The following is a 142377-nucleotide window of genomic DNA, read 5'->3' on the forward strand; positions in this document are numbered from 1 at the left end:
CAACTCCCATGATCCCTATCTAACAGGGCCAGTGGTCAGGGCTCATGGGAGCTGTAGTTCCAAAACATCTGGAGAGCCAAGGTTGCCTATGCTTGATCTACACCGAGCTGTAAAAACCCTTAAAAATAGTTATATAGCTCTCAATGCAATTTTCCATTGATTGTTCTACACCACCCTCTGGTGTCATGTATTTATAACAATTTAACAATGTTCTAGTTACAGGTAAAATAAAAAAACATTCCTTCAGTAGCACCTTAAAGACCAACTAAGTTTTTATTTTGGTATGAGCTTTCGTGTGCATGCACGAAAACGACTGCAAATGGTTTTGCGTGAAAAAGCAAGGGTTGAGATGGCTGAAGATCGCTTATCATGTATAATGAGATAAGAATCCGATATCTCTGTTCAAACCAGGTCCCTCCATGGTTTTGAGCTTGGTGATAAGTTGTAATTCAGCAACTTCTCTTTCCAGTCTATTTCTGAAATTCTTTTGTAGTAAGACAGCTACTTTGAGATCTTGTATAGAATGTCCTGGGAGATTGAAGTGTTCTCCTACTGGTTTTTCTGTCTTCTGGTTCCTGATGTCAGATTTCTGTCTAGTCATCAGAACACCACTAGTAATCACATACAGCTCCCAAGTTAAAACAGTACAACGCATCATCAGAGATCTACAGCCTCTCCTGGACAGCCTCTCAACCCTTGCTTTTTCATGCAAAACCATTTGCAGTCATTTCCGGTCATCAACAGCTATCAGTCAGTCAATCACCCATTTCCACCACCCTTCTGAGTGATCCCCCCTCCCTCTCCCCACCCCTCCCCACCCCTTCTCTACATAAGTGCCTGGGGACTCCCATTTCACTGTATCTGAAGAAGTGTGCATGCACACGAAAGCTCATACCAAAATAAAAACTTAGTTGGTCTTTAAGGTGCTACTGAAGGAATTTTTTTTTATTTTGTTTCGACTCAGACCAACACGGCTACCTACCTGTAACTAAACAAAATAGAGTCGAAACAAAATAAAAAAAATTCCTTCAGTAGCACCTTAAAGACCAACTAAGTTTTTATTTTGGTATGAGCTTTCGTGTGCATGCACACTTCATCAGATACACTGAAACAGAAGTAACCAGACTCTTATGTATATTCAGAGGGTGGGGGTGATGGGAATGGGTGATGGGCTGATAGGAGTGGTAAACCTTTTGATGACTGTTAACGACTGTTAATGACTGTAATTGGTCTTGCGGGGGGGGGGGAAGCAAGGGCTGAGGTGCTAAGGAAAGCTTGACCATGTATAATGAGATAAGAATCCTATGTCTCTGTTCATTCCAGGTGGCTCCATGGTTTTAAGCTTTCTAATGAGTTGCAATTCAGCAACTTCTCTTTCCAGTCTGTTTCTGAAAATTTTCTGTAATAAAACAGCTGCTTTGAGATCTATACAAGATCTCAAAGACCCCAGATTCCCCATCCATGCATTGTTGTGTTATGAGTTCTACAGCTTCCTCCCATAGTCATTAGAGGTCCCGAGACTCCAAGCAACACAGAGGACATCTTGTCTATGTTTCCACTTCGTTGATTTGGCTAGGTATCTATATGTGTGAAATGCCTAGTAAGCATATTTTAAAATTATTTGATATTCAAAAAACAAAGCTCTTATTTTCTGTTAAGTTACTTGTGCAACCACATACAGAAAATTAAAACAAACAAACAAACAAACATGTGTTCTTTTGCTCTTAGCTGTTTTTCATGCTTTCCAGATAGGAATTGTGTCCATGGTGTGCTTTGAGTTCCCTACAGTGGAAATCATCACACACTGTAAAGGGAAAGGGAAAGGGAAAGGGACCCCTGACCATTAGGTCCAGTCGCAGATGATTTTGGGGTTGTGGCGCTCAGCTCACTTTACTGGCATTTGTCCACAGACAGCTTCCAGGACTCATGTGGCCAGCATGACTAAGCCGCTTCTGGCGAACCAGAGCAGTGCACGGAAACGCCGTTTACCATCCCACCGAAGCGGTACCTATTTATCTACTTGCACTTTGAGGTCCTTTCAAACTGCTAGGTTGGCAGGAGCAGGGACCGAGCAATGGGAGCTAACCCTGTCACAGGGATTCAAACCACCGACCTTCTAGTTGGCAAGCCCTATGCTCTGTGGTTTAGACCACAGCGCCACTTCACACTTTCTGAAACAATAGGTGAATTAAACCAGCTAGCCTTTGAATTTTGCAATGCAGTTCTCTTCTAGTAATTGATTGTATGGAAGCTGCTCTGGTGCCCGAAGAGCAGGGTACAAAAGCTCTAAATATACACATACATACACATACATGCATAATATGTTCAGAAATGCAATACATTAGTTAAAATAACATTACAAATGCATCATAGCACAGAAAACTGTGTTGCAAAGATATGAAGATTAGGCAAAATTGCATTTTAGGAGAAATGCTGATGAAATTTCACCCAAACAACCAAACCTGCCAATTGATGTTGAAATGTAGAGAACTGGACTTTAGATCGGGCAAATGAGAAACTTAAAATGATAGATTTGCCCGTCCCTATCTGCTGCTGAGTTGTTATTTTCCCCTGGTCTTCCATTCTCCACACAACTGCATATGAAACAGTGAACTGGATCTTCTTATAGGCATCCTCATGCAAATGATACTTCCTCTAGTATCCCTTTTCCCTGCTCAAATACCTTCTGGCACATTGTTCCTTCCAATACATAGCTTTCATCAATTGCTTATGCCCATAAACACATTATCATGCAGACTTTATTAACATCCTCTATACTCACGAGCTTGTTCTTTGGTGAGTATTTCTATATGCCAATTAGAATATAGGGATTCCAGAAACAGCATGGGACATTTCTTTTTGGGAAATGAGGTGTGGAACTTGGTTGCCTTGGTGTTATACAGAGTGGACTTCTTACGCTTGTCTGTTCCTTTCTATCCAAACACCAGAAACTTTCTTTCCTCTCTCCACCGTTCTGTTGCTTTATTTGTGGATATGTAAAATGCAGTTAAATTCCAGCCATCAAGATATCAGCAGGCCATCAGATAAAGTGTTGGGAAGCTCAAACCAGACTTTGAGCACAATGGCCTTCTACGGTTTGACAATGTTTCAGACATAATTGCTGGGCAAAAGACTTGATTAAAGATGTAAATGCTTTGTGCACATATTTGATGCCGGTTTGATGGTCAAAAATTGTTTCCACCATTCTGATTCCAGCTACTCAGTCCCAGATTTCCCTGATCCAGCCTGTCTCAGAAATCAAACGCCCAGAAGAGACCTTGTCCCTGACTTGCAAAAGTTCCTCCTCTTTGGATCAGTACTGGATGCAATGGAGTCGGAAAACTGGTGACCAGGGAATTCAGTGGATTGGAGAGATCAGCCCAGATGGCAGAACAACTGGTATGCACCAGCCTCTGAAGGGAAGATTTACCATCTCCCGCAATAACGCACTGAACACTGTTTACTTAGAGATAAGGAAGCTTGAGGTTGAAGACAGTCGTCTCTATTACTGCAGCGCCCACAGTGAAACGGAATCATACAGAAACCAGAAATTGCTGCTATGCCTTCACTCCGTCTGCTGGTCAGGTTCTAGGGCTAGAATCTCACACCACTGATCCTGTGGGTGCACATGCATTCAAAAAGGATCCTGGACCCGTGTAAAAACGTAGATTCATGCAATCAAAAAGTCACAATGCTGCCCTTATCTCTGTGTGGGTAATCACTCGATCCACCCAGCAGACACTTTTCTGCTTCTGTTTTGTGTTTTGGTCTGCACCTGCCGGACTGCTGGCCTTTAGCAAACTCTTGAACCTCTGCGTCTTGAATTCATTGCACGGATGGGCAAATCTGATATCACATCTCCCTTTCCTTGGTGCATTCTCCTGGCTTGGGGACATGGGTGGCACTGTGGTCTAAACCTCTGAGCCTCTTGGGCTTGCTGATCGGAAGGTTGGTGATTTGAATCCATGCGACAGGTGAGCTCCTGTTGCTCAGTCCCAGCTTCTGCCAGAAGAGGGCAACCAAAATGGTCAAAGGCCTGGAAACGATGCCTTATGAGGAACGGCTTAGGGAGCTGGGTATGTTTAGCCTGGAGAAGAGAAGGTTAAGGGGTGATATGATAGCCATGTTCAAATATATAAAAGGTTGTCATATAGAGGAGGGAGGGAGGTTGTTTTCTGCTGCTCCAGAGAAGTGGACACGGAGCAATGGATTCAAACTACAAGAAAGAAGATTCCACCTAAACATTAGGAAGAACTTCCTGACAGTAAGAGCTGTTTGACAGTGGAATTTGCTGCCAAGGAGTGTGGTGGAGTCTCCTTCTTTGGAGGTCTTTAAGCAGAGGCTTGACAGGCATATGTCAAGAATGCTTTGATGGTGTTTCCTGCTTGGCAGGGGGTTGGACTGGATGGCCCTTGTGGTCTCTTCCAACTCTATGATTCTATGATTCTGCCAACTAGCAGTTCGAAAGCACACCAGTGCAAGTAAATAAATAGGTACCACTGCAGCAGGAAGGTAAATGGTGTTTCCGTGCACTCTGGTTTCTGTCACAGTGTCGCATTGCTCCAGAAGCGGTTTAGTCAATCTGGCCACATGACCCAGAAAGCTGTCTGTGGACAACACTGGCTCCTTCGGCCTGAAAAGTGAGCTGAGTGCCGCAACTCCATAGTTGCCTTTGACTGGACTTAACCGTCCAGGGGTCCTTTACCTTTTACCTGGCTGGGTTGCCTCTTCTGTAAGGAGTTAACTATTCTCAGGGTTTGGGGGACATTCTGAAAGATTAATTAGCATTATTAGTTGGTGTGGGCAATCTCAGATAAAATTTGTAGTACTTAAAAAAAACTTTTCTACAACCTTAAGTAGTCTCTTAATTAGCATTTTTGTAACCAGGGATGCTTTCTTGGCCTGAATAAACTTGCTATTTTATTAAATACATATACAAACAGCTCGTGGCAAAGCTGAAACTGCTGTTTGTTAATCTTTCCTCTTTTTTCATGAGGACAGAAGAGGAACTAGCTCTTCTGTCACTTTTGATTATTTCACTGCAATCCAACAACAAAAAAAGATGAGTGGGTTTATGTTTGACAATGCTTTTTAATAGTGGGGTGAATAATTTCTAATGCTAGTATTTCTAAATTATTTGTGTAAACCTGACAGCAAAATAAAATAAAATAAAATAAAATAAAATTTCTAACAAATAAAATAGAAGTTGCTTGCTGAAGCTCTACTGCAAGAACATTCCACAGGACTGGGCCAATGACACTAAGGACTTGGTCTCATGGTGATGTCAACTGAGGCTCACCATCTCAGGGGACAGCCAGCAATCCTTGTACATATAATCTCTGCTTCATTTTCAACTTATGCCTAAAACATAACAAAGCATTCTTGCTGCTTGATGAGTTGCCCTTGTTTCCTTTTTAAAACTTTCTGACTCTTTAATTAGTGTTTTTAATTAGCATGGGGAAAACTATTAAAATCTTGGATGACTTTTTTCTTGCAATCCCATGTGCCATTGATGAAAAGTTCACAAGTAGAAATGGGAACAGGAGAATTCATAAAAATGATGTTTTCCATTAGGACTATTACAGTGGCCCACTCATTTGTCATTCTGCTTCTGCTTCTTTTAACATTCACTTCAATGTGTGTGTGTGTGTGTGTGTGTGTGTGTGTGTGTGTGTGTGTGTGTGTTCTCATCTACCTTTGGGCAAATGCTTTCAGAAGAAAAGAATATGTATGTGGAATAGGGTGCTTTCCCCCTTGTTCTCGAATTTACCTTTACCAGTTAATGGGAAAACAGTGCTCACTGGATTCCATAGGACATAAGACAGGAGGACCAACACTAGGTGGAGTCACATCCAACTAATTCTAGTTTTTCCCTCATCCTGGTCTGTGCTGAGTTTTATAAGAGCTCCGCTGAGACAAATGAGGAGGAATTTGACAGGCAGTGCCACCCTCTGGAATGGATGTAAGTAAGACAGCATGAGGGGGGATTGCAGAGGGCAGACTGAGGTTGGTTGGGTACTGCCCCCCATTTTTCCTAATGAACCACCCTCCTCCCAATGCAGCAGATGACACAGTCTAAACTGAGTTTCATTTAAACTGCTCCTAGTCATTCTGAGCTGTTACCTAATTGCTTTCACTGCATAAAAGGAACAGTATCCATATAGTGTAACTGAACGTAGCACCTATTTATATATTCAGCCATGGGTTATCCCAAAGCATATTGTTATAGATATGTTTGCTGGTGTGGTGATGAGCAAATTTTATTAAATTTATTGTTCTTTTAAAGGAAGGAAGGAAGGAAATGGAAGAAGGAAATGTTACATCAATCACTGAATTCATTCTTCTGGGATTTCCTGAACTCCATGGCATGAGAATGCCCTTTGTTGGGATTGTCCTTCTGATGTACCTTCTCTCCATTTCAGGCAACTGCCTCATCATTACCGTGGTCTTCATAGAACCCAAGCTCCATACACCCATGTATTTCTTCCTCAGCAATTTTTCCTTGGCTGAGCTCTGCAGTAGCACAACTGTGATACCGAAGATGCTAACCAACATGGTCTTGGACCAAAACACCATTTGCTACACGTGTTGCATGACTCAGACTTTTATGGTCTTCTCGATGGGAGCCATTCAGTTCATTAACCTCACTGTCATGTCCTTTGACCGCTACACAGCCATCTGCCAACCTTTTAAGTACAATATCAAGATGACTAACACACTCTCCTTCCACCTATCATTGATGGCTTGGGCTGTAGGGTTTACAGTTATATTTTTTCAGCTCATAGTTGTGTGGACTACTTACCCATTCTGCGGCAATATCATCGATCACTTCTTTTGTGATATTGGACCTGTTTTGAAATTGGCTTGTACTGATACAACTGTGTGGGAGCTTGCGAGCTTGTTTTATAGTGTCATCATTACGTGTGGTTCATTTCTCTTCTCCGTGGGCTCTTATGCATGCATTCTAAAGACCATTGTTCAGATTCCATCTGTCACCGGGAGATCCAAAGCATTTTCTACTTGTTCCTCTCATCTCACTGTTGTGGGCATCTTCTATGGGGCAACGTTTTTCATGTACCTGAGGCCTTCGACCCAAGGTGACACCCGAATCAACAAAGTCATATTCATGGTGATCTGTGCTGTTTTGCCAACCCTAAGCCCTTTCATCTTCACAATACGAAACAATGACTTCAAAACTGCTGCGAGAAAAGCAATGGGCAGAATTTTCCAGCTGCCTTCCTCTGTGGTCATGAGACTGATCAAGCAGTGTTCCTTGCAAAGCACATTCAGCAAATTCTTCAATAAGCATAATCAGAAGACTTTGGAGTGTCACTGAGATCGGGGGTATATTGTCAGCTATTTCTTATAACTTTTTTTTTTAACAGAAGGGAAAATGTGATAATACTCAGGGTGCTCATTTGGTAGATATAATTCAGGTTCTCCCTGATAGTGCAATAACATTTGCTCAGTGTAGGCACATTTAAATGAATGGACCTAGCAGTCATGTCCGTTTGAGTAGTACTCAGTTGAATACCACCCATACTCTCCTTTTGTCTAAAGTTGCAAAAATAGTTGTTTATCATTTGTTTCCAGGAGCTTTGGGGTGGAATTCAAAGAGCTCTGCTACATGATCCCATCAGGCTCTTCCAGTCTTAAAAAAATATACACATATATCTCAACTCAAAGCAGATCCTGCTGCTTGTTGGTCCTTCTCTCTATTTTTCATGAAGAAAGAAGAGGAACTGAATCTTATGTCGCTTGCTTGCTATTATTTCACAGTGGTTCTATGTACAAGTGATTATTTGGTTTATTTCTGACAATTTCAGGACATAATATTGGTGTTCAAGATCAGTTCAAAGTTTTGATTGTTATTGTTTGAAGAATGGAGATCATAGCTTAATGAGAAAGATGTCTCATTTAAATTCTGTAAGGTCTTCTGAATACTTTCGTTAGGTGGGATAAGTATCAAATGTTCTTACTATAGAAGACTCTCAATCACTGAGATGGATCCAGTTTTATTTCTCTGCTGCTATTGATGCTGTTTATGCTATTGGTTCTGGAATTAAACTCTGACAATGGTGTGGACTTTCCACAATAATAGCAAGTGTACAAAATGAGCTGCTAACAGAAATCCTAATTAAAAGAAAGACTAGAGAAATAAATTAATTTTACTGCAGGAAGCAGCTGCCTTAGAACATCTCTCTCCAGAAATAAGCTGATGTTAATCAAGGAAGAATCTCATACTTAAAACCTAATGTTTATAATGCTGGTTCTAGTGTGCTTTGTCTTTCTCCTGAACCACTTCTATAGCATCTAGCTCTTATTATTTTTCTTTTTAGGATTTTTTTGATTTTTGCCTTAATACATTTTGTCATAGGCTTTAAATATATTTTGACACCTGGGGCCTTTCATATGAATCTATATTATCATTCATTGACCCACATAGACAACTATTGTTGACTCTGACAAGTTAAAGGTCTTTGGCAATCCTCCTTCCAAAAATCATTATTTAAGGTATAGGAAAAGACTGGTTGGACCACAGCACATGCCCATTAAGTTCAGCATCTTCTAGCCCACAGTGTCCAGCCAGGTGCTTTTGGGAAGCCCACCATCTAATACAGACTGGCTACCTTCAATTGCCTATGCTCTGGTAGCCTCTACCTTAAATTACTGTCGTTGGGCTGTCTTTCGATACAGTTCAGAAACCACAGCTATTGCAGAATTCAGTGGGCAGATTGCTCACTAGGGAAAGAAGATCTGAGCATGTAACTCCAGTTCTGATGAAACTGTTTAACAATTACTGTAGTTTTAGGAATCAATTCAAAGTGCTTCAGTGGTTGTTTAATTATTTTTTATTGAGTTTCATAATAAAGTACAAATGCAGAGTACAAAAATATCACACATACATTCCAAATGCAGACTATAACCTTGCAGGATGACCCTCCCCTCTTCTCTCCCCCCCACCAACTCAATCCTTTTGTATAACTATTTCTTTGGTTCTAGTTACAGGTAGGTAGCCATGTTGGTCTGAGTCGAAGCAAAATAAAAAAAATCCTTCAGTAGCACCTTAAAGACCAACTAAGTTTTTATTTTGGTATGAGCTTTCGTGTGCATGCACACTTCTTCAGATACACTGAAACAGAAGTGTATAAATATCATCATCATCATCATCATCATCATCATCCATGCCTCAGGATCCCTGTACCTTTCCTCACACGAACCAACTCAAATCCTCCAGCTGTCATTTGAGGCCCTATTCCATATTCCACCCCCTGCCCAGAGGTGGCAATATGACATTGGCCTTTTCAGCAATGATTCCCCACTAGTGGAATGTTCTCTCCAGTGAGCATTTGTGGCCTCTTTCAGTAGGCCAGGACCTGTTACACCTGTGTTCTGGGTATTTATTTCTTTATTGTGCCTATTGAAAAATGGTTCTAGTATTTTTAATATGTTTGTAAGTCAATTTGGTTTATTTCCATGAGTAAATAAACTAAACAACAGCAGCAACAAAAATAACTTATGGTGAGTTCCATGAGGTCATTATAAGTAAATGCCACTGATAGTCATTTCATCCATGAATATGTCTAATCCACTTTTGAAGCCGTCTTTGCTATTAGTTGGGACACAGGTGGTGCTGTGGTCTAAACCACAGAGCCTAGTGCTTGCCGATCGGAAGGCCGGCAGTTCGAATCCCTGCAACAGGGTGAGCTCCCATTGCTCGGTCCCAGCTCCTGCTAACCTAGCAGTTCAAAAGCACGTCAAAGTGCAAGTAGATAAATAGGTACCACTCCGGCGGGAAAGTAAACAGTGTTTCTGTGCGCTGCTCTGCTTTGCCAGAAGCGGCTTAGTCATGCTGGCCACATGACCTGGAAGCTGTCTATGGACGAGCACTGGCTCCCTTGGCCTATAGAGCGAGGTGAGCACGCAATCCCAGAGTCGTTCCCAACTGGATCGAATGGGTCAGGGGTACCTTTACCTTTTACCTTTATGCTATTAGTTATCACTCCATGCTATGGTAGCAAATTCCAAACCATTATTTAAGTGTTGTGTGATGAAGTGGACAGAAGTCTGTCCTAAATTCCTTTTGAATTAGTTCCTTCAGATGACCTCAGGTTCTGGAATTACTGGAGGGAAAGGGGGGGGGAGCTTTCAATGTGATTATGTGTGGCTTCATTGAGGGAATGGTTGGAGCCTAAAAGGGAGCTCAGATCCTTCATCTTCACTAGATTGTGTTTGGAAAGTGGTTGCATTATTAACTGATTCATTAAAAAACTTGCAACGACAGAATATATTTCTCCCATTTGCTGTTACATTTAATAATAATAAAATTACTAAACAAGAAGGGGATAGGAAAAAAGAATCCCTCATTACTATTGATTCTTTTAGTATTGGTTTGTTTTATTATTGGTTTGTTTATATACCACTTAGTGCCAAAATAGTTTTGCTTGCTTCTTTATTTGTTTCCTTCACGAATCACTTCCCAAGCAGCATCTCGAAGCATAGAGAGATCTATGCATATAAAAACAATTCTATAAATTAGAAATGTTGGAGGAGTTTTGGGCAAGGGATGGGGATGCAGGAGAAATTAGGAAGCTCCCTCATACTGAGTCAACCATTCCTGCTACTTCCTAAGTTAACTTTGCTTTTAAAAAAACAACAACAACCCAACAACTTCTAAAACCTTAATTAGGGATTTTAATTGACATGGGATAAACTATAGAAGTCTTCAAAGGCTTTCTCTTTCAGCCCCAGGAGGCACTAATGAACTGTTCACAAGCAGAGAAGGGAGAGGAAATAATTTCATAAAACTGATGTTTAGCAATAGGATTACAATAATTTTTAAAGAAAATCTCAGCTTTTCTACTTTCTCTGTCTCTTTCGACCGATATTATATATATATATATGGAGAGAGAGAGAGAGAGAGAGAGAGAGAGAGAGAGAGAGAGAGAGAGAGAGAGAGATGGTGTATTTATTCCCAGCTACCTTTCGTCAAATGTATACAGAACAAAACAATATGCGGAACATCAGAGAGTTTCCCCCTGGTTCTTGACATTACTGGGTATGTACTTTTATGAATTAACCTGAGAACATTGGTGTCTGGGGTCCGTTGGTGTTGTACCTGATCAGAATGTTAGCGCATGTCAGGGGCTGGCTGGACACTGAGGAGTGGTGGTTGGATACTGATGAGTGGACACCAGGAGAACTGGGGTTGGAGACTGATTTGGAAGAAGGGTCAGTTTTCCGACAGAACCTGTAATGGCCAGGAGATGAGATTCAGAGGCAGTAGAAGCTGCAGGATTGGAGGATGAAGAGCACGTGCAGGAGGAGCCAGAGATCGGTGTAGAATCAAAGGCTTCCCTACCTCCTCCTCCTGCTTCTACCTCTCCTGTTCTACTTCCTCCCAGGACCAGAAGAGGCTTGAAGATGCAGGAGCAGAAACAGACTACATGCAGGCTCAGTTTTTGCCTACTTGCATGCAGCTCAGGTGGGGAAGATACATAAGCTGAGGTTAGTGGTGAGGCCTCTCTATTGCTGCATCTGCTTCATCGGGCGCACACTTAGGAGTAGCTGAGAAATGCAGGCCTAATGCACATGCCTTTTCCTAACTTGTAAGTGTAGCATCCTCTTCACTGTTGTACTACTTGGGTGGGAGATGCAGTGGGACAAGGTAGCAGCAATGAAATACAGTGGCACCTCGACTTACGAATGACTCGACAACCAAATTTTTCGACTTATGAATGGGGGTAATGGCCGCACGCTTACGAATGTCTTGACATCCGAAAGCAAACCGCAGAGGTTTTAGATAGGGATTTTTCGACTTACGAATTTTTAGATAGGTTGCTTCGACTTACAAATTTTTTCCATTTCCAATGCATTCCTATGGGAAATCGTGTTTCCAATGACGTTTTTCAACTTACAAATTTTTCGACCTATGAAGGTGCCTTCGGAACAGATTAAATTCGTAAGTCAAGGCACCACTGTACAAGAAGGTTCACGGTAGCAGTGGCCTTGGAGATGTGCAGGCAGGGATGGGGAGGTAATTTGATTCAGCTTGCATTACAAGGCCGAAGTACCCAATCCTCACCTTCTGAAACAATTTGAGAACCAAAAACACAGCCATATTTCAAGGTTCACATTTCTCTGAATTATGTAATGCACTTTCCCAACCAAGTGGTGCATATGCTAGGCTAAGACACAAATCACTGAAACTAATACACACAGTTTAATTATAACAAGGGGAATTTCTTGCAGAAATACTTATTACTGGATGAGGATGAAATACACAAAAAAAAATGCTGGTGAATTTTCATGAGGGCTTTTTTCTATAAAAAAAGCAATGCACAAATTGAGCTGAAAATGCGTGGAAGTGAATGTAAAATCGAGAAAATGAGAAACTTTAAAGAAATCAAAATTGATAGATGAAGTTAAATATGTGTGTTTGTATTTGTGGTGCTGCCACCAACCACTACCCAGAGCTCCCCCAGCCTTGCCTTAGAAGCCTCATCCCATCTCCATCCTGATGAGCGATGCGCCACTGATGCTCCTAAGGTACCGCTGCCTTCTACGTCCCTCATGAACCACCTCTAAAAACTATATCCACTTCTACTACACCATGTACCTCCCTGATACATGCATGCAGATGAACGGGGAAAGTGTCATGGGATAGGAATTCATTTCATGAAAGTGAAGAAATATTCATATTACTGTATGTAACTAAACATAACACCTAGTGATAAATTCATGCACTGTCTACTACAATGCATACCAGTAGACATATGTATCCTTGTGTACTTATGATAAGTTGTGCTGCAACTTAATTTAATTTATTTATTTTTTAAAGGAGGAAAACAAGGAAATGGAGGCAGCCAATGTAACATCGATCACGGAGTTCATTCTATTGGGATTCCCTGAATTTCATGGAATGAGGGTGCCATTTGTTGGGACTGTCCTTCTGATGTACCTGCTGTCCATTTCAGGCAACTGTCTCATCATCTCAGTGGTCTTCATGGAACCCAAACTCCACACACCCATGTATTTCTTCCTCAGCAACTTCTCCTTGACTGAGCTCTGTAGCACCACAGCAGTGATACCCAAGATGCTGACTAATATCCTCTTGAACCAAAACACCATCTGCTTCACGTGTTGCCTGGTACAAGTTTTATTTAGCTTCTCACTGGGAGCTATACAGTTCATCAACCTTGCCACCATGTCTTTTGATCGCTACACAGCCATATGCAAGCCCTTTCGTTACAATGTGATGATGACTAATAGACTGTGTTTCCACCTGTCATTAATGGCTTGGGTTGTAGGGTTTATAGCTACATTGTCTCAATCCATAGTTTTGTGGACATATCCATTCTGTGGACAGAATGTCATTGATCATTGCTTCTGTGATATTGGGCCTGTTTTGAAATTGGCTTGTGCTGACACAACTGTGATGGAGCTTGTAGGTCTCTTTTACGGCACCATTCTTATGTGGGGTTCGTTTTTCTTTTCACTTATCTCTTATGCCAGCATTATAAACACCATCTTGCGGATTCCATCTGTTAATAGACGTTCCAAGGCATTTTCCACATGTTCCTCTCATCTCACTATTGTTTGCCTATTCTATGGAGCAATGTTTTTCATGTACCTGAGGCCTTCGACCCAAAGTGACACCCAAATCAACAAAGTCGTGTTCCTTGTGACCATTGTTGCTTTGCCTCCCCTAAGCCCTTTCATCTTCACAATCCGAAACAGTGACTTCAAAACTGCTGCAAAAAGAGCAATGCACAGAAATTGCATCCTCCCTTCCTTTGCTGTCATGAAATTAACCAAGATGGGGTCCTTGAAAAAATGTCCTCAACAAATTATTTAATGACTTTAGACTACTACTGAGATGAATGGCATATTGTTAGGTGTTTCCATGGATAGCTCCAAAAAGCAGGTTATCTGCATATGGGAAGCCTAAAAGTTGAGGACAGAGGTATCAATTACTGCACAGAAGAGGCAAACAGAAAGTGAATTGAAACATTTACAAAATCCTGCAGTGAAACCAACAGGGGAGAAGTGTCTCTTGGTTTCGGTCAGAAAGAGAAGCTTGCAGACTCTTGGCACTGAGCACAAACAAAACAAGTTTCTCTGTCTATGGCATGTAAACGCCTGTGGAATAACCAACTGTGTTCTTTGATAAAGCCTGGGCCATTTGCACTGAAAACAGGTAGCAGTGGTCTCGCTGAACAATGGCACACATTCTGTGGCAATAAACTCAAATTATGCACCCATATCCACACTAGAGAGGGTGCTGCCAGGCTTGATTTTCATGGTACTCTATTGCACAAACACACTACTCAAACTAATAAATGAAGCAAAACAGTCATACTTCAAAATTTGCATGTCTCTGAATTTTGCGATGTGGTTCTCCAATCAATGTGAACTGAAATGCATATGTGAGGGTGAAGTGTGCATAACAAATTCATAAATTAGTGGGCGGGAGGAGCCTTAAAATGGCATTCTGTTAAGGGACACTTTCTGGAAAAAATCAATATATTAGTCAAAACTGCATAGAAAAATGAATCTATTAGGGAAAAGTCACAGGAAAATACTGTTGAATTTACACTAAAATGCTGGTGAAGTTACATTAGACTTTCTAAACTAAGGTTACCAGACATCCCCGTTTCCCGGGGACAGTCCCCAGATTTACAAATCAGTCCCCATACAAAATCCATTGAAACTGAAAAGTGTCCCCGGATTCATTTGGAAAAAATCTGGTAACCTTATTCTAAACAAAACAAAAACCAGAAATTGCTACAGAAATGTGAAGAACTGAATTTAAGATTGAAAAGAAGAAGAAGAAGAAGAAGAAGAAGAAGAAGAAGAAGAAGAAGAAGAAGAAGAAGAAGAAGAAGTTTCTTGTTGTGAAACTTTTGTGGGTGAGCTAAGAGTTTGTATGGATCATGGCTGAGAACCCAGAGGCTGAGAGGGAGCACGTGTCAGAAGGAAAATGGACTGATGTTGATTCATATATGTTAGTAACTTTGCATTGATGTGACATTTTTTATATGTAATTCTGTACTTTTTGTATATTTTGTTTAACTTGTCTGTTGTTGCTTAGAGGGATTTTAAATATATTAAATCATATAGAAATTAAATAATCAAATCGCAATCAATCAAGGAAGCAGAGAGATTCTTAGCTGCAGCTAATGGTGGCTGTCTGCTCCATATACCTTTGGGATTCACATCTCTCGAAACAAAGGCAATTGCACAAACATATTACATTCTCAGCTGGGTATTACTGTGCTGTAAACTCATCTGAGCAGCCCTTACAATGGAAGCACAGAGTAAAAAATTGCTCTTGGTGGTGCTCACACTCCATGATGTTGGGCAATAGAGGAAATAGAGAGAGAAATATAATTTTGCCACGGGAAGAAGCTGAGAGCACAGTTTCATTTGCTGATATGTTATGCCAGTATTTAATTTCGGAATGTGGTTTTGTAAATGGAATCAAATGTAACGAGTATCATTCTGCAAGTCATTCCATATTGCATCTATATCCCTGCAATCTGCAAGGTGCTGTTTCCCCTTTCCCAATCTCCTCTGTCTTTAAATGGGCCTTTGTAATTGCAGGGAGATGTGGGAGCTGTTCTTTGCATGATAACCACACCTACTGCACATGTGCCTCTGCTTGCCACTTATAACAACAGCACTTGATGGCCCCATGCAAATTACGTCCTGCAAGGCCTTCATTTAAAAAGAAGTCATCTGTAGAGGATGCAGAATTCAAGGTCCTTCATATAATTCAGTTCTTCTTCAGGTCCTGGGAGATGATGCCATTGGTCATGGAACTGCAACCCTTAATGATTTTCCTGATGTTCTTCCCAGCATGTAAGAGAAAAACCCTCTCCCCACTCTTGTAGACAATCCATTGCTTTGCTGTGTTATTCCATGTCATTTCATGTTTCATTTTCCTTCTCCATATACAGACATTTCCTCACAGATTACCCTTACTGAGTCTGGAGGTGGCGTGAAAAGACCAGGAGAGAGACTGCAACTGACCTGTACGGTGTCTGGGTTTTCTTTAACAAGTTATGGAGTACAGTGGTCCCGTCAGTCAGCAGGAAAGGGACTGGAGTGGGCTGGAGGTATCTGGAGTAGTGGAAGCACCTACTATAGCAGTGCCCTCCAAAACAGGATCACCATCACAAGAGACACCTCAAAAAACCAGGTGTCCCTGCAACTGACTACCCTGAAGCCTGAAGACACTGCCATGTATTACTGTTCACGATACACAGTGAGCAAACCATTCTCAGAGGCAGTACAAAAACTCTGTTTCCTGAAAGCAAGAAAGAAGTCAATCATGGGTTTGTGGACAGCATCTGGAAGCAAGGCTGTATTTCATCCTGTGTTTCCCCTCAACCACAAAAGCACAATATGATGCCACAGAAATAGTTCTTTAACAGAATTAATTCTCTACAAATGTTGGGAACTTCAAACATATTGGTCAGCAGAATTTTTCCAAGTGTTTTCAAATTATGTCAAGAGTGAAAAAGAATCACAGCTAGAGCTAATTTTCGCCGTCTGCTCCATATACATTTGGGATTCACTTCTTCCCAAGTGTGACAGTTGCACAGACACATTACATTCCCAGCTGGGTATTGCTGTGCTATAAACTCATGTGAACAACCCCCTACGTTGTAAGCACAGAGGAAAAAATGCTGTTGGTGGTGCTCATACTCCATGATGTTGGGCATTGGAGAAAATAGAGAGAGAAATCACAGGAAGAAACTGTCTAGGATATCCCTTTTAGATGAAGATGCTATTTTTAATGGATGAAGAAGAGAACCCTTAAAATAACCGTATTTATTTCTATATTTTCCTGAATGCTTCCATTTCATTCCCACATTTATATGGTTTTGTTTATAAAACAGTTTAAAATAAATCATGTGTGTGTTTGTGTGTATTCAACCTTTGTCTCAAAATAGTGGTGCATTTTGAGTGGTGCATGTTCTGGTTATCTACCGCTTGGACTACTGCAATGCACTCTACATGGGGCTACCTTTGAAGGTGACCCGGAAATTACAACTAATCCAGAATGCGGCAGCTAGACTGGTGAATGGGAGCGGCTGCTGAGACCACATACCACCGGTCTTGAAATATCTACATTGGCTCCCAGTACGTTTCCGAGCACAGTTCAAAGTGTTGGTGCTGACCTAAATGGCCTCGGTCCAGTATACCTGAAGGAGCGTCTCCAGCCCCATCATTCTGCCCGGACACTGAGGTCCAGTACTGAGGGCCTTCTGGTGGTTCCCTCGCTACGAGAAACCAAGTTACAGGGAACCAGGCGGAGGGCCTTCTCGGTGGTGGCGCCTGCCCTGTGGAATGCCCTCCCATCAGATGTCAAAGATAAAAACAGCTACCAGATTTTTAGAAGACATCTGAAGGCAGCCCTGTTTAGGGAGGCTTTTAATGTTTAATTATTTTATTTCATTTTTCTGTTGTAAGCCGCCCAGGGTGGCTGGGGAAACCCAGTCAGATGGGTGGGGTATAAATAAATTATTATTATTATTATTATTATTATTATTATTATTATTATTTTATTAAAAACATTTTTTTACACATTTAAACCACTGAAGCAGATGGAATTTAGTGCATAGCAAATTTGTGAAATGCACATGAACCAAAAGTTGCTCATTAAAGATTGATTTCCTCAGGCCCTGTTACTTTATTTCTCCTGGTTTTCTAGATCTGCAAATGGTGAGGGCTAGTAATTCTTTTTAAAGGCCCCATCATAGCTGATTTCAGTTTTCTTTGCTTTTTTATTATTCAACCAATGCAGCTGCTCAAAGTGTTGCATACAGTAAAGATACTCATAGGACAAATGTGCAACCCAATAAATGTTTACAGGCAGACACATATCACGTATGAAAAGAGAGTTTCCTTTGCTGATATGTTATATTAGTCTTTAGTTTTGGAATGTGCTTTCTTAAATGGAATATAATGAAATTAGTATCATTATGAAATTTCTCAATTTTCTCTGTTCTTAAATGGGACTTTGAAATTGCAGGGGAATGTGGGGCTGCTGTTCTTTGCATGGTAACCCCACCTACTGCATGGGTGCCTCTGCTTGCCACTTATTATAACAGAACTGATGGCACCATGCAAATTACATCCTGGGGGCCTTCATGAAAAAGAAGTCCAGTGTAGAGGATGCAGAATCGAAGGTCCTTCATATGATTCAGTTCTTCTTCATGTTCTGGGAGATGATGCCATTGATCATGAAACCTTTGATGATTCTCCTGATGTTCTTCCCAGCATGTAAGAGAAAAATCCCATCCCCACTCCCGTAGACAATCCATTGCTATGCTGTATCATTCCATGCCATTCCATGTTTCATTTTTTTCTCCATATACAGACATTTCCTCACAGATTACCCTTACTGAGTCTGGAGGTGGCGTGAAAAGACCAGGAGAGAGACTGCAACTGACCTGTACAGTGTCTGGGTTTTCTTTAACAAGCAGTGGAGTACACTGGATCCGTCAGCCACTAGGAAAGGGACTGGAGTGGGCTGGAGGTATCTGGAGTGGTGGAAGCACCTACTATAGTGGTGCCCTCCAAAACCGGATCACCATCACAAGAGACACCTCCAAAAACCAGGTGTTCCTACAACTGGCTAGCCTGAAGCCTGAAGACTCTGCAATGTATTACTGTGCAAGGGACACAGTGAGCAAAACCTTCTCAGAGGCAGTACAAAAACTCTGCTTCCTGAAAGATGTAAGTCAGTCATGGGTTTGTTGGCAGCAGCTGGAAGCAAGGCCATGTTTCACCCTGTGTTTTCCCTTGAACACAAAAGCACAATATGATGCCACATAAATAGTTCTTTAACAGAATTAATTCTCTACAAATGTTGGGAAATTGAAACATATTGGTCAGCATAACTCTTCCAAGTGTTTTCAAATTATGTCAAGAGTGAAAAGGAATCACAGCTAGAGCTAATTTTGGCCGTCTGCTCCATATACCTTTCGGATTCACTTCTTTCCAAGCGTGACAGTTGCACAGAAACATTACATTCCCAGCTGGGTATTACTGTGCTATAAACTCATGGGAACAGCCCCCTATGTCGTAAGCACAGAGAAAAAAAATGCTGTTGGTGGTGCTCACACTCCATGATGTTGGGCATTGGAGAAAATAGAGAGAGAAATCAAATTTTGCCACAGAAAGAAACTGTCTATGAGATCCCTTTTAGATGAAGATGATATTTTTAATGGATGAAGAAGACAACCCTTAAAATGTTGCTTGTTGTTGTTGTTGTTTAGTCGTTTAGTCGTGTCCGACCCTTCGTGACCCCTTGGACCATAGCACGCCAGGCACTCCTGTCTTGCACTGCCTCCCGCAGTTTGGTCAAACTCATGTTCGTAGCTTCGAGAACACTTTCCAACCAACTCGCCCTCTGTCGTCCCCTCCGATAACCCTTAAAATAAACGTATTTATTTCTATATTTTCCTGAATGCTTCCATTTCATTCCCATATATATATATGATTTTGTTTATAAAACAGTTTAAAATAAATCATGTGTGTGTTTGTGCGTATTCAACCTTTGTCTCAAAATATGTATTTAAATGTATGTTTTTACACATTTAAACCGCTGAAGCGGATGGAATTTATTGCATAGCAGATTTGTGAAATGCACATGAACTAAAAGTTGGTGATTAAAGATTGATTTCCTCAGGCACTGGTACTTTATTTCTCCTGGTTCTCTAGATATGCAAATGGTGAGGGCTAGTAATTCTTTTTAAAGGCCCCATCATAGCTGATTTCAGTTTCCTTTGCTTTTTTATTATTATTCATCTAATGCAGCTGATCAAAGTGTTGCATACATTAAAGATACTGATAAGACAAATGTACAACCCAATAAATGTTTACAGTCACATATCACCTATGAAAAGAGAGTTTCCTTTGCTGTTATGTTATATTAGTCTTTAGATTTGGAATGTGCTTTTGTAAATGGAATATAATGAAATGAGTATCATTATGAAATTTCTCAATTTTCTCTGTTCTTAAATGGGCCTTTGAAATTGCAGGGAGATGTGGAGCTGCTGTTCTTGGCATGATAACCACACCTACTGCATGTGTGCCTTTGCTTGCCGATTATAATGACAGCACTGATGGCACCATGCAAATTACATCCTGGAGGGCCTTCATTAAAAAGAAGTCCTCTGCAGAGGATGCAATTCAAGGTCCTTCATATAATGCAGGTCTTCTTCAGGTCCTGGGAGATAATGCCAATGATCATGAAACCCTTGATGATTTTCCTTATGTTCGTCCCAGAATGTAAGAGAAAAATTCTCTCCCCACTCCCGTAGACAATCCGTTGCTTTGCTGTGTCATTCCATTTCATTTCATGTTTCATTTTTCTTCTCCATATACAGATATTTCCTCACAGATTACCCTTACTGAGTCTGGAGGTGGCGTGAAAAGACCAGGAGAGAGACTGCAACTGACCTGTACGGTGTCTGGGTTTTCTTTAACAAGTTATGCAGTGGAGTGGTCCCGTCAGTCAGCAGGAAAGGGAATGGAGTGGGCTGGAAGTATCTGGAGTGATGGAAGCACCTACTATAGCAGTGCCCTCCAAAACCGGATCACCATCACAAGAGACACCTCAAAAAACCAGGTGTTCCTGCAACTGACTAGCCTGAAGCCTGAAGACTCTGCCATGTATTACTGTTCAAGGGACACAGTAAGCAAACCATTCTCAGAGGCAGTACAAAAACTCTGTTTCCTGAAAGCAAGATATAAGTCAATCGTGGGTTTGTGGACAGCATCTGGAAGCAAGGCTGTATTTCATCTGGTGTTTTCACTCAACCACAAAAGCACAATATGATGCCCCAAACCAATTGTTCCATAACAGAATTAATTCATGTGACAGTTGCACAGAAACATTTCATTCTCTGTTGGGTATTACTGTGCTATAAAGTCATCTGAACAGCCTCCTACGATGTAAACACAGAGGAAAAAAATTCTGCTGGTGGTGCTCACGTTCCATGATGATGGGCAATGGAGTCCAAAGGCCTAATACCACCTTCAAGAGAAGGCAGAGAGAGAAATCTAATTTTGCCACAGAAATAAACTGTCTAGGATATCCCTTTTATATGGAGGTGACATTTTTAATGGATGAAGGGGACAACCCTTAACCTTATCTCTTTATATATTTTCCTGAATGCTTCCATTTCATTCCCATATTTATATGCTGTGAGTGTGAGCTGAGAGGGTTAATAGCTCAGCAGTCGTCCTGGATCATGGGGTCTGTGATGTGTCATGTAAACAGGAAACAGGAAGTAGTACCTGTTGCTGTTGTGTTCTGTAACATATGACACCGTATGTTTTAATTCTGTCTGTCTGTGTCACAGTTCCAGCCGAGATGGACCTGTCTTCTCCTGGCTGGAGTTGCCTTAAGCAATAAATCTCTGTTTTAATGAACACAGGAGTGAAAGTGATTTATTTCTCAGGCACGCAAGAGCATAGAAAGCTGAATAAGACTTCCGCTGCCACAGAAGACTGCAGACTGTTATGCAAACTTCAGAAGGAAAAATTCCTGGACATTTAGAAACGAGGTTTGACTTTCGTGAAGGAAGTGTGCTGGGCAAGAAGTTTTTTACAATGCTTCTACAACACAGCTAATAGTTGTGTTCATAGTTATTTGCCAATTCGGAGTATTGGACAACAACAAAACATTCTAATAGTGAGCAAGGCCATATGCCATCCTGTGTTTTCCCTCAACCACAAAAGCATAATATGATGCCCCACACCAATTGTTCCATAACAGAATTAATTCTCTACAACTAGACAGGTTAGGTCAGCCGCAGATTGCTCTGGGTCACATTGCAACATCTCTATTGCACTCGATCTGGTCCCTATTCAGATAATGCGGGCATCATCACACTAGTACTTGGGCATTTTGCTGAATAACTTTATTTCCCAGAGAGCTAAAGGTTAATACACAGCAAGATCAGGCTCTGGGGCATATGCTGGCTGTTGGCTCAGGATGTACCTGGCTCTCAGCACCCAGGCCTGCATGCTTCTCCCTCCTAATTACATCTATGGATGGATTTTGGAGAATGTTAAGTGGAACATTCAACCACCCTGCTGCTGTGACACAGACTTCATGGAAATCATTCCCAGTGGAATTCTTAGGAACTAAAATGGGATGCCTATTTGAATACTACTGCCTTCTAAAAGGTTGTGGTCTTGTGTACGCCCCCTAACTTGCAACATGCTTTCCCTCTGCCTTTAAAGGGGTCTATAAACTTGCAGGGAGTAATTTCAGCACAGGCCTAGAATATTTTCGCCTCCAAATTATTCCTCTGCTGACCAAACTGTTGGTTTTAGAAGACAATGGAGTGGATGATCAGCTGCAATTTTGAAAGTGATACATTTTCATTTGCTGCTGTCTTTTATTCGCAGCAGCATCTGCTTTGCTTATTGGTTATTAGGCAGAAATTGGGTGGGGAAATGGCATTACTGTTCTTTTGGTGGAAACACCACTCTTCCTCCATGTGGTCTCAGCTGCATGTCTCTACTTATATTGGTAGCAGGGATGACATCATGCAAATCACTTACCGTAGTTGCGGGTCCTTCATTAAATAGAAGCCACGGGTAGAGGACTCAGAATTCAAGGTCCTTGATATAATTCAGCTCCACTTCAGGTCTTCATAGTGCTTGCCATCCATCATGGAACTGAAATTCTTGATGGTTTTCTTACTGCTCTTTCCAGCATGTAAGATAAGTCCCCAATTTCATTTCTGTAGACGAGCCAATGGTTTTGCTCTGCTTTTCTCATGACTCTTTCCCTTCTTTTATGTTCTTTCCCCCATGAATGTAGATATTTCTTCACAGATCACTCTCTCTGAGTCTGGCGGTGGTGTGAAGAGACCAGCAGAAACATTGCAACTGACCTGTGCAGTGTCTGGATTTTCTGTAGCAAGCTATGGAGTACACTGGATCCGTCAGCCGCTAGGAAAGGGACTGGAGTGGGCTGGAGTTCTCTGGGGTGGTGGAAGCACTAACTATAACAGTGCCCTCCAAAACCGGATCACCATCACAAGAGACGACTCAAAAAACCAAGTGTTCCTGCAACTGACCAGCCTGAAGCCTGAAGATTCTGCAATGTATTTCTGTTCAAGCCACACATTGAGCTAAATGTTCTAACGGGTAGTACAAAAACTCTGCTTCCTGAAAACGAAAATATAAGTCATTCATATGTTTTCTTGCAGCAGCTGGGTTCAATGCCGTCTATAATCTGCTCTATCAAAAGCATATGCATGATGTCATGCCAGGTAGCATTCTGCACTCAACAGACTTCTTTGTTTACAAATGTTGAACTGCGAAAATAGAATTGCCAGCACACCTCTTCCATGTGTTTTCAAAATCCATTTGTTAAAGAGTTACAATCATAGTGGCCAAGTCCTGGAAGGAAAAATACGGGATCAGCAGCGCCAGCACATGCGTAGAAGTGACTTCCTGTGCCGCTCTGCCCATTTCCAAAATGTCCGCAGCGCCAGAAACATGTGCAGAAGGAGCCTCCCCTGGCTGGTAAGAAATCTGGGGGATTTACGGGGTTTTAAAAAATTCTGGGCTGCCAGCGGAAAACGGCTTTAAAAATGGGGGTTTCCTGTGAGAAACGGGAGACTTGGCAGCTATGGGTACAACTTGTACTGCTTAGTAAAGAAAAATGTCAGTAATGTCTAATCCTCCCCTGTCTGGGATTGGCAGGACACTGATGAGTGTGCACCAGGCGTCGGGGGGTCTGATTCAGGAAAGGGGGGCAGCGGTTTGTGGGAACCTGTACCAGCCAGAAAGCAAAAATCAGAAGCAGGGGAAGCTGCAGAGTTTGAGGCTATAGCACAGGATTGGTTGGAAGAACAAGGGGGAGGGGGATGTCAGGAAAGTGAAGGGCCAGGTGCCAGTAGCATAAGGTGGGGGGGGCAGGGACCCATTGACCGGGCTGCACAATTGAGGCAGCGTTCCCTGTTCTGCCCTGCCTGGCTCCAGCAGTCAAGGTGAATGCAGAAGGTGAAAAGAACCCTCTGTGTCCCACCCACCCATGCTTGGCATGTGAGCACCCAGTCTTCAAGGGTGACGGCTGGGCGAGCGGAGGGTGAATAGCACCCTCTGCACCCTACGCCCGCCCAGTACTCAAGTGCCCGCCCAGCAGTGGCAAGGGCTTTGCAAGCACATTTCCCCTCCCACATGCCACATATGCTTTTGCACCCATGCCAGGCACTGGCAAAAGGTGCTACGTCCCTGCCAAGCGCTTTCCTTCCCTCTCCTCCCTCTTCTGCACCACTGTTTCCCAGAACCAAGAGGGAATTGGAAAATGATGAGCAGAGGACATTTCCAGGCATGCTTTGGCTGTGTGCATGCAGTTTGTTGGTGGAAGGTACATAAACTGGTGGAGGGGCTGTGGTCCCTTGTTGCTACAACTGCTCCATAGTGTGTGGGCCTGGGTATTGCTGCCTAGAAGCTAGACTGGTATGTGGAGATATCTAGAATTGTAGAAATGACTGGAAGTGTTATCTTTAACAATAAATACTTAACTGTCTGCCCTATGCAATCCTTTGACTGGACAGTGCCCTTTACATCCCCAAGTTTAGGACCAAACTAGATGCTAAGTTTGCCCTACCCCAGACTGAACTGTCCTAAACTAATTTCATTTTCTTAGACTTTTGTCATTTGTGTCCTTCATCAACTATTGAGGGAAAGTTTGGAACTCACTTTAAAGGCCATATTTCAAATGTCTGACAGCTTATATTTCCATACCTTACGTTGCTTCATGATTTCTGACTCTAAATCTGTGTTGCCCCAAACTTGTATCCTGGCGTTCAGTAGTTCTCCTTTTTATATACAGTGGAACCTCGGTTTATGAACACCTCGGTTTATGAATTTTCGGTTTATGAACGCCACGGACCCATCTGGAACGGATTAATTCATTTTCCATTACTTTCAATGGGAAAGTTCGCTTCAGTTTATGAACAGACTTCCGGAACCAATTACACCCGTGCTTCAGTTCATGAACGCTTCAGTTTAAGTACTCCGCAGAACCGTCTGGAACGGATTAATCCACTTTCCATTACTTTCAATGGGAAAGTTCGCTTCAGTTTATGAACGCTTCAGTTTAAGTACTCCGCGGACTGTCTGGAACAGATTAATCCACTTTCCATTACTTTCAATGGGAAAGTTCGCTTCAGTTTATGAATGCTTCAGTTTATGAACAGACTTCCGGAACCAATTGTGTTCATAAACCGAGGTACCACTGTACCTACCTTTCCTTGCATCAGCACTTTATAGCATGTAAGAAAAAGGTAGATTTCCATTTATGTAAGTGACTCAATGGTTCTTCTTTGTTATTTAAAAGGTACAATTCCCCCCATGTTCTTATCCTAGGATGAAGACCTGAGGTTTTAAAGACTGTCTCAAGGCAAATCTTTAAAAAATGTAGTATAAACACTGACAACTGGAGAACAGCCTTTACCAAAGGTGTCATGGGCTTTGAAGAAACTCGATCTCAGGACGCAAGGGAGAAACGTGCTAGGAGGAAGGCATGCATGGCAAATCCACACCGTGATCAACTTCCTCCTGGAAACCCATGTCCCCACTGTGGAAGGACGTGTGGACCCAGAATTGGCCTCCACGGTCACTTACGGACCCATTGTTAAAACCGTGTTTATGGAAGACAATCTTACTCGGCTATGAATGATCGCCAAAGAAGAACTGCTTAAGTCCTCATTTGTCCCTTTGCTCATATTTGCAGCCCAGGTGACATTATGCAAATGATTTCTTGGTTTCTTCCTCATTAAAAGGAAGCCACATGTAGAGGGTGCAGTATTTGATGTCTGTGGCATAATTGAAATCCACTTCAAGTTTATGAGAGTGTTTGCCATCTGTTAAAGTGATGCACTCAAACCTTCTGATAAGCTTCCTATTGATCTACCCTGCATGTGAGAGACCTTCTTTTTCCCCTTCAAGTGGGCCACCTGACATTTTCCTCTGTGACATATTTCCTATTTTTCTTCCACTCATATTTCTTTCTATTACAGATATTTCACCCCAGAATGCAATCACAGAGACTGGTGATGGCTTTAAGAGGCCAGGGGACACTCTGCAATTGCTGTGTACAGTGTCTGGATTCTCTCTAACAAGCTACAACATGCATTGGATCCGTCAGCCCCTGGGAAAGAGCCTGGAGTGGACTGGAGGTATCTGGGCCAGTGGGACCACTAACTATAACAGTGCACTCCAAAACCGCATCACCATCACAAGAGACACCTCAAAAAGCCAGGTGTCCCTGCAACTGAATAGCCTGAAGCCTGAAGATTCTGCCCGGTATTGCTGTGTAGGATGCACAGTGAGAGAAATTTTCTGAGACACAATACAAAAACATGACCTTGTTCTTCATGGGTTTGTGAACAACATCTGGAAAGAAGCTCGTTTATCATCCCATCTGTTTCCTGAATAACAAATCCATTGCTCACAGAGAATCACAGGCATTATATTCCATAATGCATCTCTCATCACATGATATAAGGACAAGTGTGGCCCTCCAGAGTTCTCTATTCATCCCTTGGGATTGTACCCAGACCACTCCCCTCCCCCCCTTTCTCTGGACAATGTACCTCATCCCGCCCTCTTTGTGCCTGGTTTGAGAGAGATCTCAATTCCAAACTCAGTGGGGAAGTGAAGGAAACCCAGCCAGGTGGACAAGGTATAAATAAATCTATTATTATTATTATTATTATTATTATTATTATTATTATTATTATTAGCATAGGGAGCTTCCCAGAGTGGCAAGGGCAACCCAGTCAGATGGGATGGGTACAAATACTAAATAATAATAATAATAATAATAATAATAATAATAATAATAATAATAATACTGAATTTGAGTGTTTTGGTCTACCTGGTTCAGTTTTCTATACAGCAGCCTTTACCAATCTTGTTTTCCCACATGTTGTTAGACTAGAACACCATTGTTTCTGACCACTGGCCATGCCGACCAGGAATTATGGGAGTTGTAGTCCAATAATATCTGGGGTGCAAGGTTGGGAAAGGCTGTACTATTCTTACTGGCAATGCCTCTCCAGGTTTTTAGAGTGGGGTCTCTCCCAGCCCTTGCTGAAACTGCTAAGGGTAGAACATGGGGCCTTCTGCATTCAAAGCACTCTGTTACCAGATTCAAGGAATTCCAGCCCTTTTTATTTCAGATGACCCCAGGACTGCCCAGCTCATATGCAAAGGCTCAAAGCTCTCAATTCTTTAAATAGGTTGACTTCAACATAGTCAGAAAAATTCCCTAGATCCGGTTTGATTATATTTGAGTGTCTTCAAGTCATCAGCTTCACCATTCAAAATGCTACGGTTCTTAATTATTTTCATGTTCACTAGTACATTGTCATGTAGGTCAATTCCTTTTAGAGCTGCATCTATTATCTGGAAGCAAATTATTATGATTGGTCTCCAACAAGTCAGTCATACTCAGAGCAGATCCATTATAATCAAAGGACTCATTATGGTAAACTTAGTCCATCTTGGGCAAAACCATTTGAGCCAGTAAGGCTGTGCTTGTAATTCATATGATTTTTTTACACTTGGTGTTTCTTTTCTCTTCAGGGGCCAGTTCGGAGATTGTTCTCTCTCAGTCAGGCTCAGAACTGGAAAGGCCTGGAAAATCTACCAGGCTCACCTGTTCTCTGAGTGGATTTGCTCCCAGCAGTTATATGATGCACTGGATCTGACAGTCTCCTGGAAAAGGGCTGGGATACCTCCTTTACCATTACTCAAGCGGTGCTGGCTACTCTCCAGCAATCCGAAATTGTTTCACTGCCACCAAGGACAGCTCCAGCTTTTACCTGAAAATGAACAGCTTCAAGCAAGAAGACACAGCTGTCTATTTCTGTGCCAGAGATGCACAGTGGTAGAAACTGAGGCTGATTTCAGACAAAAATAATGGTAGAAGAATATATGATACAGATAAAAGGAGAATACTGCATGTGGTACTAGAAAACTTTCAGTGGGAAGGAATCTATTGAAACAAACACAAGCAGATTGGGCTTGTGTTTCACAATATTGGGCAATGGAGCAAAATGACCTCCTGGTAGAAAGCACAAGAAGGAGGAGATCTTATTCTCCTACACAGGAAGCAGTTGTCTAGGATTTCCATGTTAAGTACTTTAGCTAACCTAAATGCATGAGCAATCTAATTCTGAGACTGACTTATAGAATCATAGAGGCTATCTATTCCAACCATCTGATGTACTAAATCAGTCAAGAAATCATCAACTAATGAAATGTAACTGTTAAAAACACACACAAAAAGAAAGACTTTAACTGCTGCTTAACTGTGAAGTTATGCAACTGCTATATGATTCTTATTCCACTGACTATTTTTTAATGTAAGTGGAATTGAAAATCTAACCCCCCCCCCATGTTAGTTTAAGATTTTACCATTTACAGGATCTGGCCTGGGCATTGAAAATTCAGCATATTTGTTCCACTGGCAGCTAAGCAGAGAGAGAGGGGAACTTATTTTCTCCTAAAGAAAGGCAACTGAAGGTAGGTATCAGAAGCAAGCCAGAGTGAGCCAGCAATAAATCACACAGAGTAAATGAAGCTAACTCTTTATTAGAAGAAACAGGATCTGCTCAGGAGTGTCAGGCCTAATGAGCTCAGCAACTATTATTTGATATATCTTGCCCCTGTGAGGCAGTTGTGGAGACTGAAGGCCTTATCACAGCTGCTTAGGTCTCATCCTCTCCCGCATCTTTCCCAAGCAATCTGAGACTACGCTGGTGTGCTTGCCTTTGCTCCCCCTGCTTCATACTTCTCCTGGTCCTGTGAGACCGGGGGCAAGGGAGCCTTTTGCAGCTCCATAGACAGAGGCATAGCTAGGGAGCGGGGCAGCAGGGCACACTGGGTGCCACACCGCCGGGGTGGCACTTACCACAGGGCCTGGCCTGCAGCATGCCCAAGCCACATATCTCTCCTGGGAACAGGTAGGTAGCCGTGTTGGTCTAACATAGTAGAAACAAAAATAAATATAAATAAATAAATAAAATAATAATAATATAAAAATAATAAAACAAAATTAAAAAAAGTGTCTGGTGACTTCCGTTTCAGTGTATCTGAAGAAGTGTGCATGCACACGAAAGGTCATACCAATGACAAACTTAGTTGGTCTCTAAGGTGCTGCTGGAAAGAATTTTTTTTGTTTCACCTCTCCTGGGAGTGATGCTGTGGCTCAGGCGCCTGCAGGCTCCATGCTGCCCGAAGCATCAGTGTGGGGCTTGTGTCTGCCAGCCGCCTCCCCCGGAGACGCCTTACAGCTGAGGAGGAGGAGGCAGGCGGACTCCATGGTGGCTCCGCGCAGCATGCCTTCCTCTCAGAGTTCCCTATCACATGCCCTGCCTGGCTCCGGCAGTGAGGGCTGGGTGAGTTCAAAGGGTGAAGAACACCCTCTGTATCCCACCCCTGCTCTTCACCCCCTATGCCCTGCCTGTGAGCGTCCACCCAGCGGTGTCAGCAGCAAAGTCTGGACAAGTGCACTTTGCCCACTGGCAGAGGAAGAGGGGGGGCAGGGGAGCACACTGCTGCCGGCAGCGCAATCCTCGTGGGGTGCCATTGTAGCTCCCCCCCTCACTGGGTGTCATGCCCCCAGAGCACATGCCACACCCCTGTGGGTGGCACGCCCTGCCCCCCAGGATGCGTGTTATGCCCCCGGGACATGTGACAGCCATGCCGTCGCCTGCTCTCCGTTCCCCCCCCCCCGGTGCCGGAGCATGAAGCTCCACCCCTGCCCAAGGTGCTGGTGAATGGCACTACGCCCCTGAGTAGCCCAGTGGGCATCATGCAAATGGTGTGGCATTCATTGTGCCTTTTAAATGGGGGGCCGTATGCAAAGAGTCTCATGGAGTACTTGATAAAGCCTCTTTCTGCTGTCGGTTCATATTGTTTTTTACACTTGGCCTTTCCAGTCATTCTTTTCCCAGAGAAGTCATTTAGAAAGACAGGACTGGAGGAAGAGACAGAGAAAAAGATGACTTTACTACACTTACTTTTCATTCTATCAGCTTTGGGAGGTATGCTTCTCATTGTACATTTTTACAGGCAAAAAATATTCTGGAGATTGGCAAATAGTTCCGGAATGTATTTGGGGATGGGGAATTGAACAGCTGCTCCTTGTCGTAATTGAAGCATTTCTTTATTTATTTTTATCTGTCACCCTCCTGCTTTAATGCCCCCTTTTCAGGAGCCTATTCTCAGATGACTCTCACTCAATCTGGTCTAGAAATCAAAAGGCCTGGAGACTCGGTAATGATCAAGTGCACTGTGAATGGTTTGGATGCTGATATGGAAACTTTTTACATGGATTGGATCAGGCAGGCACCCGGAAAGACGTTCGAAGGGTTGTCTCGGTTCAGGAAACCAGGATACGAAGCTCAGCCTTCTGCATTCCGAGGTCGGTTTACAGCCTCCAAAGACAAATCCAGCTTCTACCTGCAGATTAACAACCTGAGAGAAGAGGACACTGCCATGTATTATTGTACTAAAGATGGCACACAGTGAGAGAAAACCCTTCTGGACTCATGCCAAAAACCTTCTGTAGTGTAACCACAGAAAAATATTGGCTGGTGGCGGCGCTCGTGTTCCATTCTCAAGGGTTAAGCAGTAGAAATCATAACCGGAAAGGGTAGTAGAGAAAGAAATCTCCTTTTTCACAGAAAACAGATGTCTGGGTTCTCCGTTTCCAATGGAGGAACTATTTTAAGGCATGAAGAAGAGAATCCTTTAAAATAGAAAATTATTCAAATGCATATTTATACTTTTTAAAATATTTATATACATTCTTATTTCCCATGCCCTCAAAATATTTATTTCATTAATAAATTAATAAAACTACAACTAATCCAGAATGCGGCAGCTAGACTGGTGACTGGGAGCGGCCGCCGAGACCACATAACTCCGGTCTTGAAAGATCTACATTGGCTCCCAGTACGTTTCCGAGCACAATTCAAAGTGTTGGTGCTGATCTTTAAAGCCCTAAATGACCTTGGTCCAGTATACCTGAAGGAGCGTCTCCACCCCCATCGTTCTGCCCGGACACTGAGGTCCAGTACCGAGGGCCTTCTGGCTGTTCCCTCGTTGCGAGAAGCCAAGTTGCAGGGAACCAGGCAGAGGGCCTTCTCGGTAGTGGCACCCACCCTGTGGAACACCCTCCCATCAGATGTCAAAGAGAAAAACAGCTACCAGATTTTTAGAAGACATCTGAAGGCAGCCTTGTTTAGGGAGGCTTTTAATGTTTAATCAATTATTTTATTTTATTTTTCTGTTGGTTGCCGCCTAGAGTGGCTGGGGAAACCCAGCCAGATGGGCGGGGTATAAATAATAATAATAATAATAATAATAATAATAATAATAATAATAATAATAATATTTAAAGCTCTTTGACACACATTAGTGTGAAAGCTATTGGACAGTTCAGTTCTAATCTGCAAATTAAGCCTAGACATGCAGATCATTGTTATGAGAATTATAAGGTCTAAGATATAAAATAAATATTCATAAATGTACCAGGCAAACACACATACAAATACATAAACTACATGTCTGAAACGGTACAGGAAAACAGTCCTAAAGACATTTTGACTATTTCAGTGACCTCAAATATTCCTCTGCAGTTTGGATGGAAATGGAAAAAACCTCCCCATTGTCTCTGTGCTCACAAATCTTGCCTTAAGGGCACATTTGTGTATGAATAGGGTGAGCCTGTGACCTGGACTCAGGAATTAAGTATTTATCATCACAAAAGAATGGCCAGGCTCTCCAGGTAAACCCATCAACAGGTTTCCTGCCAGACAGGATTCTGCTGTAGACCACCCCTTCTGTGATGTATGTATGATGTATTTGGGGGTGGTCTTGAGCTACAGGGTGGCAATTTCAAAAGTCTATATAAGGGCTTGCACACCATGGGCGTACCCAGGATCAAAACTAGGGGGGGGCAAGGGGAGGGGCCAAGGCACGGAAGGGGAGGGGCCACAAAGTGGGCGGGAACGGCGAACTCGCGCTCCGCCGGGCTGTGCCCCTCCCTAGAAGCAGGGCTGGTGAGCGGAGGCGGAGCCCAGCCCAGCGGAGCGCGAGTTCAGCGTTCCCGCCCGCCGCACCGCGCTCTCTGGTTCCCCGCCGCGCTTGGCCTTGCCAGAGGGCGCGACGGGGAGCTGGAGGGAGGGCGCAGCGCGGCGGGCGGGAACGGCGAACTCGCGCTCCGCCGGGCTGTGCCCCTCCCTAGAAGCAGGGCTGGTGGGCGGAGGCGGAGCCCAGCCCAGCGGAGCGCGAGTTCAGCGTTCCCGCCCGCCGCGCCGCGCTCTCTGGTTCCCCGCCGCGCTTGGCCTTGCCAGAGGGCGTGACGGGGAGCTGGAGGGAGGGCGCAGCGCGGCGGGCGGGAACGGCGAACTCGCGCTCCGCCGGGCTGTGCTCCGCCTCTGCCCACCAGCCCTGCTTCTAGAGTAGGGCAGCTGCCCTAACTTGCCCCGTGGTGGGTACGCCCTTGATCTGGGATGAAATACCTGTATCGGAAAGAAAATATGGGAAGGAAAAATATCTGAAAAATGTTACACAGGAAAATGCCAGGTGGCTCATATGAAGGGGGAAATGAAGATTTTTCTTACATGCTGGATAGACCATCAAGAAACTTATCAGAAACTTCTGTTCCATGTCTTCACTTGATGGCAAACCCTCCCACAGACTTGAAGTGGAAATGAATTAGATCATAGACATGAACTATGGCATTCTCTACATGTGGCTTCTTTTTAATGAATAACACCCCAGGAAATCATTTGCATAATGTCATCAGTGTTACCAATATTAAGCAATGTACAGAGGCACAAATAAGAACTTATGCAATAGGTGTACTTTCCATGGGGAAAAAACACAGCAATCCAACATCTCCTGTGAAGTAAATTCTTTTGAATGCTGATGTTTGATATGTTGCTATCACAAGCAGATGTTTCTGTGGCTCCTGTGAGCAACAGCCACTGAAATGTAGTAGCAAATGTAGAACTTTTTATTATTATTGGAGGTTTTTAAGCAGAGGTTGGATGGCCACATGGCATGGATGCTTTAGTTGAAATTCCTGCATTGCAAAGGGTTGGACTAGATGACCCTTGGGGTAACTTCCAACTCTACAATTCTATGAATCTATGGAAATAACTATTCTTTGCTTTGGGCTGACCAAACAGAACGGAAATGGATGGGACCCAGGGAAACTTCACCACATATGTAAGAAAACACACACACACACACACACACACACACACACACACACACACACACACAAAATGTGCACCCTCAGGCACGTAATATGCATGTTTATTTATTTATCTTCCCTTATCTGGTTATTTGCAGATCAGGAAAATCCTAATTTTTTTGGGGGGGAGGGGTACTGGATTCCACACATGGATGCTACACATACAGTAGAGACACAATCAGCTTCAAATTCCCATTCACTGGACCAAACCCATGACAAATATCATGATGTTATAAGAAAAAACTGCTCCTTTCCCCCTTATGGGGTACGCAAGAACCCGTATAGAGCCCTTATGTAGGTTTTCTATTGGTAGGAGAAAATAACAGAGGCCAACCAGAGAATATTGAGAAGCAAAGCAGCTAGTAAGCATGATTAAACTGTTGCAACAGGGTGCTCACCCCACCAAACTCAGGAGGGAGGAGGAACCCAGAAAAATGGTGTGCAACAAGGGCGTACCCACCATGCGGCAAGTTAGGGCAGCTGCCCTACTCTAGAAGCAGGGCTGGTGGGCAAAGGCGGAGCACAGCCCGGCGGAGCGCGAGTTCGCCATTCCCGCCGCACCGCGCCGCACCCTCCCTCCAGCTCCCCGGCGCGCCCTCAGGCAAGGCCAAGCGCGGCGGGGAACCAGGGAGCGCGGCGCGGTGGGCGGGAACGCCGAACTCGCGCTCCGCTGGGCTGGGCTCCGCCTCCGCCCACCAGCCCTGCTGCTAGGGAGGGGCACAGCCCGGCGGAGCGCGAGTTCGCCGTTCCCGCCCGCCGCGCTGCGCCCTCCCTCCAGCTCCCCGTCGCGCCCTCTGGCAAGGCCAAGCGCGGCGGGGAACCAGAGAGCGCGGCGCGGCGGGCAGGAACGCTGAACTCGCGCTCCGCTGGGCTGGGCTCCGCCTCCGCCCACCAGCCCTGCTGCTAGGGAGGGGCACAGCCCGGCGGAGCACGAGTTCGCCGTTCCCGCCCACTTTGTGGCCCCTCCCCTTCCGTGCCTTGGCCCCTCCCCTTGCCCCCCCTAGTTTTGATCCTGGGTACGCCCATGCCTTCCAGGGAGCACTCAGGGCTGATTTCCTTAAGAATTGATAGGTTTGATCTTCTAGCAGTCCATGGGACTCTCAAGAGTCTCCTCCAGCACCATAATTCAAAAGCATCAATTCTTCGGCGATCAGCCTTCTTTATGGTCCAGCTCTCACTTCCATACATCACTGCTGGGAAAACCATAGCTTTAACTATACGGACCTTTGTCGGCAAGGTGATGTCTCTGCTTTTTAAGATGCTGTCTAGGTTTGTCATTGCTTTTCTCCCAAGAAGCAGGCGTCTTTTAATTTCGTGACTGCTGTCACCATCTGCAGTGATCAAGGAGCCCAAGAAAGTAAAATCTCTCACTGCCTCCATTTCTTCCCCTTCTATTTGCCAGGAGGTGATGGGACCAGTGGCCATGATCTTGGTTTTTTTGATGTTGAGCTTCAGACCATATTTTGCGCTCTCCTCTTTCACCCTCATTAAAAGGTTCTTTAATTCCTCCTCACTTTCTGCCATCAAGGTTGTGTCATCTGCATATCTGAGGTTGTTGATATTTCTTCCGGCAATCTTAATTCCTGCTTGGGATTCATCTAGTCCAGCCTTTCGCATGATGAATTATGATGCTTATTCTCCCACAATTCAAAGGTGATAATCTCCTCCAAAGACAGCTCCAGCTTCTGCCTGCACTGAGCACTCACACTTTACACCAGGCATCCCCAAACTGCGGCCCTCCAGATGTTTTGGCCTACAACCCCCATGATCCCTAGCTAACAGGACCAGTGGTCGGGGAAGATGGGAATTGTAGTCCAAAACATCTGGAGGGCCGAAGTTTGGGGATGCCTGCTTTACACTATGGGTGCCCGTTGCGGGATCGCTCACGGTGCTTCAGACTCCAGGGAACTTACCGGTTGTGTGGGCTGGCCTGCCTCTGAGTGTCATTATTTGGAGGTTCATGCCCAGCCTCAGTTAGTCAATTTACACTGCTGGGAGGTGGGGCCAGTCGCATAAATAGGGGGCGGGGCCGGCAGCAGCCAGGCAGTCGGCTCAGGAGCTTCACCCACCCAACCCTCCCTTTGTTTAATGTTTCTTGTTTGCATGTTAACCTTTTTCTTCCTGTTTACTGGGTGGTGCTATGGTCTTTTGACTGGTTGCCATTGAAAAACCGGGAAGAAATTTTCCTGCATTGGCAGGTTTTGTCTCCCCCGTAGCAATTTGTCACAACTTTGGCAGTTTAAGGCCTTGGGCAGAATCCTTTAGTCTTTTCTTCCCTAAAATTGGGGGTTGGGGGTGAAGTGGTGACTCCCCCCCCCCCCCGCGGCAGCGATTCCAGGGTCCCCTCTTAAAGGGGTTGTAAAATGGGTGTCACTGGCCATACACTGAAAGTGAACTACCCTGTGTGTGGGGATATGGGGTGAGCTGCCTGCGTCCACATACATCTTGCAGACCACCCCCATTTCCCAATAATAATAATAATAATAATAATAATAATAATAATAATAATAATAATATATTTATACCCCGCCCATCTGGCTAGGTTTCCCCAGCCACTCTGGGGAAGCCCCATTTCCCCCAGCTGGGGGGCTGGGAAGGATACACACCCAATGCCTAAGACAAGGTCTTCCTACATTTGAGAGTTTAATAAAGTTATGGCCAAATTTTAATTCCATAACCTGTTGTCAGAGTCATTATTCCTTTCTGGTGGTCCCTGGGGACTGGGGCAGTCGCCGCCTGGTCACGCAAATAAACTGCCATGTATTTTTGTGCTAGAGACATGCCATGCTAGGACACCTACCTGTGTCCATGGCAGAAAACTTCCTAGAAAAATGCCCAGGAAAGAATTGCCTGATGGTGGTGATCATACTCCATGATGCTGGGCAATTGCTCACAACAGCCCAGTAGTAGATACCACAACAGGATGGAAATTGAATTTTGCAGATCTCTAGGTTCTCCAATTTTGATCCAATTATCTGGGCCCCGAGCCACCAGACACTTGGTGCACAGGAAGTGCCTGGATTGAGGCTTATCTGAATAAATATGAAATTGGAGGAGGAGGAGGAGGAGGAGGAGGAGGAGGAGGAGGAGGAGGAGGAAGAAGAAGAAGAAGAAGAAGAAGAAGAAGAAGAAGAAGAAGAAGAAGAAGAAGAAGAAGAAGAAGAAGAAGTTAATGTGAATAGTGTTGTGGGAGCTATGATATGGACTGAGAATTATTAGGAATTACATAATCTTCTCCATTCGGCAGCTTCCTTTGTCCTCTCTGTTATGAGTTATGACCCCTGTCTCTAGGGACACAATTTTTTGATTGCTAAGCCCTTCTTGGGGGGGAAAGTTGAAGTTTTTCATGGACTGGTGGTGTCTTATATAGCAGAGCATATGCAAATATTGATTCAGTCCATTCTTTAAAACTCCCTCCCTTCTGCCCTAGACTTTGATCTTGCAGAGTAACCATAGTTCCGTTGTAGCTACCAGTCCTCCTAAGGAGCATTTCTCTGCAAACCATCCAATAAAAATGATTATTTGGATCCATCTCCTCTTAACTCTTTCAGCTTTCAAAGGTAATTCCTCCCTTTGGTTGCAATGATCTGACTTGGACTTGCTGAGAATGTATTCAGGGAGGTTTGTAACTTTGTCCTTTTTCCTAGGTGTTTTGTCAGAAATTGCTCTGGTAGAAAATGGAGGAGACCTGAAAAGGCCTGGAGATTCCCTTCGGCTTATGTGTACAACATCAGGCTTCAGTATAGCCAGCTACTGGATGGCCTGGGTCCGTCAGGCTCCAGGAAAGGGGCTCGAGTGGGTGTCAAGGGTTTCAGGAAGCACCACATATTATGGAGATTCTGTTAAAGGTCGATTCACAACTTCCATGGATATGTCCAATCAGTGGATTGATCTGCGTATGACAGGCCTGAAAGCTGAAGACACTGGAATGTATTACTGTGCAAGAGAGCACAGTGGTGCAGAGTGAATCTGAGCTCTGAAAAATACCCATGGTGAAGCTGGCAAAGGGACAAGGTTTCCTGGAGGGTTATTTATGGATCAGTTGTTGAGATCTTGAAACTTTATGGATCAGTCGTTGAGATCTTGAAACTCAGCAAAACATCCTGTCGTTATAGTGTTTGTAACACCCCATTGGGACTTCTGATCTGTTTCAGTTTTGTTTGACCATTTTTATTTTATTTTATCCTGCTTCTTGGCAAAAAAAAAACCTTCTGCTGTAGAAAGCAGAGTGTTTCATGTAATTGGGCAACTAAGGACAATGACCTAGGAATAGAAACCACAGAGAGAGAGAGAGGGGGGGGAGGGAGGGAGGGAGGGAGGGAGAGAGAGAGAGAGAGAGAGAGAGAGAGAGAGAGAGAGAGAGAGAGAGAGAGAGAGAGAGAGAGAGAAAAGAAAGTACAGCAGGATGAAAAAATAAAAATATAATTTTGCCACAAGAAGCAGATGTCTAGGATCTCCTATTTTGACAGAAAAGCTGCTACTGATGTAGGAAGAAGAAAACCACAAGAAATAACTATATAATCTCTTACTTTTCAGAGGACTTTTTGCATGGTTTTTCCAGTAAACCTATTCTATTGTAAAAAGGTAAAGGTAAAGGGACCCCTGACCATTAGGTCCAGTCGTGACCGACTCTGGGGTTGCGGTGCTCATCTCGCATTATTGGCCACATTACAACTTCTGGGTCATGTGGCCAGCATGACAAAGCCGCTTCTGGCAAACCACAGCAGCACACGGAAACACCATTTACCTTCCCGCTTGAAGCAGTACCTATTTATCTACTTGCACTTTGATGTGCTTTTGAACTGCTAGGCTGGCAGGAGCTGGGACCAAGCAATGGGAGCTCACCCCGTCACAGGGATTCGAACCGCCGACCTTCTGATCAGCAAGCCCTAGGCTCAGTGGTTTAACCCAAGCACCACCCGCGTCCTATTCTATTGTGTACCCACATTCAATTGTGTGTGCTTGTTTCCAAAGAAAGAGTAGTTCAGAGTCCTGGATTCCGGCCAGGATGGCATGATGTCCTATCTCTGCTAGTACATCTGTGCATTGCAGGGCAGATGCAGGAGGAGATGTGGAATTGATGCTTTTGGTGCCTCATAGGTGCGGGTGGCGCTGTAGTCTAAACCACTGAACCTCTCGGGATTGCCGATCGGAAGGTCAGCAGTTCGAATCCATGTGACAGGGTGAGCTCCCGTTGCTCTGCCCCAGCTCCTGCCAACCTAGCAGTTCGAAAGCACACCAGTGCAAGTAGATACAGTGGGACCTCTGCTTACGAATTTAATGCGTTCCAAACGCACATTTGTAAGTCGGAAAAAATTGTAAGTCAAATCCCATAGAAATGCATTGGGAGAAAAAATTCCTAAGTCGAAGCAACCCTATCTAAAAATTCCTAAGTAGAAAAAAATCCTATCTAAACCGCATCCAAGATGGCGGACGGAGCTCCATTCGTAAGTAGAAACATTCGTAAGTAGAGTTATTCGTAAGTAGAGGTACCACTGTAAATAGGTACCACTGCAGCGGGAAGGTAATCAGAATTTCTATGTGCACTGGTTTCTGTCACGGTGTTCCATTGCGGCAGAAGCAATTTAGTCATGCTGGCCACATGACTTGGCTTCCTCAGCCTGAAGCGCTGCAACCCCGTAGTCACCTTTGACTGGACTTAACCATCCAGGGGTCCTTTACCTTTACCTTTCTAGTCAGATCCTGGAGGTTTCTCCTTTCTTTATTAGTGGTGATTGTGCTACCATGCAAATAATTCTTACTTGTGGGCTTCATTAAAGGAAACAGAGGATGCAAAGCTTCTCAGTAGAATACAGCTCCCCTTCAGGACCTGTGAGTTATTGCCAACCGTTCAAGTCATGGAATTAACACTCTTGACCATTTCCCTAATGATCTTCCCTGCACGTAAGGAAATTCTGCAAGGAATTGATTCACTGTATAGTCTTCTTCTTCTTCTTCTTCTTCTTCTTCTTCTTCTTCTTAAATCTTCAATTTTTTCCTCCCCTGATACAGGTGTTTTATCCCAAGTTACCATTACAGAGTCTGGTGGTGGTGTCAAGAGGCCAGGAGAGACTGTACAGCTGACCTGTACAGTGTCTGGATTTTCTGTAGTGAGCAGTCTCATGGATTGGGCCCATCGGGCCCCTGGGAAAGGGCTGGTGTGGAGTGGAAGAATCTGGTCCAATGGAAATGTGAACTATAACAGTGGTCTCCAGGACCGGATCACCATCACAAGAGACACCTCAAAAAACCAGGTGTTCCTGCAACTGCGTGGCCTGAAACTGGAGGATTCCGCCACATATTACTGTGCAAGAGACACACAGAGAGAAAATGTCTCTCACAGGCTGTGCAAAAACTACTCTTCTGGAAAACCAGTGATACATATATTTTTGTGCACTACAGCTATTTTTGTGCACTACTCTTTAGACATTTCATTTCCTGAATCACTGGTGCATTCAGTTCCACAGTATTCATGTCACAATAGCCTTGCTTTAAACACCTAGCAGTTCGAAAGCACATCAAAGTGCAAGTAGATAAATAGGTACTGCTCCGGCGGGAAGGTAAACAGTGTTTCTGTGTGCTGCAGCTTAGTCATGCTGACCACATGACCCGGAAGCTGTCTGTGGACAAACACTGGCTCCCTTGGCCTATAGAGCGAGATGAGCCCTCAACCCCAAGTCGTCCGCAACGGGACCTAACAGTCAGGGGTACCTTTACCTTTAAACACAGCAACCTTGAATTTCAGAAGTATGTTCCTATCAAAATTTGTAATCATCAGTGATAATTTATTTAAGTACAAGAGCTCAAAATGACATTCTGCATAGGCATGAAGTTGCATGGATCTAAATTGTGTTGGTAAATGTGTGTGTGTGTGTGTGTGTGTGAGAGAGAGAGAGAGAGAGAGAGAGAGAGAGAGAGAGAGAGAGAGAGAGAGAGAGACAGGCAGACAGGCAGACAGGCAGACAGGCAGACAGGCAGACGGGCAGACCGACTCCAGCCCCCATAGTGCTCATGCTGACGAGGGCTGATGAAAGTGATTGTACAGCCCGAAAAGCTCAGTTGGTTAAAACATGGTGCTCATAATGCCAAGGTCGCGGGTTCAATCCCCTTATGAGACAACTACACATTCTTGCATTGCATTGAGATGATTCTCAGGGTCCTTTCCAACTCTACAATTCTGTGATTCTATGAAAACATCTGGATGACACCTGGTTAGGGAAAGTTGCTTATATGTGCTCATCAAAGACCTAGCAGTACATATCGATACCAGATATTTTAGTGTTACAGTGACAACTCTATTCACAGTTCCTTGGGAAATTGCTGGGAATCTGATATGAGATAGACACACAGTGGAAATGTGGATCTTGCTCACAGTAATAGTCAGCACATGGAAGCAGAGTACATTCCAAATGATTTACTGCTGTAGAAGTAGTAGTCTCAGGCTCAGCAAACAGCTTGAAAATACATGGGATGTGGGTGGCGCTGTGGGTTAAACCAGAGAGCCTAGGGCTTGCCGATCAGAAGGTCAGCGGTTCGAATCCCTGTGACAGGGTGAGCTCCCGTTGCTTGGTCCTTGCTCCTGCCAACCTAGCAGTCAAAGTGCAAGTAGATAAATAGGTACCGCTCCTGCGGGAAGGTAAACAGCATTTCCATGCCCTGCTCTGGTTTGTCAGAAGTGGCTTAGTCATGCTGGCCACATGACCCAGAAGCTGTATGCCGGCTCCCTTGACCATTAAAGCAAGATAAGCACCGCAACCCCAGAGTCGTTCACGACTGGACCTAATGGTCAGGGGTCCCTTTACCTTATGTTCCAGCTTGATAGGCAGTTCAGATACAGATATATACAGGTGCAGTATGTCCAGAATTTCCCAGACATAGCCGGAAAACTGCAACCGCAAGCAGTGTCCAGGAGAAATCTGGACATCTAGCAGCCCATGTCAGCAGTGTTAATTTTGCTGATTCCCAGAAAGAATGTTACTTGCCCAAAAAATGGAAAGAAGCAGAAGTGCCAGCAAAGGAAGAATGGAAACAAAATCTATGCAGAAGATGCAGAAATGGTGAAACTTAACGGAACAATAAGAAATCAAGAAAACAATTCTTATATATATATATATAAAAGAATGGAAATGTTTCACTGAATATTTACAGATAAATTATAAACAGATAAAAACATTGACAGGATTCTTGTAACAACCTGCAGTTTTATAAGAGTATATATTTAATGAAGATGAATAAATGAGCAAATTAAGTTAATTTGGATATGCAGGAGTAGATATTAAAAACAAATTTAAGGAACCGCAGAAAGAGGGGGAAGGAAGTCAAGTTTTGAAATGTCAAAAGGATTGTAAAACTAGTGAAGTGTATAAAATTAGTGAAATGTATAAATTTGAAAAGTATGAACAAACAAACAAACAAACAAATGTTTTTTTTTGGAGATTTTGCTGATTCCCATTGCACCATAGGAAGCAACTTCTAGGAGCTGATGTCCATTCCCCCCATAAAACATTTAGGGGGCCAGGTCCCCTGAAGTTGATGGTTATTGTCATTCAAATGTTTGTGCACCACATGATGCAATTGATTGTGTGGGCTGGGGCTTACCCCACCCACAATATTTCAGCCAAGTTGACACCCCTGCTATCTATCTAGCTACAACTGCACTTTCTGGAGCTGGATCAACTTCACAAGGCACAGAAAACCAGAGGATCCCACTCAGGGGCATACCCAGGATCAAAACTGGGGGGGGGGGAAGAGCATAGCTGCCAAGTTATCCCTTTTTTTAAGGGATTTCCCCTTATGCTGAATAGGCTTCCTCGCGAGAAAAGGGAAAACTTGGCAGCTATGGGCAAGAGAGGGGAAGAGAGAGGGAGGGAGGGAAGAGAGAGGGAGGGAGGGAAGAGAAGGAAGGAAGGAAGGGAGGGAGGGAGGGAGGGAGGGAGGGAGGGAGGGAGGGAGGGAGGGAGGGAGAGAGAGGAAGAGGAAGAGGAAGAGGAAGAGGAAGAGGAAGAAAGAGGAAGAAAGAAAGAGGGGGGAAGGAAGGATGGAAGGAGGGATGGAGCTCCCGTCTGCCCCCCCCCCCCAGCTCAGGCTGCTCCTCCCCCTTCCCTGTTGCTGGCTGCAGCCGCGTAGGGGGTGAAAACAGCCCGATTTCCATAATCCACAGTGACTGTTCCCCTTCAGTTTTTGGAGGGAAAAAGTGCGTGTTATGGTCCGTAAAATACAGTATTGTTATTTTTTTTGCTTTTGGGGGGCAGCTGCCCCCCTGCCTCTCGCTGGGTACGCCCATGATCCCACTGGTGTGTTCCTGCATGCATGAAAACATTTGCCCGTGCTATTGTGCAAGAGACCTGCTCTTAAGTGGGGTGGTGATGCTCCAAGTCTGCTTAAAAAGGAAAAAAAAATCCCTCCCCCCCCAAAAAAGAGTGATACAGTAAGTCATTAACATCTGTGTGCGCACAAGCATGTTGAATTCACCTCCCCTGAGAAAAGCACACAGCTGGTTTCTCTAGTTCCCTGTTAGCCTTTATGTATGAGAATTTAGCATGGTGAGCATGGGGGCAGCACAGTGGTTTCCTTCTGCACAAAAACCCAGGAGTTCAAAGAACCATGGAAAGCTGCAGCTGATAGCTACAAACAAATGCACTTTGGTAGGGTTATGACAACCTGGGAGGTTTTAAAATTCACGGAGGGTAAGGCTATCCATGTCTACACCTTACAGTATCTGAAGAAGTGTGCATGCCTATGACAAACTTAGTTGGTCTCTAAGGTGCTACTGGAAGGAATTTTTGTTTGTTTGTTTGTTTGTTTCAACTACACCTTACAGTGGTTATGCTCTCCCCCTCACTCTTAGAGGCAATATGCCCCTGCATAACACTGGGAATCACAAGTGGAGAGAGGGCTATTTCACTCATGTCCTGCTTGTGAGGATCCCCTAGACCAGGGGTCAGCAAACTTTTTTAGCAGGGGGCCGGTCCACTGTCCCTCAGACCTTGTGGGGGGGCCGGACTATATTTTGTAAAAAAAATATGAACGAATTCCTATGCCCCACAAATAACCCAGAGATACATTTTAAATAAAAGCACACATTCTACTTATGTAAAAACATGCTGATTCCTGGCCAGATTTAGAAGGTGATTGGGCCGTATCCGGCCCCTGGGCCTTAGTTTGGGGATCCCTGCCCTAGACCTCAGTGGTTGGTCACTGGAAGACATTGCATTTTGGCAAACCTCTGAAGTACGACAAGCCTCTTCTTCTCAACAGGTCTTGTGGAGCTGGATAGATCTGTCTAATGGGTCAGAATCTGGTAGTTTCCCTCACCCATCGCTGTTCCATTGAAATGAAGAACAGCTTCATTCCTTTCATGCGAAGTTCCCAATTAATTGTCCCTTGTGTGCATTTATGATGGCTGAAGTCCAATTGGATATCCCCCTTGAAAAACCTTAGCATTTTGTCCTTTTCTTTACCACCTGCCACCCTTTTCATCTTAGCTATGCCCAGCCCTGCCCAGAATATGTAAAACTCATATACTCTCACTTCCTTTTAAAAGGCCGACTTTTCTTCTCCTCAGGAAAAAAGTAACAACACACAAAGATTTCCTGGAACCTGCTTCAGCCACCAGTGGTGTTCCTTGTTTCAGTGTTCACAATGTTCTGGCTATTGAATTCCTTCGTATTCATAACTGGGCTTTCTTGTAAGTAAATTATTCAGCAGACACTTTTGAGCAAGCAATTGCATTTTGGTAGCATTTATTTTAGCAAAATGTCAATCAAGAAAAATAACAATCTGATCCAAGCACAATATTTATTTACAAATGCAGCTGGTTAACCTATGTTTGCCTCTACTTTCTTCAGGGGCCAGTTCACAGATTGTTCTCACCCAGTCGGGGCCTGAAGTAAAAGAGCCTGGAGAGGCTATGAGGCTCACCTGTTCAACAGCAGGATTTGACCTTAGCAGTGCTCACATGCACTGGCTCCGCCAGTCTCCAGGGAAAGGGCTGGAATGGTTGGTTCATTATCAATCATCATCTAGCTATACCTACTCTGCAGCTATCAAAGGGCGTTCCACTGTGTCCAAGGACAGCTCCAGATTTCATCTTCAGATGAACAGCCTGAAGCAAAAAGACACAGCCATATATTACTGTGCCAGAGAAAGACACAGTGTTGGAAACTGAACTTGAACTCACACAAAAAACTTTCCCTTTTAAACACAAAGACCGCAGGTGGCACTGGAGAGCTTTCAGTTAGAATGATTGCACTAAACTGAACACAATACAATACTCATAAAGTCTCTATATTGGTCCCTCGAGGGAAGAATAGGGCTTGCTGGTGTCCTCTGTCTTTGGCAGGAGGCCTCAGGGTTATATGTCACGGAGGTGGGGGGGGGGGGCATCAGGATTTTAGAGATCCTTAGGTGGGGCATAGCCATGTGCTTAGGGTTGCCAGACTCAATAGAGGACAGGACTTCTGTGCCTTTAATTGCCCTGCTCTCTTTTGAGTCTGGAAACCTTAAAGAGAAACCAGCAGACCCTTTGCTTGGAAATTAAACAAAGGGTCTGCTGGTTTCTCTTTAAGGTTTCCAGACTCAAAAGAGAGCAGGGCAATTAAAGGCACAGAAGTCCTGTCCTCTATTGAGTCTGGCAACCCTACATGTGCTCCTCCATGCTAGTACAACAGACCACACCCACTTCAAGTCACATGTCTACTGTAGGAATGTTGTACTTGACTGCAGCTTTACATCCCACAGGTATAATATAAGCAGGCATGATTTATGCTGTCCACGGGGAGAAATGGTGTTCAATCTTTATCATCAAATGATCAGCCTGAAAGTAGAGGACATGGCAGCTCATTGCACCCATTAATTAAAGCACAAGATGTCAGGAACATGTTAAATTCCAGAGCTGACAGCCCATAGCTCGTCCTTTCCAGGCCAGACACTGCTAGCTCGGATGAAGAGAGAAAGGTAGAAGGCAGCCAAGGCAAAGCTGGGCTGCAAACAGATAAGAAATCTCTGTCCACTGACAGTGTGGAAGGGCCAATCCAGGCTCTCTGTCCTCGCTCCCGGCAATGAGAAAGACTCAAAGAACGGAAGAGGAGGGGTAGAAAGACAAGGTTCTTCCATAGTTCCTGTTGGGGGCGGGGGTCTGATTCAGACTAGAGCACCTATCATTGCTGAGAGGGAGTGTGAAGCGACGGTCTGGATGTTTGTTTCTGTGAATAAAACTACCTTGAACTGACGGGAATCTTCTTACTGCTGGTCAGCCGGCTCGTTGCCAGAGATAGGCATATAAGAGCTGCATAGAGATGGGAATCCAGTTGGGGTTTATATGGAATCAGTGAACGGAAAAAAACAACAGCAACCTTTTGTTACATAAGCTAAACCAATGACTTGCTGATGGCGGCGCTTGTGATCCATGGTAGTGGAGACTGAGGAAAACCACAGAACAGCAGGTACTTAGAAAATGATAGAAACCACAAAACCACAAGTAGAGGAGATACTAGAGAGAGAAATCCCCTTTAACCAGAGGAAGCAGGTGTCTAGGAACTGCTCTTTTGAAATACTGGTAGATGAAGACAGGATGCACAAATTTAATTTTTCACATTCATCTGGCCCTGTCCTGCACCACCTAATCTCTTCACCTGTGGTTTAATAATAATAATCATTTATTATTTATACCCCACCCATCTGGCTCGATTAAACATTAAAAGCCTCCCTAAAGAAAGGAAAAGAAAGGGTTTGTCCCTCTTTCTTTCTTTCTTTCTTTCTTTCTTTCTTTCTTTCTTTCTTTCTTTCTTTCTTTCTTTCTTTCTTTCTCCGTTTCTTTTGAAGTCCTTTCAATTTCTAAGCTATTCAGCCAAAAGAGATAGCCAATTTCAATTTTCACATAAAATTGAGAGAGTTTCTCTTCTTAGTCTCACAATCTAGCTCCCTAACAAAATATTGTTTCCATATACTGAAGGGATGTAACATTTCCTTGAACTGGAAACTTGTCTTCCTCAAGTGTGGCCAACGTACGGTACCTACTCTTTGAGTCACATGATCCAGGGATATTGCCTTTCATTGAAATGAGATTAGACTGTCCTGTTTTCTGAGTGTCTGGCCACTTCACACTTTTCACAACAAAGTATGGAGAGGAATCTGTTTGGCCTGTTTTGTAAGATGGACTAACCCAAACCAGCACTCCTGAGGTTCCTTGTGGATAGCGAGACAACCGTCAATTAGATTATACATGTCTCCATATTTTGCATTCTTCACGTGCACATGAAAAATAGCATTTTACAGAAAAGATGAGTACAAAACACATATTCTACTAGTGAATGTGTTGAAGGAAACTGAAGAAATGTGTATGTTGTGGAAAAGGTCTGCCCAAAATATATCCAAACCACAGTAGAACAGAATGGATGGGGTGAAATGGAATGGATTAGGGTGGATTGGACCCAGTCCTTTTTCGGGGGGGGGGGGAAGCAGGAGTACGCATACCCCTAAACATTTTGTGAATCTTGGTACTTTTGTCCATTCACTGTGTTTATTTTATTGAACAATAATGGTGATTTTCTTGAGTCAAAATGAGAGTACCCCTAAACAATTTGTAGAAAAACAAACAAACCACTGATTGGACCTATGGACCAGTGAGAGAGTGTTGAGGTATAGAATTAGCTGCTGAACCACTTGTTTCTTCTGAGCACCTTCACCCAATGAATGAAATGGAAACCTAAATTGAGAGTGCCCCCCCTTTGGTATCCCAATGACTTGCATCATCTTTATGGTCTTTTTTTGGGACCAAGTGAAGCTTATTATATACATCCAGACATATTTTATAACTCCATAACAACATATTTTATGACTTCAGCTTCCCATTTGTGTTATCATTTTAAAAATTTGATTGGGAATATTTCAAGTTTTTTTAAAAAAATATACTAATATTTGGCTTTGTTTGTGTTTATCTGCACTAGGCTTTGTGAGCTAACTCAGAGAATGAGTGAGTAACTCAGAGTGATGCGATGGTGGTGTACATGCAAGAAAAACACAAACAGGATCTGAAGTTAACTTGCCTCAGACAAAAGATGCTATCCTACATTTCATCTGCATTTTATATTTTACACAGGATCAAACCGCTTTAAACAGTTGTGGCTACACCAGAGAATCCTGGGAACTGTAGTTTGTTAAGGGTGATAAGAGTGCTGAGGCAACCCTTATTCCTCTCACAGACCTACAATACCCAGAGTTCCCTGGGGAAAAGACTTGATTGTTAAACCCGGAGGCAACTATCAGTTGAGCAACGAAATGCTTAAGCTGAGATCCAGTGAACTGCGTCTCTTTTATATCAGATGTTTTCAGGCCTGCCTAAAATATGCAAAACCGAAACCTTTCATTTCACCTTTAAAGGTTGACACCAGCCCCCTCAGGCTGAATCAAAGATCCATTTCAGTAATATCTTTGGGTCCTCAAACTCTTCCATTATACTTTTTAAAAATGCTGTGGTTGTTCAATTTCCTCGTGTTTATAAGCAGGTTGCCATGTAAGTCATACATTTTTTAAAAAAATCTTTATTGTATATACATAGGGTGGGTGGGGAGCTACTTCTACAATGGGTCACTCTGTTAATCCAGATGAGATACCTGTTTTCGTGTGTTTGCCTTAAACTGCACCCAGTTAAGCAGCATGTCTCTTCTCTCTGCAGGGGCCAGTTCACAGGTTGTCCTCACTCAGTCAGGCCCAGAAATGAAAAAGCCTGGAGAATCTGCGAGGTTAACCTGTGCCGTGAGAGGTTTCGATCTTAGCAGCTATGGCATGAACTGGGTCCGGCAGTCTCCGGGGAAAGGGCTAGAATGGCTGGTTTACTATCACACCCCATCCAGCAATAACTATTCCCCAACCATCCGAGGGCGTTTCACTGCCTCCAAGGACAGCACCAACCTTTATCTTCAGATGAACAGCCTGAAGCAAGAAGACACGGCTGTGTATTACTGTGCCAGAGACACAGTGCTGGAAATTGAATTTGAGCTCAGACAAAAACCTTTTTGTGTAAAATTAAAAGACTGCAGGGGGCACTGAAGAGCTTTCAGTTCAAATGATTGCACTGAATAAACCACAAGGAAATAAATATATTTCAAGTCTCTCTCTACATTAGTTCCCGATCTATCCACAAATATGGCAAAATCTCCGTATCTTAGCCCCCAAAGCCCTTGGGATCAAATAAATCAAATGGGTTCCGCTGGCTTTATTTCCCTGCTATACAGGGAAGTGCAAAGTATTATTATCATCACCACCACCACCACCACCACCAATTGAATTTATATACTGCCCTATACCCGGAAGTTTCAAGGCAATTAAGAACATTTTGTACCAAAGTACATAGACAGGCGAACTAATATCAGCGTACTGGATGAAGCAAATATCAGCAGTGTTGAAGCAATGATTCTTCATCATCAACTTCATTGGACTGGTCATGTTGTGTGGATGCCTGATGATCATCTTCCAAAGCAACTACTCTATTCCGAACTTTAAAATGGAAAGCGTAATGCTGGTGGTCAACAAAAGAGGTTTAAAGACTCTCCAAAGGCAGTATAAACACCAACAACTGGGAAACACTGGCCTGCGAGCACTCCAGTTGGAGAACAGCCTTTACCAAAGGTGTCGTGGGCTTTGAAGAAACTCGATCTCAGGATGCAAGGGAGAAACATGCTAAGAGGAAGGCACGCTTGGCAAATCCACACCGTGATCAACCTAGGAACCAATGTCCCCACTGTGGAAGGACATGTGGGCAGGGGCGTAGCAGGGGGTGGGCAACCCCGGGTGCTATCCTGGGGTGGGGTGACACTCGCCGCCCCCTCCCTGGCCAGCCCCTTGCCTCCGCCAGCAAATGCACAGTCCATTTGGGGTGCCGCTGGCGTGTGGCGGCTCCACAGTGTGCCTCACATGCTCGGCAGCCCTTGCGGGGTGCCGCTCTCGCGCAGCACCCCTTAACGGGCCGCCGTGTGCAAACGGTGCTCTGTGGAGCCGCCGCATGCCAGCAGCACCCCAAACGGACTGCACAAGCGCTGGATCTAGCATGTCGTTACATAGCGACGCATGCGTCGTTACGTAGCAACGCCGCGCCCCCAGGGTGCATGGCAATTTGCTGCCCTGGGTGCCGCGGCACCTCGCTACGCCCCTGCATGTAGGTCCAGAATAGGCCTCCACAGTCACTTGCGGACTCATTGTGAAAACCGTGTTTATGGAAGACAATCTTACACAACTACGGGTGATCACCAAAGAAGATTACCCCAAACAATAAATAATAAATTTATTTACTGTCTATTTTCAGAATAAATTCCCATAGTGATACAACACACATCTATCAATAGATAGCATAATGCGACAATCCACAGCAACTGCTCCTCATGCTAGTGTGTAGATGGGAGGTCAAAGCTCACATTTGTGCAATAGCTGGGAAGAAAGCAACACCAAAAAGTAATATTCCTCCCTATGTCTAATACTGATCAGTTCTCCTTGCAACCATAAAATACACATTCATTTTTTTTGGTAATAGTAATAATAAGGCATAATAAAACGGTACTCTGTGTGTGTGTGTGTGTGTGTGTGTGTGTGGAGAGACAATAGAAGAAGCTTGTAAGGCATTAGCTTCTCTGAAGCTTTAGAGATGGAACCTCAACAGTATTAGCCAAACGACTCACACCAAGAGAGATCTAGGGCAGCACGACAGCTTTGTTCATAATGGCTGCAGAGCTTCTGGGACTCCACAGCAAGCGCCACAGCAATGATGTCAAATGGAAGGTGCCAGATTTTGGAGTAACACAGAGTACCACTGAAATTTGAGATGCCAAGGTCCACCACTGACTTGCCAACCTTAAGAATATACAAATGGAAACCCAAACAACCTTTTCATTGCAAAAGATCACATTATAAACCACAGTGGTACCTCTGGTTACGAACTTAATTCATTTTGGAGGTCTCTTCTTAACCCAAAACAGTTCTGAACCTGAGGTACCACTTTAGCTAATAGGGCCTCCTGCTGCCACCGCACAATTTCTGTTCTCATCCTGGGGCAAAGTTCTTAACCCAAGGTACTACTTCCTGGTTAGCAAAGTCTGTAACCCAAACTGTGTGTAAGCCGAGGTGTTTGTAACCTGAGGTACCACTGTCTATAGGTATATGTGACTCCATATTTTAGAAGTCCCTTATTTTTCCATTTAGAAATATGAATACTATTATCACTGTTTTTCATCAACTATTTCTACCCCCTGTCTTTTGTTTGCTTAAAATTTTATTGCCTGATTCATTGGCATTTTAAAAAAGGATATTCTATTATAATTTAGGACTTTAGTTGCTCACTTTTCAAGAAGCATTGGCAGGCATAAAAAAATCAGAGGAGAGATCCTATAACATTGATAATATAAAATTATATATATAAATAATGTGTCTTTAATGTTGGGGCAAAATACGTCAGGCCAAAAGTTCTGCTACCAAAATGACAAAGGCATTGTGTATAGAGGCAAATGGAAACAAAAACATTAAAGACTGAGAAGCATTTCAACTGGCAAAGCTTCTCTGGGAAATATTATGTATAGAGGAGGATATGCAAATAATGGAACAGTCCACGCTTTAAATCTGAGCCGTCCTCTTGCTGTGGGTTCCAGCTGAGCTTGTGGATATATCCTCTACCTGTTAGACAGACACCAGCTTTCCATCCAAACAATCCAGTAGAAATGATTTTGTGGATACATTTCATATTTAGCGTCTTCATTTTCAAAGGTATTTAATCCCTTTGGTTGGAATGCAGTTGGTGTGATTTATCAGGAAGCCTATGTAACCCACAAGTGTATGGTTTGCAATTCAATCTCTCTTTCCAGGTGTCCATGCAGATATTTCTCTGGTGGAATCTGGTGGGGATGTGAAAAGACCTGGAGAGTCCCTTCGACTGACATGTACAACATCAGGATTCAACATAGACAGCTACTGGATGGACTGGGTCCATCAAGCTCCTGGACAGGGACTCAAATGGCTCTCACAAATTAATGTGGGCAGAACAAATTATGCAGATTCTGCTCGAGGACGGTTCACAATCTCCACAGACAGTTCCAAGAAGCTGATCTATCTACATATGACTGGTCTGAAAGCTGAAGATACCGGCATGTATTATTGTGCTAGAGAACACAGTGGTGGAAAGTGAATATGAGTGTACACAAAAACTCATTTGGAGGATAGTATAAAGAGAAAGAATCTGTTGGCTTCTAAGGGTTGTAAAAGCTGTTGGGATTTCCGTTGGGTGATCAAGCAAATCATATCGTTGGCAAAGATCTTGTAATACTCAGAGGAACTTCTGATGGTGTTTCAGGGCAGTTGTTGTTGACTCAAACCCTAGTCCAGAAATTTTCACATCCAGTGTATTATGGGGTGTTAAGATTTTGCATACTGGGTGACATTGGGTCCATCTGTGAGCCTAAACTACCACATAGGGTTGTTCTGAGGATATAACAGGGCAAGGAAGAACCCTACATGCAAACTTGAGTTGTTTGGAGGAAACCTGGGGCAACACCACCACCACCAACAACAACAACATAGAAGCCAAATATATATTCAATTTGACTACTGATTTCTTCATTTAAATAAAATAAATATATATTCAATAGCTGTATGTTAGAAGTGGGTGGTCCTGTGGGATGCATGATTATGTATTCATGCAGTAGTCAACACTAGGCATTATGAAATTGCAGGGGGAGGGAGCTGCTGTTGGCTCATATGGGTGGTTGGTGGCAATCTTGATGATGGAGACACTGCCCATAGCTGCCAAGTTTTCCCTTTTCTCGCGAGGAAGCCTATTCAGCATGAGGGAAAATCCCTTAAAAAAAGGGATAACTTGGCAGCTATGACACTGCCACTTCACCACATGACCGAGTGGCCTTGTAAAACATTGGGAGGACAGAGAATACGTTGAGCCTCCTATATTTCTCTGAAAGAGGAGGAGTCAGATACTGTACTTATGGAGTCCTAAGGGGTGGGGGTGGGGGAGAAAATTCCAAATCATGGGTCATCACCAGGACCATCCTTCCTATTGGGCTGACTGGCGTGGTGTGCCAGGGCACCCGCCCAGCAGGGGGCACATCATGTAAGCACACAGAGCCGCTCCGCTCCTTTTTTGCTGCGCTGGCGAGTGAAGGAGACATGGCTCCCTGCATTGCTGTAGCCGCTGCCATGCTCTGCCTCCCGGTAGGCTGCGCTGCGATTGTTGGCACTGCGGGCTGGGAATCACCCCCTTTCCCCTCCCCTCTCCACACCCCCACCTACCCCTACCCACCCCAAGTTAGGAGTTGCTACCGAGAGCGCTTCTCGACTCGGCACCAGTCCCACACTGCGCGCTGCCCCAGGAAGGCGAGAGAAGGCAGCAGCGGCGCTTGGCTCTCCATCTCTGCCTTCTCCTGCATATGGCGCATGTGTGCTTTCCTCGTTGCAAACGGGGGATCCCCAGTTTAGGAAGTGCAAGGTGCAGAGCGGCGGCGGGTGTTGCCAGGGCCGTCTGAAGTGTCCCGTAGCGCGAGGGGCGCCGGAGGGATCATCGCGCCACGGCGTCTGGTACACCTAAGACGGCCCTGGTCATCACTCATGAAAACCTCTATGTGCACTGGCATTTATGAATCATGCTATCGGCCACCCAGCCAATCACATCCCTGGCTCCCGTGCACTGCATATGTGTCCCTTGTAGTAAACACATAGCCGGTTACTCTGTCAGCATTTATGTCTGAAAATTCAGTGGTTTTCTGCAGTCCAATGCACTTTGGCAGAGTTCTGGCATTATAGTGAGCACAAATTGGGTGGCTATCAAGGACCATTAGATGAATTCATGTCAACAATCTATGCTGCCTATGGTGTCCCTCCAGTATCAGAAACAGCATGGCTCTAAATACTAGTTGCTGGGATACATAAGTAGAATAGTGCTCCTGTGTCGTCAGGTGAGGTGATCTATGGGGAGGGGCAGGATCTCTGGTAGAAGACAAACCACACATATTACTATTGAATGCAATTAAGAGCAATGAGAGGTGTGTGTGTGTGTTATTCGGGGGGGGGAGAGAAGTGTCCCCAAAATGTGTCCTAATTACATACAGTGGAACAGAATGGATGCAATAGATCACAAGAGACTTATGATGCAGTGTCAGTGAGACTGAAGTGAGACAGAATCAACTGTCCAACCGCTAGTTTGTTCTCAAACAAATGAAGTGAAATGGATAACCAAAAAGGAGATGGCCTTTTTCTGGTATTGGTGTTCCAGTTATGGAGTTGCCATCCCAATAATTGGCACCATAGGCAACCAGATATTATGGATAACATACATTTTATAACCTTAGCTTTAAGAATATACAAATGGCAACCATTTGCAAAAGATCACATTATAAACCACTTAGGTATATGTGGCTCCATATTTTAGTAGTCTCTTATTTTTTCATTTAGAAATACCGTATTAATACTATTATCACTGTTTTTCATCATCTATTTCTACCTCCTGTCTTTCGTTTGCTTACAATTTTATTGCCTGTTAATTGGCATTTTTAAAAGGATATTCTATTATAATTCAGGACTTCAGTTGTTTGCTTTTCAACAAGAATTGGCGGGCATAAAAAAAATCAGAGGAGAGATCCTATAATATTGATAATGTAGATTAAAAAATAGAAATAATGTGTCCTTAATGTTGGGGAGAATTATGTTAGACCAAAAGTTCTGTTTACAAAACGACAAAGGCAATGTGTATAGAGGCAAATGGAAACAAAGGCATTAAGGACTGAGAAGCATTTCAACTGACAAATCTCCTCTGGGAAATATTATATATAGAGGAGGATATGCAAATATTGAAACAGTCCACACTTTAAACTTGAGCCGTCCTCTTGCTGTGGGTTCCAGCTGAGTTTGTAGAAATATCCTCATCTGGTAGACAGACGCCAGCTTTTCATCCAAACATACCAATAGAAATGATTCTGTGGATACCTTTCATATTTAGCTTCTTCATTTTCAATGGTATTTAACCCCTTTGGTTGGAATGCAGTTGGTGTGATGTATCAGGAAGCCATTCTAATCCACATATGTAAGGTTTGCAACTCAATCTACCTCTCTTTCCAGGGGTCCATGCAGATATTTCTCTGGTGGAATCTGGTGAGGATGTGAAAAGACCTGGAGAGTCCCTTCGACTGACATGCACAACATCGGGATTCAACATAGACAGCTACTGGGTGCACTGGGTCCATCAAGCTCCCGGAAAGGGACTCAAATGGCTTTCACAAATTACTAAGGGCATCACTTATTATGCAGATTCTGCTAGAGGACGGTTCACAATCTCCACAGACAATTCCAAAATACTGGTCTATCTACATATGACTGGTCTGAAAGCTGAAGATACCGGCATGTATTATTGTGGTAGAGAACACAGTGGTGGAAAGTGAATCTGAGTTTACACAAGAACCCATTTGGAGGATAGCATGAAGAAAAAAAATCTGGTGGCTTCTAAGGGTTGTAAAAACTGTTGGAATTTCCGTTGGGTGATCAAGCAAATCACAGAGTTGGCACAGATCTTGTAAAACATCAGGAGCTTTTAATGTTGCTTCAGAGCAGATGTTGTTGACTCAAACAATAGTCCAGAAATCTTCACATCTAGTGTTGTGTGGGTGTTAAGAATGTGCACTGGGTGACCTTGGGTCAGTCTCTGAGCCTAAACTACCACATAGGGTTGTTCTGAGGATAACATACATTATCTGAGGATAACATACATATAAATAGCATACATTTTTAACCTTAGCTTATCAGATTTGCATTTCAATGGGTGCTTTCATTTTAAAGTAAATTGTCATCATTTTTTTTACATATAGTAGTGATTTGCTTTCTTTGTGTTTATTTATGGTGTGCTTTGTAAGCCAACTCAGAGGACTCATGCATTGAGGTGATGATGTAAATGGAGGAGAAAATAAACCATTTGCAGCAAAGTCACAACATGAATAACCCAGGATTTGGAGACAGGTTCTCCTGGCCCAAGGCCTTATCCTAGGTCCAACAGGGGAAATTTCAACTGAACAAGAAAATACTGAAGTTGAGGTCCAGTGCGGTTCATCTCTTTTATACCAGATGTTTCCAGGCCCGCCCAAAATATGCAAAACCAAAAGCTTTTATTTCATCTTTAAAGGTAAACACCAGATCCAACCAAACAGATGTTTGACAACCAAACAGATGTTTGACAACCAAACAGATGTTTGACAACCAAACAGATGTTTATTAAAATAAACAAGGGCTCCATTCATTTCACTTAAACTTCCCCAGGAAATTTACAGTAACGTAAACGCCATGTGTATTACTGATGGTTGAAGACCATTTGGAATTCCCTCTTTAGGCTTCTTAGCTTTTATTACTTCACTCCATTCCCTGCACTGATGAGAGTCTCCCTTTTTGTCTAAGTTGTGCCCAGCCCTGCCCAGCATATGCAAAAATCAAACACTCTCATTTGCTTTTAAATGGCTAACTTTTCTCCTCCTCTGGAGAAACAAAAGATCTCCTTGAGCCTGCTTCAACCGTCTGTGGGGTTCCTCATCTCTCTGTTCACAATGTTCTGGCTATTGAATTCCATTCTATTCATAACTGGGATTGCTTGTAAGTAATTCTTCAAAAGTTATATTTGAACAAATCATTATCTTTCGGAAGCATTCAATCTAGCTAAGTGCACTCCATGAAAACATCCGCTCTATATTTATTTATAAATCCACTTTGTGTGCCTCCTCTCTTTTCAGGGGCCAGTTCAGAGATTGTTCTCATTCAGTCAGGCCCAGAATTGAAAAAGCCTGGAGAATCCGTGAGACTCACCTGTTCCACAGCCGGATTTGATCTTAGCAGCGCTGACACGCACTGGCTCCGCCAGCCTCCAGGGAAAGGGCTGGAATGGCTGATATACTATTACTCTTCAACTGGTACCAATTATTACTCCCCAACCATCCAAGGGCGGTTCACTGCCTCCAAGGATAGCTCCAACTTATATCTGCACATGAACAACCTGAAGCAAGAAGACACAGCCACGTATTACTGTGCCAGAGGCTCACAGTGATGAAAAGCTAGTTTCGGGTCTGGCAAAAACCATTCCATTATGTAAGCTCAGGAAAGAGAAATCCTGTAGGGGGCATACACGTTCGACAACAAAAGTATTAAGAAAAACACAGCAATGAGATGAAAGCACAGTGTGAAGAGTTTGTGAAGAATGAAGTTTCATTTACCAAAGGAAGCAGGTGTCTAGGATTTCTCCTCTAAATGTGGAAATATATGAAGTTTTTAGGTCATATGAGGTTTCCCTAGATCCTCTTCACAGAGTGAAGAGGATCTAGGGAAAAGAAGCATAGGAATGATCATCAATTAATCACTGCCTCTGTATGAAAATATTTGTATTGTTATAAGTTTTAGGGGGGGCATATCCCCCACAGTACTTAAATTTAATGAAGGCTTGGATAGCAGAGTGCTAAAATATAGGTAAGATCCATTTTCTGGGATCAGGAATCCATGGTGTGGGCTACTTCCTTAATATAAGTAAACATTCCAAAATGTTATCCAAAGACCCGTCGCTCAGTCACAAAACCTAGCACCTTCCCCGAATATTTGCAATCGGAAAATACAAGCCTTCATCACGTGTTCATACATTTTTCACAGTAACTTAAAAATACAGTTCACCCAATCACACACCCACAGAAATTTTATTGATTTTCGTTTTTCTCATTACAAATATATCCATAATATGCAATTCACATAACATCACCCCCTTCCCTCCCTTTGGACTTCCCTCAACTCCCATTTCCAATTTGTTATATTCATTATTGTATTCTGCTGGGTTTTTTTAAACAATGTATCATATCTTCCCTTTGTTACATTATTTGTTCCCTATCAATATCCCTATCAAATCGAGTTCATATTCTTTCTTTGTTTCTGTAAATATAATATTAAAGGTTCCCACTCTTTTTCAAAGTCACTTTTGTCTTTTCCCCGAAGTCTGTCCATCAGCTTTGCCAGCTCCACATAGTTCATCATCATTTTTTCTTGCCATTGCTCTTTTGTTGGAATTTCTCCGGTCTTCCAATTTTGTGCTATCAATATTCTCGCCGCCATGGGAGCATAGATAAAAAATGTCATTTTCTCTTTCGGCAGGTCTTGGCCTAAAATGCCCAACAGGAAGGCTTCTGACTGCTTAACAAATGTTATTTTAAACATTATTTTCAATTCATTATATATCATTACCCAATACTGTATGTTTTCCCAATACGTTTTATTTTTTTATTTTAAAATAATTTTTATTCCCAATATGTTTTAACAACTTTACAATCCCACCACATGTGGAGAAAAGTACCGTCAACTTCTTTGCACCTCAAACATACCCTCTGTTCAGTTTTATATATTTGTGCTAATTTAACCGGTGAAATATCGCTAAAAGAGAATTATATGAAGATGATGTATAGATGGTATAGTTCACACACAGTTATAAACCATTTTATGTAATACTAGTATCTTGAAGCCCGTTAAAAATAACGGGTGCTAGAACATATGTGGTGAAACATATGTTGTGGAACATATGTACGGTAGGTAGGTATGACTGAACTGGGGAAGTGGGTAGCCTTGAGGCACCACAAAAAAAGCCCTTTTGGCATGATGGCTTCACAGCAGGGAAACACAGGAGCAGTGAAAGGATGACAACTTTTTTTTTTGCAAGGGAGGAGAGTCAGCCAGCTAGCTGTATTTGAGCTAGAGGCCCTAAACAGGAATGCCTGGGGTTAGGTATCCACAACAATCCCTTGAAGGTAGGGGTGGGGAACCTGACAAATACATTCTCTGGGGGAAAAGGTTTGGGGAGCCCGTTCAGGTGGTGGGCAGGGCCAAACCATACCCCCTTCTTACACACACACACACACACACACACACACACACACACACACACACACACCTCTCTCTCTCTTAGCCCTGAGCTCCATAGGTAGAACATGAGACTCTTCCTCTCAGGGTTTTGGGTTCGATCCCCACGTTGGACAAAAGATTCCTGCACTGCATGGAAGGGTACTACAGGGCTCTCCAGGTCCCTTCCAGCTCTATAATTCTGATTCTCTCTCTCTCTCTCTCTCTCTCTCTCTCTCTCTCTCTCTCTCTCTCTCTCACACACACACACACACACACACACACACACACACAGCAATCTCACACAGTCTAAAACCTGAGCTAGAGTGCAAGAATATGCTGGGGATGAAATGGGGGGAATAGAGAGGTGCTTAAGAGCTGTAGATTCTTATCCCTTGGGGCTGAGTGCAGGAAGGGTCGAGTTCATGCCCCAGAGAGTTATAGGTAAGGGCTGGTGTTAGCGCAGGGGAAATGCCGTGGGTAGCATGGAGACAGGATTCAAAGAGCGCTGCAGGCAAGAGCTGGAGAGGGTGCTTGCTGGGAGAGCCACCTCAGGCACCGTATTTGCGCCTCAAACAATGCCTACCTATAGTGTGGTGGGGAGGGGGGGCGTTGAGGCAAAGCAGGCAAGGCGAGAGAGGGAGAGGAAAGCACCCCTTTCTGGAGGAGCTTGTTTCTGCGAAGGGAAGCCAGCGCGTGCGGGAAAGCTCTCCATGGGAGGCTGCAAGGCAAAAAGCAGCGAGCGCCTAGAGCTCTCTCTCTCCCGGTCTCTCTCTCTCTCTCATTCTCCAGGGGAGGCTGGGCTGGGGGAGGGGCAGGGGTGGGTAGAAAGCGGAAAAGCCTTTCCATGAGCTGCCTGGTGCAGCCAGGCTGCTGCTGCTGCCGCCGCTGCTCCTCCTAACCTCCCTCTCTGCGCTCGGCTGCTGCGTCTGGGAGGAGAAGGGGAGGGCAGCCTTCTGAAGCCCGCTTCCTCCCGAGTAGACCTGCCCGGCGGGGTGCAGAGAGGGCCGAGAGAAAGAGAGAGACTATTGAGTCTTTCCCTGACTGTCAACTGTATTTCTTACATCTGCAGCAGTTGCTTTTTAAATAATATGATTTTAATGTATCTTGCTATGTTGCAAACTGTGCTGTGCTGAGCGCCTCACTCCCCCTCACTAAATGAGGTGGGAGCGGAGGCAAGGTGCCGTCGGCGAGCTCCGTGGTGGCTGCTTATGTCCTCCCTCGTGTTCGTTGGCTGTGTGGGCTAAGGGGCTGCAGCTTCTCTAACGGCAATGCGAGAGGCGAGGGCGAGGGCAAGCTGCGGTTGGCGGGGGGGAGCGTGTGTGTGTGCGCGCGGGTGCAGTCTCTCCGTCCAATCCCTGTGTCTCTGGGGGACATGCGCAGTGACCCAGGGACACACGGGACAGCTTGGACGCAGGGACAACTTGGACATTATTATATAGGATTAAATAAGCTCAACATTTTTATGGTCATGAAAGTGCAGGTGAATTTTAATGTGAAGTTTTAAGTGACGTAGAAATGTGGTGAACTGAATGGGAAAAGGAGCAACGGGGGTAAACTGAAATTGACAGATGAATCCAGGGCAGTCTCGAGCAGGTCGGGCGCCCTGGAGCTGAGGGGCGGAGATCGCTCTGGCGCCCCCACCCTCGCAGCGTGCAGCGCCCCACCTACCAGCCCGGTGCCCTGGTGCCCTGCACCACCGGCACTCAACCTAGAGCCGACCCTGGATGAATCCATCTCGAAGTAGATTGTCTACTTATCTCCTATGGAGGCTGTTTGCCCCTTTGACCCACCAGTGCAGCTAGAGAACGATCTGCAAAAGGACATTATTTAGAGCGAACCAAAATGGCTTCAGGACAGAAGGTAGTAATCACTTTGACATCCCCAACAGCAGGGAGCCAATATTTGGGGGAGGGGATTTGCAAAGACTTTCACAAATGTTTGCTGCTGAACTTGCCCCAAAACACTGCCATGTGGCTCACGGCAGGTTGTCCGAAAGACCTTAAAAAATGTCCCCCACCCTATACTGGACCAATGCTATTCTAAATAACTGCATTTCTCAATTATAGCTTGAGTGCCTTAAGTACTGCATTGTAATTTCTGTTCACTCCCAAAGCCAGAGAAACTCTGGGCAAGATGGCATCAGCTCACACCCCTGTTTCCAGAAAACATGATGGGCAAACACAGGTAGGAAAGGTGGGATCCCGACATTCATTCTTCGCTACTCTATTATTGCATCTTCTTTCAGCCTTCAGTTCCCTTTTATTAGAGGCACCCAGGACAACATGCAAATGGGTTTCTGGTACCGCCTTCTTTAAAGAGGGCATGCAGGTCAAAGATACCAAATTCGAGGTTTTCAGAAGCATCCAGATCTTCTTCTGGTCCTGCAACCATCCAAGTCATGGAGAGGAATCTTTTGATTGGTTTCTTAATGATATTCCCTGCATGTAAGAAGGTTTCCTGTTTCCTCTTAAGAAGGGGTAATTTGTGTGTAATATCATCGTGTTTCTTATTTATTTTTTGTCTTCTTCTATTCTTCTCTGATAAATGCAGACAGTTCCTCACAGATTACCCTCACACAGTCTGGCAATGGGCTGAAAAGACCTGGAGAGACTCTGCAGCTGACCTGTACAGTGTCTGGATTTTCTCTATCAAGCAATAGTGTGCACTGGATCCGTCAGCCTCCTGGAAAAGGGCTGGAGTGGACTGGACGAATGCGGTATGATGGAAGCAATAACTATAACGCTGCTCTCCAAAACCGGATCACCATCACAAGGGACATCTCAAAAAGCCAGGTGTCCCTACAACTGAGGACCCTGAAGTCTGAAGACTCTGCCATGTACTATTGTGCAAGAGACACAGTGAGACAACTCAACTCCAGGACTGCACAAAAACCACCCCAAATGAGAACCAGACTTCAGTGTTGCATATGCTTGAAATAGCCTTGTTTTTTCTGCCTGTTCATTTCCTCTCCCTTCGAATTCATTAATGACAGAAGTGTGCTCTGTTTTGAAAAGCAAACAATGGGAAAACATCCTTCAAAATTGCCTTAGAACAGGGGCTCCAAATTAAGGCTGGGGGGGGGGGGGGCGGATGCGGCCCAATCACCTTCTAAATCCAGCCCGTGGATGGTCCGGGAATCAGCATGTTTTTACATGAGTAGAATGTGTCCTTTTATTTAAAATGCATCTCTGGGTTATTTGTGGGGCATAATAATTCGTTGATAATTTTTTTTCAAAATATAGTCCGGCCCCCCACAAGGTCTAAGGTACAGTGGACCGGCCCCCTGCTGAAAATATTTGCTGACCCCTGCCTTAGAATGTCTTATATCACAGGAGCAAAGAAAGATGCTATATACAAAGTCCATCACTAGGAAACCTGTGGCCCTGTTCCTTAACTATAACTCCCATCTGATCTCATTACTCTCAAAACACAGTCATGTGGCACTACTGCAACTTTTTCCTTCAGGGGGTGGCACTCTGGATGGGGCTTATTTTATCTGAGTGTCTTTTTAGCTGTTCAACATAGGAGAACTGAAATACTTACAAGGGTGGTGAGCCCTGTGGACTTTGAAGCCACTGATTTTGAGTTCAGATCTCAATGGAACCTTCAGTTTCCATGAGTGATAACAGAGGGTGTTACAGAGACAGAGAATGTGTTTTGCATGCAGGAAATCCCAGGTTCAATCCATTAAAAGAAACAGATAGCAAGTGACAGAAATGACCTCTGGCCAGTTACTACCAGTGAGAACATCCCAGGATCCACTCTGTGATGAAATTGTACCTTGGGGCTATTCCAGACATACATAATGGATTCCCCATGGTTTGCCTTCAATAGTTGATGTTTAAGTAAATAAATGGCAAGCATGAGAGGAGTAAAATCTGGACTATGGTGTGGGAGGAGGGAAGCTTTAATCCTTTGCTCCAATAAGAAGCCTCCATCCCAAGTATCCACAATGGAAGAAAGCAGTGGCTCTTCTTCAACCACAAGCCAAGGGTAACTCAACCCTTCAAAGGATGGCTTCAACTTCGATCAACAAATGATCAGCCCCAAATGAGGCAGTTTAGTGTTGCAACCATTAATTGCTGCACCAGTGATGTACTGTGAAGGCAATGCAGCCAGGACTCCTAAAGAACCAGCAAATGAAGAAGAAACCTTCTTTGTAAGTTAAGCCAATGACTTGCTGGTGGTGGTGCTCTTGTTCCGTGGTGGTGGGAACTGAGGAAAACCACAGAACCACAGGTGTCTTGAAACTCAGAAAAACCACAAAACCACAAGTAGGAGAGATACTAGAGAGGGACATCTCCTTTCACCAGAGGAAGCAGGTGTCTAGGAACTGCTCTTTTGAAGCAAATGAATGTAGAATGTGGACATTTAATGTTTCACTTTTATCTGGCCCTCTCCTGAACCATGTTATCTCTTCATCTAAGGGTTGTTCTTTCTTTCTTTCTTTCTTTCTTTCTTTCTTTCTTTCTTTCTTTCTTTCTTTCTTTCTTTCTTCTCACATTCTTTCCATTCCTTAGTATTTTTTTCACTCAGAAGAGAATATAAGTGCCAGTTCCAAATTTTCAGTGAGACCTAACAAGACAGTCCCTGTCCTTGCTGTCACAATCTTGCTCTATAGCTAAATATCATTTTCATTTACCCAGGGGATATTTCCTTGAATTGCGACAACTTCAACTGTGCTGTGCTAACTGCACCTACTCTTCGAGTTATACCTACTCTTTGAGTTATATGGTCCAGGAACAATGTCTTCCTCCAAAACGAGATATGGATGTGATACTGTCTGGGTCTCTGGCTAATTCACATTTTACTCTGTAAAGCACGAACTGGGGAGGATTTATTTCAGTCTACTTTTTTTGCCAGGACACTGATACTTGCTTGTGGATTGGAGTCGAATTTTCAGATCTGAGAAGTGTGTGTGTTATTGGAGGGGGGGGAGTATGCCCAAAATGTGTCCCAAATGTGTACAGTGGAAATGAATGGATGGGGTGAATCGGGATTCACTAGAACACAAGAGACTTATGATGCAGTGTCAGTGAGACTGAAGTGAGACAGAATCAACTGTCCAACCGCTAGTTTGTTCTCCAACAAATGAAGTGAAATGGATAACCAAAAAGGAGATGGCCTTTTTTCTGGTATTGGTGCTCCAGTTAATGGAGTTGCCATCCCAATAATCGGCCACCATAGGCAACCAGATATTATGAATAACATACATTTTATAACCTTAGCTTCTCAGATTTGCATTTCAATGGGTGCTTTCATTTTAAAGTAAATTGGCATCGTTTTTTTTTTTTTTACATATAATAGTGATTTGCTTTCTTTGTGTTTATTCATGGTGTGCTTTGTAAGCTAACTCAGAGGACTCATGCATGAGGTGATGGTGTAAATGGAGGAGGAACTAAACCATCTGCAGCAACGTCACAACATGAACAAGCCAGGATTTGGAGACAGGTTCTCCTGGCCCAAGGTCCTATCCTAGGTCCAACAAGGGAAATTTCAACTGAACAAGAAAATACTGAAGTTGAGGTCCAGTACGGCTCATCTCTTTTATATCAGAGGTTTCCAGGCCCGCCCAAAATATGCAAAACCAAAAGCTTTCAGTTCATCTTTAAAGGTAAACACCAGATCCCTCAGACTGAATCAAAGCTCAGTGGATCTGCTTCAGTAATTTCTTTGGTTCTCAACTCATCCATTATAATTTTTAAAATGTTGTAGCTGTTGCATTTCATCATGATTATAAGCATGTTGCCATGTAAGTCAATTCTTATGTATCTTTATTATATCTACTAGTGGTGTGGGGAGTTATTTCCACATTCGGTCACTTTTTCAATCCAGATGAGGTAGGTACCTGTTTTTGTGTGTTTGCTTTCACCCAGTTAAGCAGCATGTCTCTTCTCTCTGCAGGGGCCAGTTCACAGGTTATCCTCACTCAGTCAGGCCCAGAAATGAAAAAGCCTGGAGAATCTGTGAGGTTAACCTGTACCACGAAAGGTTTTGATCTTAGCAGCTATTGGATGAACTGGGTCCGGCAGTCTCCGGGGAAAGGTCTGGAGTGGCTGATATACTATTACTCTTCAACTGCTACCAATTATTACTCCCCAACCATCCAAGGGCGGTTCACTGCCTCCAAGGACAGCACCAACCCTTATCTTCAGATGAACAGCCTGAAGCAAGAAGACACGGCTGTGTATTACTGTGCCAGAGACACAGTGGTGGAAATTGAATTTGAGCTCAGTCTAAAACTTTTGTGTGTAAAATTAAAAGACTGCAGGTGGCACTGAAGAGCTTTCAGTTCAAATGATTGTACTGAATAAACCACAAGCATATCAAGTCTTTCTACATTAGTTCCCCACCTAATGCCAAAGGCGACAGAACCCCCTTATCCTAGCCCGCAAATTCCTTATCCTAACCTCCATGCCCCTGGGAACAAAGAAATCAGCAGGGTTCTCCCAGTTTTATTTTCCTCCTAGCAAGCTCTTGTGTACTTGCAAAGTGCATTCTCATTCCACAGCATAAATAATGGCTTCATTTCTGTATCTTCTCATAATTTATTCCCATAGGGATACAACCCGCTAGGGTTGGCCCATCTTTGAGGCAAAGGTGAGGTCACTGCGTCTGTATGTTGGATCAACAGGGGCTACAAATCCAGCCTGTACATAGTTTATAAGCTGTTGGTTCAGGGAGCCAGGGAAGCTGTAAGTCCAGTGACATCTCCTCCCAGAGGTGGAGCTAGCTTCTCCAACACCCTGAGTGGCTCACATGCTGCGCACCTGGGGGCAGGGCCATGGGGGTGGAGTGAACGTCCCAGGGGGGCGCTGCCTGTGGAGAGTGTCCCAGGGAGCCGCCGCAGCGAGAGTCCCAGGGGGCAAGACGCCCATGGGGGCTGCTTCCTGAGAGGCTTCCCCCCCCCAGAAAGCAGACCAGAAGCGGGGAGGCAAAGGCATGCTGCCCACCCACGACTCCCAAGTCTCCCCCGAGCTGTCAAAACAAAGGGGGAAGGGGGGAAGACCACCAGCAAGGCAGCGCAGCTCCGCCCCTTCCCCTGACAGCTTGGGGTAGGCTTGGGAGTCATGGGCAGGCGGCACACCAAATGTCACCCCCTCAGTGATGACACTCGGGGTGGCACATCCCCACCCCACATCCTTCCAGTTTTAGGAATTGTTACCCCCTGTCAGAATCATGAAACTGAAGCTCTTGATAAGTATCTTAATGAGCACCCCTGCATATAAGAAAGGGTTAATTTCTTCCTTTGTGCAGGTGACAATCTTGATGATGTGGTACCTATTACTCATATGCATTTTTACTGTCTATATATTCTTTCCTGTCATGCAGGTATCTCAGCAGAGTCTTATGCAGCAGCAGGTGGTGGAATGAAACGATCTGGAGAGACTCTACAACTGACCTGTACAGTGTCTGGATTTTCTGCAGACAGCATTGGTGTACATTGGATCAGTCAGTCACCAGGGAAGGGATGAAAGTGGGTCGGACTCATCCAGGGTAATGGCAAGACATATTAAACAATGCTTTCTAAAATTGGATCAGCATCACAAAAGACATTGCCAGAAATCAAGTTTTCTTGCAACGCAACTCCCTGAAGGCTGAAGACACTGCCATGTATTGCTGTTGTTCGAGAGATGCACCCCCACACTGAGCAAATTCCTCTGAGAGGCAGTACAAAATCTACCCTCCAGAAAATGAGGGATCAGCCATGCAAGGGTTTTTTGTCTAGCCCAAAACAGAGTCCTCTTTCAGCCTCTCCATTTTTAAAACGACTCCTGGAAGACACAATGCAACATTCCTACTGTTCTTTTGCTATTCTTTAGAATAAAGATTCTCCACATATATCACACGAAGCACCCACATGTTATCCCAAGTGGTAGAGCATCCTGTGGGGAGGGAAGTGGATCTGGCTGATGGGCTGGACCTAGAAGCGACAAGGTCCTACAGGCCACATAGGGAAACACATTCCAGCCAGACAAAGACACTCAATGAAGATGTGAAGCAAAGCCTGGGAGTGGCATGGCCCAGAGAGAGGGTGTGGTGTGGTGGCATTGGAAGAGTCCTGAGGGCCAGGCAACGAAGCTTAGTGTGCCAAGGTCCAAACCTCTCCACTGCTCCCCTTCTAACCAGTGCCAGGTGATAGGAGCAATAGACTAAAGTGGATTTAGTGTATACATTGAGAAAACCTCTTAATCAATAAACGGGAACTGGAACAAGGTCCTGTGCCTATTGACTTGCTGGTATGTCATCTTTCCAGGGGTCACGTGTAAAGATGCATCCCATAGCTTTTTCCTGTTTCTTCCATTTCAGGCCTTGGACTGACCAGGTTAAATTTACCTGAAAACTATTCAGATTAGATATAGAGATAGATTCTTCCGTTGCAGACTTGTCATGCTTTTATTTCAAGTAAAATTTAACCTAAACCTGATTTTAAATCATATACATGGAAATAATCATTACCGCCCAATGCCATCTCATGGAAACAGTAAGAGACGGCCAATCATCTCTCCTCAATCATGAAAGCTGGAGAGGCTTCTGATTGCCAAAGGGCTGTGTTGCTCTTTTATCCTGAGCTTTATGTAAATGTGCACTAGCCCTTCCCTGCCTATAAGAGATACAGGTATAGAGATTCACAACCCTGTTAGCCAGTGTCAAGTTTCTTCTTAATTTGCCTCAAAACATCAGTGGAGCGAAATGCTTCTGTGGATTTGTTTTGGTTTGTTTTCAGCAGCCATCAGAGGTAATTATCCATTAGATGCAGTTAGTATGCAAAAAATCAGTATGTTCTAGGGGCTAATGCAGGGACAGGGAAACGGTGACCTTTCAGGTGTCATTAGTCTGCTGACACTCCCATAATTCTGGACCGCTGGCATTCCTGACTGGGGGTGATGGGACTCTAACAACAACTAGAGGGCTACAGGTTCGCGTATTATTAATCTGAAGCAGAATTTATGGCATCTCTTTCCTTCTAGGTGTCCAATCAGAGATTCAACTGGAAGAATCTGGAGGGGATGTAAAAAGGCCAGGAGAGTCTCTCCGCCTCACCTGCCGAACCTCTGGGTTCACCTTCAGCAGCTACCAAATGAGCTGGGTGCGACAGGCTCCTGGAAAGGGCTTGGAATGGGTTGCCTTTATTGATGTCACTACTATATACTATGCTGATTCAGTTAAGGGTCGATTTACTATCTCCAGGGACAATTCCATCAGCACACTCTACTTGCAGATGAATGGTTTGAAGGTGGAAGATTCAGGCTTGTACTACTGTGCTAGAAACACAGTGACTGAAAAGCTATCAGTCAGTGGACAAAATCTTCAGTCTTCTTGACTGCACTTTTTCTGTTCATGGCAAGGGGGAAGCAGACACACAGCAAACACAGGAGGCAAACCACAAAGAAATGTATACAGCACAGATGCATGTAGCCCAGCAGAGTTCAGCAGCAAAACATACATAGCCGCCAAGTTTCCCATTTTTCACGGGAAACCCCCGGATTTTAATCCGTTTCCCGCTGTTCTCCCGAATGGAAAGAAAATCCTGGAAATCCCCCAGATTTCCTACCTGCCAGAGGCTCCATTTCGGGTGCCACTCTGCCCATGTCTGGGCACCGGAAATCGGGCAGAGCGGCACCGGAAGTCGCTTCTACGCATGTCCAGGCATGCGTAGAAGCGACTTCCGGTCCCGCGCCGCTGCTGATCCCGCATTTTTCAGCGGGAGACTTGGCAGCTATGAAAACATATAATATTGTGGGATGTCATCACCATCTGATTTCTAAAAAGAGGGATGAGTTTGAACCTCAGATGTGGAAAACGTCCGCAGAATAATATTTTGAACTGTGGGATAGATGTCAGTGTGTTCCATGTTGTCCTCCATTTCCCATGAAGAGATTTTTGATGGATCAGGACAAGGTTCAAAGAAGTCCAGAATCCTTCTGCTCTCACAACAGTCAAAAGAAATGAGACAGTTTGTGATTTTGAAATTATTAGTTGGCACTGTGTATTCATAAGGTGATTCAGGTCAGTTTGTGACAGATGCCTCAGACTTTGACTTCAGGCTTTGCACTACTGATACCAATAAATTTAGAAAAACAAGTTGTTGTTTTTTAAAAAGTTGAATGTAAAGTAAAAAGTTTATACACTGTTTAATTGTAAATAAATCCTTCTGTTTTGTTTCTTTGCGTGTCCACTGCTCTGGGTTACTGGGGGAATTGCATGCACATAAAGTTGATGGTTGGCTGCTAAAGGACCTTGTGTGGTCCTGCCATGGCCCTAGCCCCTCAAGCGGACTTCGGACGAGATCCAGGACCACCAGATTCCTTTACCGGAATACCCTTATTCATGGAGGGGAAGGTGATGGCCGCACCTCCCCTCCCACACACTTCAATAAGCCAATGCCTAACTGCCTAACCTTACAAAGTTGTGACGATTGCTTAAGGGGGTAGGCGAAAACCAAGTGGCCACAGCCAATCTGCCACAATGGGGGGGGGGAATCCTACCCAGCCCCTGTTCCAAAACAAAGCAAGGCCAAAGCAGCACCGCCTAAAACTAAGGAGGGAGGGAGGGTGTTTGGCAGCGCAAGGAAGTCATGCATCTTTAATTGGTTTAAATGCCTTTCAAAAAACATGTCACCTCACCTGCCGAAAGATCAAACAGAAAAAGGTCAAAACGTTAAAAGACTGCAGACATGATTTAAGAAGTTATCTTGTTATACATCTTGAGCACCTAAAGTTATAACTCAGAGGAGATTCTTAAATGTGAAGGGCCATAGCTCAGTGATAGAGTACAACCCTTGTATTCAGGTGATGCCCAGTTCCAAGCTCAGCATCTCTCTGTAGGGCTGGAACTGCTGCTGACATTTACTGTATACAATACTCAGGTAGATGGACGAATGGTCTGGTTCATAATAAGGCGGATTCTTATAAGGCTGAATGTGTCTGCCCTATGGAGAAATATGCAAATAGTGGTAGAAGACACTTCTATAAATCAGCCTTGTTCCAGTCAAACAACATTAGGTGGATCAACCTTCACCTCCCCATTTCAGAAGAAAATATCAAGAAATCACTTTTAGAATATCTCCCAAACGCTTAAAAATAATGACACTTTGGCTTCATTTGATGATTCTCATTACAACGTGGGAAGGTAGTTTCCTCCTTTTTAAATATGGGGAAAAATTATTTTCCTTGGCTGTAATTATAAACAATATCTTACATACTGATCTTTACTGTGAATGAAGTAATTTAATTTCTCTGATCATAACTGCTGCTGTTTTCATTTTTCACATTTCCCTTGCAGGTTTATATTCACAAAGTGTTGTTCTGACACAACTGGGTTCAGAACTGAAGAGACCCGGAGAGTCTGTCAGACTGAAATGCGCCACCAGTGGGTTTGTCCTGAATGACTTTTATATGGGATGGATAAGGCAGAAACCAGGGAAGGGACTGGAATGGCTGGTGAGTTACTGGAAATCTTCAGAAACCAATTACTATTTGCCTGCCATCCAAGGACGCTTCACGGCCTCCAAGGACAGCTCCAATTTTTATCTGCAAATGAACACTCTGACTCCTGAAGACACTGCTGTCTATTACTGTGCGAGAGACACAGTGAGAGAAAATGCATATGTGATCATTCAAAAACTCTTGTGGCGAAGCAACTCTAGAAGGCATTGTCTAGTGGGGGAGCACAAGAGGCACTGTCGTCAGAACTGAGGGGACTTTTTGTCTTTTCACCGAAAAATAACACGGAGATTCTTTTTCTCCCATCTCCCACATGGGATAACACAGGAAGCAGATGGCCTACAAATTTCACCAGAGCATGACATCATATGAATGAATAGATTCTTCTTCTTCTTCTTCTTCTTCTTCTTCTTCTTCTTCTTCTTCTTCTTCTTCTTCTTCTTCTTCTTCTTCTTCGCACTGTCCTCTATCTGAAGATTAAAGAAAATTAAGGTGGTGGTGGTGGTTTAAAAAAAGAGGTTGTGCTGCTGGTTTTTAACACCCACAAAGCGCAGAGTATAACTCACAAAGCACATCTTTGTCAGTGGCAAAATATTACTACTGCATATATCAGGTTTACATAATATGTATCATTAGAATCATAGAATCATAGAGTTGGAAGAGACCATGAGGGCCACCCAGTCCAACCCCCTGCCAAGCAGGAAACACCATCAAAGCATTCTTGACATATGCCTGTCAGGCCTCTGCTTAAAGACCTCCAAAGAAGGAGATTCCACCACACTCCTTGGTAGCAAATTCCACTGCCGAACAGCTCTTACTGTCAGGAGGTTCTTCCTAATGTTTAGGTGGAATCTTCTTTCTTGTAGCTTGAATCCATTGCTCCGTGTCCTCTTCTCTGGAGCAGCAGAAAACAACCTTTCTCCCTCCTCTATATGACATTCTTTTATATATTTGAACATGGCTATCATATCACCCCTTAACCTTCTCTTCTCCAGGCTAAACATACCCGGCTCCCTAAGCCGTTCCTCATAAGGCATCGTTTCCAGGCCTTTGACCATTTTGGTTGCCCTCTTCTGGACATGTTCCAGCTTGTCAGTATCCTTCTTGAACTGTGGTGCCCAGAACTGGACACAGTACTCCAGGTGAGGTCTTACCAGAGCAGAATACAGTGGTACTATTACTTCCCTTGATCTAGATGCTATACTCCTATTGATGCAGCCCAGAATTGCATTGGCTTTTTTAGCTGCTGCATCGCACTGTTGACTCATGTCAAGTTTGTGGTCTACCAAGACTCCTAGATCCTTTTCACATGTACTGCTCTCAAGCCAGGTGTCTCCCATCCTGTATTTGTGCCTTTCATTTTTTTTTTTGCCCAAGTGTAGTACTTTACATTTCTCCTTGTTAAAATTCATCTTGTTTGCTTTGGCCCAGTTGTCTAATCTGTTAAGGTCATTTTGAAGTGTGATCCTGTCCTCTGGGGTATTATCCACCCCTCCCAATTTGGTGTCATCTGCAAACTAAGCCTAGAAGATCACTGGAGCAACCTGGTCAAAGTCAAAGAAAGTATGAAGAGTGAATGGAGCTCCAAGGCAGAAGGTTACTCCAGAACCAAAACTAATCACCTAATGAGGGCAATGGACTTTTTGATTTTAAGTACACATTACATAAGAACATTTCATCCTCACATATCCCCCATCCAACTTAGCCTATTATATTTCAGTGCTTTCACTATTCAACCAGATACATTTATTCAGCAGCAGCAGCAACAGAATCAGTAAACAAAGATTGTGCGTAAGTTCTTTCTCCTTCTTCTTCATTTGGGACCATGATATAAAAAGACTTCTGCATTGATTGACTCTCTTCTGAAGCAAATGAGCCATAGTTGACCTAAAAGAAAATGATAATTTAGAAGAACATCTGCATAAGAAATTTGTAGGTACAATTTGAATTAGTAAAAAAACCCAAAAAACAAAAACCCACTGGCTGAATTTCTAGTTATGGAGAAATAATGAAATTTCCAAGTTATTTCTCTCACACACTAATATTTATCTTTTCCTTCTGAATCAAAGAATTACAAAAGAAACTTCCCCGCATTCCCCTATGCACTGATTCTACCTGTGGGACCCTGTAGAGACTTCAGACATCTGCCATGTGGATAGAAGTGTCAGTAAGACCCCCAAATCACAACCATGAGGTTTTTCTGAGTGTCACATTTGTAGTTGGGGACAAATCTTTGCCATTTGAAAAGAAGGTCCAAAGTGGTTTGATAGGTCATTCTCCCATCAGAATAGCTGTCATAGATGTGGAAACCAAGGGTGACATTGGGCAAGGTCTATGGATTGTCATTGATCTCTTTTATGGCAAACACCAAGGCCAGGATGTTCTGATAGAAAGTGCAAAGGAGAAACCCAGAAAAGAGCAGGGGTGTCAAAGATACACTGCAGATCGCAACTACCATTGCTCTCCTCTATCATACTGTAAATTATATTTTGACTGAATATGTTTTATGAACAGGGCATAACAGTCTGATGCATTAAAATATCTTCCCTATTGACACTTTAACTACAAAGTTCACAGTAAAGAATGTATTCCTGAACACTATCTACATAACAATATAACCCACATAAAGTACAGCTATCCATTATTATTTCCTGCTAAGCTGCTCCCTGCAGTTCAGTTCAGGTTTCAAGAGGATGATGTAGCATTTAGGGAGGAAGATACAAGCCAGTACACCAGCACTGGAAGCCAAGATGGAGAAGACCTCCACAGCCACCATGTGTTTTCCTCTTGTGCTTAGATAGGTTGGAACAAAAGAGACCCACACACTGCAAAATGCCAACATGCTGAATGTTATAAATTTAGCTTCATTAAAACTGTCTGGTAACTTGCGAGCAAGGAACGCCTCAATGAAGCTGGCAATGGCCAAAAGACCTAAGTAGCCCAGGACACAGTAAAACATTGCAACAAGCCCTTCATTACATTGCACTATAATTTCTTCAGTTACTGAATACATGTCTAAATGGGGGAATGGGGGAGAGGTTGATAACCACACAGCACAAATGCCTACTGGAATAAGGGAGCATGAAAGGACAATGGAAAAAGCCAGTCTTCTCCCCAGCCATTTCTTCATTCCAGAGCCAGGCTTTGAGGCCATAAATGCCAGAGAAACAATGGTTGTTTTTGCCAGAACGCATGAAACAACCACTGAGAAGATAATGCCAAATGTTGGTTGTCGGAGAAGGCAGATCGTTTTCCCAGGTTGGCCAATGAATAACAAAGAAGAGAGGAAGCAGAGCAGGAGGGAGATGAGGAGAGTGTAGGTAAGTTCCCGGTTGTTGGCTTTGACTATGGGGGTGTCTCTGTGCTTAATAAAAGTTCCTAGAATCAAGGCCGTGATCAGAGAAAAAGAAATTGCAAGTGAGGCTAAAGTGATCCCTATTGGTTCTTCATATGAGAGAAAAGTTTTGACTTTGGGGATGCACCCATTTTTATTCTTGTTTGGATATTGATCTTCTGGGCATCTGAAGCAGTCATCCATATCTGAAAAATAGAACAAGGGGTGTTGGAGAGAGAGAGATCTAGCTTCAGTGTATATTCATTGAGGGCATCTAATTATGATGGCAAAATGACATGATATACCAGTCAGGTTTGAAATCTTCCCTTCTGGGCATGGGGTGCAATCATAGCAGCAAAACTTTTCTCCTTCCTTTTTCTTCTTCTGATGACCAGGCTGGCAGTGATCATTACACATAGAAAGAGGAAGCACCTATCCATAGACATGAAAATGTTTATGTTGGGTGGCATTTGGGGGGGGGGGAGCTTGTCTAGCCCAGTAGCATGCCTGGTAGCTCATGAAGAAATAGTATTCCTTCATTATCAGCACCCTTGACCCACCCTTCAGCATATGTTCCCAGAGTAGGGTATATTCAGAAGTAATATAATAAGTTTAAACAATATACTAAATGCATTTCTCCCCATAAGAATTGAGATACTTGGCATGGCAACCTTTCATATAGTGTTGAAGTTTTAGGTGGCACTGACTGCTTTCCAGAACTTAATGATTCACCAGAAAACCATGTTAGGTAAAGGTAAAGGGCCCCCTGACCTTTAGGTCCAGTCGTGACCGACTCTGGGGTTGCGGCGCTCATCTCGCATTATTGGCCGAGGGAGCTGGCATACAGCTTCCAGGTCATGTGGCCAGCATGACAAAGCCACTTCTGGCGAACTAGAGCAGCGCACAGAAACACTGTTTACCTTCCCGCCGGAGCAGTACCTATTTATCTACTTGCACTTTGACGTGCTTTCGAACTGCTAGGTTGGCAGCAGCTGGGACTGAGCAACGGGAGCTCACCCCGCCACAGGGATTCGAACCGCCGACCTTCTGATCAGCAAGCCCTAGGCTCTGTGGTTTAACCCACAGTGCCACCTGCGTTCCCCCCCCTTTCTTTTGGCATTGCAACCTTTCAAATAGTGTTGAAGTTTTAGGTGGCACTGACTGCTTTCCAGAACTTGATGATTCACCAGAAAACCATGTTAGGTGTTAATAATAATAATAATAATAATAATAAAGCCACTTCCGTGCCTTTGCCGGAGGTGGAGTTGTGGGCAGCCCGACGAGCCCATTGCGTGGGGGCTGCAGTGTCAGCCCCTACGCAATGGTAGTGCCCGCCTGCGTCATCCGCCCCCTTGTCCAATAGGGATGAGGGGGCGGGGCCGCAGCGTTTAAACCCCTTCGCGCGGCCGGGGCCCGTTCTCTTTCTCCTTGTTCGCCGGAGCGAACAGAAGCACTCGTCGCAGTCCTTGGTTTTTTTTTGCCTTTGCCTCGTGCCTTCGCTTAATTTAGGTCCCGTTCATTGTTTCCCCACCTCGTTCCTCTTTTCTCTTCCTTTCCAGGTCCTGCCTCGTGGGAGCGTCGGGGGCTTTCTCCGCTCGGCAGTTCTTCCTCGCTCATCAGCTGTTCCTGGCAGCTGCGTCTTTAGCGCCAGTCAGCTGTTTTTCGGATCTGAGGCTCCCGCAGCCTTTAGGAGCTCACAGCCGCGGCGGATCCTGGGCGCCAGCAACGGAGGAACGCTAGCCAGCCGTATCCGGGCCCAAGGCTCCCACAGCCTCCAGGAGCCTTTTAGCTGCTGAGGTTCCAGCTGCTCTGGGGGCAGAGTTAGAGGCGGCTGCCTCCTCTCCCCGCTTTTACACAGGGACCTTTGTGCCAGGGATCTCCTCGGTCTGGTGAGTTAGCCGCCTATAGCGGTAAGAATCCCCCCAGCGCTTCTCTGCCTCCCTCTCGTGAGCTAGCCACTTTAGCGGTGGAAATCCCCCCAGCGCCTGCCTTCCTCCCTCTCGTGCTAGCGCAAACAACCCCTGAGCCTTAGCCATCTGCCCCCGGTTCTCCGCCTGGGGTTCAGCTTATGTACTTTGCCCTACTGGTTGCTATCCTAGTTTCTTGTTGGTTTGTATGGTGGTGGCTTGGGAGCGCGTGTTGTGTTAACCCCCCTTTTTCAGTGCGATCTCTGTTTGTTTTGTTTACCCAGCGCCATTTTGGGGAGGGCAGTGCTTGTGGTTTTTGTTCAGTGTGGTCGGCACCATTTTGGGAAGGGCTGTGTTTGTGGCTTTGCATAGTATAGCCGGCGCCATTTTGGGAAGGGATTGCTTGCTGTTTTGTCCTGCCTGGCCAGCGCCATTTTGGGGAGGGCAGTGCTTGTGAGGGCAGCGCCATTTTGAGTGGCTAATTCTTCCACGTGGCGGGCGCCATCTTGTGTGCGGCTTTGTTTTGTCGGTACTAGCAGCTCACTGTTCCTCCCTTGTATTGGTTCTCATTGCGCCCTGGTTTTTTAACTTATGTTACCCTGTCTTATCCTGGTGTTTTGAATTAATTCGTTGCATTTATTTAATTCGTGATATTCCCCAAGTGCATTTATTAATTATTGGTAACTGGTTTCTTTTTGGGCAGTTGGTTTTAATTGATTGGGCGGACTGTTTTTGGTAATTTTACCAGGCAATTAATTATATATAGAAAAATAAATAAATAAATAAATTGGTATTGGGCAAATAGTTATATCTGCCCCTAGCTGAAATTAATTTGGGGTTGATTATTATTGGTTGGCATTGTTTCCGCCTTCTGAAGTGTGGATAAATAGATCTATTATATAGGGAATTGATTGCAGTATATAGAAGTAGCTGAGTGTTTATTGTATATTTTATCAGGGTTGCATTTACTTAATTCGTGATATTCCCCAAGTGCATTTATTAATTATTTGGTAAACTTGCTTCTTTGGGCAGCTGGTAATAATTGATTGGTTACAGGCGTATACATAGATAAATTTAGTTAATAAACGTATAAATAATAAATAAATTAAAAATAAATAAATAAATAAAATTAATAAAAAATAAAATAAAATAAAATAAAATAAAATAGATTAATAGTACCTATAATAAAAAATAAATAAATAAATAAATAATAATAATAAAAAATATATATATATTTAAAAAAAAAACAATAAAATATAATACATATCGTAGTTATATAAGTGAGGGAGTTAATTCCATAGCATTTGTCAAAAGTCCTTGCGACCATGGCTTCCAAGGGCAAGCAGGGCCAGGCCAAAAACCTGGCAGCTAAGGTAAATCCTAAGGCTTTCGCCCAGGCGGTAAATGCATTGCAATCCATTTGTGGCCAGCTGGGCCCTCTCTGCAGCACGCTGGTCCCACTGGCCGAAAGCCTACAGGATGACTCCCCACCCAATTCACAGGATTGTGTAGCAGATACCCAGCTTGATGACCTGGATGGGCCGTCCACCTCCGCTTCCTTTTTCTCTACCTCCACCTCTGGGGGGGTTAGCGACGGGGCTCAGGGACCGCGCACCCGGTCGCAGAAAGCACGCTCCAATACTCCCGGCCAGCAATCAGTGGCTTCAGGGTCTCAGGTGCTCAGCTCCTGCAGCGGGGCAGCCCAGTCTGTTGCAGGTCAGATGGGGACTCAGCCCGCGGTGGCAGCGGCTCAGCAGGGGGCGCAGGCGCGCGATTCGACCACGGATGACGAGGCGGCGGGGCGCGCGGTGGGCGGAGTTGCGGAGTCGCGGGATGGAGAAGACCGTCGCCAGGGAGGAAAGGCGAAGAAGAAGTCGGAGAAACGTAAGAGGAGCAGAAGGGACGATTCGGACGACGACACAGGTACGTCCTCGGATTCGGAATGCGACATCCCAATGGAGGATTATTGGGGTGTGGGGGAGGACCAGATGGGTTTCCCCCTTTGGGTGCATAAAAGGAGGGCCAGCTCCCATCGTAAGTCATTTAGGGGTACGCTGGAGTGGCGCGACGGTGCGTTAATTCCCGACGAAAAGTATGCCACAAATTCGGACACGGATATCCTTTTGGGTTCTCATCTGTCAGATAAAAAGAGGGAAAAAATTTTAAATGGTGACTATATTGATGTGTTCACCATTCTTCCCCTGACTCAGATGATGGGAAAGGGGGAGAAGCGCCGGGATTACAGGGGTCGGCGATATAGGACACCTCGGGCCGACCGCACTTTTGAAAATTGGTTAGAGGGCATTCACATTTGGGCGGCCGTGATTTCTGCGGCATACCCAAAGCGAGCGGTGCACCTATTTGCTTACATGGCCGACGTCAGGTTGGCTCACAAGATGGCGGGGGAGACGGCAGCTTTGAACTACGACGAAGACTTCCGTAGGAATGCTTCAAAAAACCCAAAAACGCGTTGGGACCAACGGCACCAACACTACTGGAGTAACCATGTAGTGCCGTATGTTGAGAAAAAACAAACTGACCCCCCGAAAGCGGGCAGGTTTGAGCCTAAAAAAGACCCACGGCGTAGGGTCTGTTGGGAGTTCAATAAAGGTCTTTGCCAGAGGCCCAACTGCAAATACACTCACGAATGTGAGAAGTGCCTGGGTCAGCATCCGGGGGTATCTTGCTTCAAGGGAAAGCAGTCCTTTCGGGGGGCCAAGGGCAATTCTCACCAGGGCCCCAGATACCCCCCCGGTGCCTCCCACGGTGCAGCCTCAGGACAGAATAGATTCTAACTGTTCTCTAGCCATAGCCAACTCCCCTGTAAAATTGAACCCCTTAAAAAAGTTGCTAGCCCTATACCCTAATAGATCTGCTGCAGTGTACCTTGAAGAGGGTTTCTCTTCTGGTTTTCGCATCCCCGTTCAGACCCCACCTTCCACAACCGACCCACCAAATCAAAAGTCAGTTAGGGAGTGTCCTGACATAGCCGTTAAGAAAATAAATAAGGAACTATCGGCGGGCCGGGTCGCGGGCCCATTTTTAACTCCACCTATAGCCAACCTTCACATTTCCCCGCTAGGCATAGTTCCTAAAAAGGCCCCAGGAGAGTTTAGGTTGATTCATAATCTTTCTCACCCTAGGGGTAGCTCAGTTAATGACGGTATCCCGCAAGAGCTTTGTACGGTAAAATACGCCTCCTTTGACCACGCGGTGAAGCTGGTTCGCCAGTTTGGCGAAGGGGCCATGATGGCGAAGTGCGATATCGAATCTGCCTTCCGCCTCCTTCCTGTACACCCCCACGACTACAAATGGTTGGGTTTTAGGTTCGAGGGCGCTTATTTCATTGACAAAGCTATGCCCATGGGATGTTCCGTTGCCTGTTCGGCCTTTGAAACATTTAGCACATTCCTGGACTGGGCCCTTCGTGCTAGGACTGGTCTGTCAGGTGTCACTCATTACCTGGACGACTTCCTTTTCGTGGGGGGAGCGCACAGTGCTGATTGCGCAGGCCTCATGGAGGCCTTCGCTTCTCTTACAAGCGAACTGGGGGTGCCGCTAGCAGCGGATAAAACTGAAGGACCTGTGTCTCGTTTAACGTATTTAGGTATTGAATTGGATACGGTAGCCCAAACCTCGCGTTTACCGGCTGAAAAACTTGCAGCCCTTAAGGAGTTGATTAGCCAGCTTATTCCTCGCAAAAAAGTCACGTTGAGACAAATCCAATCGCTGCTGGGGCACCTTAATTTCGCTTGTAAAGTAATCTCGCCTGGTCGCCCCTTTTGCCGGAGGGTTGCCAGGCTCACCGTAGGTCTAACCCGACCGTTCCATAGGGCCCGTTTGCCGAAAGGGGTGAGAGCGGACCTGCGGAACTGGCTTACCTTTCTAGAACACTACAATGGCGTATCTTTATGGCAGGATAACATCACACTATATTCAGACTTTCAGATTCATTCCGATGCAGCGGGCGCATTGGGTTTCGGGGTATATTTCAGAGGGAGATGGTGTGCTGAACCTTGGCCTCCTAGCTGGAAAAACACAGACATTACTCGGGATTTAACATTTCTAGAATTCTTTCCCATAGTGGTAGCAGTACATCTTTGGTCGGACGACTTCAGGAACCGGAGAGTCTGCTTCAACACGGACAATCAAGCAGTAGTCAGTGTGCTTACCAGGCAATCGTCGCGGTCGGAGAGGGTGTCTGCCCTCCTACGTCATTTTGTGCTGCACAGTCTCGAGTTAAATATGCACTTCTCAGCCAAATTCGTGCCGGGACAAAATAATAATATCGCAGATGCTTTGTCTCGTTTCCAGATGGACCGCTTCCGCTCATTAGCACCGGATGCGCAGCAGTGTCCAGAGAGGTTCCCGGAACACCTATGGAACCTTGGAAACGGGAAATCCTAAAGGGAGTATTTGCTTCCGTGGCCCCTGCCACCCTCAGCTCCTACAAACGAGCATGGGCAGACTTCCTTGCCTTCCAGCAGAAGGGCGCTGGTGTGCGCCTTGAGAGCCCACCTACCCCTGAGGAGGTTATGCAATACGTGGTATACCTCAGAGGGTTGGGCCGCGCCGCCAAGACTCTTGGCATCCACACTGCAGCTATCACCTTTTTCTCGAAATCTCTTTATCTCACCGACCCGTGCGATAATTTCCATTTGCGTAGAGCAATGGAAGGCTGGCGTAGGCTGCAGCCTCCCGTTCCCGATTCCAGGCGACCCATTACGTTCGAGATGCTTACCCAAATCCATAGGCAATTGAGAACCCTTTGTTGGTCCAAATTTGAAGCGCGGCTGTTTTCGGCAGCCTTTTCGATAGCTTACTTTGGGGCCCTTAGGGTCGGGGAGGTGGTGTGTGAGGACCACCCTGATGGTGTTACCCGGGGTATATTATTACGGGATCTATCGCTGTCCGATGCCCAGGCTATCGTGCACGTCCGCCATTCAAAAACGGACCAGAGGGGGAGAGGCGCTAGCATTCGCCTCCCGGCAACAGGCGCCGCAGGTCCTTGTCCAGTGAAGGACACTAGGCGGTATCTTTATCTCCGACCGCCGGGTCCTGGCCCGTTATTCATTCACCATGATGGTGCACGGCTCACTCGTCAACAATTTACCAGGGTACTTCGCAAAGCCATTGCATCTTGCGGGTACAACCCCACAGAATTTTCTGCCCATTCCTTTAGAATTGGCGCCGCCACTTCCGCTATGCACCTAGGTTTGTCATCAGAAAGGATCCAGGAGATGGGGAGATGGAAGTCGAATGCTTACAGAAGGTACATTCGCACGTAGGTAGACTCTGGTGGCGGTGCTGATCCGGCTTTTCATCTTTACTTTTCAGGTTACCATTTCATCCGGGTTTGGATAGCGGGGCACAGTATAGTGCACTGGGCCCTGAAAAGGGCAATCGAAGTTGGTCTGGGATGCGGGCTCGGCCTTCCGGAAAATGTGGAGGTTTCCTGGATATCCAGAAGGGGTATGCGGTGGAGCGAGTTGCTGCCGATCATCCAGGCCCGGGCTGCTTCACTTGGCCCCCCAGAAGTCCTGATTGTGCAACTCGGTGAAAACGACCTAGCTTACCGCAATGCGGTCGATTTGAGGAAACATATATTCAAAGATTTCGACGTCATGAGGGAGAGTTTCCCGCGGATGACGTTATTGTGGTCCTCTTTGTTGGAAAGGCGCTGTTGGCGTGACGGCCGTTGCCCTAAAGCCTTGAACAATTCCAGGAGGCTTTTGAACTCAGTCGTGGCCCGCAGAGTGTTATCCTTGAATGGCCGGGTTATACAGCATCCCACCCTGAAACGAAGTGAAGCAGCCCTCTATCGCGAGGATGGCGTTCACCTTTCTCCGATCGGGAATGACGCCTGGCTACTGAACGTTATTGCTGCCATTCGAGATGTCCTGGACATATAGATCTTAATTAGGCGAATAAGAGAGTAGGGTCACACCTCCCCGATAATATCTTAATTCATATCTTATAACAAATTAACCGAGGGCTAAGCTACTAATTAGGGTTACGCTAAAAATTAATATCTAGGTGCCTATAACATGTGAGCGGATTGGCGGCGAGCCTGGGGGGGCTCGAGTGGCGGTTAGGCGTTGGAAATTTGCATAACAATAAGATGGAGGAGGGGCAGATTGCGTCATCACCTGCCCAAATTTGGAGAAGTAATTCCGTTAAAGGATTCCGGGGGCGAGGCTTGGTCCAGAGCCTGGAGTCGCCAGGGCCGTAAGGCACGCCCCGTACGGTGGCCACAGAAGGAGTTCCGGTTGATCGGCATCGCCGGGTTCCTTACTGGTGGTTAACTTCTCACGGACTCCAACACACGGGTTGGAGTCGGATTTAGTCTGATAGGTTCCAACGCCTAAGCCAATTCCGCTCAACATGCATATTTAATAAAGTTGTGGCCTGAACCACCCAATTAACCTTTAAATTCTGTGTCACGTGTCATTATTACACTGATCGGAGGGCATTGCTACACAAAGCCACTTCCGTGCCTTTGCCGGAGGTGGAGTTGTGGGCAGCCCGACGAGCCCATTGCGTGGGGGCTGCAGTGTCAGCCCCTACGCAATGGTAGTGCCCGCCTGCGTCATCCGCCCCCTTGTCCAATAGGGATGAGGGGGCGGGGCCGCAGCGTTTAAACCCCTTCGCGCGGCCGGGGCCCGTTCTCTTTCTCCTTGTTCGCCGGAGCGAACAGAAGCACCCGCCCACCCGCCCCTTAAAAAGAGAATAGGGGGCGCTGCTGCGGACCTGGTCGGTTGCCTGGTTAGTCAGTGGACCGGGTAGGACTTTTCCCATACTGGGCTAGCCATGATGGGTTTTTCGCCTACCTCGTAGCATGTCGTCACAACTTAGGTTAGGCGGTTAGGCGTTGGAAATTTGCATAACAATAAGATGGAGGAGGGGCAGATTGCGTCATCACCTGCCCAAATTTGGAGAAGTAATTCCGTTAAAGGATTCCGGGGGCGAGGCTTGGTCCAGAGCCTGGAGTCGCCAGGGCCGTAAGGCACGCCCCGTACGGTGGCCACAGAAGGAGTTCCGGTTGATCGGCATCGCCGGGTTCCTTACTGGTGGTTAACTTCTCACGGACTCCAACACACGGGTTGGAGTCGGATTTAGTCTGATAGGTTCCAACGCCTAAGCCAATTCCGCTCAACATGCATATTTAATAAAGTTGTGGCCTGAACCACCCAATTAACCTTTAAATTCTGTGTCACGTGTCATTATTACACTGATCGGAGGGCATTGCTACACAATAATAATAACAACAAACAACAACAATAATAATTTTACGATTTATAAAAAACACAATAAAACAGCTCATCCACATTTGCATTTCCTCCACTCTTTCAAGAAACGTCCTGTGCTTTAGGGCTCTGTCCCACAGTGCTCCCTCATGAAAACCAGCTCTTTAAAGCTGAATGGAAGCAAATGATTCAGCTTTGAAGAGTGGATTTTCACAGGGAAAGTTGTTGGGGGGGGCAGTTTGGACACAGAGCACTGAAGTGCAGACTTCTGCCTTGAAAGAGCGGGGCTAAGAACTGAATCCTGATGCATTAACATCCCAGTTGGTATAAAGAAGATCCCTCAAGAGAACAGGAGAATCCATACCTGATTAAAATGACTGTGCCACACAATCATATGCTCATTAATGGTGAATTTGCTTTCTTCTAAATCATTGGGATCCACCTTTCCAACTCTCACTGTCTGGAAGGAGTTGTTGGGGAATAGGACCAGGTTCGTTATATCAAACCCACTTCTCATTTCCCTTTTATTATTAAAAGACACAGCTTCATTTGCTGAGTTGTTAAATGAAATGTCTCGGAGAAATTGGTGGAGCTAGTTGGGGGGAAAACAGAGCAAGTAACAGAAGGTGTAACATGGTTGTGGGAATTTTAGACTCAAATTCGTTTCAGGTTCTGCACCACCTGTTCATTAGCCAGCTGAGGGTACACTTTTTAAAATTAAACACAGAACCAAGAACCTGGTTTCTTAACTATCGTGATAGGACTGCCTTCCCAACCAGTTGCCTTCCCAACCAAATTCTCTAATTGGGAAAAGCATTGAGTCTCTTTCCCAAGGCAGTGGATTGAAGCAAAGGGAGATTTAGCACACTTACCATTAGTTGTTTCTATTATATTTTGTATGTCATCTTCATATATACAAAGATTTATGTTTGAAATAAGATTCGCAAAGGCATCACGTATATTACAGTGAGAATAGGGTTCTGGATGAGATGGGATTTTGGTCCGATCTACAAGTCCTCTTATGTTCATATGTAGGCTCCACCTTTCTTTGATTTAGAACCCTGAATGTGCAGGGGGAGCCTCAATGGAGAGGGAATTCCATGCATCAGAAGAATGCCCTTCAGTTCATGGTGGTGGGTTGTTAGGATAGGGACTATGTCTATCAGCTCCATCTGGTACGCAGGCTGAGTCCCTACCTGCCTGCAGACTGTCTCGCCAGAGTGGTGCATGCTCTAGTTATCTCCCGCTTGGACTATTGCAATGCTCTCTATGTGGGGCTACCTTTGAAGGTGACCCGGAAACTACAACTAATCCAGAATGCAGCAGCTAGACTGGTGACTGGGAGCGGCCGCCGAGACCACATAACTTTGGTCTTGAAAGACTTGCATTGGCTCCCAGTACGTTTCCGAGCACAGTTCAAAGTGTTGGTGCTGACCTTTAAAGCCATAAACAGCCTCAGTCCAGTATACCTGAAGGAGCGTCTCCACCCCCATTGTTCTGCCCGGACACTGAGGTCCAGTACCGAGGGCCTTCTGGCGGTTCCCTCGTTGCGAGAAGCCAAGTTTCAGGGAACCAGGCAGAGGGCCTTCTCAGTGGTGGTGCCCACCCTGTGGAATACCCTCCCATCAGATGTCAAAGAGAAAAACAGCTACCAGATTTTTACAAGGCATTTGAAGGCAGCCCTGTTTATGGAGGCTTTTAATGTTTAATAGATTATTTCATTTCATTTTTCTGTTGGAAGCCGCCCAGAGTGGCTGGGGACCCCAGCAGCCAGATGGTATAAATAAATTATTATTATTATTATTATTATTATTATTATTATTAGGTTTCTGAAACATCCCCACCTTCCAGGAATGCCCAAATAAAACTGTAATCTCACCATGTACTAATTAATCCATTGAAATAAACAGTTTAGTTATTGAGACATTACCTGCCAAGGCTGCATAGATTGATGTTTCATACTATTACTTTCTTTGTGCTTGGGTCTAGATGTGAACATAGCATGCAGTGCATGAGCAAAAGCATAGACAGCATTGTAGATACTGTAGCTGTGGCCAGTCATGTCCATCTCAAAAAGAGCTGTGGGAAGACTCTCCAGCCTCTCATCTCCTGTACAAGTTTCATCATCAATGATAGGCACCCCCAGATCTGGCAATAAACAGTCAAAGGCTTCCTGCCAGAAGTCTTTGAGGAAACCACTTCCTTGCGTCCTCTCAGGCTTTGCAGCCTGAATAAATTCTTTGAACACTAAAAGCTCTTTTGTGTGAACAGAGAAAGAAATGGCACCTTGGAACAACTGGAGATCCCAACCCCTTTGAAGGCCAGTTAAAATGAAATCAATCTGGGTTGTCATAATCCACACTTTTCCAAATACTGTGCTGTTATAATTGACGGCATCTTGAAGAAATACAAAAGTTCTGAACGTTGCAATTGTCATTGATCCTCCATACATGATAAATGTACTGGGTTTTTTATTTGTTAATGGTAAATATACAGGTGAAGCTATGGCAAGTATGTCCAGAGGGTTATCCAGTTGGACTTGTTCTGGCATTCTTTTGGTGAACGCTGAACAAATTCCATTCTGGAAAAATAATGATTCTATAGTCTGCAAGAATTGTTCTCCACTGTTCCCATCCACAACAAAGAGCCCAATCCATGTCCACCTAAACCTCTGAAGAAGCCGAATAATCCCCATATACTGATGGACTTCATTTGGAGCCATGTGGTAAAAGTAAGAGAGCTGTGTGCCCATCTTTGGGGGAAAGGAGCCATATGTGAGCTGAAAGGAAAATGCATAGATATATCATAAAGAAAACTGAAGACTAGTCTTGTGTAAATGCATTTTTATGACAGAGAGAGCTAGAGAGATTTGGTTAGTGCTGAGGAGGGTACAATGTGGATTTCATGGGATATAAGTTCAAGAATGCTTCAGGGGAATTCTTTCACATTTGAGGAATATGGTGCAATTCCCAGTTTTATTTTTCTGAAGGTTGCTTCCCTCCTTCCATCCGGACCAAATATTTTATTAGATAGTAATGAGATGTGTGGAATATGGATTTCCCCAGATTCCCCCCCCCACACACACAAAGAAACCCACCTGAGGAATCTTGTAGAGACCAATGATGTCTGCCATACAGTGGGAGGTGCGAGAGCCAAGTCCTCCTGTGATAGCTATGAGTTTTTTCTGGCTGTCACATTTGTAGTTAGGGACAAATCTATCTGACTTGAAGAGAAGGTCCAGAGTGGTTCGGTAGGTCATCCTTGCATCACAGTAGCTGTCATAAATGTGGAACCCAAGCGTAACATTGGGCAAGATCTTGGGATTCTCATTGATCTCCTTCACAGCAAATGCCAAAGCAAGCAGGTGCTGATAGAACTTTGTCACCACACTGCCAATATAATTGATTTGTTATATCTGGAACATGTTATCAGAAAGCCTGGCAAGACTTTAGTCAATATGAGATCATGGCCCAGTGACAGGAGTGGCGTTATTACTCTGATAAAGCTTGAGAATATGGCCCTCCCTCAAATAATTAGTGTAGTACAAAGTAAAATAAAAATAAATCACCTGGTCAAAAAGGTCAAAAAGAGTCTGCACTTCAGTGCTGTCTTGGCTTACTTTTATTTTTATTTACATTCAAGTTTTGCTATCAGTATTTTGCTTCTTAGGAAACCAGTTTGCCTTCTGTCCTTCAGATTTTGAAGCTTCTCAGAGCAGCCTTTTAAGGTTGGGCTCATAGATATTTTTTGAAAGATTATTGTTTTTGTATGCTTCAATTTCCTTTTTGTTTTCATTTTGGCTTGTTTATCCCCTTGCTCAGACTTTACTAATTCAATTTCAACCATTTTCCATCTATTTTTACCTGTCTAAACTTTCCCATCTGAACAATTCAGGATCCTGGATTCAACCCACTCAACCTTCCAACTGAATCCATAGAAGAAAATCATTTGCATCCCTGTTTGGATTGCTGATTGGTTTCCCCATTGTACTGAAAATGGAGAACCTCGGGAAATGTGAAAATTTCATTAAATAAAAAAAACCCCACAGAGAACCAAATCTCACTCCCAACCCACTTCTTGCTTTCCACTCTAAACTTGGTAAAATGCATTAAGCTCAGAAAATACACGTGTGGAAAGCAATACTTACTGTGGCACATCAAAAAGTGTCAGAGAAGGATGTTTCAAGAAGTCAACTTCATGGTCAACATAATATGTATGAGAAGTCATCCCACCAATGATGAGGCCCCCTGGTTGGTACCACTCATGTGGAACAGGGAGCGGGTCATTTTGGGGGCACTTTACAGCATTCACTTCGCACACCATAAGAAGCAACAGAATGAGCCATACTATTACACACAGCATTCTGAAAGCAAAGTATCCCTCTACATGCAGACATTCTTGTCCCATAACTAGCCACTGGCTAGCATAAATCGATATGATTTGATGGTTTCATCCCAATGCAGAAATCTGCGAGAAAATCATTAGCCTTACATTTAGCACTGTCTGGAATGGGCAGCTATTTAATTCCAAACATGTGTCAAAGTTGCCTCTTGCACGTAAACCCATCTCCCCTAGGCCCAGTGGTTTATTTATAATAACTTTCACATGTGTTTTCTCCTGCCTTCTGGAAAACCTCCAGAACTTCAGCAAGGTAAACAAATTATAGTATTTGGATAATTGCAGGGGGAGATAATTACGTCTTCACGGTTTAGATTCTGAGTGACACTTTTGCTAGGAAACATGTTGATTTCCAACAGAAGCCTTCTCCTCTCCCTAAAGGGGTGAGAAATTGAAACTTTTTCGCAGACTTCTGTGGTAAGCAAACTCCAGGGTGGCCATTTTGGCCGAACCACATTGCCCTGCCCTACACCTAGAGATGTATGAATGTCTCTCAATCTGTTCCAACATTCATACAATCTATTCCAACATTCACACACCCTTTTTTTTGGGGGGGGGGGTACTTACTGTTCCACTGTGATTGGTGTATTTGTATTTCAAACAATTCTCCCTTTTTGTCTTATACTGATGAGTGTTAAATGTATCACACAATAGACATACATAGCTCATCTATCAACATCTGCCTCATTTACAAATCAATAATATCCCCTGTAAAGGTAAAGGGGCCCCTGACCATCAGGTCCAATCGTGTCTGACTCTGGGGTTGTGACGCTCATCTCGCTATATAGGCCGAGGGAGCCGGTGTTTGTCCGCAGACAGCTTCCGGGTCATATGGCCAGCATGACAAAGCTGCTTCTGGTGAACCAGAGCAGCGCACGGAAACGCTGTTTACCTTCCCGCCGGAGCGGTCCCTATTTATCTACTTGCACTTTGATGTGCTTTCGAACTGCTAGGTGGGCAGGAGCTGGGACCGAGCAACGGGAGCTCACCCCGTTGCAGGGATTCGAACCACCGACCTTCTGATCATCAAGCCCTAGACTCTGTAGTTTAACCCACAGCGCTACCTGGGTCCCTAATCCCCCCTGTATTTTCTTTTTTAAAAAATGAGAGAGAGAAAGAGAGACTTCTAAAGGGGGAAAGCCCTGCTACTCTTTTGCAGGAAAAGCAACAAAGTATCTTGTGGCATTTTAAATACAAAGTTAATGAAGTGGCTAATAGCCCATGGCAAAGGCATCCATGAGTACAAACATAACCATATTTGATCTGAAGTAAATCTCATGAATTAATTGAAGTTTATTGCGGCCTATCTCACAATGATGTTTTCTCATTTCACTATAATTTCAGAGAGAGAGAGAGAGAGAGAGAGAGAGAGAGAGAGAGAGAGAGAGAGAGAGAGATCATTTCTCTCACTCAGGCATCAAGGGAGGAGAATTTAGCTAAAAAATGAAATTGGAGGAGAGGGAGGAAAGGAAATTTAAAATTAAATTCTACTTTATGAACAAAGATTTGGGAGAATGGAAGGGTAGTCAGAAACTGTCAGATTGCTATCCCCATATCCACAAATATTTTTTTAAAAATGTCCCCAGGTGAAATGAACAAAAATGAGAGATATTTTTCCCTTTTGTTAACAAAAATAGTAGGCCTATAACAAATAGCATTCTAGAATCTAAAAAAGCAAATAAGCACCTGTTGGGACAGTGAAAAATATATATTGGTGAATATTCATATAATTGCAAAGCAATTTACCTCTCTCTTTCTTTTTATACAAATGCATAAAATCTTGGAGATGCTGCTTTACTACATTTTTTTTTATCATCACTCATGCTTAACTGGGGATAATGGGAGCTGGAGTCCAAAAACATCTGGCAGACTACAGGTTCATCACTATTGACCAGCACCATTGTTAAGATATTGTAGAATAGGTTCTCATAAAATCATTACAAAGGCAGTACTGCCCATTACATTATGCAGTCACACTTTAGAAGTCTGTGCTAATATTCAGTCACCACCTATACCCCAACATTTCTCATCCAGTGTGTTCAGACCTAGAATTACTGCTCACCCATTAAAGCGGTGGGTGGGGTTTGCGACCTGGCGTGGGCTTCCCTAGCCTAGATGACACCCCCTTTTTGCTTGCTGGCCATCACTCCGCCCCCTCCTCAGCTAGCCAATAGGCTGCTGGCTGGGGGGGGGGGCGGAGCAAAGGCCAGGTAGGAAAGGCTCCAGCTGACCACCCCATGTTGTTATTCAAAATATACACTTTGTTTTATGACTGTTTTGCTTCCATATTTTTCTTTCTGTCTCATTTTAAATTATATCCATTGGATGTAGAACTTCATGATAGGAATAAAATAAAAAAATAGGTTTTCTGGGGATCATCATGTGTCGTTGACCTTTTCTGGGGCGATCGACTGCTCAACCCCCCCACCCCACCCCACCCCTGCCATCTCTCAATCATCACGCCAATCAGGCAAAAGGGAAGAGGCAGAAGTGGAGGCTCCTGAGTGGCACTGGGTGGGTTCCAGAAGCTCCAGTCCCAGTGTGGATACCGAATGTCGCTGTCGCGGTCACACTGAACTGCACATCACCCCCAGACGTTTGACGGTCTATTGGTGATGTGCCAACGACAAACAAATACTCTCAATCACTCACACACCTCAGACCAGGATATAGTAAAATAAAACAAGAAGGTTTATTGAATGTTCTTATGCGTATTGGTTACTGTACAAAGCTTAAACGGTTTCAAAATCACAGATGGTTCCTATACCGGCCTAATACCTCTAAATATAACTAATAATAATTATCACTAAACTCATAACACTGTATCCTGTCTATCTCACTATTTAACAGCCACCACAATAATAACCAGCTCTTATCTTCACACCAGCTCCTCTCATCTAACTCACTCTCCTCACATCTAACTCTCTCTCAACTCTCCTCATCTAACTCTCCTGCCTGCCTGCATTCTTCCTATATACACCCTGCTTCTGGCTGGAGAGCTCCCATTGGTCGTTTCCTTCCCTGGCAACTTAACCCCTTCTAGGCCCTCTAGAGGTGAAACGCCACAGTCGCTGCCACCGGTGACTTCCTTAGCAGCCACTCCCAACCCAAGCAAGGAAAGATGCACAGGGGCCGAATGTGACACAGGTAGCACACAGGCCTCACACACAGTCAACTCTGGCCAAGGTAACTGCTTCTGACTCTGGGGCACAGTTAAAAAAATACCCCCCCCAAAAAAAACTCAGACATTTCCTATAACTATAAAATGCAAAAATTCCAATGGATGGAGATTTAGGCCCTCCAAACGAGGACTTATCAGAGATTTCCTGGACGTATGGCAACCCTAACATATTTTGAACTGGCAATAAATAACATACCATTATCTAGAAAGAAAAAAACAACAACATGCCTATTGGAACAGTGACAATTATATATTAATAAATATTTATATAATGTTTATTTTTCTATCCCTCGTGCTTGACTGGGTATAATGGGAGCTGGAGTCGAAAAACATCTAGAATTCAACAAATTCATCACCACTGACCAACAGCATTGTTAAGATATTACAGAGTAGCCTCCAGTAAAACCATTACTGGGCAGTCTGTTAAATTAAGCAGTCACAATTTGGAAGCCTATCCTAATATTCAGTCACCCCCCAAATGTTTGAATCTACTGTTTGTAGTCTTGCTCACTGGAGTGACAAGGATTAAATCCACACCATTGGGGGGGGGAGGGGTGATGACCTTTCAGTTATGTAGTGGCAGAAATCTTCCCATTTTCATGCTAAGCATATTCAGATCTTCAACATTTTGTTCTTTAGAATCTAACTTTTCCTTTTCCTTTTGGTTTTGCTTTTTTTCTCTTTCTGTCTCATTTTGAATCATAGCCATTGGATGTGTAACAGTATGATAAAAAGGGGGGGATAAGTTTCCTCAATGCTTCCTCCTTATCAGTTGCTCCCTGCTATTCAGCTCAGGCCTCAGCACAAGGAAGTAGCATTTAGGGCAAAAGATACAACCCAGTAACCCAGCAGTGGAGGCCAAGATGGAGAAGATCTCCACAGCCACCAGGCTTTTCCCTCCTGTGCTCAGGTAAGTTGGAATAAAGGACAACCAAACACTGCAAAAGGCCAACATGCTGAAAGTGATGAATTTTGCTTCATTAAAACTATCAGGCAACTTGCGAGCAAGGAATGCCACCATGAAGCTGGTGATGGCCAGAAGACCCATGTAGCCCAAGACACAGTAGAACATGACGACTGACCCTTCATTACATTGCAGAATGATTTCTTCCTTTGCTGAGTACATGTCAAAATCAGGAAATGGAGGAGAGGTTGCCATCCATGCAGTACAAAAACATATTTGAACAAGCGAACAGCAAATTACAATTGAATAGGACACTTTCCTCCCCATCCATTTCTTTATTCTGGATCCTGGTTTTGTAGCCATGAATGCTAGGGAAACTATGGTGGTCTTTGCCAACACACAAGAAACAGCCACTGAGAAGACAATGCCGAAAGTTGGTTGTCGGAGAATGCAGGTCAATTTCCCAGGTTGGCCAAGGAATAACAAAGAAGATAGGAAACAGAACAGGAGGGAGACGAGGAGAGTATATGAAAGGTCCCGGTTGTTGGCTTTCACCATTGGCGTATCTTTCTGCTTAATAAATATTCCTAACACGAGAGCTGTGATCAGAGAAAAGGAAACCACAGCTGAGACTAAAGTGATTCCTAAAGGTTCATCGTATGACAGAAAGGTTATAACTTTGGGGGTGCAATCATTTTTATTCTTGCTTGGATACTGAGCTCCTGGGCATTTGAAACAGTCATCTACATCTGAAAAATAGGAAAAGGTTCCATTTCAGTGTCAATTTATTAGACACAAGACAGTAAATTAGCCCTTATGCTGCTAGAATTTAATCATCTACCAGTCTGGTTAGAAATCTTCCCTTCTGGGCACAGAACACAATCATAGCAGCAAGATTTCTCCCCTTCCTTCCTTTTTTCCCGATTACCAGGCTGGCAGTGTTCATTACACAAAGAAAGGGGAAGCACCTATCCATATAAAGGAAAAAGAAGATTAGTGTGGGGATAATTTTAGTTTATTTTCTTCCTTTGCTTTTTGTTTTCAATTCTCCTGTGCACTGATTAGTAACTCTGCAGTTAAGTATTAGAAAATAGTTGAAACAGCTAATTGCATATGAAAAATGAGTCAATCTCCAATTGCTGATGTAGCCTAATGCCTTAGACTATAACCACAAACCATTTTATCCTTTGAACTGCCCTGTCACTTGCAGGTATAAGGCAGCATATTAATTCAATTAGCAGCAGCAGCAGCAACAACAACAGATACTACCAAATTAGTGCTTGCAAGTCACCTGAACTGAAATTGAATAAAGTGGACTAATTTATCTTCAGTTACAGGTAGGTAGCCGTGTTGGTCTGATGTAGTCAAAACAAAATAAAAATAAAATTCCTTCCAGTAGCACCTTAGGAACCAACTAAGTTTGTCACTGGTATGAGCTTTCGTGAATGCACATTTCTTCAGATACCATCTTTGACAGCTATGAAAGAAAACTTCCGTCTCCCTGAAGCAGAATCTAGTTTCAGAAGATAAAATGCTTTATATCTTCTCATAGGATGGGAAAGCAACAAATGTCTACAGTATCTGAATTAGATAAATTTTGAGACATGCGAGCCACATTCCTGTAAATGAAGATATTCCAGATTTCACCCCCCCAAAATGGCTACAATGTTTTCAGTGTAAGGAGCACTTAATTTTTTGAGATTTGTTTACAAGGCATGCTTTCAGAATAAATGAAATTTACAACCCATTCAGTATGTCTTGAACACATGCTATTTGCCACATTTTAGATATTTAACTGTGAGGTTTTTATGCAAATTCAGGTGGTAAGGATTAAAAGGGGTCTGTTTTAAAATTTTCTGAGAAGCTGTGGAGTAGTGATGCTTGTCGACTTGGGTAGCTTTAGGAGCGGATTACAAAAAAATCTTGGTGGAAAGAATTATCAGTCGTTACTAGCCACAATGGGTATCTTCCAATTCAACTGTCAGAATAAATATGTATCAAAATATCAATTGCTGGAAACCACAACTGGGTAGAGTGTTGTTGTGCACAATTCCTGCTTGTTTTCCTCCAACAGCGGTATGTTTGGCCCTAGTGAGAACATCTAATTAAATTAGATGAGCCTTCCAACTGATGTGATGCAGTAGGGTCTTCTTATATTCTCCTGGGTATTAAATATGTGATGATGAAAAATACAGTTCGAAGATGTTCTTCTGCTCAATGTTGATGTGAAAATCACAGAAAGGTGCTGCTGGAGGGATGTGTAAGAGGTAGAGGGAATTATGCTTCTAACATTGTCCTGAAAAGCACCGCCTCATTTATACCCTATGCCATTATCACCAAAAGATTCCACGAACCTTACAAGCAGCAGACTATAGATGATCTGAGAGGTGGAGTTAACATCATAGCTGCCAAGTATCCCGTTTTCACCGGGAAAACCCCTTTTTTCCTACCGTTTCCCGGCGGTCTCCCGTTTAGGTTTTTATCCCGATATTCTCCCTTAAATCTGCTTCTGCCGGCGGCCATTTTTCTGGTGCCGCTTTGCCCTTCTATGGGCACCAGAAAATGGCGCCGGTCGCTTCTACGCGTGTCCAGAAACGCAACTTCCGGTGGCGCTTTGCCCTTCTATGGGCACCAGAAAATGGCGGCGGCGGTGCCGGAAGTCGCTTTTACGCATTTCCGGTCATGCATAGAAGCGACTTCCGGCACTGGCGCTGCCATTTTCTGGTGCCCATAGAAGGGCAAAGCGCCACCCGAAGTTGCGTCTACGCAACTTCCGGTGTCGTGGGCTGCCGATCCCGGAATTTTCTGTCCAGGACTTGGCAGGTATGGTCAACATACTGATGCAGAAACAGTGTCCTGAAGTAGCTAAGAGCTGTAAGGTGCACAGGTCATGAAATATTTACAGAAAATCCAGCATACTTTCCAAAATAAGAATGACAATATATGTATTATCCTGTTTTTGAAAATCAAAGTTATCACTCAGTTCATTCTGAAGCTTGGTGACCCATTGCAAACTCAGGTTATGGAGAATAGAGAAGTCCTTACTGTTGGGATTTATGCTGCTCTGGGGTCACCCGAAGGCCCCCTCAGTCCCACTGACCTTTCCGAGCATCCTTCCAGTAAGCACAACTCTGAAATGGCACATCCCTTCATTCCAGTGGGCCCTTCAGTGACATAAACCAGTTTGATTTATGCACCCTAATCTTCTGGCATTACACAGCAAGAGCAATGAACCATCCGTAGATCTAAACGATGTATTTATTTACACTATTTACACACAGAGAATCATGACGCTCTCTCTCATGCAGCTCCGAGAGAGAACAAGCAAGCAAAAGTGAAAGGACCTTGAAAAATACATACAGATGGGATTGTATCCGGTTCCCACGCTTCTTCTCAGACAGGCATGTAAATTACACCATTCACAAAAAGCAGCCTTGGAGGAGTGATTTGCTAACGTTTACATCATTGTTAATAACAAAGGGTTCACTGAGGAAACTACAGCATCCATACCTCATTAAAACATCTTGGCCACACAATTATATCATCACTGATCATGAATACTTTTCCATCACGGGGCTTGGTATCAACCCTTCCAACTTTCACTCTCTGGAATGACTTGTTTGGGAATGTAATCATGTTGGTTATGTCAAAGCCACGACCCATTTCCCATTTATCATCAAAGGCCATAGTTTCTCCAACTGAGTTGTTGAATGAAATGCCTTGAAGAAACAGGTGGAGCTGATTGAAAAAAGGAAAATAAAAATCACAACTGGATAACCACAAGCTAAAAAAAACTGCTCCACACATACACCCCAAAATGCTGTAGAAATTTCTAAAATTAGTTATACAGTGGTACTTTCGTTGATGAATGGCTTGGCTCCAGAACTAATCGGCTTCCGAATGCCACAAACCTGGAAGTAACGTTTTTTTGAAGACAAACGTCCAACATGGCTTTCACTTGTCTGCAGGAATCTCCTGCACCCTATCGAAATCTGTGCCTTGGTTTTCAAATATTTCGGGAGTCAAATGGACTACCGGAACAGATTGAGAACCAAGGTACCACTGTACAAGGTGGAGGAAGCTGGATGTAGGCCCAAATTATGTTAATTAATCTGTTCATTGTATTAAGAAGGTTTTGGTGTGGAGAAAAGTAAACCTACTGCCCACCCAAATATTATCTGTTATTCAAGGAGGAGAAAGTTGGAGGTAGCCACACCTTGCATGTTCAATTTGAAGAAATAAGCTTTTGTTGTGGAACCATTACCTGCCAAGCTTGCAGTGGCTGATGTTTAACATTGTAACCAACCACTGTTGATCTGTGCTTGGCTCTAGATGTGTACATGGCATGCAAAGCATGAGCAATAACGTATACAGCATTGTAGATGCTGTAGCTGTGGCCATGCATGTGCATTTCAAAAAGTCCAGCAGGGAGACTTTCCAGCCTCTCCTCTCCAGTACAGGTGTCATCATCCATTGCAGGCATCCCTGGATCTGGAAACAAACAGTCAAAGGCTTGCTCCCAGAAATCTTTCACAAAACCATCTCCTTGAGTCCTCTTTGGCTTTATGTTCTGAAGAAATCCCCTGAACCCTGGTACCTCTTTTGTGTGAATTGCGAAGGAAATGGCACCCTGGAACATCTGGAAATCCCATCCTCTTGAAACTCCAGATAATACAAATTCTATCTGGGTTGTCATAATCCACACCTTTCCAGATAATATGCTTTCCTTATTTCCAGAATCTTGTGAACCTATAAAAGTTCTCAGCCATAGAACTGTTTCAGGATCTCCATATACAATATTTGCATTGGCTTTATAATCTGCAAAAGATACGCTAATTAAATTTTCCTCATAAAAGTGATTTATGAATTCCTCCATACGAGCTACTTGTGGGATTCTTCTTGTGAAGGCTGAACAGATTCCATGCCTGGAAAACAATGACTCCAGTATTCTTAGGAAATGCTCTCCACTGTTATCATCCATAACAAAGAGCCCCACCCATGTCCACCTAAAATGCTGAAGTAACCAGATAATGCCCTTATATTGAAGGCTTTCATTTGGAACCATGCGGAAAAAAGGGGGGACTTCCATACTTTGGATCTCATCTGGGGCAAATGAACCATATGTAAGCTGTAAGAAAATGAACATATACAATCAAGATGAGTTATAAATATCCCTATCCTATCCTATCCCTAGTCCCAGTAAAGGAAGAATGGATACAAAAAACTTATGGAATATGCAGAAATAGCGAAACTTACTGGAAGAATAAGAAATCAAGATAACAAACTCTTTATTAAATAATGGTTTATTGAATATTTACAGATAAATCGTAAACAGATAAAAACATTCGCATGATTATGGTATTAACCTGCAAATTTATAAGAATATATATAACAGTAGACAATTAAATGAGTAAATTAAATGAATTTGGATATGCAGAAGATATGAAAGGAAGCCCAGAAAGAGGGGGAAGGAAGTCAAATTTTGAAACGTTAAAATGTATTGTGAAATTAATGAAATGTGTGAACTATAAATAAAAAAACCAAAGAAAGAAACCCCCACACCCCATATTACCTGTGGGATCTTGTAGAGATCCGTGATGTCCCTCATATGAAATGAGGTGTCAGAGCCAAGTCCTCCAATAATTGCTAGGAGGTTTTTGTGTGACCCACATTCATAGTTGGGAAGAAAACTCTCTGATTTAAAGATAAGATCCAGTGTGGTGCGATAGGTCATCCTTGCATCATGATAGCTGTCGGAGATGTGGAAACCAAGTGTGACATTAGGTAGTAATTTGGGATTCTTGTTGATGTCATTTATGGCAAACACCAGAGCCAGGATGTGTGAGTAGAACTTGGTCACCACACTGCCAAGAGAGATGAGTTCATTAATTTAAATGATGAGTCTATAATAAACAAATTCATGATGCTATAATACTAGATATTCCTTATTACCATGTGTAACTGAATTGGAATATTGGACTATATTTTATATTTGTGATTCCCTCTCCTCAATGCCACACCATCCTCTTCAGAAGAAAAGTTTATTGTGCAAAATGACATAGAGTGGAAAAGTCAGTATTCTGATGCTATGTGTGTAATATTGTATTGGTTGTCACATGTAGTACCAGATTTTTGGGATTTCCCCCCCTATTTGTTTCCAATATCTCAGAGTTAATAAATCCTTTTCAACTAAATAATGCTTCTAATATATGTTGCACCAGAACATATTTGCCATATGTCATTTTTAGGGCCTTGACACGTTTTGTGATCTCTCTTTTTCTCTGCCCATTCCACTAGGTATACCCACAACAGTCACTTTCTCTTTATTTTTTAATGAACATATATGGTCACTTAAGCAAACTTGATTCAAGACATTATAAGAACATTCATTTGGTACCAAGAAGGCAGAGAGAAGTATAAATAACCCCACCCAAGAGATAAACAAATGTGTCAAAGGAGTCAGAGGGAAAAGGCAAATACTCTGATGTATCTAAAATTCTATTTCCATAATATATTTTTCCATGTCTGTCCATCTTTTTTGTGCAAGTTTTCACATTTAGATTTCTTATACACTTTTTGAAAACTAGTATAGCTAACAGCAGCTCTTTCCCTAGCATTTTCAATGTTCCCCCTATTCCTGCACAAAGTTTTAAGGCATCTAGAGGCGTACAAAATTAGAAGATTAAATGCAACAATCAAAGTTGTTCCCCATTCCTGGTATTAACTTTTAACAACTAAAATGCAATGCATTCAGGAGGTGCAAATGGGGATTCTTACTGTGGAACATCAAATATTGTCTGGGATGGATGTTCCTTGAAAGAGACTTCATTGAAAAAATAAGAGACCTGAGAAACAATCCCACCAATGAGGAGTCCACCTGCCTGGTAGAAATCATGTGGAACAGGCAGGGGTTCATCTCTGAGACATCTCATAATATCTACTTGGCAGACAATGGGAGGAAGAAGAAGTAGCAGCATTGTTATTCTCAACATGTTGGCAGCAAAAATTCTTTGTAAATGCACATTCTCTTGCATCCATCTCCCTGTTTCAGTCAGTTAGATTGAATGATCCCTGACTCTGCCAAATTAGCCCCAGAATTTTCATTAAGAGTGTTACAAATAACTTCAATACTATCTGATATCACCAACTTTCCAGTTTCAATGTGGCTTATAAAAAAGAAAAGGGAGAGAGTGTAAAGAAATGGCCATGTTTACCTCATGTACTTAATCCCAGTTGGCCATGCTAGAGGGATTTTTGTATAATCACTTTCAGGCCTGTGTAGTGACTGTTTTCTTCTGCCTTCTTGGGAGCTTCAGACAGGTGAACACATAGTGTTTTGCTTAATTGTAGGGAGAGATAACTACTATTTCAGAGTGCACATCCTGAATGGCACTTTTGGCATGAAACATGATGGCTCATTTTTCCACAGCTGACCAAAAATATTCTCTACTTCCTAAAGAAATGTGACATTGGACTTCAGTTGCAAAAGGAGCCTGGGAATGTTGGCTGCCACTGTGACCACTGAGAGCTATCCTATAACTGTTTCTTACAGTAATGACAAGCACCATTAAAAAGGAAATGAAACCAGGATTAGGTATTGCAATTGCATTGCTCCCACGAATGGCTGGGAGGCATGTAGCATGATGATTTCCTTAAAAAACCCCTCAACAACTTGATTTTCTAAAAACTGAATGACAAAATCCCTGGCTACACCAATGTATAGGACCCAAACCAATTGCTTCAATATACAGTGGTACCTCTACTTACGAATTTAATGCGTTCCGAACGCACATTCGTAAGTCGAAAAAAATTGTAAGTCGAATCCCATAGGAATGCATTGGGGAAAAAATTCGTAAGTAGAAGCAACCCTATCTAAAAATTCATAAGTAGAAAAAAATCCTATCTAAACTGCATCCAAGATGGCGGACGGAGCTCCATTCGTAAGTAGAGTTATTTGTAAGGAGAGAGAGAGAGAGAGAGAGAGAGAGAGAGAGAGAGAGAGAGAGAGAGAGAGATTCTGACTAAACATCAGGAAGAATCTCCTGACAGTTCAGCCTTTGGAAGGTGGTTGACTCTCCTTCATTGCAGGTTTTTAAGCAGAGGTTTATGGACATCTGGCATAGATGTTTTAGCCAGTTTTCCTGCATAGCAAAGTGTTGGACTACATGACTTTGGCGGTTGCCTCCACCGGTACAGGACCCCCAGACGTTTCACGGTCCATTGATTCCTGTACAAACCACTTTATTATACCGCGGCCACCAACCAGTAATAAGTCTGGTAACTATCCACTACGTCAGACAAGGATGATGTTTGAACAAAAGAGGTTTATTTAGAAATGGTACATAAGCGTATGGTTTCAATAGTTAAGTTCCTGAATTCTTATATAACCGTTCCTATTACCTCTAACCTTTAATAACTAAACTGTCAAACACTCTATCCTTTCTGATTACCTACCACCTAATGCCTCACCCTCAGTCTCTATGCCACACCTCATCCACCTCCCACACAACTCCCTCATCTCTCTCAACAACCCACGCAACTCCCCCAACTCAACTCCCTTCTACCTCCCAGGGGTGGGTTTATATAGTCCTCCTAACCCCACCCCCTAGGGTTATAACTGTCATTACCTGTTAACCCCTTCTATACCAGGCCTGACTTTAGGGTGATCGTCACAATGACCCTTGGGGTCCTTTCCAACTCTTACAATGCTGTGATATTATGATAAGCAGTGTAACCTGAGTCATTGGCTTAGCTCTAGCCCCAATGATAATGAACAGTGTTTTGGACACCATAGCACCAGATCTCCCTGAGTGAATTGAGTTTATAAATCAATAGTTCACTTGCACTATATATGTCACAGTTTTATTTAATGTTTTCTTTTCCATCCCCCCTTACCTGAGGCCTGAGGAATTCTATAAAGCCCCAGTTCCAAAAGCATTAGAAGCTCAGCAAAGTCAACGTTGCTCAATATTAGTTAATACTGAACATGGAAATACCAGGGATTGAACCCTGTATCTCATCTATTAAAAATAGGGCTGTCTGTCAAAATGCCCAGGAAAACCCAGATGAATGGCGTGCGCGGGGGGGTGGTGACTGTATTTTCACTTTGGGGAATATGGAAACCCTACTTTAAAAGATGTGTTCTTCCTTTGAACTTTTCACCAGTCACAGGCTGGCATACTTCAGATAGATGAACAATCTATGCTCCATATGGCAAAAGTGGTCTTCTGTGTGGATCTCCAAACATAGACTTTCATTGAACTCCCATTGGTTGTGAGAGCTGCTGTAAAAATAACTGTATGCACCCGTACCGTAGAAGCAACAGCAGTCTCAGAAGAACGTTTTTACTTTCTGCAGTTTCCAGTAACTAGCATTTAGATTGCTGCTACCGGTGGAAATAATGCCTTCAATGGTGGTGGTAGAACATCACCATCAGGGCTGATATCGACTGATAGATATCCTTCATCAAATTCACTACTTCTAGTAGGAGTGAAATCCATAGTTTAACTATGTATTGTGTAAAGGAGTACTTTCTTCTGTGTCTCCTAAACTTTTCAATAATCGCTCTCACTTGATACTCCCAACTTCTATTGTTATGAAACAGGGGGAAAAACTTTTATCTATGTACATTCTCCATAACGTCTCTCTCTCTCTCTCTCTCTCTCTCTCTCTCTCTCTCTCTCTCTCTCTCTCTCTCTCTGTGTGTGTGCGTGTGTGCGTGCGTGCGTGCACACACACACATACACACCTTTATCATGTCTCCTGGTACTTGCCTTTTTTAAACTAGAAAGACCCTCCTAAATTGTTCTGACTCAAGTGGATTCAGAATTGAAAAAAAACCTGAATAATCTGTTCAATGGCAGTGTTCTATGAGGGGATTTCTTGTGGTTGACTACAGGATGAGTTTGATAAGGCAGAAATCAGGGAAAGGACTGCAGCAGCTGCTGTGGTACTGGAAATCTTAAGAAAGCTATGTCCTTGCCATCCAAGGAAGCTTACAGCTTAAAGTCTCCAAGGCAACTCCAATTTTTGTCTGCAACTAACTCCCAAGGACACTGCTATGTAATACTGTGACGGGACACAGCTGTCATTCCAAAACCCTTGTGATAAAGCAACTCTGGAAGGAATTGTCTGGGAGGAGAGACAGTGTTGTCAGAACTGATGGGGAACCTCTTGTCTGTTCATCCAGTGGGAATGCAGAGATTCTTGTTCTTCCATCATAGGAAGAAAATGGTGTATGAACTTCATCAGGGCATAACATCCTGCTAATGAAAACCACCTTCCTCCAACCCAAGATAAAATAAAACTTATTTGAAGAAAGAAGTTGCAGCACTGGTTTCTAACATCCACAAAGAGCAGTCTTAGATCACAACTTTATATTTAATGATAGTTGGCAGTGGCAAAATATTAAAATATTGCAGAAGTCTACCACACCTATAAGCCTAAGGGGTCCATGGAAAAAGTAATCAGGAAGATGTTAGTCAATTTAACCTCCCCCGTATCTGAAGTGCATTAGAAGGGAATCAAGGTCCACACAGATTGTTCTATATCCTAATAAAATTGATTCTGAATCTCAGATTCTTCTAGGGGGTTGTCCATATTATTCTTTGTGAATGCAGCAACAAAGGGCAACACCTTTTTTAGTGGGGATAGTGGGGAATATTCTGGCTCTTAACTGGAATTTAGCAATGCGGCATTGGACTAAGTAGAGTTGCTAACTGATGCATAAGAATATAAACAAACATGAAATAAAAAGATAGGGAAGGTAGGTTGTCGGTTGGTGTATCATCTATTCTGTTTCATATGTCTGTTTTTTGTAAAGCATAGGTGGCTAACCTTTGACTCACCAGATACTAAATAACAATAGATTTGTAGAGTTGGAAGGTATCATGAGGATCATCTGGTCAAACCCCCTTTTGGACTGCACCTCTTATTACCATCCTGGTTAGGGCTGATGCAAGTAGGAGTCGAGATCATATCATGCCTCCTTATTTTATGTAATCCTATATAATAAAGTGCAAGTGTCTCTGCGTCCAGATTCCCTGTGTCCGCGCTACTGCGCATGTGCCCCACGGACACAGGGATTGGATGCAGAGACTGCACGCACACACACGTGCACTCTCCCCACCTCCCCACCTACCGTTTCCCTGCAGCCGCCAACCGCTGCTCCCAGCTGGACTGAGCATTGGTGGCGGGGGGGGGGGGGGAGAGTGCGCGTGTGCGTCCAGCAAGGACAGGTCCCGGGGTTCGGAGAAGCGCTGCGCAAGTGCTTCTCCAAACCCCGGGATGTCTCCTTCCTATCGGTGGCTGGGGGAGAGGAAGGAAGGGAGGAGGAGAAAGAGCTGCTTTCTCTTCCTTCGTTCCTGTCCCCCTGCCACCGACAACAAGGACAGGTCCCGGGTTTCGGAGAAGCGCTACGCAAGCGCTTCTCCGAACCCCAGGATGTTCTAGCGCCCATTCACTCAACGGGCTGAATTACATGGATAGGCACTTCCTCTTTTGCATGATTATGTTCACTTTTTAAAAAGGTGATTTCACTTAGATTCTGAGCATTTTAACAGTTAATTTGTGCATTTGTGCTAGACTATTTTAATAGACATTTTATATTTTATGTAAACTGAGAAGATTATATGGATGATTGAGCAGTATGTAAATCTGAAAAAAATAATTAGACAAAGTCATATTGAAGACCACAGGTTTGTCACCCCTGATACAGAGAAGAGTGACAAGGAGACAAATGGAAAACCACAATTTCCTCTCCTGCATATAAAAAATGTGAAATGGATTGGTTCCACCTCTAATGCTATCAACATCTCATACTCCATGCAAGTTTCTTATTAGCAGCTCAGTCTCTGTCTATGAATGTAACAGAATGACATTGTAGAATTATGAAGTGGCAGAAAGGATGCAAACACTTCATGATGTGGGGGATACCAATTTTGACTGCCTACTATTAAAAAACCACTTCACAATTATACAACATCTAGGAGAAAAGTATTGTATCATCAATTTGCCTGTCATGAAGAGCATCAGAAGGTATGATGAAGGCAAAGAAGCTTTAGAAATCTATCATCTATCTATCTATGATCATCTATCATCCACAGAAGTGTTACTAGATCATCAATAATGATCATCAATAATGATCTAGTAAGCCATATGCTCCTAAAGCCTACTATATGTCCAACCCACCTAATATTTTGATTCAAATCATAAAGATTATTTAATTCTTTCTTCTTATTAGTTGTTCCCTACTGTTCAGTTCAGGCTTCATCACAACTTTCAGTGAATATCTATCAGTAATGTTCTAGTAAGCCGTATGCTCCTCAAGCCTATGTGCAACCCACCTAATAATATGATAGATACAAAACATATAGGTATTTTAACACTTTCTTCTTATGAGTTGTTCCCTGCTGTTTAGTTCAGGCCTCATCACAATGATGTAGCATTTAGGGGAAAAGATGAAACCCAGCAACCCAGAACTGGAAGCCAATATTGAGAAGATCTCTACAGCCACCATGTATTTTCCTCTTGTGCTCAGGTAGGTTGGAAGAAAGGAGAGCCATACACTGCAAAATGCTAGCATGCTGAAGGTGATGAACTTGGCTTCATTAAAACTGTCCGGTAACTTGCGGGCAAGGAAGGCCACAAGGAAACTGGCAATGGCCAAAAGGCCTAAGTAACCAAGGACACAATAAAACATGGTAACAGACCCTTCATTACATTGCACAATGATTTCTTCAGTTAATGATTGCATGTCTAAATCAGGGAATGGGGGAGAGGTTGCTAGCCACAAGGTGCAAATACTCGCTTGAATGAAGGTACAGGAAAGGACAATGGTATAGACTAGTCTTTTCCCCACCCATTTCTGCATCCTAGATCTAGGCTTTGTGGCCATAAATGCAAGAGAAACTATGGCGGTTTTGGCCAATACACAAGAAACCGCCATGGAGAAGATGATGCCAAAAGCAGATTGTCGGAGAAGGCAGGTCACTTTCCCAGGTTGGCCAAGGAAGAGCAAAGATGAGAGGAAGCAGAGCAGGAGGGAGATGAGGAGAGTATAGGTGAGTCCCCTGTTGTTGGCTTTCACTATGGGGGTGACTCTGTGCTTAATAAATATTCCTAGCATCAAGGCTGTAATGAGGGAAAATGAAATAGCAACAGTGGCTAATGTAACCCCTAACCTTTCTTTATAAGATAGAAAATGTATAGTTTTGTGGATGCACCCATTTTTATTCTTGTTTGAATATTGATCTTCTGGACATGTGAAACAGTTGTCCATATCTGAAAAAAAGGTCCAAATGTGGTGTTAATTAATGTGACACAGCAAAATAAATAAACCCTGTGTGATGGCAAAATTACATGACCTACAGGTTTTGTGTCATATCTTTCCTACTTGTTAAAGAGCACAATCATAGAAGCAAATATTTACCCCTTCCTTCTTTTTCTTCTCATATGCAGGGTGGCCGTAATCATAACACAAAGAAAGGGGAATAACCTATCTATAAACAGGAAAGAAGATTAATATGGGAGATAATCATGGCTAATTTTAACTGATCTTTATAATATGTCAATTTTTATTCTTACTTTGGAACTGATAATCAGATCACTTCAAACATCCATCCATATCTGACAAATAAAAAGTTTTGATCTTAATTCATCTGCATAGCTGCCAAGTCTCCCGTTTTTCACGGCAAACCCCCGGATTTTAATCCGTTTCCCACTGTTCTCCCGAATGGAAAAAAATCCCGGAATCTCCCGGATTTTGGGTGCTGGCGCCGCCGGATTTCCGGTGCCCAGACATGGGTAGCGCTGCACCGGAAGTCGCTTCTACGCATATCCGGACATGAGTAGAAGACACTTCCACTGCCGCTCCGCCCATTCCTGGGCACCGGAAATTGGGCACAGCGGCACTGGAAGTTGCTTCTACACATAGAAGTGACCTCTGGTGCCGCACTACCCATGTCTGGGCACCGGAAATCGGGTGGCGCTGGCACCGGAAGTTGCCTTTACGCATGTCCAGACATGCATAGAAGCGACTTCCGGTGCCGCGCCGCTGCTGATCCCACATTTTTCGGCAGGAGACTTGGCAGCTATGTTCATCTGACAGTTTTTTTCCACCAACATTTTTATTGATATTTCACAAAAATTTACACAAAAATTAACCATAGTCAACGTTGTAATGCACTGTTACAATAAATCAAATTAATCATGAATTTACAAATTAATCAAACTAATAAATCAAATTACTCATGAATTTACAAATAAATCAAATTAATCATGAATTTACACAAAATAACTAGAAAACGGTACCCTCGAATTCCTCACCACCACCCAGCCCTCCACCTGTTCATCTGACGGTTAAGTGTTTTAGTCATATACAAGTGCAAATTTAGATATTTGAGGACAATACCTACCAGTCTGCTTTGAAATCTTCCCTTCAGGGCACGGAGCACAATCATAGCAGCAAAACTTTACCCCTTCCTTCTTTTTCTTCTGATCACCAGGCCAGCAATGGTCATTGCACATAGAAAGAGGAAGTGCCTATCCATGGACATTAAAATGTTTAAACTGGGTGATATTCAAGCAATTTTGCGGTTCTGTTGCTGGTCTTGTCCATCACCTTACTTGATATTCCAGGAATAACTAGCATTCCTTTATTATCAGTACTTTTGACCCTTTCTTTATCACATGGTCCCAGAGCACATTACATACAGAATCAATATAACAAATTCAAACAGCCTACTAAATGTCAGTTTTCATAAGAATGGATATATTTGGCATTGAAACCCTGCATATAGCTTTGAAGTCCTAGGTAGTAGCAGCCTTCTAGAGCTTGACGATCCATTTGAAAGTCACATTAAGTCCTGTGATTTCTAAGGTCCTTAGATTTCTAAAAATCTAAGAGAGATTTTTCTCTTGTCCCACCTCTTTCCCTGGGAAAACATGCTCTCCAATTTAGCAGTAAATAGCAGGTTTTGACCAGGTAAAGCAGTGGGGGGAAATTATAAACTCTCTCACATCTGTATCTAGAAATCACAAGAAAAGTAGAAGTGTGGGTGACCCTTCAGTCCTGATACACTGATTTCCCAACTAGTTTGAAGAGGACACCCCAGGAGAATCACAGCGTCCATACCTGATTAAAATGTCTGTGCCAAAAAATTAAATCCTCATTTATGGTGAATTTCTTTTCTTGCACACCACTGGCATCCAGACTTCCAACTTTTACTTTCTGGAAAGACTTGTTGGGAAATGTGACCATATTCATAATATCAAACCCACCTCTCATTTCCCTCTTGTAATTAAAGGACACTTCTTCATTAGCTGAGTTGTTAAATGAAATGCCTTGAAGAAATGGGTGGAGCTGGTTGAAAGGAAGAGAAAGTAACAGAAGGGTAACAAAATTCTGGAGTGTTCAAAATATTTTCAGATTCCAATTGTGAGAGGATATGAAAATAGATAAAACATTGCCAGTGAATATGGTCTTCTAGCCTATGGTATAGAAGCACCTTTCAACACAGCTGGGCATTCAGTTTGTTGAGTCTCTTGGCTCTAGGAAGGGCATGGTGTGACTTTTCTAGACCTAGTTTTTAATCACATTTTTTTCCAGGATGATCCAATTAGCAATGATTTGGTGAGTAGGAAGCAATGGAGAGGAGGAGAGGCAGCAGCCTAGGCTGGTCCTACTCTTATGTTCAAAGGTAAGTGTGTAGATGACTGCAACCTTAAGGTGAGATGCAACTAAGTCACTTACTCGAATCATTCCTATCAGTGGCATTAAGTTGCTTGTGCAGTGAGTTCAGCTGGTATACTCTGAATATTCAGCTAACATTGAATAGTACCCATAACCTCTAAGTAGGGTGGATCCAGTGTAGAGTTAGGATCTATGCAGTGTACATCTGGCCATTTTAAATGCTAGTGAGGCCTATTTTGCACATTTTCTAACATATTGCGAGTCAATTATACATTTCAAGTTATCTTATAATTTAATTATATATCAGTTATATTTCAGCATTCTTCCAAGACTGACTCAGTTTCATCTGGTGAGTTTCATGGCCAAATGAAACTTCATCATCATCATCATCATCATCATCATTATTATTATTATCAGCAGCAAACATGAATTTTCCCCACGTATTTTGGAAAGCCTCATGACTCCAGAACAGCACACTCCTCATTTCAAAAAACTTTCTGAGAGCTGAAGGAACTGCTGCTGAACAGGTAAATCTTCTCTCCTCAAGTAAAATGTATCTTGTGGGATACTGTGAGAAGAGACTTTGGGTGAAAGGTGGGTCTTTGTTCTGATCCAAAAGGAGTCTTATGCTCATTGGTAGGCTCCCTCGCCTTTGGTTTGGAACCCTAATTTTGCATGGTGAACATTCAAGGAGAGGAGATTTCCTGCTTCAGAAAAATGCTCTTCAATTCAAGGTGGAGGGTTGTTAAGATAGTGGGTGCAATGCCCCAGAGGCTGGAATATGACCAATCTCAATGAGCACCCAAATCAAAATGAAATCCTAGAATATTTCATAGTGGAGACATTACCTGCCAAGGCTGGAGAGATAGAAATTCAATACTATTACTCCCCAGAATTGTGTTGTGCTCGGGTCCGGTTGTGAGCATAGTATGCAGTGCATGAGCAAAAGCCCAGACAGCATTATAGATGCTGTAGCTGTCACCAATCATCTGCATTTCGAAAAGACTCGCAGGGAGACTTTCCAGCCTCTCCTCCCCGGTACATGTGCCATCAACCATGATAGGCATCCCTGGATCTGGAAATGAACAGTCAAATGCTTGCTCCCAGAAGTCTTTGAGAAAACCATTTCCTTGTTTCCTATCAAGTTTTGTGATCTGAAGAAATTCTATGAATCCTGGAAGCTCATTTGTGTGAATTGTGAAGGAAATGGCACCTTGGAACAACTGGAGATCCAAACTCCTTTGAAGGCCTGATAAAATGAAATCACTCTGGGTTGTCATAATCCACACTTTTCCATATAATGTGTTTTCATCATTTAATGCATCTTGGACTAATAGAAAAGTTCTGAAAGTTGAAAGTATCATTGATTCTCCGTACATGATAAACACACTGGGTGTTTTATTTCTCAGTGGTAAATGCAAATTGGAAGCTGTGTTGAGTATGTCCCCAAAATTCTCAAAATGGGCTTGCTGTGGAATCCTTTTGACAAATGCCGAACAGATTCCATTCTGGAAAAATAATGATTCTAGTGCCTCCAAAAATGGTTCTCCGCTGTTCCCAGCTGCAACATAGAGCCCAACCCATGTCCACCTAAACTTCTGAAGTAGCCAGATGATCCCCCTGTGCTGATGGGACTCATTTGGAGCCATGTGGTAAAAGGAAAGGGAGTGTCTATTATCAGTTTCTTTCACTGGGGGAAATGAGCCATATGTGAACTAAAAGAAAAATGTATAGATTAAAGCATAGAAAAAAACTTAAGAGCAGTTTTATGTGCATGTCCATTTTATATATTTATTAATACAATAGTACAGAAACACACACACACACCAAACACACACGCACACACACACTTGTTTAGGCAGCAGTGAGAAGAATAAAATATGAATGACCCCAGAGCCCTCAAGCAAATCCTACCTGAGGAATCTTGTAAAGACCTAAGATGTTTGCCATATAGTGGGAGATATGAAAACCAAGTCCTCCGATGATAGCTATGAGTTTTTTCTGGCTGTCACATTTGTAGTTGGGGACAAATCTATCTGACTTGAAGAGAAGGTCCAGAGTGGTGCGGTAGGTCATCCTTGCATCATAGTAGCTGTCGTAAATGTGGAACCCAAGTGTAACATTGGGCAAAATCATGGGATTCTCATTGATCTCCTTCACAGCAAATGCTAAGGCAAGGGCATGCTGATAGAACTTTGTCACCACACTGTCAATATAATTGATCTGTTATTTCTTGACTATGAGATCAGAAAGGCTGAGAAGTCTTTAGTCAGCTCCAGTGTATGCATCGAGATGAAGAGGAGTAGCTCTGGGTGACGTTGTAAACAGACTCTTTGTAAACAGATTAGGCTGAGTAATATCACCCTCCTCCAAATACTTAGTGCAGGATAAAGTAAAACAAACAAGCAAATCACCTGTATTACAGGTGTTTGCCACTGTTGTCACTGTTACAAAACAGGACTAAATTTAGTGAGGGAAAAGTGGGGCAAGAGAAAAGAGTGAAACAGAAGATAGGGAAATATAGATATACAGAGGGATTTGAGAAGAGGCTGCAAAGCAGTGCTAATTCTTACTTTTATTTAGCTCTTAAATTTGCTATTGGTTGTTGCATTGGGAGACCAGCACATTTGCCTTATAATCTGTTTCAGAAATGTGATTTTACATACCGTGTTTCTCATATTTTAAGGCATCCCTACAAAATAAGGCATGGCAGGATTTCCAAGGGTTGGTGAAATATAAGGCATACCTTGAAAATAAGCCGTACCGGCTTGTGGTGGGAGGAAAAGGAAGATGTCTCCTCAGAACCGGATGCTGCTGCCACGTGCAGCTCCGTCCGAGTGGGAGCCGGCAAGAGCTGCAGCACACCCGGCTGGACCCACAGCTCAAGCCTCGAAAAGCCCCGGCAGCTGGCAGGCAGCTGCACCAAAAGGGCGCCAAAGGGGCACATAATGGCTGCTGTCCAGCTGAGCGCGGCAGCCAGGAGCTCCATGCAAGGCGGCAAAAGCTTCCTCTCCTCCTCTTCTTGCAGAACCAGTGAGACTATTGCCTAGAGTGGCAGCAGGCGCGTGGTGCCACTCTAGGCAGGCGTCTTGCTGGTTCTGCAAGAAGAGGAGGAGAGCTCCATCCCCGGGAGCTCTCTGCCTCCTGCTAGCTTGACTCGGGGCTCCTTGGGGACACATGGAGCCATGGGAGGAGGAGGGGGGAGAGAGAAAGAGCCCAAGGAAATGGAGGTGATGATAGAGGAGGAGGAGGAGGAGGAGGAGGAGGAGGAGGAGGAGGAGGAGGAGGAGGAGGAGGAGTGGTGGGGCTGCGAGAAAAGAAAAGAGACACGAGGTTGTGCCGGGGTTATCTGTTTTCACTGGAGAGGAGCAGGGAGGCTGGTGGTGGGAGTGGGAGTGAAATGGAAATCACGGGGGGGGGGAGATCGCAACTGTTTTCCAACAACCCAAGAAGAAAGTGGGGAGGTGTGTGCGCGCGGTTTTTTGTGGTGATGGTGGGGGAGAGACATTCCCCAGGCAGCTTGGATTGGGGCCAGTGGCGGAAGCGATAGCAGTAGCAGCAACAACAACATACAGTAATAAGAGACTTAACACCACAGACCAAGTCTGCTTCTCTCTCTCTGTGTGTGTGTGTGTGTGTGTGTGTCTTCTCCCCTGCTGGGCGATCTCTTCCTTTCGCCTGCGCGCTTTCCCATCTCTGTCTTTTCCCCTGATCAGAGTGGGTCGCTGAGAAGGTCTCCCTGGTGGCCCTAGTTTGTTTTCCCCCCTCCCTTCCCGAAACCAAGGCGATTTTGAGGGTGAGCGGAAAAGGTGGTTTGAGGCGGATCCCAGCCAAGGCAAGGCGGCCGTGCTGAGCATTCAGGGTTTCTGTTTTCTGGTTTTGCCTCCCTTTTTGGGTGTGTGCGGGATCTTGCCCGCTGCGCCTTACGAGAAGGCTGTTTACCAAAGGGAAAAGGGGGGAGCTGCACCTGACAAGCTGCTGCCTGCAATTGCAGCAGATGAAGATGCAGGCACTCGGTGCAGGGTCCGAGAGTGAAAATGGAAGTCCCAAGCTGGCGGGGGGGGGGCGCTGGAGGGATCCTTGAACCAAGGCGCCAGAAAGGCTTAAGACGGCCCTGCTGGCAGGAGCCGTGGTGCGCGAAGTTCAAGGCTTGTTGGGCTGAAAACATTGAGCTTGCACGGTATGCATGCAATGCTATTCTGTGATGCAGGAAAAGTTTGTGAAAAGCATGCTTTTATCGTGCTTGTTTGGGCTCTGTTCTGCTGCTTTTGATCTCAGAAAACTTTCACTTTGTGCATGTTTAATGCAAGCTTTAATTGCATGCAATTGCTCCCCCTCAGTGTGCTTTTGCTTGGTGCAAAAGTACAATATTTATGCATGGTTTACCATACTTAATTAAAAAATAAGACATCCCTTGAAAATAAGCCATGGTGTGTTTTTTTGAGGAAAAAATAAATATAAGACGTGTCTTATAATATGAGAAACACGGTAGGGATTTCTCCTCCCCTCCCCAATATCTCCTTATTTTCCCATTTAAACCGTTCTTGAGCTTTAAAGCTAGACCCTGAATTCATCTCCCTCAGTTTTCCACCTGAGTCTACAGAAGCCAGATAGTTTCATCTCTGTTCAGATTGGTAGCTCACTAACTTCTGATTTTGTATATTTTCATCAAATGTTTGCATTGACTTAAATAAATCTTTCCCACTTATTTTATTTTGGTCTGACTCATGTCATTTTCTTATCACCAGGAAAGGGGGGTGGTGGAGGAAAAAAAGACCCATATCTACCCTAAATTGAGTGAAATGCATGAATCTCAGAGAATGCACATGGGGAAAACAATACTTACTTAGGCACATCAAAAAGGTTCAAAGAAGGATTTTCCTTGAAGGAAACTTCATGGATAACATAAAACATCTGAGAAGCCATCCCACCAATGACAAGGCTGCCTGGCTGGTACCACTCATGTGGAACAGGGAGGGGTCCATCTTTGGGGTATTTTATGGTGTCCACTTTGCACACCATGAGAAGCAACAGAAGCAGCCACACAGCTCTGCCCAACATTTGGGGACCAAAGTATATCTCTAGATGCAAATAGTCCTGTCCCATATCTAGGCAATGGCTGACATAATCAAATTTCATTGGGTGGTGCCAGACTCTCCCCATACACTAATCAATGAGAAATTTACCAGGCTTACTTTTAGCATCAACAGGATTACAAATGGCTTCAGCAGTGTCTGAGACAATATGAAAATGAGAGCAATGTGTCAGAGTTGGGCTCCAATCTCTTGCACCTAAACCCAACTCTGCAGTCTATTTGTAACCACTTCCAGGCTTGTTTATTCGCTGTTTTCGTCTTGTCTTCTGCAAAGCCTTAGAAACTTCGGCAAGGTGAACAAATGATAGTGATTTGGATAATTGCAGGGGGAGATAATTACTTCTTCACAGTTTAAATTATGAGTGGTACTTTTGGCGGGAAACATGTTGATTCCCCCACCTCAATGCAAGCTATCCCTAAAGGGTTGAGAAACTAAGGCCTTATTGCAGATTTTTGTGGTGAGCAAACTCCAAGAAAAAGTAATGTTAGAGGCAAGGTTTCCCCAATTGACCAGGAATACAATTTTGGTCAAACTACACTCAACTATCCTATACCAAGGAGATGCAGGTCAATCTGTTCTGACATTCATTTGTTATTTTGTTTTTCTACACAGTTGGTGTATTTTGTAAAATTCTCTCTTCCTTTTTATATTCCACTGATGCATATCACAACAGACACACAAATCATATCCCTCAACATATGCCTTATTTACAAATAAATAAATCACCTCCTTTGTATTTTCCTTTTCAAAATTAATGAATTCCCAAGGGGGGTACCCCGTTACTCTTCAGCAGGAAAATCAGCAGAGTATCTTGAGGTACCTTGTATTTAAGGTTAACAACATGGCTAGTGGTCCATCACAAAGGCATCTAGGACTACAAACATAAGCATATCTACTCAGATATAAATCTCATGAATTCATTGGGGCTCATTACCACGTAAGTGTGATTGGAATTGCAACTTATATCACACCATTGACTTCTTGTCATCTTATAGCATTTCCCTCACTCAGACATCAGAGAGGGAAAGTTGATCGAGGTGGAGAAAAGAAATTTTAAATTGAATTTTACTTCTCAAACAAAGATTTAAGGGAATGGATGAGTGGTGAATAACGAAAAACTCAAATCCAGATGATTCTGCCCACTTTGGCCAAGAGGCTCCAACTTTAACAGAGGAGCACAGTTAAAGGCCATAGGTAGCCAATGTGAAAAGAACAATAGTGAGTGAGGCATTCCATTGTTTGTTCTCAGTGGGAATTATACATAAATGAAAATGTAAATGATGCATATTGGAAAGCAATTTATGTATCCAATTTCAATAAATGTGTAAAACAACCAAAGTAACCAGGAAATAGGAACACTGATCCACATCCTCTTTCGCAGGCAACCAGGGCCCTGTGGGAATTGTCATCTTTCCGCAGGGCCTGCAAGACAGAGCTGTTCCGCCTGGCCTTTGGGCTGGACTTAGTCTGACCCCTGTGTTTTCCCTCCCTCATGGTTTGGATTTATGGACTTCTTAAAATGAGGCTACATTTTAAATTTTAATATTGTATTTTAATCTGTATTTTAATTAATTGCTTTTTATGTTTTATTGTAATTTTATTGGTGTTAGCCGCCCTGAGCCCAGTTTTGACTGGGGAGGGCGGGGTATAAATAAATTATTGTTGTTGTTGTTGTTGTTGTTGTTGTTGTTGTTATGTGGTGGAGATGTGAGAAGGTCAAAAAGTTCTGGAATGTGATACATGAAGAATTAAAGAATATATGGAAAAGTTCATTAAACAAACACCCAGAAGCATATCTTTTGGGATTGTTAGATAAGGAAATACCACAAGAAAAAAGGGAAATCTTTCTATATGCGAGCACAGCTGCGAGAATGGTGATAGAGGCAAAATGGAAACAAGAAAAAATACCAACAAAAGAGGAGTGGATCTGTAAAGTAAATGAATACTTATTATTGGCAAAATTAACCACAATAATAAGAAACCAATCTAACCAAAAATTGAAAAACGAATGGAAATGTTTTGATGCTTATATGGTAAAACATTGCTCAGAAAACAAACAAACATGCTAATGTGTCTAGATTAAAATGTGGAGCGTGAGGTTGATTACAAAATAGAAGGTTAAAAATGAAATTCAAATTTAAGAGTAAGAACTGAGAATACGGAATGCAAGGAATGAAATATGTTCAGTTAAATATAAGGAAATCTAGCAGGGGTGGAGGGAAGGGTGGTGTAAAGGGTGGAGGGAAGGTGGTGGGATTAACAATGCCATATAACATTGTTTGGATATATCCTTCATTTTGGAAATTTATGATTTGTATTGATTTGTATTGGATTGATTTGTAATTCAAATTTAGTTTTAATAAATAAATATTAAAAAGAAAGAAGAAGAAGAAGAAAACAAAGTCATTTTGACAACTAAGGCAAAAAACATCCACAGCTGGAGTCCTTGCATCACTCTTCCAATGTGGATCTACAAATCAGACCCAGAAGTTTGAGTTGGGGACTCTTGCAGAACCCTACTGTGTAGTTGTCTCCCCATTCATGTTGTAGTCATATGTTAAATTCCATTCCATTCCATTTATTAGAAGCATGACATGAAAACATGAGAAGAGCCTCACAGAATCAGACCAATGGCCCATCTTGTTCAGAGTCCTTTTCCCACATCAGTCTAACAGATCCACGTGTGAAGTCCACACACAGGACCTGAACAAAACATCACTTTGCCCACTTTCCTTATACATTTGGAAAATATATAGGATATCTTCTAGTCCTACAAAGTGTTTATTACAACATAGGTGGGGGCCATATGAGGATACTCCCCCCCCCACCCAGCCAAGGTATATATAGAGCTAAACAACATTCACCCATGTGGTTTCATAGAGATGCTGATGGAATGAAACTCCCATCATCCCTCAGCTGGAATTGAATAATATTTGGAGTGTTGTTGTTTAGTCGTTTAGTCGTGTCCGACTCTTCGTGACCCCATGGACCATAGCACGCCAGGCACTCCTGTCTTGCACTGCCTCCCGCAGCTTGGTCAAACTCATGTTCGTAGCTTCGAGAACACTGTCCAACCATCTTGTCCTCTGTCGTCCCCTTCTCCTAGTGCCCTCAATCTTTCCCAACATCAGGGTCTTTTCCAAGGATTCTTCTCTTCTCATGAGGTGGCCAAAGTATTGGAGCCTCAGCTTCACGATCTGTCCTTCCAGGGAGCACTCAGGGCTGATTTCCTTAAGAATGGATAGGTTTTATCTTCTTGCAGTCCATGGGACTCTCAAGAGTCTCCTCCAGCACCATAATTCAAAAGCATCAATTCTTCGGCGATCAGCCTTCTTTATGGTCCAGCTCTTACTTCCATACATCACTACTGGGAAAACCATAGCTTTAACTATACGGGCCTTTGTTGGCAAGGTGATGTCTCTGCTTTTTAAGATGCTGTCTAGGTTTGTCATTGTTTTTCTCCCAAGAAGCAGGCGTCTTTTAATTTCGTGACTGCTGTCACCATCTGCAGTGATCAAGGAGCCCAAGAAAGTAAAATCTCTCACTGCCTCCATTTCTTCCCCTTCTATTTGCCAGGAGGTGATGGGACCAGTGGCCATGATCTTGGTTTTTTTGATGTTGAGCTTCAGACCATATTTTGCGCTCTCCTCTTTCACCCTCATTAAAAGGTTCTTTAATTCCTCCTCACTTTCTGCCATCAAGGTTGTGTCATCTGCATGTCTGAGGTTGTTGATATTTCTTCCGGCAATCTTAATTCCTGCTTGGGATTCATCTAGTCCAGCCTTTCGCATGATAAATTCTGCATATAAGTTAAATAAGCAGGGAGACAATATACAACCTTGTCGTACTCCTTTCCCAATTTTGAACCAATCAGTTGTTCCATATCCAGTTCTAACTGTAGCTTCTTCTCCCACATAGAGATTTCTCAGGAGACAGATGAGGTCTCCTGAGAAATCTCTATGTGGGACAAGAAGCTACAGTTAGAACTGGATATGGAACAACTGATTGGTTCAAAATATTTGGAGTACTTAGCTTCATCACGACTGACAAGCAATATTACTGAAAATTGACAGAATCACAAAAAAAACATGAACCCTGCCCGAACTACACCTTATGAAAATGTTCCTTGAATGAAGCATTTTGAAAAATGTACTAAGGCAAATTTTGAGCATGAACAGAAACTTTGCAAGAGACATCGATATAATAGAATATCTACCAATATTCTGACCTACTCTAGAAGCTCTTCTCCAACATATATAACTGTATGATAGAATGAAAATATAAGATTCCTTAACATTTTCTCCTAATTAGTTTCTCCCTGCTATTCAGTTCTGGTCGCAACACAATGATGTAGCATTTCGGGCAAAAAATACAACCCAGTAACCCAGCAGTGGAGGCCAAGATGGAGAAGATCTCCACTGCCACCATGCCTTTCCCTCTTGTGCTCAAGTAAGTCGGAATAAAGGACAACCAAACACTGCAAAAGGCCAGCATGCTGAAAGTGATGAATTTTGCTTCATTAAAACTGTCAGGTAGCTTGCGGGCAAGGAATGCCACCATGAAGCTGGTGATGGCCAGAAGACCCATGTAGCCTAAGACACAGTAGAACATGACGACTGACCCTTCATTACACTGTACAATGATTTCTTCATTCACTGAATGCATGTCTAAATCAGGGAATGGAGGATAGCTTGCCAGCCACACAGTACAAATGGCTATCTGAACAAGCGAACAACAAATTACAATTGAATAGGACACTTTCCTCCCCACCCATTTCTTCATTCTTGATCCTGGCTTTGTAGCCATGAATGCTAGAGAAACTATGGTGGTTTTGGCCAGCACGCAAGAAACAGCCACTGAGAAGATGATGCCAAAAGCTGCTTGTTGAAGGAGGCAGATCACTTTCCCAGGATGGCCAAGGAATAACAAAGAAGAGAGAAAACAGAGCAGGAGGGAGATGAGGAGAGTGTAGGAGAGGTCTCTGTTGTTGGCTTTGACTATTGCGGTATCTCTGTGCTTAATAAACATTCCTAGCACCAAGGCTGTGGTCAGTGAAAAAGAAACTGCAGCTGAGGCCAAAGTGACCCCTAGAGGTTCTGCATATGATAAAAAGGTTATAACTTTAGGGATGCAACCATTTCTATTTTTGTTTGCATACTGGTCTTCTGGGCATTTGAAACAGTCATCCATATCTGGAAAATAGAAAAAGATGTAAATTCAGTGTTAATTAATGTGACACAGGGGGAAACAATCAAACAAAAGCAAAACCCTCCGTGATGGGGAAATTACATCACGCACCAATCTGGTTTGATATCTTTCCATCTAAGCATGGGACACAATCATAGCAACAAAACTTTTCCCCTTCCTTCTTTTTCTTCTGATGACCAGGAAGACATTGTTCATTACACACCGAAAGAGGAAGCACCTATCCATAAACGGGGAAAATTAGTACGAGCACAGTTTTGGTTAAATTTAACTGACTTTGCTTGCTTAAGAGCTATATAAACTATTTAAATAAATAATATTCAAAACAAGTTATTCTTTAATTGCTGATATAGCCTAATATCAAAAGGTAAGTTTGTGTGCTTGCAGAATACATGATTGGATCTGAAACCTTCTTGGACAATTATAACAGTGGACGTGTTCATCTCAAACTGATAGGGATGAAATTTCCTCCCCCCTGTGTCTTAAAGCAGAATATAGCTTCTCCACATTGTATTTCATAGGAAATCACCAAATGTCTATAATAAGTGCTTTTTTTCTTTAAAAAAATGTTTAGGGGTACTCTCATTTTACAACTCATTTTGAAATACTGCCCCTCAAAGAGGCCCAACTTAGATTCACAAAATGATTAGGGGTGTGCATACAACTGTGTCCCCCAAGAAAAAAAGCACTGACTATAATAACTGAATTAGATAAAATCTCCTATGTTGTGCTTAAAGGGTGTTGGTTGTAAGATATTCCAAAAATGGAGGCGAGAGTAAGTAAATCAGAATTAATGAAATAAAGTTTGAAGCTTTCATTCTGTCCAGCATTCATGTCAAAATCTGAGAAAGTGGGTATTCCTGGAAGTATATATCTGAGGCACAAGGAATTCAGCAATTCTGTGAACCACTATGATTAGCAGACTCTTTGCAATCAGTGTGGCAGAGTTAACCGATTCCTTCATTAAAATGTACATGAAGAAGCAAAGTGATGTAAACCTCAGAGTTAATAAACAATGCCTAGAACATTTGACACAGTTTTCAATTTAAGAATAAACAGAATCCATGCCTCATTAAAATGACTAGGCCATTCAATTCTATACTCATCGACAGTGAATCGTTTTCCTTCATGGGCACTGGGATCAATCCTCCCAACTTTCACTTTCTGGAATGAGTTATTTGGCAAGATGACCAGATTCATGATGTCGAATCCACCTCTCATTTCCCGTTTTTCGTTAAAGGACACAGTTTCTCCAGCTGAGTTGTTAAATGAAATGCCTCGAAGAAACGAATGGAGCTAATTGAAAAAGATAGGGAGTGGGGATTCACGGATAACAACACTTTGCAAATCACAAGCTTCAGTTATAGAAAGAAATAGGAACCCAATATTTGCCTTAATGACTTAAGGAGTGTAGCTTCACATTACACTACACTGTATATTAAAATAATTTCTGGTAAGACATTACCTGCCAAGGCTTTAGGTCCTGAAGTTCAATATTGTTACCAACCAACATTGTCCTATGCTTGGATGTAGATGAGTACATGGCATGCAAAGCATGAGCCAAAGCATAGACAGCAATATAAATGCTGTAGCTGTGGCCACTCATGTGCATTTCAAAAAGTCCAGCAGGGAGACTTTCCAGCCTCTCCTCTCCAGTACAGGTGTCATCATCCATTAGAGGCACCCCTGCTTGATCTGGCAAGAAACAGTCAAAGGCTTGCTCCCAGAAATCTTTTAGAAACCCATCTCCTTGAGTCCAATTTGGCTTAATGATTTGAAGAAATTCTCTGAAACCTGGTACCTCTTTTGTGTGAATTGTGAAGGAAATGGCACCCTGGAACATCTGAAAACCCCATCCTCTTGCAGCACCCGTTAAGATAAAATCCATCTGCATTGTCATGATCCACACCTTTCCAAATGATGGGTTTTCCTTATTTCCTGAATCTTGTGAACATATAAATGTTGTCAGCCACAAAATTGTTAAAGATTCTCCATATGTGATAATTGTACCAGCTTTACATTTTTGGAGGGATAAATCAATTGGACTTGCATCATTAAAATTATTGATGTATTCCTCCATACGAGCATCTTGTGGGATTCTTCTTATGAAGGCTGAACAGATTCCATGCCTGGAAAACATTGGCTCCAATATTTTTAGAAACTGTTCTCCACTGTTATCATCTACCACAAAGAGCCCAACCCAGGTCCATCTAAAATGCTGAAGTAACCATATAATCCCCATATACTGAAGGTGTTCATTTGGAACCATGCGATAAAATGGAGGAGCACCCATTGTTTGCATCTCATCTGGTGCAAATGAGCCATATATCAGCTGTAAGAAAATATGAGGAGACCACAGAGATTCATTAATACCCATCTATTTATTCCAGATGTCTATGGCTGGGAGTGGATTTTTACAACAAACATTTTTGAAGTATTTCTAAATCTATTTTGAATCATAGGGATATTATTATGTTCCCAAGTTTTTACTACTTGTCATCAGTATTACTTCCTTCTTTGGAACTTCACAGCTAATCTATTAAACATTAAAAGCCTTCAGATGTAATAATAATAATAATTACCTGTGGAATTTTGTAGAGGCCAATGATGTCCATCATAAGGAAAGAGGTGTCAGAGTCAAGTCCTCCAATAATGGCAAGAAGGGTTGTCTGTTTGCCACATTTGTAGTTGGGGAGAAATATATGTGACTTTGAAATCAGGTCCAGTGTTGTCCGATAGGTCATCCTTGCACTGTCATAACTGTCAGAGATGTGAAAACCGAGGGTGACATTGGGCAGGATATTGGCATTCTTGTTGATCTCGTTTACAGCAAATGCCAAAGCCAGGCTGTGCTGGTAGAACTTGGTTATGACACTGCCAAGAGAGTTTATTTTAATATTTCAGAAAATATGTCCATAACACAAAAATTCATTTTGCAATACAGTACCCTGTATATTGTCTCCCTGCTTATTTAACTTATATGCAGAATTCATCATGTGAAAGGCTGGACTAGATGAATCCCAAACCAGAATTAAGATTGCCGGAAGAAATATCAACATCCTCAGATATGCTGATGACACAACCTTGATGGCAGAAAGTGAGGAGGAATTAAAGAACCTTTTAATGAGGGTGAAAGAGGAGAGCGCAAAATATGGTCTGAAGCTCAACATCAAAAAAACCAAGATCATGGCCACTGGTCCCATCACCTCCTGACAAATAGAAGGGGAAGAAATGGAGGCAGTGAGAGATTTTACTTTCTTGGGCTCCATGATCACTGCAGATGGGGACAGCAGTCACGAAATTAAAAGATGCCTGCTTCTTGGGAGAAAAGCAATGACAAACCTAGACAGCATCTTAAAAAGCAGAGACATAACCTTGCCGACAAACATCCGTATACTTAAAGCTATGGTTTTCCCAGTAGTGATGTATGGAAGTGAGAGCTGGACCATAAAGAAGGTTGATCACCGAAGAATTGATGCTTTTGAATTATGGTGCTGGAGGAGACTATTGAGAGTCCCATGGACTGCAAGAAGATCAAGTCTATCCATTCTGAAGGAAATCAGCCCTGAGTGCCTACTGGGAGGACAGATCGTGAAGCTGAGGCTCCAATACTTTGGCCACCTCATGAGAAGAGAAGACTCCCTGGAAAAGACCCTGATGTTGGGAAAGATGGAGGGCACAAGGAGAAGGGGATGACAGAGGACGAGGTGGTTGGACAGTGTTCTGAAAAAGACTATAGTTTCCATTAGCTGACCACTATCCCATCCCATGTGACATTAGTCAGTGCTTTTATATCTTACCTTTTTGAGAGATTTTTTGTGGTCATTGTGTGAGTGCACACAAAAGGTTGTGCTGGATTTTATATGTACATTTCCCGTGTCTATTTTTAAGCTTTGCAGTATTCAAGATCAAACCTTCTCCTTATTATTTTCAATGCTCCTTACCTGTCCTTCCTGGTGGCTTTCCTGTACCAACACCCTGCTTTCTCAAACAAAAAGGCTTTCACTTTTGGAAGGAGAATATCCACATATACTATTGTTAATTATAAGGTATACAGCTTAGAAAAAGCAGGTGGATTGAGGGATCCTTACTGTGGAAAGTCAATCTGGTTCTGAGAAGGGTGTTCCTCAAAAGTAACCGGGTTGACTATATAAGAGATCTGAGAAGCAATTCCACCAATGTGGAGGCAACCTAGCTGGTACCATTCATGTGGAACAGAGAGGGGATCACCTGTGTGACATTTCATAGTTTCTTCTTGCGACACAACAGGAAACAGCAGGAGCATCAACCCTGCTATTTCTAACATGTTGGCAGAAAAGAGTTTCTGACTCTATAAATTCCCTAATTTGTAACTTGCATCCTATGTGAGACTGCCAATCCTAGAAGTCCAAGATTCACAAAGGAGAAAATGTCATAGATGGACCTGCCTGACTCTTGCGTTTAATTATAGCCTAATGCCACCAGGGTTGATTTATAAATACTTTCAGGCTCCCTTACTGACTGTTTTCTCCTGCCTTCTAGAAAGCTTCAGAAGCTTCAGAATGATGAGTAAATTATAGTTATTTGGATAATTGCAGAGGGAAATCATTGCCTCTTTAAAGCTTTAATACTGAGTGACACTTTGGGTAGGGAAAAAGTTGGTTGATCTTTATGGAACAGTCCACAAGTTTTCTCTATTCCCAAGAGCAGGTGCATTAATAATTTGGCCCTCAGCTGTAGGACAAGAACTTGAATCAATTCCTGCCTGCAAGATCAAAGATTCAATAACATGTAAATGTCCACAAATATCCCGTCTGTGCCATGAAGCCATGAGAAAGTAATGTTGTTTCCTGATCTCTCTGAAAAACAAATTAATTCCGGAGAGTGACACTCTCTGGTAAAGCCAGTAACTTGACTGAATAAACCAAGCAATGGTAGTCCTGGAATGAAGGTGGCTGTGTCTTAGAATTAGAGTTTCATCTTTCCCACCTGCCAATCACTTGCCATCAGGTGATTTTGCTACCATGTCTTACTAACAATCCATAGGGGTGAAGGAATAGGGCTTTGGAAAGGCCAATGATTGGCTGTTAGATGGTGTCTGCCATCCCTACTTTCTTTGCTTGTGTGAGTAAGGACTACAGATTAACACAGACCGTGAGTGGGTTATATACACTTTGGATAGTACTGACAATTATTGCTTTGCTTTCCACTCTAATAGCTAGTTGGTGCAATAAGAATATAAAGATCATGTCCATATCAAATGATCAATCAACAGACAGATTGACAGAAAGATATTTATTGTGTTAATGGAAAGCACCATTAAGAAGAAAAGAAGTCAATAATAGCCATTGCCATGGCTCAATATCTATATGCCCCTTCCCCATAAACTCTGAAATCCCCCACTTCAATTCTCATAAATGGGATGAGGACACTGTCAATCACAACAGCAGAAAGCTTGGAATTAAGAAGAGGGAGGTAGTGCTTTATTTAATCTTCAATAGTGTTTAGGAGTTCTGTGTGCTGTGCAGTGCTTTTTTCTCTGGGGGTACCCAAGGGTACTCAGTACCAGCTCTTCTTTCCCCCCCAAATGTTAAAAGTGTGGCATTTACTGTAATAACATCATAGAGATTACTGGCCACTTTTTCTCCTTAAAAACAAAAACACTGGTATTGTCGAACTACTTGTACAGAATAGTTATACACTTATCCAGTTCAGCACTCAGCATATAACAAGAGTATAATTACCCATTCAAATGATGTGATCATATCATATTTAAGTTCAAAGGGATCAGAGAGAGAGAGAGAGAGAAGAGGTTAAGTGAATGGAGGGTGAAAAGGAGGTCCAATGCACCTTCAACTACTATTGAATCTCTCCGCAAAACAGAGTGTCTTTTTTGAGATCACACTAACATTCTGGAAGAGTTCAGCTGAAGCTTTGTCCGCTGATCAGTTGGCTAAGCTCTAGTCCCCATCATAACTGATTGACTTTTGGCCACTGTGGCCCATTCTCGAATATTTTCCATTTTAGTGGAACTGATGCACATGGCAATGATCACCATAACTCTGTCCAAACTACTCCTTATTAAAAATGATCCTTGAATAAGATAGATGGGGCGGGGCATTTCGTGATATGTACTTTTGCAAAATCTGAGCATCAACAGAAACATTGCAAAGAGACATCAATATAAGTGGAAGCGAATATCTACCAATATTCTGACATGCTCCTAAACCTCTTTTCCAAAATGTATAACTGTATGATAGAATGAAAATATAAGATCCCTTAATACTTTCTCCTTATTAGTTTCTCCCTGCTATTCAGTTCTGGTCGCAACACAATGATGTAACATTTTGGGCAAAAGATACAACCCAGTAACCCAGCAGTGGAGGCCAAGATGGAGAAGATCTCCACAGCCACCATGCCTTTCCCTCTTGTGCTCAGGTAAGTCGGAATAAAGGACAACCAAACACTGCAAAAGGCCAACATGCTGAAAGTGATGAATGTTGCTTCATTAAAACTGTCAGGTAACTTGCGGGCAAGGAATGCCACAATGAAGCTGGTTATGGCAAGAAGACCAATATAGCCCAAGACGCAGTAGAACATGACGACTGACCCTTCATTACACTGTACAATGATTTCTTCATTCACTGAATGCATGTCTAAATCAGGGAATGGAGGATAGCTTGCCAGCCACACAGTACAAATAGCTATCTGAACAAGCGAACAACAAATTACAATTGAATAGGACACTTTCCTCCCCACCCATTTCTTCATTCTTGATCCTGGCTTTGTAGCCATGAATGCTAGAGAAACTATGGTGGTTTTGGCCAGCACGCAAGAAACAGCCACTGAGAAGATGATGCCAAAAGCTGCTTGTTGGAGGAGGCAGATCACTTTCCCAGGATGGCCAAGGAATAACAAAGAAGAGAGAAAACAGAGCAGGAGGGAGACGAGGAGAGTGTAGGAGAGGTCCCTGTTGTTGGCTTTGACTATTGGGGTATCTCTGTGCTTAATAAACATTCCTAGCACCAGGGCTGTGGTCAGTGAAAAAGAAACTGCAGCTGAGGCCAAAGTGACCCCTAGAGGTTCTTCATATGATAAAAAGGTCATAATTTTGGGGATGCAACCATTTTTATTTTTGTTTGCATACTGGTCTTCTGGGCATTTGAAACAGTCATCCATATCTGAAAATTAGAATAAGGTGTAAATTCAATGTCAATTAGTGTGACACAGCAAAAAACAACAACCAATAAACTAAACTAAACTAAACTATGTGATTGGAAAAATATCACGCACCAATCTGGTTTGATATCTTCCCATCTAAGCATGGGACACAATCATAGCAACAAAACTTTTCCCCTTCCTTCATTTTCTTCTGATGACCAGGAAGACATTGTTCATTACACACCGAAAGAAGAAGCACCTAGCCATAAAACAAGGGGGGGGAAATTAATGTGAATATACTTTTGGTTAATTTTAATTCATCTTATTTACTTAAGCGGTATATAACTGTTGAAATAAATAAATAAGGAATATTCAAATCAAGTTATTCTTCAGTTGCTGATATAGTCTAATATCAAAAGTTACAATAGGTAAGTTAATGTCTTTGCAGAATAAATGAATTGATTTGAAACCTTGTCACAATCGTAGACTGCTAGGGATGAAATTTGCTTCCCCTTGTGTCTTAAAGCAGAATATAGCTTCTCCACATTATATTTCATAGGAAATCATCAAATGTCTATAATCAGTGCTTTTTTTCCCTTAAAAAAATGTTTAGGGGTACTCTCATTTTCCAACTCATATTGAAATACTGCCCCTTCATGAGGACAAACCTAGATTCACAAAATGTTTAGGGGTGTGCATACCCCTGTGTCCCCTAAGAAAAAAAGCACTGGCTAGAATATCTGAATTAGATAAAATCTCCTTTGTTGTGCTTAAAGGGTGTTGGTTGTAAGATATTCCAAAAATGGAGGCAGGAGTAAGTAAATCAGAATGAATGAAATAAACTCAATGTCAAACTCTCAGAAAGTGGGTATTGCTGGAGGGATATGTCAGAGGCACAATGAATTCAGCTACCAGCAGTTTCCTAGAAATCACCACCTTATTTATCTCCAGCACTGATGATTGTAAAAACTTCTGTGAACCACTGCTAGCAGCAGACTCTTTGAAATCAGAGTTGCAGACTTATCCTATTACTTCAGGAACATATAAATGAAGAATCAATGTGTTGGAAACCTCAGAGTTAATAAACAATGCATAGAAAATTTGACAAAGTTTTCAATTTAAGATTAAACAGAATCCATGCCTCACAAAAACCTTTAGGCCACACAATTCTATCTTCATCGACGGTGAATTGTTTTCCTTCATGGTCACTGGGATCAACCCTCCCAACTTTCACTTTCTGGAATGAGTTATTTGGCAAGATGACCAGATTCATGATGTCGAATCCACTTCTCATTTCCCGTTTATCATTAAAGGACACAGTTTCTCCAGCTGAGTTGTTAAAAGAAATGCCTCGAAGAAACGAATGGAGCTAATTGAAAAAGATGGGGGCGGGATTCATGAATAACAACACTGCAAATCACACACTTTAGATATAGAAAGAAATATGAACCCAATATTTGCCTTAATGACTTAAGGAGTGTAGCTTCACATTACACTACACTGTATATTAAAATACTTTCTGATAAGACATTACCTGCCAAGGCTTTAGGTTCTCAAGTTCAATATTGCCACCAACCAACATTGGTCTGTGCTTGGGATCACATTCAGCTATATCAGCTGCACTGGCTCCTGGTGGAATACAGGATCAGGTTTAAGGTGCTGGTATTAAAGCCCTATACAGCCTAGGACCCTCGTACCTATGGGGATGCCTCTCCTGGTATGCCCCACGGAGGACCTTATGGTTTGAAAATAACAACATCCTAAATATTCCGGGCCCCAGAGAGATCAGACTGGCCTCGATCAGAGCCAGGGCCTTTTCGGCCACGACCCCGGCCTGGTGGAACGCTCTCTCACAAGAGACTATGGCCCTGCGGGCTTTGACATCTTTACGCAGGGCCTGCTAGATGGAGCTTTTCCTCCAGGCCTTTGGGCAGGGTGAAGTCTGACTCATTTTCTCCTTGTATAAGAACAAGCACAAAGGGAGTTCCCAGCCCGCTAACAGGTGCTTATAATATCAGTGGAAACCGCCTTCAATTTTAACCTGAATATTGCCACTTGTCCAGTTTTAATTTTGATTTGTTTGAGTTAATTGTGGGATGTATCTTAATTTATTGATCACTTGTTTTTATGCATTGTCTTACTTGTATGATGTTGGCCACTCTGAGCCTGGTTTTGGCTGGAAAGGGTCAGATAAAAATAAATGATGATGATGATGATGATGATGATGATGTATTCTGTTTCCTCTTTCCCATTGTTTTGTGCCATATTCAAACTATTATTGCAGAGAATATAAAGGACTTGAGTAGGCAAAAAATCACCCCCACAATCATTTCTGATTCTATTCTGCAGAGGGCTTGTTCTGAAACGAGATGAGCGCCACACCCCATAGTTGCCTTTGACTGGACTGAACTATCCAGGGGTCCTTTAGCTTACTTTGCCTAGAGCAAAAAGTTGAATAAATGTCAATGTTTATTAAAAATCTAGGAAAAAAGTAAAATAATATTCAAAACATTTATTCTTTGAAAGGAATGGTTGGGGAAGGTGACCAGGTTCATGGTGTCAAATCCACCACTCATTTCGAGGAAAAAAAAGGTTTCTAAAATGGCGGCGCGTGGAGACGCAGCGGCTGGTTGCTCCCTAACTCAGAATTTGGCTTTCTTGTCCTGCCAAAATAGACTTGTTTATAGTCGACAGGATATGTTATCTATTTGGCTACGGAGCGAGCACTGCATAAATTGTGAGTGTCTCCGCGTCTGCAAGGAAGATTTTTTGACTTCAAAGAACCGGGGAGGAAAGAGGCACAGGAGAGACCGTAAACAAAAGAGAGGTTGCAGGGGAGGAAGGTGACTAAAGCAATTAAGGCTGAAGACACAGCACTATAACTTACCACTTCCCAGCATTTTCTATGCGAATGTGAGATCCTTGGTGAACAAGCTGGAGGAGTGGAAGCTGTGGGTGGCAACTGAGAGAACTGTGAGTGAATGCTGTCTTCTGCTGATTACAGAAACTTGGCTGACACCACTTATACCTGACTCAGCCATAGAACTAGCAGGCTATACAGTGTTCCGTCATGATAGAACAGAGGACTCTGGTAAAAGAAGGGGGGAGGTTTGTGTGCATATGTAAACAACTGCTGGTGCACAAACCACACCGTGATAGCTAGTCATTGTTCCCCAACTGTGGAATTTATGACGCTTAAATGCAGACCTATTTACATCCCCCGAGAATTTACAGTAGTACTGATAACTATAGTATATATTGCACCTGATGCGAACATCAATGAGGCATTGGGTCTCCTGCACGATGCTGTTAATAGACAACAATGCAAGTATCCTGAGGCTGCATCTATTGTATGCGGGGATTTCAACCAAGCAGATTTGAAAGTGGTCCTACCTAAATTTTATCAACATATAAAGTGTGCAACCAGGGGCGAAAGGACTCTGGACAGACTGTACACAAATGTCAAGCAAGCCTATAAAGCTGAACCGCTGGCACACCTAGGTCAATCTGATCACGTGTCCCTGCTCCTGACTCCTGTATACATTCCACTGAGGAAACGGATTCCAACAACAAAGAGGAGTATTACAATATGGCCGGCTGAAGCATCTCAACAGCTACAGGACTGTTTTAATGACACAGACTGGGCGGTGTTCAACCAACAGGACATAGAGACTTTTACTGAGGAAGTGCTGGATTACATCAGGTTCTGCACTGACAATGTAACACAGAGGCGCCGGATAAAGATCTATCCAAATAGGAAGCCCTGGATGACAAGGGAGGTACAGGGGCTGCTAAAGGCAAGAAATACTGCTTTTAGAAGTGGAAACAGGATGCTGTACAGCTCAGCCAGAGCAGATTTAAAGAGAGGTATCCGGGTGGCCAAAGAGGTGTACAGACAGCGGCTGGGGGATCACCTTCAGAGTAATAACACCAGGCAGGTGTGGCAAGGTGTACAGGAACTGACGGGGCAAAAATCCAAAGATTCCTTGGTGGACGAGGGAGGGGCATCCCTCGCAGAGGAGTTGAATGTCTTTTTTGCCCACTTTGAAGCAACATCTGCAGCAACACCTGCGGAGGCTAGGCCACCATCACCACCGTCACCATCATCGGGGCAAAGGAATGTGGTATTCGAAGTGGAGGAAGGAGAAATGAGGAAGGTGCTGAAGGGAATCAACTCAAGGAAGGCTACAGGGCCAGGTGGAGTAGCTGGAAGAGTCTTAAGAGACTGCGCAGACCAACTAGCAGGAGTCTTCGCTGGGATCTTAAATCGATCCCTAGCCCAGGCTACTGTCCCATCTTGCCTGAAGTCCTCTATTATTGTTCCAGTACCAAAAAAATCCAATCCGGAGAATCCGAATGACTTTCGTCCAGTAGCACTTACACCCATAATTATGAAGTGCTTTGAAAAGCTGGTACGAAATTATGTCATTGCCTGCCTACCAGAGGGATTGGACACATTCCAATTTGCCTACAAAACGAAAAGATCAACAGAGGATGCCGTGGAAATTGCCCTCCAAGCTGTTCTTGCACATTTGGAGCAGCGGGGGAGCTACGCCAGACTGCTTTTTGTAGATTTCAGCTCGGCATTCAATACCATTCTACCGCGATGTTTGATAACTAAATTGGGAAATCTGGGGCTCCCGCTATCACTCTGTGGGTGGATACTGGACTTTCTCTCAGATCGCTCCCAGAGGGTCCGGTTGGGCCCTTATATGTCTAACATGCTTAGGACTAACACAGGAACACCACAAGGATGCGTGCTTAGTCCGCTCCTTTATACTCTTTATACGTATGATTGTGTCGCTGCCCACCCTAGAAACAGGGTTGTCAAATTTGCAGATGACACAACCGTGATCGGGCTCATCTCTGATAAGGAGGGTGAAACTGAGTATAGAGATGAGGTGGAGCGGCTGACAGAGTGGTGCAGAGTCAACAACTTGCTCATAAATACAAAGAAAACTAAGGAGCTTGTGGTGGACTTTAGGAGACAGAAGAACGAGGTCCAGCCACTTTTGATTGACGGAATTTGTGTGGAGAGGGTAACAACGTTTAGATTTCTAGGCATTGAGTTACAGGAGGATCTGTCCTGGAGTGTTAATACGAGGGGGCTTGTGAAGAAGGCGCAGCAGAGACTGTATTTTTTGAGAATTTTAAGGAAAAACCATCTTCCACAAAAGCTGCTGCTTGCCTTCTATCACTGTGCCATACAGAGCGTGCTCACGTACGGTTTATGTGTGTAGTACGGAAGCTGTACTTCCCAGGACAAAGCAGGGCTGTGTAGAATTATTAAAACAGCAGAGAGCATTATTGGCTGCTCACTCACCACCTTAGAACAACTTTACACCACCAGGTGCCATAGAAAAGCACTAGATATATCAAGAGATCCAACGCACCCTGGTCACCATTTCTTTCAGCTCCTGCCATCGGGACGGAGATATAGAACAATGCAGGCAAGAACAAGCCGTCTCAGGAACAGTTTCTTCTCTAGAGCAATTTTGGCCTTAAATGGAAAGCCTGGACTTTGAAGTCATCTTATTTTACTTGTTATTTTGTATTATATTTACTGTTTTTAATTAGGTTTTTGTAATTTTGGATTATGCGGAATGCTTTATCTGAGTGGATGTAGCAACCGAGTAATTTCGTTGTTCCCGCAAGGGGACAATGACAATAAAGATATCTTATCTTATCTGAATTGACCATTAAAGGACAGAGTTTCTGCAGCTGATTCGGTAAAGGAGAAGCCTTGAAGAAACTGGGGGAGCTATTTCCAAAATAAAAGGAAAGAAATCAATACAGAATATCTGAATGCTGAAGATTTCAGAATATGAAACAAAATATAGAACAAAATATAGAACATAGAATATAGAACAAAAAGTAAAGTATTTTCACCCTGTAGCAATCTGGGTGATTGGAATAAGCAAAGTTTGTTAAGAAGAAATTTCATGCCAAGGCTGCAGAGATCGAAATTTGATATTCCTACCAACAATATTTGATCTGCCTTTCTTTTCAGAAAAGTCAATAGCATGCAAAGCAACTTGTCATCTAGTCCTACCAAGTGTTTAATGCAGCAATGTTTGGGCAATATGAGGATACGTTTTTTAAAAAAAAGCCAGGATATGTATAGAGCTAAACAGCCATGTAGTTTCCTACAGATGCTGCTGGACTACAACTCCCATCATCGCTCATCCTTGACTGTAGGTAATGGGAGCTGGAGTTGAAAAACATTTTGTGCTGTTTTTGTGATTCCCACCCCTTTGCCCCTTGTAATAATAATACTGGTATATATCACGTCTCCCCTTAATCTCCGTGTTAAGCATATCCAAATCTTCCAACTGTTGATATTTGATATTGACCCATTTTTTGTAAGCTTGTTTTCTTCTCCTTCCTTACTTTATAATTCTGTCCCATTGTGCACTATGTTCCATTTTAGTGAACCTGATGCAAAAGCCAACGAGCACAAAAACTCTGGCCAAACTAATTCTTATGATAATGTTCCTTGAATGAGATAGTTGAAATAAGCATTTCACAAGATTTCCTTAGCCAAAATCCGAGCATCAGCAGAAACTTTGCGAAGAGACATCGATATAATTGGAAGTGAATATCTACCAATATTCTAAATTACTCCTGAAACTCTTTTCCAACATGCATAACTGTATGATAGAATGAAAATATAAGATTCCTTAATACTTTCTCCTTATTAGTTTCTCCCTGCTATTCAGTTCTGGTCGCAACACAATGATGTAACATTTTGGGCAAAAGATACAACCCAGTAACCCAGCAGTGGAGGCCAAGATGGAGAAGATCTCCACAGCCACCATGCCTTTCCCTCTTGTGCTCAGGTAAGTTGGAATAAAGGACAACCAAACACTGCAAAATGCCAACATGCTGAAGGTGATGAATTTTGCTTCATTAAAACTGTCAGGTAGCTTGCGGGCAAGGAATGCCACCATGAAGCTGGTGATGGCCAGAAGACCCATGTAGCCTAAGACACAGTAGAACATGACGACTGACCCTTCATTACACTGTACAATGATTTCTTCATTCACTGAATGCATGTCTAAATCAGGGAATGGAGGATAGGTTGCCAACCACACAGTACAAATAGCTATCTGAACAAGCGAACAGCAAATTACAATTGAATAGGACACTTTCCTCCCCACCCATTTCTTCATTCTTGATCCTGGCTTTGTAGCCATGAATGCTAGAGAAACTATGGTGGTTTTGGCCAGCACACAAGAAACAGCCACTGAGAAGATGATGCCAAAAGCTGCTTGTTGAAGGAGGCAGATCACTTTCCCAGGATGGCCAAGGAATAACAAAGAAGAGAGAAAACAGAGCAGGAGGGAGATGAGGAGAGTGTAGGAGAGGTCCCTGTTGTTGGCTTTGACTATTGGGGTATCTCTGTGCTTAATAAACAATCCTAGCACCAGGGCTGTGGTCAGTGAAAAAGAAACTGCAGCTGAGGCCAAAGTGACCCCTAGAGGTTCTGCATATGATAAAAAGGTTATAAGTTTGGGGATGCAACCATTTTTATTTTTGTTTGCATACTGGTCTTCTGGGCATTTGAAACAGTCATCCATATCTGGAAAATAGAGAAAGATTTAAATTCATTGTCAATTAATGTGACACAGGGGAAAACAAACAAATGAACAAAAACAACAACTCTGTGATTGCAAAAACATCACCCACCAGTCTGGTTTGATATCTTCCCATCTAAGCATGGGACACAATCATAGCAACAAAACTTTTCCCCTTCCTTCATTTTCTTCTCATAACCAGGATGGCACTGTTCATTACACACCGAAAGAGGAAGCACCTAGCCATAAAACAGGGGCAAATTAGTATGAACATACTTTTGGATATCTTTAACTCATCCTATTTACTTAATTAGTATATAAACTGTTGAAATAAATAAATAAACAATAGGGAATATTCAAAACAAGTTATTCTTCAGTTGTTCATATAGCCTAATATCAAAAGTTACAATATGAATGTTTATGTATTAGCAGAATAAATTATTTTATTTTTAAACCTTCTTGGACAATTGTAACAGTGGACGTGTTCATCTCAGATTGCCAGGGATGAAATTTGCTTCCCCTTGTGTCTTAAAGCCGAATATAGCTTCTCCACATTATATTTTATAGGAAATCATCAAATGGCTAAAATCAGTGCTTTTTTCTTTAAAAAGTTGCTTAGGGATACTCTCATTTCCCTACTCATATTGAAATATGACCCCTAAATGAGGCCAAACCTGGATTCACTAAATATCTAGTGGCATGCATACTCCCACGTCCCCCAGGAAAATAGCAGAGGCTATAATATCTGAATTAGATAAAAAAATTCCTATGATGTCCTTACAGGGTGTTGGTTGTAAAATATTCCAAAAATGGCAGGGTGAGTAAGTAAATCAGAATGAATGAAATAAAATTTGAAGCAATTATTTTGCTCAGCACCCAATGGCAATCTCTCAGAAAGATGGTATTGCTGGAGGGATATGTCAGAGGCAAAAGGAATTCAGCAAAGAGCAGTTTCCTAGTAGTAGTAGTAGTGGTAATAATAATAATAATAATAATAATAATAATAATAATAATAATAATAATTTATTATTTGTACTCCGCCAATCTGGCTGGGTTTCCCCAGCCACTCTGGGGAGCTTCCAACAAAAATTTAAAATACATTACAATGTCACACATTAAAAACTTCCCTGAACAGGGCTGCCTTCAGATGTCTTCTAAATGTCAGGTAGTTATCTATCTCTTTGACTACTGATGGGAGGGCGTTCCACAGGGTGGGTGCCACTACCGAGAAGGCCCTCTGCCTGGTTCCCTGTAGCTTTGCTTCTCACAGTGAGGGAACCGCCAGAAGGCCCTCGCCGATGGACCTCAGTGTTGAGCAGAATGATGGGGATGGAGATGCTCCTTCAGGTATACAGGGCCGAGGACGTTTAGGACTTTAAAGGTCAGCACCAACACCACCTTATCTATCTCCAGCACTGAAAACTGTAAAAAGATCTATGAACCACTGCCAGCAGCAGACTCTTTGAAATCAGAGTGCTAGTGATAACGTATTACTTCAGGAAAGCAAATGTGAAGAAGCAAACCTCAGAGTTGATAAACAATGTATAGAACATTTGACAGAGTTTTCAATTTAAGAATAAACAGAATCCATGCCTCATTAAAAGCTCTAGGCCACACAATTCTATCTTCATCGACGGTGAATCGGTTTCCTTCATGGGCACTGGGATCAACCCTCCCAACTTTCACTTTCTGGAATGAGTTATTTGGCAAGATGACCAGATTCATGATGTCAAATCCACCTCTCATTTCCTGTTTTTCGTTAAAGTAATAATAATAATAATAATAATAATAATAATAATAATAATAATAATTTATTTATACCCCGCCCATCTGGCCGGGTTCCCCCAGCCACTCTGGGCGGCTTCCAAAAAAACAGAAATTCTAAAATACAGAAATCCATCAAACATTAAAAGCTTCCCTAAACAGGGCTGCCTTGAGATGCCTTCTAAAGGTCTGGTAAATGTTCTCTTTGACCTCTAGTGGGAGGGCATTCCACAGGGTGGGTGCCACTACCGAGAAGGCCCTCTGCCTGGTTCCCTGTAACTTGGCTTCTCGTAATGAGGGAACCGCCAGAAGGCCCTCGGAGCTGGACCTCAGTGTCTGGGCAGAACGATGGGGGTGGAGACGCTCCTTCAGGTATACCGGACCGAGGCCGTTTAGGGCTTTAAAGGTCAACTCCAACACTTTGAATTGTGCTCGGAAACGTACTGGGAGCCAATGTAGGTCTTTTAGGACCGGTGTTATGTGATCTCGGCGGCCACTCCCAGTCACCAGTCTAGCTGCCGCATTCTGGATTAGTTGTAGTTTCCGGGTCACCTTCAAAGGTAGCCCCACGTAGAGCGCATTGCAGTAGTCCAAGCAAGAGATAACTAGAGCATGCACCACTCTGGAGAGACAGTCAGTGGGCAGGTAGGGACTCAGCCTGCGTACCAGATGGAGCTGATAAATAGCTGCCCTGGACACGGAGTTGACCTGTGCCTCCATGGACAGCTGTGAGTCTAAAATGACTCCCAGGCTGCGCACCTGGTCTTTCAGGGGCACAGTTACCCCATTCAGGACCAGAGAGTCCTCCACACAGTTTCTCCAGCTGAGTTGTTAAATGAAATGCCTCGAAGAAACGAGTGGAGCTAATTGAAAAAAGATGTTTGGGGGGGGGGATCACGGATAACAACACTTTGCAAAACGCAAGCTTCAGCTATAGAAAGAAATATGAACCCAATATTTGCATTAATGACATAAAGAGAAACCTGAATGTAGCTTCACATTATACTACACTGTATATTAAAATACTTTCTGGTAAGACATTACCTGCCAAGGTTGCAGGTTCTGAAGTTCAGTATTGTCACCAACCAACATTGTCCTATGCTTGGATGTAGATGAGTACATGGCATGCAAAGCATGAGCCAAAGCATAGACAGCAATATAAATGCTGTAGCTGTGGCCACTCATGTGCATTTCAAAAAGTCCAGCAGGGAGACTTTCCAGCCTCTCCTCTCCAGTACAAGTGTCATCATCCATTAGAGGCACCCCTGCTGGATCTGGCAAGAAACAGTCAAAGGCTTGCTCCCAGAAATCTTTTAGAAACCCATTTCCTTGAGTCCAATTTGGCTTAATGATTTGAAGAAATTCTCTGAAACCTGGTACCTCTTTTGTGTGAATTGTGAAGGAAATGGCACCCTGGAACATCTGAAAACCCCATCCTCTTGCAGCACCCGTTAATATAAAATCCATCTGCATTGTCGTGAGCCACACCTTTCCAGATAATGGGTTTTCCTTATTTCCTGAATCTTGTGAACATATATACGTTCTCAGCCACAAAATTATTAACGATTCACCATACGTGATAATGGTACCAGCTTTATGATCTTGGAAAGATATATCAACTGGACTTGCATCATTAAACTGATTTACGAATTCCTCCATATGAACTTCTTGTGGGATTCTTTTGGTGAAGGCTGAACAGATTCCATTTCTGAAAAACAATGGCTCCAGTTTTCTTAGGAATTGCTCTCCACTGTTATCATCCACAACAAAGAGGCCAACCCAGGTCCACCTAAAATGCTGAAGAAGCCATATAATCCCCATATACTGAAGGTTTTCATTTGGAACCATGCAATAAAAGGGAGGAGCACCCATTGTTTGGATCTCACCTGGTGCAAATGAACCATATATAAGCTGTAAGAAAATGTGCAGAGACCACAGAGATTCATTAATACCCATCTATTTATTCCAGAAGTCTGTGGCTGGGAGTGGGTTTGTGCAATGAATATTTTTTTAAACATTTCTAAATCTATCTTGAATTATAGGTATATTATTATGTTCCCAAGATTTTACTACTTGTCATCAATATTACTTCCTTCTTTGGAACTTCAAAGTTGATTAATAAATGATTTTCCAACATCCACAGATATTACCTGTGGAATTTTGTAGAGGCCAATGATGTCCCTCATAAGGACAGAGGTGTCAGAGCCAAGTCCTCCAATAATGCCAAGAAGGGTTTTCTGTTTGCCACATTTGTAGTTGGGGAGAGATGTATGTGACTTCGAAATCAGGTCCAGTGTCGTCCGATAGGTCATCCTTGCACTGTCATAACTGTCAGAGATGTGGAAAGTGAGGGTGACATTGGGCAGGATATTGGCATTCTTGTTGATCTCGTTTACAGTGAATGCCAAAGCCAGGCTGTGTTGGTAGAACACTGCCAAGAGAGTTTATTTTATTATCTCAGAAGATGTGTCCATAATGCACAAATGTGTTATGCTACAAACCCAGAAATATCTACGTGCAAGTGAGTTAGAATTTTGCAATACCCTTTCTATTTCTTTCCGATGCACCACAATTTACTCTTTGAGAGCTCATCAGCAAAATGAAGCAATACCCTTTTCTTTTCTCTGTCAAATACACTGTGTATTTAACCTCTAATTTAAATAATCTTTATTAAAATATGTGTTGTGGCAATTACATTTGTTTTCACAAAGAAGAAAAAGTACTGGATTGAAAAAGACTATAGTTCCCATTATAACCACCATGCCATCCCAAGTTACATTAGTCAGTTCTTTTATATCTCCACTTTTGGAGATTTATTTTTGTGCGTGTGCTCATTGTGTGAGTGCACACAAAATGTTGTGCTGGATTTGATATGTACATTTCCCATGTGTATCTTGAAGCCTTGCAGTATTCAAGATCAAGATCAAACCTTCTCCTTATTATTTTTAATGCTCCCTACTTGTCCTTCCTGATGACTTTCCTATACCAATACCCTGATTTCCCAATCTAAAAGCTTTCATTTTGGAAGGAGGATATCCACATATGCTCTTGATAATTATAAGGTATACAGATTAGAAAATACAGATGGAGTGGGGATCCTTACTGTGGAACATCAAACAGGTTCTGAGAAGGGTGTTCCTCAAAAGTAACCGGGTTAACTATATAAGAGATCTGAGAAGCAATTCCACCAATGAGGAGGCAACCTAGCTGGTACCATTCATGTGGAACAGAGAGGGGATCACCTGTGTGACATTTCATAGTTTCCTCTTGGGACACAACAGGAGACAGGAGGAGCATCAACATTGCTATTTCTAACATGTTGGCAGGAAAGAGTTTCTGACTCTATAAGTTCCCTAATTTGTAACTTGCATCTGATGTGAGATTGCCAATCCTAGAAGTCCAAGATTCAGAAAGGAGAAAATGTCATAGATGGACCTGCTGCCTCTTGTACTTAATTATAGCCTAATGCCACCAGGGTTGATTTATAACTACTTCCAGGCACCCTTACTGATTGTTTTCTCCTGCCTTCTAGAAAGCGGCAGAAGCTTCAGGAAGGTGATCAAATTATAATTATTTGGATAATTGCAGAGGGAAATAATTGCCCCTTCAAAGTGTTGATACTGACTGACAAAGCTTTGAAACTGGGTAGGAAAAAAGTTGGTTCATCTTTATGGAACAGTCCACAAGTCTTCTCTATTCCCAAGAGCAGGTGCATTAATAATTTGGCCCTTAGCTGATGCATGAAGATAAATGGACGTATCAGATGTGTATAATAGAGAAATATACTAGGTGTAGTACGTTCGCATAAGTTTAAAAATACATTAGAGATTGGCAGTAAGGAAAATACGAAAGGAAAAGGAAAAACACACACACACACACACACACACACACACACACACAAACCCTTTGTTTTTCTTTCAACATCTTTAGTTTTAATGACTTTTATTGAATTCTCTCTCCAGGCTTTAGAGTTGTTATATATAATTGACATATATAATGTATAATATGAAAAAAGGAACGAGGGTGACAGGAGGGAGGGAGAGAAGATGGTAGGGAAAATGGTAGGAAAGAAGGGTGGAGAGGGGTGGGAGCAGGGAGGGGGGAGGGGGGAGGGGGCTTTTATCTACATAGATATAGGAAATGGGTATGACTTGTTAGATTTGAAGTATTTGAGTTGTACCATTGCTTTATGTGCTTTTGTTTTATGTAAAGTTTTAAATTGATCAATAAACTTGTTTTTTAAAACTTAAATAATAATAATAATAAAAATAATAATAATAATTTGGCACTTTGTTGTTGGACAAGAACTTCCATCAATTTCTCCCAGCATAACCAAAGATTCAATGACATGTAAATGTGCACAAATATCCCTTCTCTTACATGAAGCCATGAGAAAGTAATCCTGATCTCTCTGAAAAAACAAATTAATTCCAGAGAGTGACACTCTCTGGTAAAGCCAGTAATTTGTCTGAGTAACCCAGCAATGACAGTCCTGGAATGAAGGTGGCTGTGTCTTAGAATTAGAGTTTCATCTTTCCCATCTGCCAATCACTTGCCAGCAGGTGATTTTGCTACCATGTCTTACTAACAAACCATAGGGGTGAAAGAATAGGGCTTTAGAAATGCTAATGATTGGTTTCTGGATGGTGTCTGCCATCCCTGCTTTCTTTGTTTGCGTGAGTAAGGACTACAAATTAACACAGACCGTGAGTGGGTTATATACACTTTGGATAGTACTGACAATTATTGCTTTGCTTTCCACTCTAATAGCTAGTTGGTGCAATAAGAATATAAAGATCATGTCCATATCAAATGATCAATCAACAGACAGATTGACAAAAAGATATTTATTGTGTTAATGGAAAGCACCATTAAGAAGAAAAGAAGTCAATAATAGCCACTGCCATGGCTCAATATCTATATGCCCCTTCCCCATAAGCTCTGAAATCCCCCACTTAAATTCTCATAAATGGGATGAGGACACTGTCGATCACAACAGCAGAAAGCTTGGAATTAAGAAGAGGGAGGTAGTGCTTTATTTAATCTTCAATAGTGTTTAGGAGTTCTGCGTGCTGTGCAGTGCTTTTTTCTCTGGGGTACCCAAGGGTACTCAGTACCAGCTTCTTCTTTTTCCCCCAAATGTTAAAAGTGTGGCATTTACTGTAACAGCATCATAGAGATTGCTGGCCCCTTTTTCTCCTTAAAAACAAAAACACTGGTATTGTTGAACTACTTGTATACACTTATCCAGTTCAACGTTCAACATATAACAAGAGTATAATTATCCATTCAAATGATGTGATCATATAATATTTAAGTTCAAAGGGATCAGAGAGAGAGAGAGAGAGAGAGAGAGAGAAGAGGTTAAGTGAATGGAGGGTGAAAAGGAGGTCCAATGCACCTTCAGCAACTGTTGAATCTCTTAGCAAAACACAGTGACTTTTTTTGAGATCACACTAATATTCTGGAAGAGTTCAGCTGAAGCTTTGTCCGCTGATTGGTTGGCTAAGCTCTAGTCCCCATCATAACTGATTGCCTTTTGGCCACTGTGGCCCATTCTCAAATATTTTCCATTTTAGTGAACCTGATGCACATGACAGTGATCACCAGAACTCTGCTCAAACTACTCTTTATTAAAAAATTTCCTTGAATGAGATAAATGAAAAAACAAAAACAAAACACACCATTAACCAATGTGTACTTCTGCAAAATCTGAGCATCATCAGAAATTTTTCAAAGTGACATCAATATAATTGGAAGTGAATATCTAGCAATATTCTGACATGCTCCTAAAGCTCTTCTCCAAGTGAGAGCTGGACCATAAAGAAGGCTGATCGCCGTAGAATTGATGCTTTTGAATTATAGTGCTGGAGGAGACTCTTGAGAGTCCCATGGACTGCAAGAAGATCAAACCTATCCATTTTGAAGGAAATCAGCCCTGAGTGCTCACTGGAAGGACAGATCCTGAAGCTGAGGCTCCAATACTTTGGCCACCTCATGAGAAGAGAAGACTCCTTGGAAAAGACCCTGATGTTGTGAAAGACTGAGGGCACTAGGAGAAGGGGACGACAGAGGATGAGATGGTTGGACAGTTCTCGAAGCTACGAACATGAGTCTGACCAAACTGTGGGAGGCTGTGGAAGACAGGAGTGCCTGGCATGCTCTGGTCCATGGGGTCACGACTAGTCGGACACGACTAAACAACAACAAATAACTGGATGGATAGAATGAAAATATAAGACTCCTTAATAATGTCTCCTTATTAGTTTCTCCCTGCTATTCAGTTCTGGCCGCAACACAATGATGTAACATTTCGGGCAAAAGATACAACCCATTAACCCAGCAGTGGAGGCCAAGATGGAGAAGATCTCCACAGCCACCATGCCTTTCCCTCTTGTGCTCAGATAAGTCGGAATAAAGGACAACCAAACACTGCAAAATGCCAACATGCTGAAGGTGATGAATTTTGCTTCATTAAAACTGTCAGGTAACTTGCGAGCAAGGAATGCCACAATGAAGCTGGTGATGGCCAGAAGACCCATGTAGCCTAAGACACAGTAGAACATGATGACTGATCCTTCATTACACTGTAGAATGATTTCTTCATTCACTGAATGCATGTCTAAATCAGGGAATGGGGAAGCGGTTGCCAGCCACACAGTACAAATAGCTATCTGAACAAGTGAACAACAAATTACAATTGAATAGGACACTTTCCTCCCCACCCATTTCTTCAGTCTTGATCCTGGCTTTGTAGCCATGAATGCTAGAGAAACTATGGTGGTTTTGGCCAGCACGCAAGAAACAGCCACTGAGAAGATGATGCCAAAAGCTGCTTGTTGAAGGAGGCAGATCACTTTCCCAGGATGGCCAAGGAATAATAAAGAGGAGAGAAAACAGAGCAGGAGGGAGACAAGGAGAGTGTAGGAGAGGTCTCTGTTGTTGGCTTTGACTATTGGGGTATCTCTGTGCTTAATAAACAATCCTAGCACCAGGGCTGTGGTCAGTGAAAAAGAAACTGCAGCTGAGGCCAAAGTGACCCCTAGAGGTTCTGCATATGATAAAAAGGTTATAACTTTAGGGATGCAACCATTTTTATTTTTGTTTGCATACTGGTCTTCTGGGCATTTGAAACAGTCATCCATATCTGGAAAATAGAGAAAGATGTAAATTCATTGTCAATTAATGTGACACAGGGGAAAACAAACAAACAAACAAAAACAACAACAACTCTGTGATTGCAAAAACATCACCCACCAGTCTGGTTTGATATCTTCCCATCTAAGCATGGGACACAATCATAGCAACAAAACTTTTCCCCTTCCTTCATTTTCTTCTGATAACCAGGATGGCACTGTTCATTACACACCGAAAGAGGAAGCACCTAGACAAAAACAAGAGTGAAATTAGTAAGAATATACTTTTGTTTACCTTTAATTTATCTTATTTACTTAAATAGTAAATAAACTGTCTAAATAAATAAATCAGGTATATTCAAAGAAAGTTATTCTTAAATTTGTGATATCAAAAGTTACAATTGTAAGTTTATGTGTTTTCAGAATAAATGGTTTTATTTGAGACCTTCTCACAAAATTCTAACAGTGGATGTGTTCTTCTCAGACTCCTAGGGATGAAATTTGCTTCCTGTTGCGTCTTAAAGCAGACTTTATCAAATGGCTATAATCAGTGTTGTTTTCCTAAAAAAATGTTTAGGGGTACTCTCATTTTCCAACTCATATTGAAATACTGCCCCTCCATGAGGACAAACTTAGATTCATAAAAGGTTTAGGGGTATGCATATCCCTGTGTCCCCCAGGAAAAAGAATTGGTTATGATATCTCAATTAAATAAAATCTCATAATCATCCTTTTGTTGTTGTTTAGTCATTTAGTCGTGTCCGACTCTTCATGACCCCACGGACCATAGCACGCCAGGCACTCCTGTCTTGCACTGCCTCCCACAGTTTGATCAAACTCATGTTCGTAGCTTCGAGAACACTGTCCAACCATCTCGTCCTCTGTCGTCCCCTTCTCCTAGTGCCTTAATTGGTGTTAATTGTAAGATATTGTAAGATATTCCAAAAATGGAGGCGAGAGTAAGTAAATCAGAATGAATGAAATAAACTTTGAAGCTTTCATTCTGCCCAGCATCCAATGACAAACTCTCAGAATGTGGGTATTGCTGGAGGGATATGTCAGAGGCACAAGGAATTCAGCTACCAGCAGTTTCCTAGAAATCACCACCTTATCTATCTCCAGCACTGATAATTGTAAAAACATCTGTGAACCACTGCCCGCAGCAGACTCTTTGAAATCAGACTTGCAGACTTATCCTATTACTTCAGGAAGACATAAATGAAGAATCAGTGTGATGTAAACCTCAGAGTTAATAAACAATGCATAGAAAATTTGACAAAGTTTTCAATTTAAGATTAAACAGAATCCATGCCTCATGAAAACCGCTAGGCCACACAATTCTATCTTCATCGATGGTGAATTGTTTTCCTTCATGCGCACTGGGATCAACCCTCCCAACTTTCACTTTCTGGAATGAGTTATTTGGCAAGATGACCAGATTCATGATGTCGAATCCACCTCTCATTTCCCGTTTATCATTTAAGGACACAGTTTCTCCAGCTGAGTTGTTAAATGAAATGCCTCGAAGAAACAAGTGGAGCTAATTGAAAAAGATGAGGGGGGGGGGAATCACGGATAACAACACTTTGCAAATAGCAAGCTTCAGTTATAGAAAGAAATACGAACCCAATATTTGCCTTAATGACTTAAGGAGTGTAGCTTCACATTACACTACACTGTATATTAAAATATTTTCTGGTAAGACATTACCTGCCAAGCCTTTAGGTTCTGAAGTTCAATATTGTTAGCAACCAACATTGTCCTATGCTTGGATGTAGATGAGTACATGGCATGCAAAGCATGAGCCAAAGCATAGACAGCAATATAAATGCTGTAGCTGTGGCCACTCATGTGCATTTCAAAAAGTCCAGCAGGGAGACTTTCCAGCCTCTCCTCTCCAGTACAAGTGTCATCATCCATTAGAGGCACCCCTGCTGGATCTGGCAAGAAACAGTCAAAGGCTTGCTCCCAGAAATCTTTTAGAAACCCATTTCCTTGAGTCCAATTTGGCTTAATGATTTGAAGAAATTCTCTGAAACCTGGTACCTCTTTTGTGTGAATTGTGAAGGAAATGGCACCCTGGAACATCTGAAAACCCCATCCTCTTGCAGCACCCGTTAAGATAAAATCC

General features: G+C 43.1%; 9 protein-coding genes and 5 gene segments (V, D, J or C); 7 read left to right on the plus strand and 7 right to left on the minus strand.

Moving 5' to 3' along the window:
• The first annotated feature begins 6301 nt into the window (after positions 1 to 6301).
• LOC118095690 (olfactory receptor 6X1-like) lies at positions 6302 to 7336 on the plus strand. The gene has a single exon (XM_035136921.1). The coding sequence runs from the start codon at positions 6302 to 6304 to the stop codon at positions 7334 to 7336; it is 1035 nt and encodes a 344-aa protein (XP_034992812.1).
• Positions 7337 to 12856: 5520 nt separating this feature from the next.
• On the plus strand, positions 12857 to 13858 carry LOC118095689 (olfactory receptor 6X1-like). Its single transcript, XM_035136920.1, has one exon. The coding sequence runs from the start codon at positions 12857 to 12859 to the stop codon at positions 13856 to 13858; it is 1002 nt and encodes a 333-aa protein (XP_034992811.1).
• Positions 13859 to 34480: 20622 nt separating this feature from the next.
• On the plus strand, positions 34481 to 44495 carry LOC118095686 (immunoglobulin heavy variable 3-11-like; the record flags this gene model as incomplete). The annotated part of the segment is given in 4 exon segments: positions 34481 to 34493; positions 38212 to 38266; positions 39341 to 39402; positions 44176 to 44495. Coding segments are annotated over 4 exon segments (450 nt in total), but the record flags the coding sequence as incomplete, so codon positions are not given.
• Positions 44496 to 47749: 3254 nt separating this feature from the next.
• Positions 47750 to 48376, plus strand: LOC118095685 (Ig heavy chain V region 914-like). The segment is given in 2 exon segments: positions 47750 to 47840; positions 48003 to 48376. Coding segments are annotated over 2 exon segments (420 nt in total).
• Positions 48377 to 50972: 2596 nt separating this feature from the next.
• On the plus strand, positions 50973 to 51494 carry LOC118095684 (Ig heavy chain V region 3-like). The segment is given in 2 exon segments: positions 50973 to 51076; positions 51175 to 51494. Coding segments are annotated over 2 exon segments (366 nt in total).
• A 4362-nt stretch (positions 51495 to 55856) lies between these two features.
• On the plus strand, positions 55857 to 56393 carry LOC118094643 (Ig heavy chain V region 5A-like). The segment is given in 2 exon segments: positions 55857 to 55945; positions 56083 to 56393. Coding segments are annotated over 2 exon segments (357 nt in total).
• A 4187-nt stretch (positions 56394 to 60580) lies between these two features.
• On the plus strand, positions 60581 to 62945 carry LOC118095682 (Ig heavy chain V region PJ14-like). The segment is given in 3 exon segments: positions 60581 to 60663; positions 60770 to 61077; positions 62841 to 62945. Coding segments are annotated over 3 exon segments (459 nt in total).
• A 9365-nt stretch (positions 62946 to 72310) lies between these two features.
• On the minus strand, positions 72311 to 73423 carry LOC118095039 (vomeronasal type-2 receptor 26-like). Its single transcript, XM_035135909.1, has 2 exons — positions 73306 to 73423; positions 72311 to 73206 (listed from the first exon to the last, which is right to left on the minus strand). The coding sequence occupies exons 1-2, from the start codon at positions 73415 to 73417 to the stop codon at positions 72311 to 72313; spliced, it is 1008 nt and encodes a 335-aa protein (XP_034991800.1). The 5' UTR covers positions 73418 to 73423.
• A 17061-nt stretch (positions 73424 to 90484) lies between these two features.
• On the minus strand, positions 90485 to 97629 carry LOC118095680 (vomeronasal type-2 receptor 26-like). The gene is made up of 6 exons (XM_060281354.1): positions 97415 to 97629; positions 96210 to 96501; positions 94902 to 95765; positions 94148 to 94375; positions 91479 to 91605; positions 90485 to 91386 (listed from the first exon to the last, which is right to left on the minus strand). Exons 1-6 carry the CDS (start codon positions 97627 to 97629, stop codon positions 90485 to 90487), a joined length of 2628 nt encoding a protein of 875 aa, XP_060137337.1.
• Positions 97630 to 103016: 5387 nt separating this feature from the next.
• On the minus strand, positions 103017 to 111254 carry LOC118095679 (vomeronasal type-2 receptor 26-like). Its single transcript, XM_035136918.2, has 5 exons — positions 111175 to 111254; positions 108243 to 108534; positions 107177 to 108043; positions 105917 to 105998; positions 103017 to 103918 (listed from the first exon to the last, which is right to left on the minus strand). Exons 1-5 carry the CDS (start codon positions 111252 to 111254, stop codon positions 103017 to 103019), a joined length of 2223 nt encoding a protein of 740 aa, XP_034992809.2.
• A 4460-nt stretch (positions 111255 to 115714) lies between these two features.
• LOC118095678 (vomeronasal type-2 receptor 26-like) lies at positions 115715 to 118898 on the minus strand. Its single transcript, XM_035136916.2, has 4 exons — positions 118095 to 118898; positions 117698 to 117925; positions 116723 to 116849; positions 115715 to 116616 (listed from the first exon to the last, which is right to left on the minus strand). The coding sequence occupies exons 1-4, from the start codon at positions 118896 to 118898 to the stop codon at positions 115715 to 115717; spliced, it is 2061 nt and encodes a 686-aa protein (XP_034992807.2).
• A 3989-nt stretch (positions 118899 to 122887) lies between these two features.
• Positions 122888 to 124019, minus strand: LOC118095677 (vomeronasal type-2 receptor 26-like). The gene is made up of 2 exons (XM_035136915.1): positions 123902 to 124019; positions 122888 to 123789 (listed from the first exon to the last, which is right to left on the minus strand). Exons 1-2 carry the CDS (start codon positions 123972 to 123974, stop codon positions 122888 to 122890), a joined length of 975 nt encoding a protein of 324 aa, XP_034992806.1. The 5' UTR covers positions 123975 to 124019.
• A 6430-nt stretch (positions 124020 to 130449) lies between these two features.
• LOC118095676 (vomeronasal type-2 receptor 26-like) lies at positions 130450 to 131579 on the minus strand. Its single transcript, XM_035136914.1, has 2 exons — positions 131459 to 131579; positions 130450 to 131351 (listed from the first exon to the last, which is right to left on the minus strand). Exons 1-2 carry the CDS (start codon positions 131529 to 131531, stop codon positions 130450 to 130452), a joined length of 975 nt encoding a protein of 324 aa, XP_034992805.1. The 5' UTR covers positions 131532 to 131579.
• A 7776-nt stretch (positions 131580 to 139355) lies between these two features.
• Positions 139356 to 140488, minus strand: LOC118095674 (vomeronasal type-2 receptor 26-like). The gene is made up of 2 exons (XM_035136913.2): positions 140368 to 140488; positions 139356 to 140257 (listed from the first exon to the last, which is right to left on the minus strand). Exons 1-2 carry the CDS (start codon positions 140438 to 140440, stop codon positions 139356 to 139358), a joined length of 975 nt encoding a protein of 324 aa, XP_034992804.2. The 5' UTR covers positions 140441 to 140488.
• Between the last annotated feature and the right edge of the window lie 1889 nt (positions 140489 to 142377).

This window comes from Zootoca vivipara, chromosome 13 (genome assembly GCF_963506605.1).
Source record: "Zootoca vivipara chromosome 13, rZooViv1.1, whole genome shotgun sequence".
NCBI lineage: Eukaryota > Metazoa > Chordata > Lepidosauria > Squamata > Lacertidae > Zootoca > Zootoca vivipara.

What these genes read in the sequence shown, in the direction of transcription:
- LOC118095679 (XM_035136918.2), bottom strand. Translation starts at nt 111,254, where the DNA reads ATGGCTTCTCAGATGTTTTATGTTATCCATGAAGTTTCCTTCAAGGAA. An exon ending in AACCTTTTTGATGTGCCTAA is followed by an intron (nt 108,535 to 111,174) that starts GTAAGTATTGTT and finishes TTATATTGACAG; the next exon opens with TGTGGTGACAAAGTTCTATC. An exon ending in GTCTTTACAAGATTCCTCAG is followed by an intron (nt 108,044 to 108,242) that starts GTAGGATTTGCT and finishes TTTTTCTTTTAG; the next exon opens with TTCACATATGGCTCATTTCC.
- LOC118095690 (XM_035136921.1), top strand. Translation starts at nt 6,302, where the DNA reads ATGGAAGAAGGAAATGTTACATCAATCACTGAATTCATTCTTCTGGGA.
- LOC118095678 (XM_035136916.2), bottom strand. Translation starts at nt 118,898, where the DNA reads ATGGTTCCAAATGAACACCTTCAGTATATGGGGATTATATGGTTACTT. An exon ending in AGGACCTAAAGCCTTGGCAG is followed by an intron (nt 117,926 to 118,094) that starts GTAATGTCTTAC and finishes TTTTTCAATTAG; the next exon opens with CTCCATTCGTTTCTTCGAGG. An exon ending in AAAGATATCAAACCAGATTG is followed by an intron (nt 116,617 to 116,722) that starts GTGCGTGATGTA and finishes TCTATTTTCCAG; the next exon opens with ATATGGATGACTGTTTCAAA.
- LOC118095676 (XM_035136914.1), bottom strand. Translation starts at nt 131,531, where the DNA reads ATGAAGGAAGGGGAAAAGTTTTGTTGCTATGATTGTGTCCCATGCTTA. An exon ending in GAAGATATCAAACCAGACTG is followed by an intron (nt 131,352 to 131,458) that starts GTGGGTGATGTT and finishes TCTATTTTCCAG; the next exon opens with ATATGGATGACTGTTTCAAA.
- LOC118095674 (XM_035136913.2), bottom strand. Translation starts at nt 140,440, where the DNA reads ATGAAGGAAGGGGAAAAGTTTTGTTGCTATGATTGTGTCCCATGCTTA. An exon ending in GAAGATATCAAACCAGACTG is followed by an intron (nt 140,258 to 140,367) that starts GTGGGTGATGTT and finishes TCTATTTTCCAG; the next exon opens with ATATGGATGACTGTTTCAAA.
- LOC118095039 (XM_035135909.1), bottom strand. Translation starts at nt 73,417, where the DNA reads ATGTGTAATGATCACTGCCAGCCTGGTCATCAGAAGAAGAAAAAGGAA. An exon ending in GAAGATTTCAAACCTGACTG is followed by an intron (nt 73,207 to 73,305) that starts GTATATCATGTC and finishes TCTATTTTTCAG; the next exon opens with ATATGGATGACTGCTTCAGA.
- LOC118095689 (XM_035136920.1), top strand. Translation starts at nt 12,857, where the DNA reads ATGGAGGCAGCCAATGTAACATCGATCACGGAGTTCATTCTATTGGGA.
- LOC118095680 (XM_060281354.1), bottom strand. Translation starts at nt 97,629, where the DNA reads ATGTTGAGAATAACAATGCTGCTACTTCTTCTTCCTCCCATTGTCTGC. An exon ending in GGCCAAGATGTTTTAATGAG is followed by an intron (nt 91,606 to 94,147) that starts GTATGGATGCTG and finishes TTATATGGATAG; the next exon opens with GTGCTTCCCCTTTCTTTGTG. An exon ending in GAAGATTTCTAACCAGACTG is followed by an intron (nt 91,387 to 91,478) that starts GTAGATGATTAA and finishes CCTATTTTTCAG; the next exon opens with ATGTAGATGACTGTTTCAAA.
- LOC118095677 (XM_035136915.1), bottom strand. Translation starts at nt 123,974, where the DNA reads ATGAAGGAAGGGGAAAAGTTTTGTTGCTATGATTGTGTCCCATGCTTA. An exon ending in GAAGATATCAAACCAGATTG is followed by an intron (nt 123,790 to 123,901) that starts GTGCGTGATATT and finishes TCTAATTTTCAG; the next exon opens with ATATGGATGACTGTTTCAAA.